The sequence below is a fragment of the Doryrhamphus excisus genome, chromosome 4, assembly GCF_030265055.1.
Source record: "Doryrhamphus excisus isolate RoL2022-K1 chromosome 4, RoL_Dexc_1.0, whole genome shotgun sequence".
Classification (NCBI taxonomy): Eukaryota; Metazoa; Chordata; class Actinopteri; order Syngnathiformes; family Syngnathidae; genus Doryrhamphus; species Doryrhamphus excisus.
Window position 1 is genome coordinate 317,414 of NC_080469.1, and position 133,424 is coordinate 450,837.

General features: G+C 41.2%; 2 protein-coding genes across 3 annotated transcripts; one reads left to right on the plus strand and one right to left on the minus strand.

The window, feature by feature from the left end:
• The first annotated feature begins 65,436 nt into the window (after positions 1-65,436).
• On the plus strand, positions 65,437-100,434 carry adgrd2 (adhesion G protein-coupled receptor D2). 2 transcript variants are annotated; one of them, XM_058070832.1, is made up of 25 exons: positions 65,437-65,845; positions 67,100-67,157; positions 67,227-67,466; positions 67,546-68,169; positions 70,891-71,013; positions 71,866-71,960; positions 72,841-73,128; positions 75,509-75,620; positions 78,034-78,168; positions 78,504-78,612; positions 79,215-79,320; positions 79,402-79,457; positions 79,547-79,673; positions 79,801-79,904; positions 81,631-81,733; positions 82,053-82,206; positions 82,667-82,800; positions 85,592-85,707; positions 90,021-90,141; positions 93,640-93,681; positions 93,784-93,837; positions 94,619-94,766; positions 94,966-95,029; positions 95,771-95,801; positions 97,413-100,434. In XM_058070832.1, the coding sequence occupies exons 1-25, from the start codon at positions 65,801-65,803 to the stop codon at positions 97,566-97,568; spliced, it is 3,345 nt and encodes a 1,114-aa protein (XP_057926815.1). In that variant the 5' UTR covers positions 65,437-65,800; the 3' UTR covers positions 97,569-100,434. The 2 variants fall into 2 exon arrangements, with proteins under 2 accessions (XP_057926815.1, XP_057926816.1); XM_058070833.1 differs by having other exon boundaries at positions 94,966-95,024; positions 97,413-97,559.
• Positions 100,435-103,926: 3,492 nt separating this feature from the next.
• Positions 103,927-121,598, minus strand: LOC131128204 (nuclear receptor subfamily 5 group A member 2-like). Its single transcript, XM_058070834.1, has 7 exons — positions 121,420-121,598; positions 120,625-120,743; positions 120,361-120,502; positions 118,816-119,465; positions 110,123-110,242; positions 108,521-108,668; positions 103,927-105,116 (listed from the first exon to the last, which is right to left on the minus strand). Exons 1-7 carry the CDS (start codon positions 121,439-121,441, stop codon positions 104,863-104,865), a joined length of 1,455 nt encoding a protein of 484 aa, XP_057926817.1. The 5' UTR covers positions 121,442-121,598; the 3' UTR covers positions 103,927-104,862.
• Positions 121,599-133,424: the final 11,826 nt, after the last annotated feature.

Below are 133,424 nucleotides of genomic sequence, written 5' to 3' on the forward strand. Positions count from 1 at the left end.
TTCTTTTTACTTTTTTGCAAACATTTGTCAGAGACTCACTTCCTGTTGGGCAGATCTCAGCGGACAGGATGAGACGACCACATTATCCTTATTTCTCATTAGAACAATGTTATTTAGATGGAGGGAGGGGGTCAGGGGGAGCAAGTTGAATGTCATGTGATGAAAATGAACTGGGTTCCGATGACTCCGTTGGTCGTTACATGGCCATTTAGACCAGCTTTAGCGTCATGCCTTTCACCCCAAGGGCCTCTCCAGCTCTGGGCTACAAACTAATTAGCATGAGGAGGCTTCGCTAACGCAGAGATGCGTCTCCCTCTGATCACATTCACTCAATAGCTGTGGACGCACGGAGGGAAGAAATTAGAGTGATTAATTAGGCTTTGACACACCGCCAAAGGTTCTCAATTTAACGTCACATCAATAAAAAAGCATCTCCTTCGCTGCACGCTGGGTGACCTAAAGGAGAACGACGTGGGGGTATTACCAACAATTAAGACCAATTAGTGGCAGCAATTCTTCCAATGAAAAGACATAAACAAATGGCAGCTTGCCGTCAAATCTGTCACAAAAGATCATTAAGAGCCTTCATTAGTAGCCTCCGAATTTTCATTTCATTTCGTGGAGTGAATTATAGTTATCAAATCATTCATTCGTTCATGTTAGACCGTTATCAAACATATACTCTCTGGTGGATGTTTTTTAGCGAGGGTTACGGCAATTTCCAGATGTATTATTATCCTAGCTCCCAAGGAGCATGACTATCATTGTCATCAATGTACTAGTCTTAATGGAGGAGTTTACAAATCTCTGGGTTTTGTTCACAAGTGAGGGAAAGTTGGGGCATAAGTGTCTGCTGCAGTCTATCTTCCTACCTATCCTTCCTTCCTTCCTATCTTCCTTACATATGGTGATGAGCCTTGGGTAGGGACCCAAAGAATGAGATCACGTGGCCGGAATGAGTTGCTGGAGACACCCTAAGAGATAGGGTAGAATAGAGTAGAGCCGCTGCTCCTTTACATCAATAGGAACCAGACGAGGTGGTTCGGATATCTAGTCCAGATGCCTCCTGGACAATGCCCCCCCCCCCTCGGCATGCCCGGAACACCAGGGCATGTCCAGCCAGGAGGAGGCCGTCGGGCAGACCTAGGACACGCGGAATGGATTATGTCTCCCAGCTGGCCTGGGAACGCCTCCGTGTCTGCATGGCAGGGACTGAAAAGTCTGGTGGACTACAGAGTTTGCTGCCCCCCCTACCACTACTATATAAGTGGAAGGAAATGGATTGGAGAATGGATGGATATTATTACACCTTATGATTCAGGCTCAGTGCATCTGCAGTTTAATAGCTTCTCATGGAAGGCCTTCTTGGTGCACAAATAGAGTTACACAACACTCACAAATAATGGTAATGGTAATGGTAATGGTAATGGTAATGGTTTAATTTCATTTGAACATGCATCAGATTCCAATTGAGTGCATCCCATAATCAGTTCCCAGTTCCACATGTCCAAAAGGAGTAGGAAGAAGCAAAGCTTATTAAATCCTACCCCTCCATCTGGTACTTGGTCTACAATCATTAACTGTTACATTTGTTCACTTCCTGCTTTCTAATATAGTTTAATTTTTTTGTTGTATTTATTAATTTTAATTTAAATTTTTTAATTTTTTAAAATTTTTAAAATTTTTAAAATTTTTTAAAATTTTTAAAATTTTTAAAATTTTTAAAATTTTTTAAATTTTTTAATTTTTTAAATTTTTATTTTTATTTTTTTTTAATTTTGTAATTTTTTAAATTATTAAATTATTACATTTTAATTATTTTGGATTTTTTTTTGTCACATACCGAAGTACTGGGTGATATGAGCATCCAATGCCATAATGTGTACCATAGTGCGTGTCAATATAGTGATATATATAGCACATCATGACTGGTTCAAGACTCTTCATCCTTGGATTTAGCAAACATCAACTGCTTGTATTGTTTCTTGAATTGGCTCATCGTTGTGCATTGTTTGACTTCCTTACTCAATCCATTCCATAGTTTGATTCCAAAATAAACCATGGAAAAGTACCGAAGGAGAAAATAGTAAACAGATGTGCAGTCTCTCTCACAAAAAATTAACTTTCACCTCTCCGCGACACAAGCGTAACTTTCACTTTCTAGAGGGGTACGGCAACTGCTTTTTCGACTTTCATACAGGTTCTTTTAATGATCTTCCTCATTAATGATAATGATGATGTCCAGCACTGTAAACAGTAGGTACTTCTACAAATGAATTACTTCATTTTGGTGTGTAAATACAGGACTACTTTCAGCATGCTTATAGCGGATGAATTGTCACAATCGGCAAGCTCGCCCGTGTGACAGTTTAGTTGGTTTCTACTTCTATGCCTTGGTTCCTGTTTCATGCTCTTGTTTTGGTAGCGTTTCCTGTCACGTCTTGGCTTCGGCATTGCGACACGACCCCAAGATGCAGAGAGCAGGAGATCCAAGTGCCGATCAAAAGTCTATTTAATATATACTGATATGATATACAGCAGCCGTAAACGAGCGAAGACGGTTGTAGTAGCGTGGGGAGCTACAACAAACAATGCAGCAACAAACTAGGGAGCACGCACCTGAACTAAATAGGAGGGGAACACAATTAGCAACAGGTGCGAGTGATAAGGGAAAAGCAAAGCAGGCAGACAAAACAGGAAACGCTACCAAAACAAGAGCACGAAACAGGAACCAAGGCATAGAAGTAGAAACCAACTAAACTGTCACACAGGCGAGCTTGCGGATCGTGACATGAATACAGCATGCCAGACGCCAGACGTGGTCCTCATCCACAGCCCTGTGGATGAGTGGATAGTGGATGAGGTTGCTTATTGACTTCTTCATGCCTACCAAGCATAAGGTAGGAAGAAGAAGAAAGGTCATCACCATGGAAGTGAAAATAAACATCATTAGTAGCTCTAAGAGAGGAGAAACACCCACCAATATCAACAATCTACAAAAGTTGAAGCAATTTTGTTGCCAAAATAGGCTCCAATGGTCAACATCAACACATTTGATCAGGTTTAGTCAAATACTGGCCTATTTATTTGGATGCCTTGATCATCTCATCAGGTTTAGTCAAATACTAGGCTATTTATTTCGATGCCTTGATCATCTCATCAGGTTTAGTCAAATACTGGCCTATTTATTTGGATGCCTTGATCATCTCATCAGGTTTAGTCAAATACTGAGGTATTTATTTGGATGCCTTGATCATCTCATTTCAAATCCACAGCTCAATACTGATTTGTCAGCAATATTCATGTGCGGTGGCCCTGACAGACAAGGAGGAGAGCTCATTTAATCCAATCCAGCCATCCACATGTCTACTGGAAAGACTGCCTTGAGCAACCAGAGAAGAAACATGGCTTCATTATCCTTCTTCCCAGGTGACAAATCCTCGCTGAATGGAGCGGAATGTAAAAGTTTCCCTGGGACATGCCGAATTTGTGCTCTATTTGGATATACAGTGGAGCGCTGTCAGGGCAGAATGTGAAGTTTGCATGGCAGCACAAGGAGCCGGGTGGGGAGTTGCCAGGTTGGAGCTTCGGGAGCTGTCAGCACAGAGGTGGCATTTCTTGGTTGGCCGCTGACAGAGGCTGTCTATATGCAGCAGGAGCACGGCCAAGCGTGTACGCTGTTTATTCACACACGACATCCAAGCCACCGATACGTGTCCAAGGTATTTTCATTCACCGAGGACCGTGAAAACTTGCCTGAAACGACGCAAAAGTGTTTGTAGAGAACACAAACCCGGAATAATTGAGGACCTTGAGCGTATGGGCCTTAAGCCCCCGCTCCCTTCCGACCGGCGGGCGATGTGGCGTACTAACACCACTGCAGAGGAAGAAATACTCGATATATCTTGAAGGCAAGATGTTTGGCATGCTTCTCTGACCCTCGCTCTGTTTCTCTTTGTTTGGATTCAGTCTTCTCGACCAACTCGCATTAACTCTCTGCTGGTTTATGATCACCGAGCGCTGTTGAACATTAAAATATGAAATACTCACAAAAACCTAGCGATGTTCAACTTTGGGGTGAAGTTTCAGGATGAAGCTAAACTTTACAGGTGAATTTAATTTGACTTTTGGTTGAGTGTGTCTAACTCTTCAGGGTTTTAGTACTTTTTTCACAACATACTGTTCTTTAGGAGATAAAAATTCACAAAAGTGTGGGATCCATGAATGGAGCAATACATGTCCCAATCCAATCCAATCCACTTTATTTATATAGCACATTTTATAAACAGAGTTTCCAAAGTGCTGCACAGACGAGTAAAAATAAAAAGTAATAATCCAAAACTAAAAGAGCATTTAAGAAATAAAATAATAAAATAGATATTAAAATATTAAAAACAAGAAACAAAGCAATAAAAGTATAAAAAATAGAACCAATTACAATAAAAAGAAAGAACTAAAAGACACAGGACCATACGACTCACTCTGAGTTAAAAGCCAGAGAATAAAAGTGGCTTTTAAGACGAGACTTAAAGCTTTCGATATTGGGGGGCCTTTTTTACTTGGGAGGGCAGAGAGTTCCATAGTTTGGGGCCGACCACAGAAAAGGCTCGGTCCCCCCTGGTCTTAAGTCTCGTCTTGGGCACCACAAGTTGGAGCTGGCCCTCGGACCTCAGTGACCGAGCTGGAGAGTAAACTTGGATGAGGTCCGAGATGTATTTGGGGGCCAGCCCATTCAACGCCTTAAAAACAAACAATAAAATCTTAAAATCAATCCTAAAACGAACAGGCAACCAATGAAGGGAGGTCCCGTTCAATGACTTTTGTTCAATGGTTTTGTCATGGTTTTCGTCACGCACATGTGCCACCTATCCTCCAAAGAGTCATTGCCTGTGTAATCCTACCAACCAACAAACATACAAGTCAACTAACCGGGGTGAAAATACAAAAATAGAAATCATGTAGAATACGCGTAAGTCCTGCATGTCGGAAGCGTCTTGTTATAAGTAAAGTTAGTGTCGGAGCCAGGGCGCAGCAGCACATGATTGGAGGGAAAGCACATAGCAAAGGTTAGACGCAGCCAGCGGGCCATTTGTCTTGTTTGGATGCAAACTACTTGATTCCCCAAATGAGTGGTGAGGAAACCTATGACACCAGCACTTCATCACCAGCAGTTCACCATTATAAATCAGTTAAACTACTGACACTTGAACTTTATTCTGTGCAAACTGTAAAGGCCACAGGAATAGGCTAGCGTTATTAGCGGCACGCTGATCCATTGTGTTTGTACATTCAGGTCAGAAAGCAGGCCATGGGATGCAAGCCACATGAATCATTGGAGCGCTCGCGGGTGCGCGGACAATAATGTGACACGCAGGAAAACAACATCGCAAGACATATCCGAACTCTGCATGTCACCTAAATGTGTTCGCCACAGCTTGGTCATGTGACTATTCCACATAACTGTCACAATTTACAGGTGAAAATAAGTACAAATAATTCTGGAAAAGAAGTACAAGGTACACATTTTTTTTTTAAGGAAAAGCGCAATTATCTTGTCGTCTCAGCTTTCAGCAAATCCTTGCAGCACAACAAAAATATCCCAGTCCAAACTCTAAATAAACACATCATTAATTCTGAGACATTTTGCGATGCAACTCTGTGAGTGACAGGCGACAACTAGACGTAGAAGACAGTGACGAGATCAAGCACATGATGAGATCCTGTTGGTATGTATTTACCAATGTATTTACCAATGTATTTACCAATGTATTTACCAATGTATTTACCAATGTATTGGTATGTAATTTACTTACACAGCCAATCAATTCATTAACAGTGTCTTACGTAAGAAGGTTTCCATCCACAGTCTGGCCTCCCCAGGACCAAATCCCAGGTGTGAGAGAGGGGGTATTTTGTACTCTCTCACACTTGGGATGAATTGACTACTCTCGTAATCAATTGCCATAGAGAGTACGTGAATAAAAATGAAAAAAAAGAATTAGCGCCTAACACTGAAAATTGCACATGAACGCCACACAGTGCGAAGAGACAGAGCAAAATTGTTCCTTGCTCTGTGTGCATCATATCAATAAATAACAAAATTTTTTTGTGTTTTTGTATTTCAGATACTATTAAGAAGGGGGTAGTGGTTCTTTTAGAGTTGGGACACCATGGAAAGATTCCAGTCAGACAATGGACACTTCATACTCTGTAAGTAGGATCAAAACTAGCAAACTACTGTTGGTATTTCTAAAATGGTGCATTCAGGAGCATCACATAACTCCTCCGACATAAGTTGCCGCTGCATTCAGGGACACGTGTAAATCGCAGCAAACACACCCACATATGCACATGCAGTCCAAAGTAGGTGATGTTTACACAACCAAGCACTTGTTGCTCATCCAACAATAAGACAACGATACAAAATGTTCTACTTATAAGAGACATCAATGTTCTTTGGACGGTGCTGCTTCATCACCATGGTTAAACTTTCCCCTTCAATTTGGTATGCAAGTGTAGAGACTGCACCACCAGCCATTGGTGTTCAAAGCACTAAGGTGCTGAGATCCAGGAAGCCCCTGCAGTGCCACTTCCTGTTCCTGGTATACATTTGAACGGATGTGGAGCAAATTTGGAATAGTTTTCATTCTGGCTGGTTCTGCTTGATTCATGATGATTTGTGCTTCGTGTGACGGGAGCTTTAGCGAAGAACTGATGACAGAGACGGGGTGCTGACTTTTGCTTCCTTGATAATAATAAATGGAGAACACATAAGTCGACAACACATGTACGCTAACTGGAAAATGTACACAAACAGGCTGAATTTTAGTGTATGTTTTTTTTTTTACATACTTAATAGACACTCCTAACCAAGGTTCCACTGATTGTCGTGAATCAGAGTAAGAGCTTCCAATCCACATTTCCTGAGATCTCATCACATTGAAGTTTCCCCTCGCTTGTCAAGCAATTCAGTTTTCACTCCAACAAAATAACAATAACTGTTCTTCATGAAAATGATGATAAATGGGACAGTTCCATGTCTTTCGTTGTGCTTTGACATGCCCAGACCAATAGCTTATTGTTTGGGAAAGCCACTATTTGAGTCTGCACAATTCATGATTGACAGTCGGTTTTCTCCTTTCAGACATGAGCACTGACCCCACCTGGAATGTGGGCAGGAATGTGAACAAATTTGTCCGAACCTTCTTCAAGTGCTCTAAACAGCTATTGTTAAAGTGCTCTTCAGCAACGAGCGATGAATTACTTCTACTTGGTGATAATACAATAATAATCTACAACATATTGTACTAAGAAGTTTATTTTTTACCAATTGCATGTTGAGATTTAATTGTGGTTCCAATAGTTTGGTGTCACAAAGAGCATCCCACTACTCCATCCTGATGTTTCAATGACACGGTCAGTGATTGTAAAGGTTCTGAAAGCAGCTGAGACGGACCCAGTTGAAAAGCCTCGTTGCCTGCTTGTCCTGCCTTTATGTGGAGAGACAAAAGAGAGACCTCCCAGCAATTCAACTGGGCCGTCCCTCCATGCATCTACGCTTCTTCACACCCTGTAAAACCTCACCTCAGCTAGTTACTCATTCAAGGCTTTTGGTCATGAACAGCAACATGAACGAGTGTGCAGCACCAGACTGAATAATGTACAATAATGTCAAAGTTTACATCAGATACACAATGACAAACTTACAATGTAGATTTCTGGGAATACTTCAACTTATACACCATCTGTAGTAGAACGCAAACGTGAACGTCATCTCACCGGTTCATGCATCAGTTTGTAAAACAACTCCTGCTCTTTCAACGGTCACTCAGTGGACAAAAACCTGGTGAAAGGCTCGGTGCAGGCTGAGTGTGGAGCATCTCTGAGGCCCGAACTGTGGAGAAGAAAAGCCTTTGTTCGAGGCTTCCCACTCCACTAGGCTTGGTGTGGGGCTCTCTGGAAATGGGGCCACGGTAAACAAACAATACGTCCTGATGAATGGATAATGATGCACATGGTTGCTGTGTGAGGTTTGTGCGGCACGTTGGCTTTATTCCGAAAACAAAGTGGTGTACCAATAAGGAGACACGGTTAGTCAAGTCAACAAACATTTGTTGGGCTGAAAAGAGGAAACATAAGGTGAATAGCAACACAGTTTACTTGGCTCGTGGTTGATAGTTGGGATCTCCAAAAGTCAGCCAATCGATCGAAAACAAAAAAGCATAAAGTAACTAAGAAAAAACTGAAAGTTGTCGAAGACTTGATACTAAAAACCAAGTCTGACAGATCACTTTCACACATACTCAGTATCAATCCATGTTCATTTCAGGCTTAAAATAATGTACCGATTTAAGTCTGGGTTATGCCCATATCATACCAAATATGTATTTATATCTTTGGAACACACAGAAAACAGACATACGTGCGTCATCTCTTACATAAGGATTGCGCATGATGGGCAACATTTTAAATAATGCAGTTGCTAGCCATATGGATGTAAAGAACACGTGGCTTGATGGCAAATTAGGTCAGCCTCCATTCCTCCATTCCAAGACTGTAGGAATCGACTCCCATGGCGGCCCCTACAAGACGAATAGCATAAATGTGGGAATTATGCTGGAAAAGTCTTGATTTCCTTTGGACTAAAGATCCTTGCATCAAGTCTTGTTTGAATCCTGAACTACGTTGTGGTGTGATGGCACATTCGACGCTATTTGCATCTTTCATTTTAATCAGAAATGTTCGCAGTCTTAGAAATTCCATGAAGAAGTTGTGTATATATTCTACTGTTCTGCGTAAGGAAGGTTTTCTATTTATCGGGTCCGTCAAAAACAGACAGATAACATAAACGTAATTGTAAGGGACTGCAGATAACGCCATTTGTCCCAAACAGGCGGCATGGGGGAAGCTGGTTGCACGGTCCTGTGTGCAGCACTTTAAGGGGGTCTGGGTCTTTTGGGCACAAAAGGCTGTGCAGAAATACCCCCCCCCCCCTCGTGTTACAAGTATCTCAATCTGACATTCCCATGCCAGAGAAGTTTCGGGCTCGGGGGGCAACCCATCAAAGTCACTTGACTCAGGAGAGCCTCTCTCGCAGTAGTCGGGGGCAATATCCTCTCTGGAGCCATTGAACACAAGCACCACACAGGGTACTTGTTCCAGGTTTGGAGCACTCTGTCATCTTGTTCAATTCTGGCCTCCCAGTGATTCTTCTCATTCATTCACCGGGAACATTTCCAGAGGGAAACGTGTTTCTAATGCCACTTTAATAAACACCACAGATGTTCTGCTCTTCGGTAAGCAAGTCTTTGCCGACAAATTTGATGCGAGTGTAAAATAACGTTTTCAATAAACATTAAGCAACAGACAAGTACTGAGTATCAGTGCTGTGCTGCGGACATACTTGTACATACTATATGTACATATACATATACATGTACATGTACATGTGTGCACATTTTGGGTTGATGTTTAGTGGTGGGATTTGATTTGTCATATTTGTTAGGGAAACAACTTGGGGCGTAACGAAAGTGGTCGGAGGAGAATGATGCCTTATTTTGAGAAGCTCATCGGTTTCGGGCTAGCGACGCCGCTGTGTCAGCTTGCTGGGGTGTGAATATACCACAATGCTATACTTGGCCAAACTCCACCAAAAACCAAAGGAAGACTCATAGTGAGACATGCACGGACTCCCGTAAGTTGTATTTGTTTAATTTAATGTTCACAGCACGGTGTTGGGTGTAAATGATGTTAACGTTAGCATGCTAGTTTGCGATTGTCGACTGAATGAAGCCTTGCCAGAGTCGCCTCCGGATCAGATAGGGTAGGAAGAAGCAAAGCATGTTTGATCCTAAACCATCCATGTCTGGATCCCAGTATGCGGAGGCAAAACAAGTGTTAGCTGAACAGTCTTTCATTGCTTCTACGATGCCAAAGGAAACCAAAGGTCATAGCAAGAAGCAGAGCTCCACACGTACTGCAGAGGAACAAAGCTGGATGGATGGCAAAGGAGATGACCAACTGTGGTAGAAGCTCACCAAGCAGGAATCACCGTGTGCCATCTAGTCACCACAGGTGAATTTGGAAATTGCAATTTCCATGTAATGTTGAATATGAGGCCATGTTTAATTGTATCTGTAGAGTAGAATGTGCCGCAGGCCAATAAAGAAGCCACACTTTGAACACCCGTTTGCGACTATGTGTCTGTTTATTGTCCAATTCAAGAAGTCGTCCCACATTAACAGAAGCAGCCGCACAGCAGAAGCAGTAGGTGGGCGCCAGTGTGGAGGTATATTATTCACGTGAAAACATATCGCAGAAACAATTTAATCCACCTGAGCTTCTCCCAAAGGGTATGAATTATGAAGGCATTTATGGCGCCCCGTATAGCTGTGTTTATTCTCAATTTATGGCTGACAGAAGTGTGAGCAGAAAAGCCACTTTGAAACCCTTAAAAAAAAGCCTATTTTATTGTGCCAGCAGCCCAGCACGGGTACGGTAGGTGCACAAATGGCTCCCTGTGGACCTGCCTTTGCAGCCATCCATACATTCTTAATTTCTGAGGCATAATTCTTTTCACAAAGACTCATCCTCAAAGGAAGAAAATGTGATGAATTGCCCTCATAAGGTAGCTCTTTCTCATCAAACACACACAAATAATATACGTTCTTGTGCTGCGAGCACAAGAACGATAGCGACAAAATAAGCCTTCATCAGTTCAACCTCAACCCTGGGCTTGACAGACTTGCTAGAAAATGGTCTATTCAGAAGAATAGGTTGGCATAGAACGTAGTCAATTTAGTATTCATAAATCTGAAGTGAAAATCATGTTGACCATCTTCTTTAACTCCATTTCCACTTATTTCGTGAACATACTCGAAAGAAAAGCAGAGACTTGAGGTGAGAAACTGAAATCAAGAAATAACTCATGTCAAAACAAGAAGGTGGAGTCTGTGTTGATCTCGCTGCTAAATTGTGTTTTTGGCAACAATCACGTCGTGAATGAATCAACCTTAAATGTTGATTTGGTAATGGTAATGGTAATGGTAATGGTAATGGTAATGGTTTACAGATTACAATTGAGTGCAAAAAGAGTAGGAAGAAGCACAGCTTATTAAATCCTACCCCTCCATCTGGTACTTTTACAATCACTAACTGTTACATTTGTTCACTTCCTGCTTTCCTAATATATATTTTTTTATGTTATTTTTGTCACGTCCTGAAGTACTCGGTGATATGACCATACAATGACACAATGGGTACCATAGTAACTGTCAATATTTATCCCTTTCATTATTCATCATTTATATGTATTTGTGAAACTATAAAAAAGTGTTTTGTGTTCATATTTTTGGCTTTCTGGAACAAATTATTTGGATTTACATTTTCAGGGGGAAAATTATTATTATTATTAATAAAGCTAAACAAGGTTCCGGTGTACTGATCCTCGGTACTGGACTATCTGACTATCTGTCACTGCACCGTGGGGAGCATCGTTTCTCTCTCTACAATTCACTTACCTTCATGATGCCTTCATTTCTCCTGGGGAATTGCAGCACAGAGACACACTTTGGGAAAATGTGTCTTCCTTTCTCTTCTAGAGTGGTTGAGAAGATCAAAGCCTCTTTCTTACTCCCCGTGGTCTCGGCTGTTGAGGGGGGCATCTGAAGCACCGAGAGATGGACGATCCCAAGGAACTGCCAAAGAACTGTAGCAAGGCCGTTTTCAATGGAACCTCCATTTTTGTTATTAATTGGATCAGAAGAAAACCTAAAAATACACAAACCCAAAGGAAATAATGTCAATCCAATGTTGACATCACTACGTTATATAACATCATTACATAGATTGGTCATCTCCCAAAGTGACGGTTGCTGGTTCGTGTCACCACGTCAAACTATTCCAACATCAAAATCTTCAGCTCATTTTCACAATGAAAATGAATAAACAATTTCAATGTCAACCCCAATCAGTGGAAATGTAATTTTCATTCAACATTACAGAAGGCATGGCTCAGGTTGTCTCCCGACCTGATGGTTGCTGGTTCCATCCTCAGTCGGTGAATAAATGTTGTCTCATTAAACATTAATCAATGAATTCATTCAATGAATAATGAGTAATCATTGAACTTGATCATATTGCTGGCCAACATATACTACCATGTGCAAGCAGAATGAAGATTGACAATGTGCATTAGTTCGAAACCTATACACTTCATAGAACAACAGAGTGAGATATCTTGACAATCTATTGGTCTTTGTGAGGGTAGATGGTGCTGGCAAACAAGTGGAGCCTCACGAGGAGCAAAGCAAGGTAACCAAGTAGCATTTTGGAGTGAAAAAAAAATCATGCAAAGCCAAATGCCACAGCCCCGGTGTGAGAACATTAATAACGAGGAAGGTGAGTCCATCAACACAAATGAGCCAGTATGCCAAAATTAATTGAAAATAAAAAGCAAAAACAAAAAAAACAAAACAAAAATGAGCTTACCCACCTCAAACCTCACTCAGTTTTCCCATCTGGGGAAAAAACCAAAAACTACACATCAGTTATCTAATATCATTGAAAAGCCAGCATTCCAACGTTTACAAACAGCAAGGCTGGGGAGGAGGGGGGGGGGGGGGGGTACAATAGACAAAGTTCCACTGTACTCTTTTTAATTAATTGCCTGGTATTAGGTGTGTGTGTGTGTGTGTGTGTGTGTGCGTGAACACACCTAGGGCAAGGTGTAGAAAGGTCAAAAAAGGATAACTAGCATGAGGAAGATTAGTTTCTTTTCTCATCATATACATCATTAGTTGGAAAACTGAATTAATCAACCTCCCGCACGTCCCCTGGGACCAACCTTTTGAAGTTATTTGTTCGCCCGCCCCCACGCACACACACAAAGCTGTAGATCCTGTCACAAATCGTGAATGTGAGGAAGTAAGCCACTGCTATCGATTTCATCTCGCTTAACAATTCTGCAAGTAGCCCTAAGTGTTGATCCGTCTTACCTTGATTTGATAGGTGTGTTGGCACATTCTGCTTTGTCTGTAAATGCAAACATGGCACCCCTCCTCTCCCAGAGAGATCCATGCTGCTAATTAATAATTCACCCCAGGCCAGACTTCTTCCCCTGTGCCTCGGTGTGATTACAACAAGCAGCAAAGAGTCAAGGTTAGTAGTAGCAACAATAAGTAGCCCATTGGCCTTCCCACTGGTGGATGGAAAGGAGGTAGAGCCAGCCCTTCGCTTGTGTGTGTGTGTGTGTGTGTGTGTGTGTGTGTTATTTGGAGGTGGGGGTGTGGACTAATGCATAAAATCCTTTGCAGCGTCTTTTTTTTATTTTCAAGTTGGGCCCTCTTAGAAGTGTAGTCTAAATTGAATGCAGAGGTCTTGGAGAGTAAATATTGAATAAGTGCAGCTCACTGAAGCTGAAAATCAAAACCATTTCCTCAGGAGCCGTTGGCCTCCTAAAGCCGTGCACTTGTTTGCTGACCTCTGCATTAGCATTATTTTAGCAACGATGCGGAGGGGAGAACAGCGGAAGGGCGCAAGGTCTGCACTGCAGCAGTCCTTCTGCTCTGCTGCAAAGATTAGGAAGGGTCAGCAGCAACAGCCGACATTAGGACTGCCAAGTCCCCAGGCCATGACGAGCACATTCACGGAATAAACCTTGACTCTGTGTGCACCGAGCCCACAATCTGGATGGAAGACATGACCCACAAATTTTTTTGGCAGTATTCTGGTTTTTGTCGGAATGCTTGGTCCACCTTTAACCCTCGACACCAACATTTCAACTTTTGATGCTTGGCTTAAAGTTGCTCTTCTCAAAGTGGATGCTGTTCCCGCTCACATTTCTGTCATCATCAATTAATGACCACGCTTGGCCTGAAGGTACGTTCTGTCCGAATCATCACAATCATTTTGATTTATTACTCTTCTGCTGTGTGCTAGCCGTGCGTTAAACGGCGTACCACCACCGACCGGCTCTTTATGTCAAACCCGTATTGTCACATTTACAATCCTGTTAACCGATATAGCTGAGTGCAGACAGGAAGTGATGTCAGGGGTGCTGTCTGATCATTGGTGTTAATCTAGCAAACCACATGTGAGACGAGGGGTGATATCCGATGAGGGAGATGAGAGACAAGATGAGACAAGACAATGAAGGGCAGATTCACATGCCGAGACACCCAAGACCATCTGAATCAGGTGATACGCATGTGGAGGACTTGTTTTGGAGACAAGAGGCCATAGCAAGTCTGTGGGATGTCAATGTGTACCCTAGCAGAGATAGGACATCCATAATTATCAGTAATTATAACTAATTTCAATAAAAACCAAATAGAATGAGGGACACAAAACATTACCCTGACTGGCAAAAGAGTTTGGGGCCGCTTGCTCCGTCTGCAACAAGATGTCCTACCGAATTCAGGCCTCATCCATCAACTCCCCATCCATGGTCCCACATGGCTTTGGATTTCGGATCACTGGCTTGTCCCTGTCTGATTGGAACTATCCTATAACTCTATAACTATACTATCTAAATGTATAATGTTGGCAAAGAATGCAACACGAACCACCTCTGCAGTTGTAGGAAAAGGGTCCCCTTGTTTATTTAATACAGCACTTACGTATATAGACCACGTCATTATATAGAATGACGTGGATTTGCAGAATTCAGTCCTTATCTGGTCATGCCTCTTGACTGGACCTAAGTATTTTGGCAGAACATCTTGGACTCCAAACACATCTGAAAACATCTTGTGGAACAATCAGGTCATGTTGGCCTCCCCAAGTCTTCTTAAGTTCAACTGGAGTTTACCAAAAAGAAAAGTCATATTCAATGTGCAAGAAAGTAGTCATTTTACAATATATTCCCCCCTTTTGGGGGTACCAAACCCCCAAAAATATGGGAACTCCAGGATACTATGATCGTTACTTCATCTCCCTGCGCAAAAGTACCTCAGCTCTCTGGACAGGAGTCCACAGCTGTTGGATTTCTGAAGGCCCTTTGGGAGATTGTTAAGCCAGTCCTCAGGATACCACCTGTAAACCAATGGACCGACAGGGAGGACCAATCGGGACTTGTTTCATTTGCTATCATGGCGCTTCACACAGGCTGCACCAATGGCTTAGTGGTTAGCATGTTGGCCTCACAGTCGGGAGATTCGGGTTTGTATCTCCGTTGGAAAACCTCTGTGTGGAGTTTGCATGTTCTCGTTGTGCATTTGTGGGTTTTCTCCGAGTACTCTGACGTCTTCCCAGACTCTAAATAGTCCATAGGTGTGAATGAAAGTGTGAAAGCTTGTCTTCATGCGCCCTGCAATTGACCGGTGATCAGAAAGTTCAAATTCCTTGACGCTTGCAGAACTGAACTGCAGTGAAATAAGCAGCCTCCCAATATTTGTGGCAGTCTTGTGGAAAATGCTATTCGTTTTTGAGTTCAGTTTGAGTTTTTGTGTCAATGTTAGGGCATGTTTATATGCAAATATTTTTTTGAATTCTAAATTTGAGAACTTTTGAGTTTTGGAGTGCACTCCAAAGAGTAGAACCACGAGGCGAAGAGTGTAATGGAGGGTGGTCCTTAAGTGATGTCGGCCATTTCACTCATGCTCTCATCCATGTTTTCATTAGCCAAAGAAGGGTAGTTCCTTAAAAACAGATGAAAGGTAATATATGCAAGAGCTTTTAAAATTGCATGCTAGATTTATAGACTTAGGCCTTTTCTTTCATGTATTAATAAGCCACCTGAACATCTGAGCTTAGACATTATGGACTGAAATCAGTCTAAATGTGAATAAGTCAGCTTGTGTTAAAATGATTTGGATCTCTGCTTTTCATCTTTTTAAGTGTGACAGCAGGAGAGAAGGAGTCATTATCGGAGTATTGAGCAAAAGGCTTTGGCTATTTCAATCAAACTTCCTTCCTGGCTGCTGTTTTACGAGTCCTGACAACCGCCTGGCAACACAACACATACTTTTCTTGCAGACGCTTTGCATTATTACACATAGTGGAGCAGGCGGTTATTTGTCCACGCTAGCAAACACATAGTAATCGGGTACATAGTAAATGTGACCTGTGTAGACTGTAGTTGCAATTCCATACTGTAGATGGCACCGTAGTGCTGCATATTCACAGACACTTTTAAGGAAGTGTAATAAAACTAAAGTAATAAAGTGATGAATAATACTTCATGGCTGCATGGTGGTCGTGTGGTTAGCGTGCAGATCTCACAGCTGGGAGACCAGAGTTCAATTCCACCCTCGGCCATCTCTGTGTGGAGTTTGCATGCGTGGGTTTTATGCGGGTACTCCGGTTTTCCTCACACATTCCAAAAAAAAACATGCTAGGTTAATTAGCGACTCCAAATTGTCCATAGGTATGAATGTGAGTGTGAATGGTTGTTTGTCTATATGTGCCCTGTGATTGGCTGGCCACCAGTCCAGGGTGGACCCCGCCTCTCGCCCAAAGACAGCTGGGATAGGCTCCAGCACCCCCGCGACCCTCGTGAGGATAAGCGGTAGAAAATGAATGAATGAACGAATAATACTTCATAAAACATTTTTGTCACACATTAATGTTTAGGCTTGTCAAGATAACAAATTGTGCTATTAATTTTCAACAATATTCAATATTGTGTGTTCGGCAGAAACCTAAGATGAGGCTGACTTAGTTTGTGTTCGTTAGTGTCAGCATTTGGCCACTAACATAATGTTCCAGAAATATTATTTATACACCATTACTTCCATTAGTAATAGCGTAATAGTGCTGAAAACAAATGTAGACTAAAAGAAAACGAAGGCCAATCTGTTTCTTAGCTGACTTCCTGACTACTACTACTACTGTATGCTGAATAAAAGAAACATATCTCACCATGATGTGCTGCGTTATACATGAGTGATTAGATAACTAATATTAAAATGCGAATGTCGCCGTACACTTCAGTGTAGTGAAGTTAGATGTCGGTGTTAGCTAGCTAGTTAGCGACAACCAATTCAAAACACAGCAAATGATTGAATATCTACTGTAATAAATCACGAGTGACGTTACTGTGAAAGTAAATAATTATGCTGAAGTACTTGCATTCGTATGCTTCTTCCAGTCTGCTGGAGAATCAGAATCAGAATCAGAATCAGAATCAGAATCAGAATCAGAATCAGAATCAGAATCAGAATCAGAATCAGAAAGAATCAGAAAAGGTTTATTGCCAGGTATGATCAAACACATACTAGGAATTTGTTTTGGTGAAGTCGGTGCAGACACATCTATTAAAAAAGAATGAAAAATACAAAATATACAGTATAAATATATGTACACAGTCTGTTTTTTGTTTGTTATTCCGGAAGTGCAGTCTGATTGTTTTCCTAAGAGTCCAAACTGGGCGTTAATGTAACGCATATAGTGAAAGTACTGTAGAGTTATTATGAGAGTTAGATTATTAGAGTTGTATGAGAGGAAACTCCTAAGTCTGGTCCCTGACTACATGTGCTTTCTAGGGATGTTCACCCCTAAGCACTTACCCCTTCCTGCTTGATTTAGGGAGAATTGGGACACCATTTGGTTCTCACGAATGCGCAAAACCTAGTGGTAAAGCCCAAAATTATACAGCCAACATTATGTCCCAACCTCACTTTGTACTGTATCTTCAAGACCCCAAGCAGGGCCCCCATGAACACCAACAGATAGAGATTTGATGTGATACTGTACATGGACATCCACTGCTCAGCTCTGGTGGTTCAAAATGGACGGAGTGCCTCTGGCTCAATCGGAAGTTGATGGAATGTGGATGAGCCATAATTGAACATGACACGACCAAGCTGGGCGTGCTTGGCAGTGCCACAGCGTCTTGCAGTCAGAGCTTCTCATGAGTGGGATCCGTGAATCGAGTGTCTCATCCCTCCGTCCCAACGTGATGACGCTCCATACTGACAATCCTGTTGGTAAATCCTGGTTTATATTGATTGAGACTTCACGCAATCCACACTAGTTGTCCATTCTAGTTGCTCAAAAGCGTCATGTTTGAATCTGCGTAGCGTAAAACAACCAATTAGAACGCATTACAGCTCATTAGTCATAAGAACTGGTCTAAGCTCATTTTTATGCCCAGTGACTGGGCTATCAATTCCAGTAAGATGCTCCACTGTAGGTGTGCAGAAGGTACCCAGCCCCTCCTCAAACGCCCATCTCTGACGGGATGAGCTGCTTCATGACATATTCTACCGATACCAGAGGCCATAATCCGGGCCCCCGTACACACTGTACCTCCCACCCCGAAAACAGGCACACTCAGCACATTTCTAAGTATTAAAAAAGAAACTTTGGACGCTACACTATCAGGCTACCAGCAGGTTTCTCAAGGCTGGACTACTTCATGATGAAGAGGAAAACTTGAGCTAAAGGGCTAATTTGCATGAAGACAAAAGAAGTCGAGCGTGACAAAGAAAGAGAGAGAGACTGACAAGGTGTGTGATGATGGAATTATGAGGCTGTTCTATTGAGAAGAAATACCACTTTAGTGCTTTTAGTTCCAGAATATGCCTGATTATTATTCCCATGTTTTTCCATGGCCCTTGAATTTTCTCCAACATGACACTTTTCCCCCACTTTGATGCCCCTTCGTCACTTGTGTTTTGGTCGGCCTAATCTTATGTAAATTGGCTGCAGCATAGTATTACTACAGCTTCTGTTTGGAGTGCTCAGACCCTCAACCGGCACTATTGTACTAGTTTAATTTAGCGTAGGTCGACTGGTCATGCCTGGAAATTGGGCGGCATGGATGATGTCATTTAAAGGTGAGGCCAGCCATGTTGTTTGGTCTAGAGACAGTGCCACTGAGGAAAAGACAGGAAGCAGAACTGGAGCTAGCAGAGATGTGGATGCTGAGGTTCTCATTGGGAGTGACCAGGATGGATAGGATCAGGAAGGAGTACATCAGAGGGACCTTACATGTTAGAGACCTTTGAGATAAAGTCCTTTAGGCCAGAATGAGATGGTTGGGACATGTCCAGAGGAGAGATAGCCAATATATTGGTAGAAGGATGCTGCCAGGTAGGAGGAGGAAGTAGAGGAAGACCAAAGAGGAGGTATCATCACAGGGTGTTTGAATGCATTTTTGTACTTCACTTCATATCGCCATTTATGCTTGAAAATCCACACGAAAGAAAAAACGCTTCAATATGCATTTTTCACTAATAATATCTTATAATTATTATTTCATAAGTCTAAGTTGAATTCAGACTCCAAATAAAGCAAGCTTATGCCGTCCACTTTTAAAGATAAAATTCAACATCAGCTCAATTCCACCTCTGTGCCCCGCGCCCATGTGCATGCAAGCAAATATTTCGTTTTGGGCCGAGACTAAGAAAATGCTGCATTCACAGTATGAACAATAGCAGAAAAGGCCGCGTTTGAGAAATGTTTATTCAGCATGTTAGAGTAATGAGTCGCCTGGTTGCATGACTGAGACGGCATTACGAACGTTGTGCTAGTTAAAGGAGACCGCCTCGCAGGCTTAATGGCTTCCTTAAGCAAAATAAACAACATGTAATTAGCTAAGATCAGTATTTTCACCATTTTTAAGTTGAAGCAAAAATACATCTGCTAAGCAAAATGACCAACTTCCAGCTTTCAAACAAATACAGTCTGTACACATTCATTGCATGTAATTAGAGCAGGGGTCGGGAACCTTTTTGGCTAAGAGAGCCATGAAGGCCAGATATTTTAAAATGTGTATCTGTGAGAGCCATATACATTTTTTTAAACATTGAATGCAATAAAATGTGTGCATTTTTATGTAAGACCAACAGTTTTAGATATAATGGGCTCTAATTACGTAGACCAGGCACACTACCCCACGCCAAGGGGGTGTGGCCAGCACACTTTGGTGAGCAGCGCAGTGTCTAATAATAAATCTAATACTTGCTGCCATTAATGCAACTTCTGCTGCTGCATAGTTTTGAACCGTACTCCGTATATTTCATTCTTTTGGCCATCTTCACCAGAAGGCTTGGTTCTACAGCTTTAGCTAGGTGACTATTTGACTAAAGGAGGAAAGTTTATATTTACATGTTGACATCTCAATGACCGAGGTAGACTACCGCATTACCCAGTAATAATCAAGTTTTGGTGTTTGACTTGGAAAATATCATCAAGAAAGATGGATATGGTCGGCCATATTGCAGTAGAAAATAGATGGACGAATTAAAATGCATAAGAAAGTTTTGATTTTTAATATTATTTTTAACAGTGATTTCTGTGATGTTTACTTTAAAATGTTAGCAAAAATACATTTTTATTGTGGTAAGAAATGCTTGAGAGCCAGATACAGTCATCAAAAGAGCCCTACCTGGCTCCCGAGCCATAGGTTCCCTACCTCTGAATTAGAGGCTTTACAGTATTTATTTGCACAACAAGCATGTTGCACTTTTATTCACTGTTTCAATTGTTTGTTGTCGTAGTAGTGCTAGGGGTGGGGTAGCGCTCTTATGATTGTTTTCGAACATGAACAGCATAAACCCTGCGCTGGAGATCCTTGCTATAGTGAGCATGCGCCTACAACATTTACTGTAAATGGATGATATATTTTCTTTTATGAAGCAAATTGCCGAAAAATTGGAGAGTTGCATTCCTAAAATAGATGATACATAACGTGGATTGAGTGGAGAGGTTCAGGTCAGGAATAGCAACAGTAAAATAAATGACACGGAATATCACCGGTGCTTGAAATCCTCACCCAATGTAGCATATTAAAGCACTTAGTCACATTAACTTAATTCATTTAGTGTGGATGCTGTTTGGGAATTAGAGTCAATCATCCCTTTATTCATCCAAGCCAAGTGGCCAATTAATGCATGAAGTGCAGCATGGATGCAATTACCTTTTGCCCATTTTCATATACTCCTCCACAGCACAAAAACCCCTCTCACGCCGCGCTTGTCTTCATGTATATATATATATATAAATATATATGGCTTATTACTAAATAAAACTATTGTTATATGTAATAATTACTAGCTGTCAGTAATATGCTATTGGCAGCCGTGTGACTATAGGGCTGTTATTTAATGTCTACAGGGCTCTAATAATCTTGAAAAATCGTATTTAGATGTCAAAAAGGTTTTCTATGCTGTAACTGCGGAAATATTGTATTAATTAATATTGAATCCTACTTCTGGGATTATGTACTCATCATGGTCCAGTCTGGACCAAATTAACTGCGATAAACGAGGGACAACTGTAGTTTGAATAAATAACAAAGTAATAGAGAATTTTTTTTAGAGTTTGGCATTGCCGATTCAACTTGGTCAATAAAACTTGGATGAAAAAGGCAGTTCTTTACAATATTTTTTCACACCAAATGTCAGCTTTACATATGTATGTTGTCATGTGTTGAACTACTAAAATATTTTGAGAAATAACCCAAATATTGTGCATAGACTACAGCCGATTCCCTGCCTATTCGCCTTTTTATGATCTTTTTGTGTGTGTGAAAACCTGCCCATTTGTTTTTTAGGCCTTTCCATTCAACATAATTGACTTAATTTATAATACCGTGTAACCTTGGGTAACATAAACCTTGGTTAGCATTCCGCTAACGTTGAAAATCAACACCAAAATTTAGCCTCTCACCTTCATTATCAAAATGATGGCACTTGCAACTGTTTGGCTCCACGTTGGCCTATTTTGCAGAAAAAGAAACAAATTAAAAAAGAAACAAATTAAGGTAAGAAACACTAAATTCAAGTGACCTGAATTCACTGAATTACTAAAAATAACTCATGGCAAAACTGGAAGGTGGTGTCCATGTTGATCATTACATCTTGTCTCCAAAGTAACCTTAACTGTTCATGCATTTGGAATTGTTTTGTAAAACAAATAAATGACCATTTTTCTGAAAGATTAATTGGATTTACATTTTTTCTTAGGAAAAGTTGATTTACTGTAATAAATTAATTAGTGTTGTTTTATGAAAGTCAAAAACAGCAGCTTTAAAATGAGAAAGCATGTGATTCGGTTTGGGAAACGGAGCTTTTGAATTCATCTTTCACCTACTTTTACCGACATTGTCAAGTCACTGAGCAATCATTTGGAGCGCCGCACTCAAACGCACCCTGAGCTCGCTCTGGTCTCGGCGACGTAGTGGACAACCAGGACTTGTCTAATCAATGTTGATGGAGTGTGAGGAGGGATGCTAATCTGGGTCATTGCATATGTAAATGCACAGCTGGGATCTTCGCAGTGCCAAAACACATCAGCCAGGGTGTCTGAGTGTCACCCAACATTAGCTCCGACACGGCGGGTGGACGGGATTGATACACACACCACCGTGCACGGAGCGCTGTGGGAGGATTTGTGCGATCACCACTGGTGTCAATATCAAACTTCCACATCAGCCTCAATGAACTCAAATGTTGAGAGGCGCTGCGCTGATTTTAATAGTGATTCATTAATTACATGCCTTACCTTTGAAATACAAATCCAATGTCTTATGTTTTATAAATGTTAATCATTAAGAAAAATGCATTGTCATGTATACTTAACTTATCTTGGCTGACCTGAAACAATACCAAACCTTGGTTTGGCACAACCTTGGTTCCCGATCCCTTGTTTATTACAGTTAATTATCAGTGATTTTGGCCAAATGGCATTCCTTTTTTAGAAACTGAGCATTGTTAAAGCACAGAAAAACACTTTTATTAGCCAACATAGTATACATAAGGGCAAATAATACACACAAGACATACTGGAAGATTTTTCCTCATGTGTGTTGCTGTAAATGCTTACAGCTTACAGAGTTGAGTTACGGCTGCAAGAGTAGCCCATATTAGGGATTATTGTGCCGGTTTTGAGATCATTCAAACCTGCCATAAAAGCCAGTTTTTTCTGTCAATCAAGTCTGGTGCTTGTGTGTCTCACCAACATTACAGTAACTGACATGTTCCACTGCTGGTTCTTAAGAAGGTTCTAAGCAGAGCTTGAAAGTGCAAAACAAAGAACTGGGAGTGAGACAAACAACATTTGAGTAAGCAATTTACAACCATAAAACTGAAAGAAGCAGCTCATCAGCTGATCAAAAGTTCAAGACAAAAAGCAAAAATTTGGATTCGGTCATTTCTGTAAGGCGTTTAAACCAAGGACGCTAGAAATGAATGGGCTGTACACTCATGTACATGTTTTTCTTAATCTCCATGTTTATTGTGTTACATATTTAGTATGAATCAACTTTTTCCTTTTTTATTTGACTTGGTAATCACATTTTTATAGGGACCTATTATGCATATTTGTCGGCCCTTTGTATCGAGTTGCGGACTCACGATACACACGATAAGCCCACATAAAGCTTTCTAGATCTTCAAGAATCTGCACCCATTCCAGCTGTAATTTGTGCTTCCCAGAAAACACTCGGCCCGCCTCCAGGCACGCCCACTACGCTGTGGTTGGTCACACTCCCAAGTGCTCACGAGGACTTCGGGGGACCTGCTGAACCCAACTTTATAGGAGTTGACAATAAACTGCGCTATATCTTTAAAAAAATGTTCACTTTTAACATTCAGCCATATGTGTTGGATCCCAAATCCGATCCGGAACTGGACAATCTGAAGTTTCTCAAGAAAAGAGGTTACTTAAAGACGTCTCTGAATTGTAAGTAGCTTTAGCATTTTAGCGTGTTGGAATGGCTACTAGCAACTCCAGACTCAATGAGCTTGTAATTTGCCCCCTGTATGCTCACTCTATAATGCTACACAGACAACCGCTTTTCTTCCATAACTTACACAAAATAAAGTTCGCCCTGAGGAAAAAAAACAGTGCTGGTTTATTCTGGTTTTTGCAGATCAGTGCTGGTCTATTGTGGTTTAGCCATATTCCGGTCAAGCGGTACCACTTCTGGAGATGATGCCGATGTTTTGTGCTGTTTTGGTCGCGAAGGAAGCAGCACACCGAATTTCTGAGCGGGGTAAAAGCAAAGCTTGAGGGGCCTCCTGCTGTATCTCTGCACAGCAACTGTCAAAGATGATTTCCCTTCCCTCCCACGGTGCAATTGACATGAGGAGAAGCAACAGTAGCATCTGAAGCTGCATGAAAATCAATGTAGGCAGCCCAAACATGAAATCAATGCCAGTCAATGTCGGCTGGCAAGGCAGGAGGAGGAGCTGGGGAGGCAGAGGAGGAGGGCGCATGGTGCAGAGGAGTTGACTGATGTAGCTGATGGTGTATGGATGATCCTCCTAAGCTGGACCGCATGGGGGAGTTAAGGTCATGGCAATGTGGGAGTGGAAGCAGCGCTTAAGTTGGCTGATGTGGTCATGGAGAGGCGCCTCGGAGAGTTCAACCGGTGGAGGGTTTAATGGCTCCATTTTTAGTACAACACATTGGAAGTATTCTTTGCAACACATGAGATGTTGCATTGATTAAGGCTGCAATGGAAAATGGACCATATGGACAACGGTATTGTTACCAAGCAGAACAATTAGCCCCACTGCTCCTGTTTAAAAGTCAGCCAACATTTGTGAAAGATTGACAGATATCTTCTGGACCATTCACCAACAGTAGTCGAGCCATGGATGAATGCCGGGTTACAAAGCAGTACTAAGATGGTTTGCAACATTTTTTCATCGCTAAATTAAGCAGTTTCAGTAGAAATTGCATGCAAATTGTCGAATGAATGTTGAAATATAATAATAGGAGGAGATGACCAATTACCACCTGAGCCACGCCCCTGCACAATAAACTGAATGCTGCAGTAATAGTTGGAAACTAAAACAGTGGGCTCGATCATCCAACCAGCAACCATCAAGTTGGACTTGCCCCAAGTTAATTGCCCGTTCTTTCTCAATGTCACCGATAATATGATCTGTCTGAAATGAATGGCCCTTGCCAGGCAAGAGCATCCTGGCGACAGTTTGTGCACAGGCACAAAAATAGCACAAAAATAACATAATAATCATCATCAATAATAATAATAATAATAACACAGACTAGACTGAAAAGATTATATTATACTTACTATACTAGGTAATAAGAGTGTGAAGGTCATTATAGAGGTGTTTTATTTCGTCTACTCAAATTTATTAAGGTCGTGCACATTTTCCCCGTCCTCTAACTACGAAAATTGATCAATATTTACATTTATTAAATTTATTATTTAATGTATTTAAATGTATAAATTTGCACAAATTCAGAGTATTGCGTTCTTGGGCTACATTCAGGTAGACTATACAGTCTATATATTTTGGTATATACCAAAAGAAAGACAGCCATAATTTTTACTGTTAAAACAAGACAAATAATTCCCGGTGGACTGTAAAAATTGGAAACATAAAGTAGTGTGTGTATCAAATATATAGTTGAGCCCCCAGACAATTTTGTTGCAACTTTTTTTGTGGCCCGTGAGTCAAAAAGTTGCCCACCCTTGGCTAAGAGTCTCAAATCGTATGGTGGCGAAGGCGACGGCGACTTAAGTGGCCATTTTATCGTAATAAGAGGAACTCGGTGGACCAGGACTTGATGACTTGGTCAACCTTGGTCAACATAGACGGGTTGGCATTGTTTGGCTAGTTAAACCAGAAAGTCCAATGATCGTCGATAGCCTTGACCTTGACTCGAGTGTTATTCTATCAGTGGAACAGCAGGAGATTCAGTCATTAAACACACCATGATGACTGAAAGGCGTCTGGACCCATGTGACATCTCAGTCCAGGCCCCTCAGGTCAGGGGTCTGCTGGCTGCTCTCAGGGCCCTTTGGGATGACCTAAGGATGTGTAGACTGGGTTGCGTCAAAGCTCCACTCACAGGCTTGGGGTCTTGTTAAAGAGCCGAGGATCATGATAATAATGTGACCGCCTGGACTCCAGACACCTGGGTACAGGGCTGTCATGGCGACCAACCACTCCCCACCCCCTCCCTGACACTTTTCAGCTCATAGCGACTGATGGACATATGCTCTTTCCACCAAAATGGCTCATATTTTCCCCTTATTGTTAAAACCCTGCAGTCTGAAGGCTTTTCGATGCCAAATATCGTTTATACCTTCACGACAGTCCCCACTTGTTTTATTGTCCACTGCTGTCGTGCATCGCCCCTCAAAGCCAGCAGCTGGTTGGTATTCAGCGTGGCTCCTCTCCACGGTGTCTGGAGCATACAGTGGCAGGGGCATCCTTCAGGTCAGAGAAGGGGTAAGGCAGTTTGCTGGAAGCGTTGCCCCAAGCAGACTGAGGTCTCGGTGGGCACAGCTCTCTGATCCTCTCCCCCTCCCTCGCGTCACCCTAGAGACATTGCCAGACTATTGAAACATCTGAAATGCAGTCTGGTCTGCTCTTACTTTTCCGTTATTAGAAGGTATGATGTTTTTAGCTTCAAGTTACCGGAAAGTTGCGCATTTAGCTGGTTTGTTTTTAGGAGGGTAAGATTGCTTGTGCAGACCCGGGGAAGGATGGAGTCATGAAAGGAAAGCAGGCGCTTAAAGCTTGTGTCCTTCAGGGTGATGGAGGACAATGTCTGAGCTTTGATCATGGTCAAGCCACGTCCATCTGGGTGCCCCGATGCCAGGGGCACTTTGCCAGCCTACTTCCTACATTGCTGTGTCTAATATTCAACCGGGGACATGTCACCAAGACATCGAGTTGATTGGGGTAGAGTAACCTTAAACTCTTTGGGCTTATGCGTGTCTGACCCTTCAACCAGGAATCAAATTATCCTCAACTATTTGTGAAGGGCATTCAATAATGACGGCGGAATGGTTCTCTTATGAATCGGACTTGGCAGCTTATTTCTCCCCCAGCCCAAATGAAGGCTTTTATTAAGAGAATCTGAGTCGTCCTTTGCATACAGCGCCGTTGTGCCACGGTGCAAAAGGGCAGCACAAAGGAGCCATCCTGCCCTTTCCTACCATTAAATGAGAGGCCTAATGAAGACCAGCAGCAGCTCGGCTAGAGATACAGTCATAATGACCACAGCAAATGGCCAAGGTGGAGCGACATCCAGCCCTGTTTCGTTCTTTTTTTTTTTTTTTTGCCTTTTTGCCTTTTGATTTACCGGTGATTGCATATTTTTTCATCTAATCTGCAAGCGGCAACATTGTGGTGACAAGAGAATCGCTGATGATGGACGGCTTGTTTTTTTCTCAATCACTTAATTATCATTGAGAAGATAATGTACTGTCCGATGGGATTGTGTACAGATTTACTTCAAAAATATGGTTTTGCTTCATGTTGCTTTTCTTTCCATAACAAAAACAGTCAGCAGAGAAATGAGAAGTTTAAAGATAAGGATCCTGGTCTAAAAGAAGAACATCCACAGCCTAGCCCAGTCTGTTTCACGGCTCCTGGTCAATTGTGATTGGGGTGTAGTCGCTTGATTGGCTGGTAAAGGCATTCCGTCTTCTTGATGTTGATCTTCACACCAAATAGACTCATCTAATCTATCAATCTATAGACCCTAAATGGAAGGCTGAGGAATGCGACCCCGTGATAGTAAAAAACATTGGAACCGCCACCGCCCAGTCTGCCGATACAGAGGCTCCGCCCTCGATCTACAAGCGATGCTGCAGAGTCGTTTCAACCAAGACAAACTCACAGCCTCCAGTGACTCGAGAAACTCGGTGAACGGTGAACTTGTCCCTCCCTGGGGCCCTGCCAGTGGGCCTCATTCTGCCTTCATTATGCATGATAAATTGATTTGCCATTTGATGGGGTAAATACTTCCGGTTTTAAATAGGGCTGCAACGACCGATTATTTTCCCATTGACTACGATGAAGCCCATCGTTTCAGTTAATTGGTTCGGCCTGAGACAGACTAAATCAACATGAACCAAACACAAAAAGTGTTTTGGTCCACAACATATCAGGAAAGAGACAAATCCATCACAGTTTTCTAAAGTCAAAGTTGTTGTGCGTGAGTAACCCATTTCATACAGAGATTGACTTTCACGTTTGAGAGGCTGAAATCAGAGGATATTTACATATCAAAAAAGATGAAAAAAAAAAACAAAATACCCATAGATTTGTTAGTTAATTTTTGCAGTTCTGTTAGATAGTTGGTTTCAAACAAGCAGTTCAGTCCAGTTACACATTTTTACAGATCAAATAGGCTTCTTGTTACCACGTATGACATCTATGGTGGGAAGAAAATCAGTCTTTCACAAACCTGACCAGCATGGAGAGGAAACGGGTTTGCAAACGCATACAGTCAAGTACAGTGGATCCCCCTCATATTGCATCTGTCTTACATTTATTAACTATTGTTTAAAAATCATTTAAAGAGATTTGAAGTCCTTGTGGAGCTCATTCCATGCCATAGGGCCTGCATTTATTTTATTTAACAACCCAATACAATACACTCATATGTGACTTTACTCATCTGTATACACCAGTCATTATTTGCACTATGACCCATTTACCATTGCACTAAAATTAATATATCTGCAATATGTCTGCTCCTGCATATGCCTTTGTGCAATACTATGTGCATATTTTGGATATCTTGTATATATCTTGTTAAATTGTCTTTTTTACTCTACTTTTATATACTTTTTTTTAAAACTTGACTACTGCACTGAAAGGAGAAGCTCTCCAATCTCGTGGTACATTTTGTATAATGACAATAAAGGCCATTCCATTCCAAACTGAAACTTTTTTGCCAAACTCGGAGTCTTTTTTACATTCAGCACAAATTTTGTGAGCGTAGACCGTGACTGGTATTTTTCTGCTGGACAATGTGTGTACATAAATAGCTTTGGAATAAACCTGCGTAAAGTAAGGGGTGGCCAACCGACCTCCTGATAAATAACATTTATTCATTTGCAGTTTGTCACGTCTTAAAATTGATTGTGGGAAAACACAGATTAGATTTTTATAAGACTGCGGTCTTTTGATTGGGCTTGATAAACAGTCTAAGCAACATTCGGGGAACTGACTAATTTTATTCTGTTACAGAAAAGTGTGAAAAGAAACCTACCTTATAAAAAGTACGGACTGTTCATGTCTGTTTGTGTCAAATCAGCAGGAGAACAAATAATGATTTCCCCGGCTGTATAATTTGTGTATAGCATCCAGAATATAGACTGTACGCAGCGACTGTAAATGTGAGCGGCCATGCCAGCAGTTGCTCTCCCGCTACGTTTGTACGTTTGTACACAACACGCATTCGGCAGCCATGCGTACACATTATCATGCGGGTGGTTGTCTTTGGCCTGTTGCATTATGCATGGCGCTCAGGGGAGCAGGGCCAGCAGAGTGTGAGAGACGGGCCAAGAGCAGGCCACACTGTCCGACACATGTCTTTGCAGTCACACAACCTCTCCACGGGCCTTAAACATACACACATGACACATAGCTGCACAAATCACTCAGTGGCCTGACAAATCTGTTCACACACTCGCTCACTCACGGCCTGTCAGACAAACAATGTGATGCGTTCCATGTTCCTTGTGGATGGGCGGACCCCATGCAGACTATCATCATCCTGGTGGACATTTCATCTGGAAGTGCTGGGAAACGTCCACGTGACATCTCATCTGAAGCCTTAAATACGGCATACTTCTTGCAGATATGCGACTGGTGATGCCGATAATGAATGGATCTCATCTCAAATGTGTTGGGAAGCACAACTTGTTGAGAAGAGTCGTAGAATCATGTTTTTGGTTAGCAGGTTATTGTTTGATTTATGCATAATTTTAACTTTTAGTTTGAAATTTTACAAGCTCAACAAATGTTAATAAATGTGATTTTCAGGGAAAAAAAGGGTTTGTATGTTCTCTATAGGTGGAATTATGGATTATCCTAATTGATCTTTTTTGTACTACAACACTTATAATTATTACATGAAGTTTAATATGAATGTGAGTGTGAATGGTTGTTTGTCTATATGTGCCCTGTGATTGGCTGGCCACCAGTCCAGGGTGGACCCCGCCTCTCACCTGAAGACAGCTGGGATAGGCTGATGAAATTATTATATTCATAACTCCAATGACTGCAGTGGTCACTTTTGCAGTACCAAGAATATTTACAGTATGCTTTTATTACCATTTTCAAGCTAATAGTAATATGAAAAGTGAATATTTTCTTGAAAATGAAGGCTGTTATTGCAGTTTTAATTGATCTCACAACAAACACAATAATAATAATGGTCAACATCACTTCCTGTCCACCTTCCACTTAACTCCCCTTCTACATACAAGTATTATTTATGTCTTAAATTGTGTATTTTTCTGTTATTACGTCTACTATACTGAGTAATGTCGTAGTGCAGGGGTGCTGTTTCATCTCTAGAGGGCTGTAATAATCTTAAAAATGCATTTGGAAGGTTGTAAGCTGTTGTAAGCTACAAAAATATTCTATGTATAAATCAGGAATCTTACTTCCTATCCCACTAATGACGGTCGGGTCTGGTACCAATTACCATCATTAGAAAAACGTGTTAAATGTTGCAGGGAGCCAATTGAAATCAACACGCCAAACAATGCTGAAGTTCCAATCAAATTATATATGAAATATGGTGACCTTAATATGTGACTCAACCTTTGCATTTCCATTGGATAGATGCTTTTGTTGTTTTTCCACTATTTTGTCATTGCTTTGTGTGTGTGTGTGTGTGTGAGTGTGTGTGTGTGTGTGTGTGTGTGAGACGGAGAGAGAGAGCAGACCGGCGAATGGAGTCCCGGGAGGCTGGATTACCCCTCTGCACGCCCCAGGCCAAGCAGCTCTTGGGGGATTACTGTAAACCTGCACCCTGGCTGGATTAGAGCCTGGACCTCATTTCCATCTACTTATTTACCTCAGCCCAGCACAGGAAATGCTCAGCTGCACAAAACATGCTAATTGATGCCAAAGCCACAGAGAGGTGCACAATATTTACTTTGTAAGCATGCGTTGTTGAAAGATTGGTGGTCACTTTGTTGGAAACTATTGTTACCGAGTGTGTTTGTGTGTTTGTGAGTGTGTGTGATGCTAGACTGCGTGTTGTGTGTTGTGTGTAGCATTTTCATTCGTATTTTGTAAGCATTTATGGACGCTGCCTTTTCAGGATGTTTTTAGTACGTCTGTCTGTGTGCTCTGGATGTTTGGCGTATTTGTGTGGCCAAGGTTGGTATCATAGTGGAGGTTCTCATTATTGGCGGGGTCACTTGAAGACATGGCCACAGCACCGCGAGGACAGTTGGCAGACCTATTCCTATGTCTGGAGCTCTTTAATGAGCTGGTGATGGGAAGAGCCAAGCTTGTTGCCATGGCGACGGGTTTGAACTCTGACCTCAGGGGTAGGCAACCTGTATATATTAGGATCACAGGCATATGTAAATGAACCGTTGGCCCTCTGTCCCCTTCTTTTCTTCTGCAAGTATGTCCTTCTTGTTCCATCCAGGGCTTGACGTGTGTGCTGACAGCACCCTTGCTAAGAAGGCCAGAGGGCCTTCCATTCCACTGGATTGGTATCTGTCCATGCGTGGTCCAACATTCTGTAGAACAACACAGTTCCGGGACAGTGAATGATTGTATAAAAAGTGTTGTGTGTTTGATAATTGGACCTGCACGTCTCATCTTTGAGGCCACCGTCAAATTGAAGGTACGGTCTGTAGGTATCACGCCGGATGTTTTGTACCTCTGAGAAACACAGCTCGAGATAAAACATCAGCTGTTTGAGCCACCCATATGCAGGCCAGAGGTAAGCCAACATATACATACATACATACGTACATACATATACCATATCGATGAAAAGCTGGTGCAGTGCACTGTAGTGACCCGTACATTGGAGAGACCAGACAACCTCCATACACGTTCATGGCGGGTTTGAAAGAAGGAAGAAAGAAGCCATTAGAAAGACTATTTGTGCGAATATCTGTCCCCCAAAGATTGTCTCAATTCACAGCCACAAGCTGTTTTGCCACCAGGAAAACAAACAACAAACGGTCCATTTGTGACCACCTCTTGGGGACACATCCACCAGTGACATAAAGGGGAGGACTCCACACTTCAATATTCAGTAGTGAAGAAGCCTTTTGGATTAAAGCTGAAACGTCTTCAACAACCAATGAGAGCCCAGTTGCTTTGATGGTTGGATGCTAATGTTGGACGTTGGGTAAGAGATTATATTTGCAAAGGACTGAAGATAATGTATTTCTCTCTGCCATAACTCCAACAATCCAAAACTCATTCATCATAGATTCCACTGTTCTATACCAGACACACTCAACTTTAATTACTGAATGCTCAGCAGATGGGGTCAGAACAGACGAGTATGTGGTATGGAGAATCATGAAACATGTACAACACGTCATTATCGTGATGACTCTTCATGCTCTGTGATTGGCCAGTCACATGCAGCAACCGCCTTCCCGTAGACAGACTCGCTTATGCCGTTGGTGCACGGGATGTATGGCTACGTTAATGCAAAACGCACTCTACGTGATGCGCTCATGATGTCACAATTGGCTGCTCTCATCGTGCATACGCTCCTTGGTGCCTTTCACTCTTGTTGTTTGTTTTTATCTGCTTGCTTCTCATTTGGCTGGTCATAGAAAGTCTGTTGGAAAACGTCGCTTTTGAGAAAAATACGGTGAACAAGGCTGATAGATTTCCCAGTTTGCCATCATTGGATGTTAGCATGGATCACCTTCAACACAGATTATGAAAAAATAATTCAATAATAAAGTCTTAAAGATCACTTACACACACACAGTACATTCATGAATGATACACAACAAACGTAGCACCTTCTGATCTTGTCAATTTTAGAATATGTAGAATTCAAGACCCGCACATGTTGGTTAAAGCACGCCGGTTGCGAGTACGATACAGATCATTTAGACAGATGAACAGATACAGATAGTGGTGTACGCACTTACCCCATCATATACCACACAATATGGCGTACCAACTATTGTCCAATGTTTTTGCTGTGTTTGTTTGTACTTGTGACTCTATATTAGTTAATGTCGACTTTATTTAGACTGGTTATTTACAACACAGTGTCAACCTTAGCCTCTGTTACAAAACACAGATATTTTAAAAACACATTAAATTCATGCCTTTCAACCATTTTCCCCTTCATCCATCCCTTATCCAGAGTCCATATATTTTAGACAATGTGATGATATGCAGTACGCTACATTGGTCACTAGGTGTCAATAATAATGTTACTGTAATGTTGGGTGAGACACACAAGCACCAGACTTGATGGCCGGAACAACAGGCTTTTATTGCAGGTTTGAATGATGTCACAACACGCACACTCATCTCCAACACGGGCTACTGTTGCCACCCTAACCTAAGCCGAGCTAAAACTCAACTCTGAACTCCCAACATCACTTCCTGTCCACCCCGACCGGATCACATTTAGAGCAACACACACGTCTTTTTTTTTATGTCTTAAATGTTTTTTTTCTTTTATTATGTCTACTATATTGGATAACAACAGTGTAAAGATAACCATAGGGGAGTTATTGTATGTATAGTATAGTATAGTAAAGTATAGTAAAGTATCTAGTAATGTTAAAAAAACATATTTAGAGGTTGCAATCAGTTTTTAGAGCTATTTATAGCTGAGACGCATCAGCAAAAGCTTTGGAGTCCAAATCCTGCCGCAACTTGCAGCAAGGTGAAGAAAAGTTAATGTATGATATATTTAACCTGGCAACCAGGCTAAAGGCTACAACGTGGCTGATTCCATCTCCTTGGGTTGGGAAAAGACATCCATTGTTATAAAACCAGGAAAGTGCAAAGTCATTTGAACCCGGCCATATCTTCCCAATGCATAGCCATGAACCGGAGGCCTGTTTCTTCTCCTGTCTGACAGTCAAAGTAGTCGTTGAGTTTTATTAACCAACTGCTCTCTGCACACCAGGCAAGCAGACTCAAGTGGCCTGATTTATGGGCTGACAGGTTGTGGAAGTGGAGTGTGTTCCGTGCGCATTGGAAGACGTAGCACTGCTGGAAGCTAAATAAAAAATCAATAAGGGTGATGCTGCTTGGTAAGGGAGAACATCCGCTTGGGTGAAGTTAAACAACGTTTTAACTCTCAACTGACAGATGCTAGACGAACAGCCATTGATTCCCCCCCCACCCCCTTCACACCACCCCCTCTATTTGAATAAGTCAGTCGGGGCATCTGCATTGACGTATGTGTGGTACACCATTAAACGTTCCTCCATGACAAACACTTGGCTGCACAGGAAGGTAAATATCTTTTTAAACAATTACACCTCCACCATCTGCAAGACATGTCATTTAGATCGGAATTCATTGAAAATAACATCTTGTTAAGTCTCTGTCCTGAATACAAATAGAACATGAAAGACTGACTGATGTGAAGCAATTATCCGGAAGTCCACACTGCAGAAACAACTATGATATATTACAGGCCGACGCTCTAATAGCTCCGTGCATTGTCAGTCTAATAACTTCTCATAAGGCCTTCAGGACACGGGACGCACACTCATCTACAGTAGCACGGTCGGAATTGGGCAACACTTAAGATATGACCTCTGGAACACATAATAGATGAATAGCGTTGTTGTCGCTCACACCAGCTTGACTCTCACTTCCATATAAGCAATACAATAATAAAAACATTTCAAATCACTTCGATTGTGGGATCATCGACTATTTTTCCAACAGCAACGCAACCCAAAGAAAGGAGCAATAGCCTTTACAAAACAATGCATAAATATGAGCATGAAATTACAATTACTGCTTTGACGGCTGGGCATTACAACTACACATCTGGGGGGCTTTTTCCTTTCATGGAACAATAGAGCTTCAGGTTGTGCAGGGGCGTCAAAAGGCAACCGGCTACTCGGGGATGTTGCAGGGGCCATCCCTCATGACTGAAGTTCACGATACCTGCCTGACAAACGACTTCCTCCGAGGAAAAAGTTTACTTTTGAACCATCCCGTGTGGTCTCTTGATCCAAATCCATCCAAATCTCCAGAAGATAAAATTGATGCATGCATAATACATTTGCTGTAAAATCAATTTTTATGAAGCAAAGTGTCCTGTACATTGATCCAACTGCCTATTTAATAAATACAATTCATAAGATTGACACTATGTTGAAAACAGGAACAATAGCACGAATGAAAATATATATTTTTAATATTTGTGTACTCTTATTGCAACTATACATTAAGCTAATTTTCTTATTAAAAAAAAAAAAAACATGACCAGAAATGATTTTGAATTCAATTCGGAACACTATCTACAAATTCAAGGGACGTCTATGGTGAAAGATTCTCACTGTCTTATGCCAATATTTTCATGGCAAAATGGGAAGAAGTTTTCCTCAAATACCCCAAAAAACCATTTAAATATTTCAGATATTTGGATGATATTTGGGGAATTTTTGAACATTTTAAATACACATGACATGTCAATTAAACTAAAATGTGAAACAAACAATAAATGTAATGATTTTCTGGACACCACAGTAATTAAGGGGCCGTTATTTCATTTTGATGGGAAATTGAATATTAAATTATTTTAAAGAGACGGACACACATGCGTTATTATATAAAAGTAGTCAGCACCCACAACATACATTTAGAGGAATTTGCAAATCACAATTATTAAGATTTTATAGAATTTGTACCCGGATAGAAGATTTCATGGAAGCCACCAAGATCCTATTTTCTACCCTACCAATGACAAGATATGCTAGGTCCTTTCTTAGAGAGAATTTAACAACATTTCTGATACAAAAACCTAACAAACATAGCAATATAATTCCAATTATTACAGACTATTCAAATAAAAATTTTATCATACAAAAAAATTAAAAATTATTGCAAGACTTACCTGGACCAACAACAAAAATTTGGAATGAAAATGGCCCAATTACCATGTTCAGATAAAAACCTACTGAAACCACACAAGACACTACCTAAGGTGGATATTACACAATATTTTGTCAGGATCCAGTTTATCATTAGTTTAAATTACAACAAATGTGTCGCCCTACAAGTTAACAAGTGTGTATTCATGATTTTTTGCAGTCGGTACAGAATACGATATGTTGGAGAGACCAAGGAATGTTTATCAGAACATATCTTAAAATGATTTTCGGTTATCCAGCCAGGAGAAAAGGAGGAAGCATCCCCATATAACAAAAGTTATGAATCACTTTAAAGACCATGGCTCACAACATTTTAAGACAATTCCATAACGGAAGAACACCTTATGGTCGGATATGGAAAGACAAAAAGTACGAAAATACTGGATTGGAGAACTAAAAGCCAGTCAGGACAATGGTTGAAATTGATCTTTATTAGTACTATTATTAGCACAAACCTAATTCTTTCCTTACGCTAACCCTAACCGATAGCGGTAGGGAATACCTAATCCCAACCGGAGGCTGGTGGGCATGCCTACCCCCATCCCTGGGTTTTCACTTACTCCTGTTACCCTCAACATGACCCACTCTAACAAATTTGGAATATTCTAAAGTCCCTCAGTGTGACCCACAGGAAGATGAATTATTCAAATCCTCTGCAGGTCAAACGTTTACTTTGATGTAAATTGGATTATATTCCATCTGTGACTGTGTGAGGTTAAAACACTTTAAGTCCTGTTATGAATGAGTCAAATTTAGAGTGGGAAAAAGACAGAAATGTAAGTTTATTTTGAGAGCAAATGGCACTGATTGAATGGACCGGCCCGTGTAATAATAATAAATATGAATGAAATGGCTTTTCCATTTATTCAAATCCCATCCTGGTATAAGAGTGGACTACCATTGTTACATTTGCAGAGTTCAGAGAGCAGATAGATACGGAATACTTCTATGATGCTCATCTTCCGAAAAACAGGCATCCTATTTTGTCCTGTCTCAGCCGAGCTGCAGCCTTTTCTGACTGGCACTACCTGATCACCCTAATGAGGCTCAGCCACCAACCCGGGGCAAGAGGGCACTGCCCATTAAAATCACCTCCAGTAGCCGTGATGATCCACACATCCTCCTCCAGTACAATTAACTGGAAAAAATATGCAAATAGAAACTAAAAGCTCTGCCGCGAGGAAGCGGAACACAGGAACTTGGAAAAAATCAAAATAAAGGTGACGTGAAGGAGAGCCAAGTTGTCCAGAGGGCAGCAAATGATGAGTGACACCAACCTATCCGTCCCCACAGAGCCACGCTGTTTGGGTGGCACAATGACTTGGGGAAAGGTCAGCCTGGGTCCAAGGGGGTGAGGCCACGCTGGTAGGGGACTGGAGGAGCCCATGTCATGGACATCACCAACGGTAACCTGCACGACTCTGCCCTGCCCTGCAACACACACCTCGCTGTACGAACGCTAGCGTACGTTCCACAGCAATGCAAAAAAAACAGTAAATATGTCATTAATATAACAATATTGTTATATTGTATAATATACAACAATATAAGCATCCAGCGAGGAAGTGTGCAAGATGACCTGTGGGCACTGTGGGAATCGAACACTCCTATTGGTGTTAAAGTTGGCAATAAGACTTAGATAGGCGTGAGGCTTCGGTGGGTCTTCACCATTTCAAAGGTGGAAGAAGGATGGAAAGCAAAGTTCTTAGTTGAGACGTCGTTATTGGAGGAGTGACAAGTTAGTGTGTGATTACGGCCGTTGAAAAATGACTCTAAGCTAAATATGACAGTATCGCTAAAAAAAACAAACTTAAACTATATTAGGAAAGCAGGAAGTGAACAAATGTAACAGTTAGTGATTGTAAAAGTACCAGATGGAGGGGTAGGATTTAATAAGCTTTGCTTCTTCCTACTCCTTTTGGACATGTGGAACTGGGAACTGATTATGGGATGCACTCAATTGGAATCTGATGCATGTTCAAATGAAATTAAACCATTACCATTACCATTACCATTACCATTACCATTACCATTACCACTACCACTACCATTACCATTACCATTACCATTACCATTACCATTACCACTACCACTACCACTACCATTACCATTACCATTACCATTACCATTACCATTACCATTACCATTAGGTCCTATTGGAAGGCCTGTTCTACCAATAAAAGAACAGGCTGAATAGGTGTAAGATATGCTAACACAATGCTTATTCAGCTACACACAAAAATAAACATGAACAGAAAAGGTGTCCAGTGTTTATGGAACATAAACATTATGGAACATAAACACGTTTTTCATTTATAAGTCACTCTGGAGTATAAGTCGCAGGAACAGCCAACCTATGAAAAAAGTGCTACTTATAGTCCGGAAAATACGGTACTGTACTTCATAATTTTCCCAATTTATCTTTCCTATTTTTTGTTTGACAAAATGATGATTTTATTAAAAACTGTAATTGCATTGTGTAATTGATTTCCTTGCTATATTCCGATCATGTAAAAGGTCGGCCAACTGAGGAGTGAACCATGTGTTATTGCAACTTTTAAATTACTCCGGTTTCCTCCCACATTCCAAAAACATGCTAGGTTAATTGGCCACTCCAAATTGTCCATAGGTATGAATGTGAGTGTGAATGGTTGTTTGTCTATATGTGCCCTGTGATTGGCTGGCCACCAGTCCAGGGTGGACCCCGCCTCTCGCCCCAAGACAGCTGGGATAGGCTCCAGCACCCCCGTGACCTTCGTGAGGATAAGCGGTAGCAAATGAATGAATGAATGTCTGACAGGTTCGTGTCTATTCAGTTTTAGTAAAACCGCAAAGAAAATAGCTGCAGGCATATTTTACATCATTCATTTGTGTTATTGGGCCGCATGGTGGACCAGTGTTTTGCATGCAGGCCACGCAGTCAAGAGACCTGGGTTCGATTCTCCGCTCGGGTATCTTTGTGAAGAGTTTGTATGTTGTCTACGTATATGTGCCCTGTGATTGGCTGGCCAACAGTCCAGGGTGGACCCCGCCTCTCGTCCGAAGACAGCTGGGATAGGCTCCAGCACGCCTGCGACCTTCGTGAGGATAAGCGGTAGAAAATGGATGGATGATGGATGGATAGATTTGATGTATGTATGTATGTATGTATGTATGTATGTATGTATGTATGGATGTATGGATGTATGTATGGATGGATGTATGGATGTATGTATGGATGTATGTATGTATGTATGTATCACAGATGTCTATATGTAATCATGTGTTTTTTTGATAAATCCATTTTCTTCTACATTTATAGTATGGATAGATGGTCAAAAGTAGTTTACAGGCTGAAAAAGTGATCTAGTATCATAATATTTATGCATCTATAATATTTTTAAAATTAAATGTGTGCCATGTACTGTAATTGTGTAATTATTATGTAATTGTTTGCCTTCCACGAACGCAGTCGTCCTGTTGGTGGGCGGGCTGGCGGAGCAACACAGATAAATGTGCCCCCCCCCAACCTCCCAGCTGATGCTCTCATTGGTGCAACCTCCCTCCTTCAGTCTGCCCATTAACTTCAATTAATGTGATGCTTCATCACCGTTGGACCGCTCTGTCACGGGCCGTACCCTAATACTTCCTTGATTACTCTTAATGGGAGAAAATACCATAAACAAATTCAATTATCCATGACCTATTTCCAATGCTGGGGACACGGGATGAATATTCATGTCATGTGTGAAGTATGAATATGAAGAGATGTAATTACCTTGGCGTCACGTTATGGACGGACAGGCTGTGTATTCCATATTCATGGTGATGAACTACTGGGCTTTATGGGGGCCGGGGGGGCACGGAGAGATACTGAAGATGAACACCCCCTGTTGTGGCCTCAGCGAGCATCAATTCTTCACAGAGAGCGGCCCCCGTCCGCCCATACTGATGACGAGGCTGCTGTGGATTCCTGCAGTAGGCGAAAAAACCATCGAGACGGTCGGATGTTGATTTCATTCAATCTACGCTTGACACCATGAACATTGGAAATGGGAGCTAATGGGAACTAATTCAGCCAGTATGAGGGGTGGGGGGGGGGGGGGCATCCATCCAAGTATTGATACTACCTGTACCACTGGTTCCCAAAATGGGGTACACGTACCCCCAGGGCTATGTCAATTGCCTTAGGTGGTACGTGATTAAATATGAAAAAACTATTTGTGCCGAACAGTCAAAATTACAAGTGTGCCTGAACGCCCCACAGTGAGGAGAAAAGTGTTTTTCCCATTTTTCCCATTGAAAGCGAATGGGCTGTTTCAATGTTCCCCACTATTAGTGGAAATTCCTTGTACATCCATGACATCCTGCTTATTCTGTCCATGGTGACATGACTTAGAGTCATAGAGTGGTCAGAAATGGACATATTTACTGTTGTTTCATATTTTCTGTGATTATTTTCCCATAGAAAATGAATGGTGAATTTATTTGGCACCCCCTACCAGTGGAAAATAATTAGACATTTTCCCTTACTGAGACATTCTGCTTATTATACGGGGTGACACGGCTCAAGAGGTACCACAGGTATTTCCCAAGCCAATCATTGCTGGTTCTATCCTCAAACATGCTGTAATCATTAACTTCTTTATATGCATTTGTACTTTTTAACATTTTAAATTCTGCAGTTTTTAGTTTCCTAAACATGGTACGGCTCAGGTGAGAGATTGGCCATCTCCCAACCCAGCGGTTGGTGGTTCGATCCCCAGTCCTGGTGTAGTGGTTCAACATACACTGTTGTCTTTTGTCCATTAATTCCTAACTCACATTTCTCACCTGATTCCAACCATTACAAACATTTAGGAAATATTAAAATGGCATATTTAAATATTGTTCCTGTAAAAGCAGAGGAAAAAAATGCCAAAGCTGGTTACATTACAGAATTCATTTCATTCAATAGCAGTGACATGAAATAGGATTGGAATTTCATATTTAATATTTGTATTCTTTGTCGGTTGGTTGTCTTGGCAAATCATCTGTCAATTCATAAATAATAATAAATAAATAATAAAGGAATAAATGATGGTAATCTTTGAGGAACATTTTCCATGTTTCTTTTTCAACTTAAGTCCAGCAAATGTATTTGAAAAACCAGTTCATATATAATGATTATTATTATTATTATTATTATTATTATTGTATTCACCTGTAGGTTTATAGTAAATGTGAACATTTTTGCATCGCATCCTTTCAAATAAATAATAATCATGAAGCATATTACTGTTATTATTAATATTATTATTTGGAGTTGCAACAATTAATGGATACATTCAATTATCCAATGAATTTTGGTATTCCACTTAATCATTTTGAAAATGTGACTACGCTTTGATTTCAGCCTCTCAAATGGAATATTTTTCACTTTCCTTAATCATCCATGAAAGCAGACTTTCACTTTCACTGATGGATATTTTTGCTTTTTTTCTGCCATGTTTGTGTTTCAACATTTGTTTGCGTTTGCCTAACTAACCAAAATGATGACTTGATTAATACAAACAACAAGCTTCAGATTAATCAACTGAGAAAAGAATTCATTGGAATATGGTAAAATGTATTTATGAACTGAAACTACCAATAATTTGTGGTAGCTCGATGTAAAGGAACTTTTAACTGAAGTTTTCCAAACTTGTTCCACTGAGGAGACCACTAGCATGGCTTCACGTCTGCAGAATAACTTGGGCTCCCTCTGTCGGTCAGAATAGGCGTGGCACTTACAGATGATAATAAAAATAAGTGGAGGACCAGGAAGTGTTTATGTGACATCAATCTTCTTATATAAAGACATTTACTTGATTTATTGTTAGAAAGGTCACCGTACATGGCGCCGCTTCAACTCTTTTGTGCCGACTTTTCTTTTCTTTTCTTTTCTTTTCCACTCTTCTCCTTTCCAAGCAGACCGCGCGTCTACTTTCTTCCTCTGTCTTGGAATACCAGGAGTTCACTGACTCTAAAGGATCGATGAGGGGCAGAGATTCCGAGCCAATTATTTTCAGCTTAATGGTCCCAAAGGTGCAAGGGTGAGCAACAACAAAACGCCTCCATGAGACGTCAATTGTGGACACGCCGGGTCCGTTTTCGCACCGCCGCCGTGTGGGCCTCAGCTCCCAGAATTAAGCGATGCACACAGAACACACCCACGCTCTCGGGGAGCAGGGTGTTTAAGGCAATGGTGTCCAAAGTCTGGCCTGGGGGTCTTTTATGGGCCACAACTCCATTTTCTATTGGCCCCAACATTAAAAAAAAAAAAAAAAAAACGTCATGCGCCGGAAAATCCTACAGTACATGTCTTCTTTGGCCAACAAAATGTACTCGCTTTACCGAGCTGTCTTAGTCGCCTCCTGTGACCCTCGTGAGGATAAGTGGTAGAAAATGAATGAATGAATGAATTTCAAAAGGTTAGAAATAAAGGCATATTGGAAATGAGAAAAATCATCATTATGACCCAAACTTTGTGATGGGAGTAAATTCACTCATTTAATTTGCATATAATGACATCACCAGGCCACCAGTCCAGGGTGTATCCCGCCTCTCGCCCAAACTCAGCTGGGATAGGCTCCAGCATACACAAGTGGATGTAGCAACCGTGAGCTCCCATACATGGCACTTCAAACTCATTAAAAGGAATGGTAATGGTAATGGTAATGGTAATGGTAATGGTAATGGTAATGGTAATGGTAATGGTAATGGTAAAGGTAAAGGTAATGGTAATGGTAAAGGTAAAGGTAAAGGTAAAGGTAATGGTAATGGTAATGGTAATGGTAATGGTAATGTAATGGTAATGGTAATGGTAATGGTGATGGTAATGGTAATGGTAATGGTAATGTAATGGTAATGGTAATGGTAAAGGTAAAGGTAAAGGTAAAGGTAAAGGTAATGGTAATGGTAATGGTAATGGTAATGGTAATGGTTTAATTTCATTTGAACATGCATCAGATTCCAATTGAGTGCATCCCATAATCAGTTCCCAGTTCCACATGTCCAAAAGGAGTAGGAAGAAGCAAAGCTTATTAAATCCTACCCCTCCATCTGGTACTTTTACAATCACTAACTGTTATATTTGTTCACTTCCTGCTTTCCTAATATGGTTTAAGTTTTTTTTTTTGTTTTTTTTTCAATTCTATTTTTGTCACGTACCGAAGTACAAGGTGATGAGTGATAAGAACATCCGGTTTATGTTTTCATGCGCGTGTGAAAGGATGAAGCAACTGGAGACGTGTGGGTCGGAGATGCAGATTGGAATTGGACTGCAGGTCAGAATGAAGTTATGAAACATTGTCAGGCTCGTTGTGGCCGTGTGAGGATGCTCCACTGTGCTTAGGGCGGTGGACCCGTCTGCCATCCTAATTCATGAAATAAATGAGTTACCACTGTTGATGTATTATTTTTGACAGCCGTAGTTATTATGAACATTTGTCAACTCGTATATTTGACTTAACTGTCAAAAAAAAAAAAAATCGCATTGCAAACCCCTTATGTACCCCTTCAGACATTTATGCTTAATAAACATAAAAGAGTGCTGTCTCTTTTGACAATTACCTTAAAATACTGGAGACCCTGCCCCCCCCCAACCCACCCCACCCACGCCCAAAAAAACATGCTGAGCTCAGAACCTCTTCCTTCCCTGGTTGCCAAGCAGCAGGACACCCGGTTGTTTAAAGCAGTCCCAGCGGACCCTCAGAAGCGGCGTTTCAATGAGGCGCTGGCGGCAACAGCTTAGTGCTCATCAACTATTTAGATATGCACTTAACACTCGCGGGGAAGCTCACGTCTACCGGCTGCCAGGCACGGCGACAGGAAGCGCTCGTCAACGTGACCGCCCAGCAATCGTTCTTTTGTGGTGGCCAAAACGGAGCCTGATTAAAACTGTTGGGTGGCATCTGCAGGTTTCATGCTTCCGGTGGGCCGGGTCCCACGGCTATGAGGTTTCACCCTCTTTGGTGAGATACGGTGCCTGTCTTTCTGCTCACACCAAGCGCCAACACACACACACACACACACACACACACACACACACACACACCAGCAAATCTCCATTGCATCCCCAGGCTTCCACAAGCAACTCCATAAGGGGTCGCATGATGAATGAGCAGACAGTCAGCGGGACCCCTATGCATGTGTAGGGGGGGCTTCCATGTCCATGCAAACCTGTGTGTGTGTGTGTGAGTGTGTGTGTGTGAGTGTGTGTGTGTGAGTGTGTGTGTGTTGGCCTGAGAGTGATGACCACAACTGGCAGGGTGATCACAGAGGGATTCATTACAGCGACAGACATGGCCGCCTCCAAAACACTGACTGTGTGTGTGTGTCTTGATAGACTCTCCACTAAAATGGTGTCTGAGGATTATACGGAATAAACAGTGGTGTGTGTGTGTGTGTGTGTGTGTGTGTAGGTTTGATAAATTATTTACATCACCGACGAAGCAGCGTTGACACTGTTTATGGCCACACCGCCTCTCCTTGGTGCTTAAAAGATGATTTATGTGTTATGGCCGCATTGAATTTCACCAACTATTGCTCCTAAAGTGCTGCCGGTTCATTTGAGAGGCGTACACGTCGAGAAAAGAGCCACATCGTATAACTGCAAACACTTGTCAGGAGAGCTGTTAAGGCAGTTGTTTGCTCTTACACTCAAATCAGACACGGACGAAGCGAAGCGAAGGGGAGAAACAAGCCTGGCGATGCTCGCCATGGATCTTAGCCATTAGCACAACACAGTTCAACCTAGTTTAGCGTCCTAAATCGCTTCCAGAAGGTCCGACTCAAAACCTTTGGAATTAATGATGAATTAGTCCACTGGGTCCACTGGGCCGGCGGCAGTTGGTGCCAGTTCACGCCAGTTCGCGCCAGTTTGCGCCAGTTTGCGCCAGTTCGCGCCAGTTCGCGCCAGTTCGCGCCAATTCGCGCCATTGCAATTTGCTGTGGCACCCAGTGTCGCCAATAAGGTGCCTAGTGGCATGCAGTGGCTCAAACTGCTTCCCAACTGGCTCGTGGTGGCCCATCACAACGACAAAAATTGAGTTTGACGGCAAGAAAATTGGCGACACGATGTGCCACAGCAAATTGCATTGGCGCAAACTGGCACCACCTGGAGCCGAGCCAGTGGTCTCTTAGCATTAAATATATTAAAACTAACATTAAAACGACATTTTTTTAGTTCACCATTATGCCGTTAGCATCAGGGGTGGGCAAACTTTTTGACTCGCGGGCCGCATTGATTTAATAAAATTGATGGGGGGGGGGGGGGGGGGGGCAGACTATATACTAATTTACACGTGACAGTCCATTTGTACACGTATATTTTTACACATATTTTACACGTAAAAGTGTCATGTAGTCTGCTATATGTGCACTTTGAGATCATTTATTTGATGTAAAGTGCGTTATAAATTTATTTTTATTTTTATTATTATTATTATTACAATCAGTCCAGGGTGTACCCCGCCTCTCGCCCCAAGAAGCTGGGATAGGCTCCAGCACCCCCGCGACCCTCGCGAGGAAAAGCGGTAGAAAATGAATGAATGAATGAAATTATTATTATTATTATTACGACCAGTCCAGGGTGTACCCCACCTCTCGCCCCAAGACAGCTGGGATAGGCTCCAGCACCCCCGCGACCCTCATGAGGATAAGCGGTAGAAAATGTATTATTATTATTATTTTAATTATTATTATTATGTGCTTGTGTCCCTTTTTTCAGGAGCATTTTGTAAACATCAGACCACATCAAATAACGAAATTGATAAAACCGCTACTTCGACCATCAAAAGGTTGGCTCAAGCCATGATGCCAGGTTGTATGCTGAGTTTAAATGAAATACTTTGGAAAGAACAGGCGGGCCATATTCAAACACTTGGCGGGCCGGATGTGGCCCCCGGGCCGTAGTTTGCCCACCCCTGCGTTAGCATCAGGTTACTTTTACCTTCACTGAATACGTGATTAAAGTGATAGCGAGATCAACACCACCTTTGGGTTTTGTCATGAGTTATTTCTTGAATCTTCTCATGTGTCTGCTTTTATTTTGGTCGCGGCTGTCAAAAATACTTGACCTGAAGCGTTTTTGACTACTTCAGATACCTCGAGGTATTATTGGGGAGGGACTATGTCAGTTGGTCAGCAGGCCTCCGTCCCCCCTGTGTGGACTTGGAACCGTGTCTCCGGAACCTCTTCGAGACTGACTGACAATCGTGGTCCACGGCGTCACCAAAGTCCTCTCATATCCGTGACCACCACCGACGCTCCTCAAGACATCCATACGTTGCAAGATTTATACACGACATGAAAATGACAAACTAACTGTTCAGTCACACAAGAGGACGAACTGAAAAAAGATAAACAGTTACAATATAAAGGTAAACACAAAGTCCCAGCATGGACCCTAGAGGTTTAACCCGATGAAGGCGAGCCGACTGTTCTGAAATCCTCATCGATTTAAACACTTGCTAACAATATTTGCATTCATGTGATTTATTTTTTTATCTGCAAAGATACACAGACTTTGCACGGCTGCAGAGCGTAAGCTGCAACTTGTCTCGAGCGTCTTAGCCCGACATTGCATCATTTCCCCTGCGGCGTATCCCAACACGTCCCAGATATCGGTCTCCCGCTGCAGACGGGCGTGTCACGCGCACATTTACATACCAGCAACACAGACAACACCACACAACAGCTCAATATTTTATAGCCACATGAAATATACCCAAATGTGTGCACGGCATCTGCCATCTTGGTGGCTTGGCAGCCCCCCCCGGGGGGCCCGTTTGATGTGTAATTGGGAAGTGTGCTGAATTAATCAGCAGTTTATTCGTGTTTTAATTGAAATAACTGGTTCAAAAAGCATGGAAAACACAGAGAACATCACCAGTGAACCTTCCACCGTTCTTCTGTTTCCTGGTTTTTGTTCTCTGTGCGACTAAAAGCCCTCAGAGATTCTCCAAGACATTGGAAATGACAGGAATCACATCCAGCTAATGAAGAGATGTTTATTGTGTAATTGAAACCTTGTATGACTATTCCATTGGTGATCATGTGATGTTGTGAATTGTGTTTTGTATGTCATATCATTTCTTCGTCAGTAACAGTGTTAATACCACAGTGAATTGGTTGTATGATCTACACAACAATGTGTAGGATTTTGATCATTCCTAAGGTGCTGACCAAAATACTGTTGGAAATTCAATCTGTTTACTTTGTAACGGAGTTTTTTATATGGAAAACTCAGCTTGGTGATGAAGGGTTCAGACAACTCCAGACCAGTCCAGTACATTGTACCACAACACGGGGCAGTTCACAATGTGAACTGATCTAAACTTTACTGATCTAAAAATGAAACAAATGCAACAAAGATGTCAAATTCTCCTTTTCAATCACTTTAATTTGGCTTGACAGTTGATCAACCAATCAGAGTTGGAGCTGATATCTGATTGGTGAAGGAACCACCCCCTTTCCTAATCGTGTTTAAAGGGGACCCATTGTGCTTTTTCCACTTTTCTGACCTCTGACTGTTGTTACAATGACGTATTCTCACGTGAAACCATGCCAAAGCGGCAGATATTCAGCTTTGGTCATTTGGAAGTGAGCCCTGAAAGATGTTTGGGTTTTTGAGAACTTTGGGTTCTACTTAGATCTGGACTTCCTCATATGGGCTGCAGATTGCCTACACTCAGTTAATATGGACGTACGTATCCCAGAGTCCTCGGGTGTCACCAATTATGGCGGAGTGGGCATATGCGATTAATGGGATTAAAATTTCTAATCATTTGACAACCCTTATATATATATATATATATATATATATATATATATATATATATATATATATATATATATATATATATATATATATATATATATATATATATATATATAATATTTCATATATATAATAATAATTCATATATATATTAATATCTATATATATCTATTGTCACGCCCTGTGTGGGTTCCCAAGTGACAGTTTGAGTTTCCTGTCTGGGCTTTGGTTTCCGTTCTGGACACTTATTTTGTATTTAACTTCCTGTTTTGCCTTGTCTTCCTTCGTTGCCATAGTAACCCACACCTGTCCATAATTTCTGTGTGTATTTAGTTCAGGTGTGTGCTTCTCCCCGTGTGGGATTAGTGGGATCATTATATTTCTACGTCTGTTCCCTGAGTTGCTTTTTGCTGCTGCTGCAATTATTGCACGCAATAAATATTATTTATCTGCAATTGGTCCGTGACATCTATATCTATATCTATATCTATCTAAATATCTATCTATATCTATCTCTCTATATATCTACATATATATATATAATACTTTTAAGTAAAAGTAACGCAAAGGATTCTGTGCTGAATGTCGTCACATGTGAAGCGATGGCACTGGCCATTAAAGTAAAGTACCCCCCCTGACAATAGTGAAAGCGGTTGTGCATAACATCCGTATGATTTATTGTTACAGAAGATCAATGTCTGGAGGAGGAGTTGAGGGAGGAAGGGAGCATCCCTCATTGTTCCTGCTCCCCGTGTTGTTCCTCTTTAAGGCATATCCCAGGCTACCCGTATGACAAATGAACACCGTTCTAGAATGGCTGTTTGCTACTTGGCATCTCAGAGCGCTGGGAGTCTGGGGCCATCAGGTCTGAGACCGTGTGTCCCTGGTGCATGCGAGGCGGGGCACCTGGGGCCCATCCTCTGCTTAGATGGAAAGGAGGAGCCATAAATCAGCCCATCTGGGGGGCAGTGGACTTTGTTTCCAGCCATCCTGCCCCTTCATGGGGAGACGGGGCAAGAGGGGAGGGGTTCACATACCTGGGGACAAGAAGGGAGGCTGAAGACTCCACTAGGCCTATGATCCTTTGACCAGCTTCGCTGTGAAGAGAGGAACCACCCTGAAGAACCCACCGAGACTTTCATTCAGCTGTTCTAACAAGCTGTGAGAGGAATTCTGGGAAAACACTTACTTGGTTCTACGTTCTTTAAGTGTAAAACAAATATTGACAGGCGTACTAATTAAATCATTAGCGATGTACGCGTACAACTGACTTATTCTTGGTTTTATTTTGGGTGTAACGGTACATGTACAATATGACTAATTCCATTTTTCTATATGGAACCTTCAGTACGCTACAAAGCCATATCATGAACGGTTCCACCCCTGGGTGGGGCTCTGGCAGTACCCCTCCTGTATCTCCTTGCACAGCAGGAGGCATCCTAACCATACCCAATACCCAATAATACCCAATCCACCTCATCTGGCTCCTCCTGGTGTGGAGGAGTAGCGGTTCCACGCCGAGTCTCTCCCGGGTGACAGTGCTTCTCGCCTCATCTAAAACTCCTTTCAGCCTCTTGTGTCCGCTCATGAACATAGAAAACGTTCTTGTTCAAGTGGGGTTTCTTTTTTGTTGTCTCGTCAATCCCCTTTTAAAATCAATGATACAATAGTGGGAGACCGTACCTGTGAGTGGCTCAAGACCAGTCCAGGGTGTACCCCGAATCAATCAATACTGTACTTGCATTTCTGCTTGAATTCTGATTTCAATATAAGTCAATAAATAATGTAACTAAATAATGAAATACAGAATAATGAGGCAATTATATATTTATATGGTCCACAGTTACAGGCGGCCCTCCGAGGGCAACCATAACCATAACCATAGCCCACCAGGAAAATGAGTTTGACGCCCCTTGATTGCATTAAGCTCAACAACGCTCCAAAATTTCTCTTCAATATGCGTTATATATTGAAGATATACTATATATATATAATATATTATTTATTGACTTCATCTGTCCTCATCCACAGTGGGAAAAGTTAGAGAAAGACTCAGAGGAAGAATCACCAGAGGAAGAGCAAGAGATGGAGTCCATACCAGGATACCATGTTCACAGACAGATGTACCTGTACACGCATACATATACACACTCGCAGTACATCAGTACTTCCCTACATACATCTTATCCGACTTATCCATGTCATTATGCTATTAGTTTTATGACAGTCATGGTGATGTCACTCACATTCATACCTATGGACAATTTGGAGTGGCTAATTAACCTAGCATGTTTTTGGAATGTGGGAGGAAACCGGAGTACCCGGAGAAAACCCACGCATGCACGGGGAGAACATGCAAACTCCACACAGAGATGGCCGAGGGTGGAATCGAACTCGGCATGCGCACTAACCACTCATCCGCCGTGCAGCCCAGTACAATACAGTGAAATCAGAATAAATATAGCAACTTCTGACCAATTCATGTCAATTTCTTATGAAAAATAAAGTATAGATGTATACGGATACGGATACAGATAGTGGTGTACTCGCTCATCCCTGCTGTCAACTATTTAGGACCAATGGTTGACCGGAGAAGACAATAAACTCAGTCATCCAGAAGGAGATCAGAGCCGTCCGTCTGGTGGAATTTGGATGAGAGACTGAGAAGTTTGGGTTTTCTCACTAGCCACGTATACATGGAGCCAAATATTCCAATTCCATTGGGGTTATTTGCTCCAACGGAAAGAATGTAACCTTTGTATACACCTCATTCCCAAAGAAAAGTGCCAATCCCAATGAATATATCATGGGATTCCCGGGGGTGGAATATTCCTTTCCCCAATCCGATTGAGGTATCTTGTACCCGCTCAAACGGAAAGTTGTCAGACTGCGTTCTTCTTCTTCTTCTGTTGTTTATTGGCGGTTGGCAAGCAGCTTTGGTGTGCATTAGCGCCATCTGTGGAACACAATCTAAACCCTTCTATACGCCATTCACAAGTCCACTTTTATTCCAAAAGAAAATACATATCTATATAAAACATGTTCCCAGCTTCATTATCAAATATTAGCAAGATTGAACTTTATCTTTTCCTGTTCCCGGGTGCGTTCTTTCAGCCAATGCTGAGATATGACGTAACACGCAGATCCACACGTTCTTCCGTTTAAAAAAATGGAGGCCAGCAATCGGCACTGGACTGCTAAGGAAAGTTTGGTTTTGATTCCAACTCAATTCCAAGACTGGACGAAGGAAAAACTGGCAATACGGAGTTATTCCGACAAGTGGAAGAAAAACTCCAGGAAGTCGGTGTCACGTGATGTTGGTGTTTACGTTTTACTGGGCATGCCCCATTGACTATTCTGGTTGATTATAGCGGCGCATGGAGACACGCCATTGGAATATTCCTTTCCATGGATACCATTGCTTTCGGGAAGCTCATTGGGAAAGATTCCATTGGGAAAGAGAAAAACTCCTCATGTAAACGTGGCTACTGAGACGCTATGACTCTAACTTTAAAAGTACTTTACAAAACCAAACCACATCTTCCTGGTGTCTGTTGACATATTGGGATGCATTTGACAGTCAAGTAGAATCACCAGAAATAAATGGAGTCATAAAGAAGTCTGAGAGTAAAATGGGGAACCCTGATCTTTTTTTTTTTTTACTCGGGCGCCGCCATTGCTTTCATTCCAGACATCCACTTCTTATTAATTGGCTGCAGAACTCATTTGCAAGTCAATAACTGAGGCTGTAGGGCCAGCGGCTTTGAGCCCTGTGATCTCAGGGTCCCAAACCCCCCCCCACCCCTCACACACTGGAAACAAACCTTCCTCACAATTAATACCAAAGTGATTCATGCGCCATATAGCCATACATTATTCATCATTTTCATATGTTCTTCAGGGTTTTACTTAAACAAGATACTTCTTTCACCATGCTGTGTCTTTGCTAACATCCGACTTAAACCTCGCCCCGGATTTACTTCCTGAAAAGACAAGTAAAAACCGTTTGCTTCCGTCATGGGAGAGGATGCTCCATCGTTATATTTGAACATCACACCCTCACTCTATTGTTCATAAGAAATTGATACATAAATTTGCTGTTTTGTGGTTGAATATGGCCTATAAAATGTATACTTTCTACGCAAATTGTACTTGTATTAATGTACTAAATACAGACCTATTATAATAATATTTGCTGTTCAATTGTGCTAATTGAGTAATGCTCAAAATGACATAAATGGCATGTTGTTATTAACGTACTTATAATTACTACATGGTCATAGCATGTACTGTACATACAATGATAAAACGTTGTGGGGGTTTTAGAGGTGTTTTAGTAGAGGGATCTAAAAGCAGACCGGGTGAATCCCATTAGGTGGATTGTTGACTGCGTCGTGTTTAGAACGCAGAAAAAAGAAAAAGGCACATGTGTTGTCTCAGATAAGGATTTTGGATGATAGACAAAAGTCCAAAAAAGGGTCTTAGGGTTCAGGGAGTACAAATGCAACCCAAACAACTTTTGCTGCACACGTAAAATAAATGCATGGGATTATGGGATCGTCATTGGTTGCCTTCTTGATAAATTGAGGACAATCGATGTTCATGTTTTTCAGCACGTCATCAAATGTGAGTTTTTCCATTCCAGCCTGTCAAAACGCGATGGCTTTTCCTGCAAATGTCGCAGCTAATTGAGAAAGTTCTTGGAGGTACACACTTCTACTCACACGTTCTTCAGCAATGGCGGTTGTAAATCTTGAGTGTGCACGCTCTGTGAGATCTGACGCTTGTTGTATAAAAGTGTCACTTGGGAGCGGGAAGGAATGGGAAGCACAATTAGCCAGCAGTTAACATGTTTATCTGTCAGCCCAACGACAGGAGAGAGAAGACGGGAGACGGGAGACGGGAGGTGCCACTGCCCCTTTCAACTTTAAACAAGCTATTAAATCATTTCACACAATTCAGTCTCACTTACAAAAAGATGCCAGCACCTCCTCCCTCGCCCCCCCACGCCTGCCAATTAGGAGAAGAGCCCACTCTTCTTCAGCATTTATTACACCTATTGAGTATTTTGTATGCCACTATCAGTTTTCCATAACTAGCGCGCACAAAGACCAAATGCTCCATTTGGTGTGATTTGTTGCCCCGAATGACCGCTTCTTTGTCTGAGGCCAAGCTGGCTAAGAGCCGTGCAATGGGCACCCCTGCTGTTTTATCAAGTCTACTGAATCCGTAATGCAATAAGTGGGCGTGCCGACGACAGCAGAGGGAGGGTAAGCAGAGGTAAAAGTAGCAATCGGAATCATTTAAACATGATGCGGCTGCACCGCGCATGGAGGACGCAACACAAATCAATGCACAGCGATGGGGTGAGGAGGGGGCCACTGGTCCTTGGGTAGTCGTTTAAGCATCCAGAATGTTCGCCAATTTTAACATCTTCAAGGACTCGTGGCACTTTTTTGCAAGCTTCAAAGAATTCGCTTCCCTCGGGTGGAATTTGTAAACTTCATTCATTTGTCTCTGTGTGGCCTTCACCGAAATTCCTCTGGGTGTTTTGCCATGGAAAAATCTAGTTTGAGGCCAGATTTAAGTAGTACTTTAAGTTTTGTTGTGTTTATTGGTCAAAAGTTTGCATAGACCCATCCTGGGCTTGAAGTCCATGTTGCAGGGTCAGCGGTTTCAGTGGGTAAACCCACACTTTCCGGTCTCTGGCCGCCACTTTCAGTTCCACAGGAAGTGGCAGATTGGTGAATTTCAATTTGTGTCGAGCCATCGACTTGTTTTAGATGAGTATCTGTTACGGGTAATGTATTTTTGCCGAGTACGAGCATGAAACGAATGGAGCTCATCATTACTGGGACTCGTGCTGAAGGAAAATCCTCACTGGGTGACTGCTTATGTCGTCACTCTTCACGCTCTGTGATTGGCCAGTCACACACAGACAGACGCTGTGTGATGATCTTTCCATGCTTCGTGTTTGACTCTCTCTTACGTTGCGAGAATCAGTCGTCAGTTTTCCTCGGCTGGCCTCTATTTTGATCTGTATGATATTTAAAGGTAAATATTGGTAAACTTGTTCCGTTACGTACACTGTACAATTGACAAGACAGAGTTGAAAACGCTTTGCGGCACTTTAAAGTTAGTTAGTAACTTCTTTCTCGTCATGTATTCGGTGCATTTGACAAGACGGAGTTGTAAATGGCTTGTGTTGCGTCAGTCACTGCCTGTTTTTTTTTTGTCTTCTTGCTTCTAATTTGGAGAGTGATATAAAGTCAGTTGGAAAACTTTGCTCAGAGTACTGAATGCATTGCTTTTGAGAAAAATACAGTGAACAGGGCTTCCCATAGCTTTTTGCATGAACCATCAACTTCACACAAACCATTGAAAATGTATTCAATAATGAAGTCACTTACACACATACACAGTACACATATACCTGAAGAATAAATATATAAACTTCTGATCAATCCATAATGACTAAGGACTAATGTTCCGGTTTAAGATACAGATACAGATCATTTAGATGGGAGAACAGATACAGATACAGATACAGATACAGATACAGATACAGATACAGATCATTTAGATGGGAGAACAGATACAGATACAGATACAGATACAGATACAGATACAGATCATTTAGATGGGTGAACAGATACAGATACAGATACAGATACAGATACAGATCATTTAGATGGGAGAACAGATACAGATACAGATACAGATACAGATACAGATACAGATACAGATACAGATACAGATACAGATACAGATCATTTAGATGGGTGAACAGATACGGATACAGATACAGATACAGATACAGATACAGATACAGATACAGATACAGATACAGATACAGATCATTTAGATGGGTGAACAGATACGGATACAGATACAGATACAGATACAGATACAGATACAGATACAGATACAGATCATTTAGATGGGAGAACAGATACAGATACAGATACAGATACAGATACAGATACAGATACAGATACAGATACAGATACAGATCATTTAGATGGGTGAACAGATACAGGTACAGATACAGGTACAGATACAGATACAGATGTACTCACTCATCCCTCACTCATAATGTCAACATTTGTGATTTAATGAGTAGCATTATCAATAGTATTATCCTAACTGCTCTTTGTATATTTTTTCCCACTGTGTACAGATCTTTGCAACAGAAAACCTATTTATGACTTTCTAAAGACCATTATTAGAGCAAGAAATCCCACCCCGTTTGTCATCTTTGCACTTGTATGATTCTTTGTTCACACCCACATAAACATAAGAAAGTGTATCAAACGGCGTGGGGACGAAGGACAAAGTAAGAAGCCAATTGACTCCATGCAGTAATCTAATCTCATGTCATGTCTCATCAGTGTAACATGACTGATACCTAGTAACCAGAATACTACATATGACTTGTCTTTCAATATTTTTTAAGAAGACATGTGTACTGGGCTTATGTCAAGTCTGACACTCAACACCTGATTGAGGCTTGGGAGAATTTGGTCAGACGACCACAATGGAGATCTTTGGAATCAACATGGAAGAGAAATGTTGAATGCTACGATATCACGACTCCTTAAACATGAAGGTGAAAACGTTCATTATTTTTGGTTTTTTTGCTTTCAAAACCATTGTTTGTTTGATTGGATAAACAGACACAATTTTGTGTGAGATCATTGAAAATAGCGAGGTGTCAAAGCTAGCAAAGCAATATGAAAATATGGAACCACTGCATTGAAAGTTTACTATGAATATGCTTCCCATATGCTTTGGGATGTGGAAGTTTGAATCATTCTGACCCAAATGTTATGTAATAACTTGATTAAAAAAAGTTACAATAACGAGACAGCCTTTTGAATGAGGAATGTCTCGTCTAGAGCCATCTCCCTTCAAAGAGCCATAAATCCCATTTCTAGATTTCATGTCATTTTGCTCAGAATGGACCCCAAAAGGGACAAGGGACATGGATTTGGGGCTGGCGGTGCGTCCAAGGCCAATGAGAGTTCAGTGTAAGCCTCCAACATTCATTCAACCCTTCATTCGCCTTCGTTCGCCTTTTCCAGGGCACGACTTGACTATTGCCCCTGGCTCGCTACGAGAGATCTCTGAAGAGGATTGTGTGGGTCCACATCTCATCTATCAGTGACACTATCGGCTGACGGAGCACTTATTCACACTCACTCATGAATATTCAATTTACCCCCACTTCAAGGGTGCATAAGACGTAGCTATACACCGGAGATGGGAACGCCATCTCTCCCACTGTGTCATACCAATATGTCTGTGCCTCCGTCCTTCCCGTTTTGTTTTTATACACAAATAATCCAACATTAGACGCAATATACCGGCCTTCATTTCAAACACGTTTCATTAGAGGTGTCAACCTGGAGACATTTTTTTGTGCAAGCCAACACAATCCTGCACTGTTTGCGCATTGGAAAAATCCCATTTGTCCTTTGTCAGCACAAACACTTTAATTTGAGGCTTTCACTCCTGAGTAAGCAGTGAATCGCCTCGCGAGTCCCAGGAAATACATGCAGACCTCTCCCTCGTCAACAGGGACACTCCATTGCCATCCTTTATCTTTCTTGTCACAAAGGTGATCACGTTACACGATACAGTGGAAGGAACACAGCAAGCTTATTAAGATTAAAGATTATTTTCTGAGTCGATTAACCGGAAGCTTGTTGTTTCGTTTAATTCAGTAATTGATTCTGTGAACCAAATGAAGCAAATAAATAGGAAGCAAATATTGATGGTGGTTTGGTCCACAACATATCAGAAAAGAGGGACATACAGCTTCATTTATTGCTGTTTTCTGATGGCAAATCTGAGGTGTATAATATCATGTTTACAGATGCAAATCAAGTCAATTAATCAATTAATCAACAACTCTTTTTTTTAATTCAAATGTAAATATGATCGTCATCCCAAATGTGATGCCTTTGTTGGGATGTTCAGGAGAAACCACTACGATCTATGACTGCCATGAACTGGAAAGTGCAGTAAAACAGAAAAAGACCGATTATTAGTCAAAAAATATGCATCAAGAAAACAACATTTTTTGGTTTTGCCTAAATGACTAAATGAAGTATTATACAGACATAAGGCTTTGAGAAGATAAATTCAAGTCGTGATGATATGTACTATTACCTGTTCACTAGGTGTCAGTCATGTTACTGTAATTTTGGGAGAGACACACAAGCACCTGACTTGATTTCCCCCCGAAAAAAAACAGGCTTTCATTGCAGGTTTGAATGATGTCAGAACAGGCACAATCATCCACAGGCTTATTATGCCTACTATATACAGATGTATTATTCAATATAGGGGTGTTACGTCATGCCCAGAGGGCTCTAATAATATTAAAAACAGTATATTATGGTCGTAAACAGATTTTCTATGATCTAAGTATAAAAATATTAAATTTATAAACAAGAACCTCCAGGAAACAAGGGATTATTGTTAGTTTAAAAGTCAAGTTTATTCCTAAAAACACCTCCCACCACTACTGATGTGTGATATGCGATACCACCGATTTCTTTTCCGATTCGATACTGGGTAAAATTCTAACTGCTATAGGTGATACAAATATTTTTTTATTGTAAATTTAAGGTTTAGCACTCGTGCTACATGCTAACACGAAAAGAACGGCTTAGTGTTTCACCATAGCTGGAACTCTCTAAAAAATAAAAGTAAAAAGTAGTAGTTGCTGTTGGCTCTCACAAAGTCTGCCATGATAAATGATAACACATCTTCTATGTTGCTTTTGTTGACAGAGGTAGCGCTTGTAGCAAGTAAGCGCCGGTAATGTTTAAATTGCCTGAATACTGTAAGTATTCCATGTTATCATGAATGTACCGGCTACTACATGGTCACATAATGTATATAAAAAACAATAAAACATTGTTGGGGGTATTTTAATGGAAGTGAGTAGTTTTTCTCTATTTTTAATGCACAGAAAAGAGAAAGATGGATTGTGGATAATGGCCGAAATTCCCAAATTTCGGAAATTCACATTTTTCTTTTACAGCAGCGATGTTATACCCAATTGGACTTACAGTTATGTGTGTGTTATTGGATGATGTAGTTCTCGCTGTGTGATGAGGATTATTTTGGAAGGTAACAATACTGTAATGAATAGACTATGAACAAAACCTCTGTTCTCATAATTGCACATCTGTTTCCCATTCCTACTGCTGTAATTTCCTCCACCTCAGGTGTCTGAAGGTAAATCAGGACGGGCAAACCGTCTGCTCTCGGATCAGTGCTGACATGCAGGGACGACTCACACAGATGTTACTACATTTTAAGCGGGCACACACACACACACACACACACACACACACACACAGACAGTGTAGCAACGGGAGCTTTTGTAAGACTTGAGCACCATCTAGTGGTCAGAGTGAGACTCCCAGCTTCGTTATCCCCTAAGACCGATATGATGTATGGGCGGTACCACACAAACCAAGTGGATCAAAACATTCATGACAGTTTTTTTTTTTTTGTGGTCAAATTCAGTGTTACTTATTACATTGTTAATTACTGCTTTTTTAATTGAAGCAAAATATATATTTATTCAAAATAACTCAAACAGTGGCATTTATGAATAGGTGATATATACATCTCATCAGGCTTTCCATAACAATTTTAACCCTAAAATCTTTGAATTCAATGAAGAACTATAGCAAGGGCACATGAATTATAATATCTGATACCCTAGCCAAGTCAATCGTTGAACGGATTTAAATTTAACTTTATTGACAAACACGCAGCCATTCGGGGGTAAGTCACATGACAACACCAAAATGTTTCCTATAGTAATGACAACCAATGTAGAGCACGTAGCACAAATACTGCATTTGCAGAGGTTGGAGTACATTTCAGTGAATATCGTGTCGTCTAAACATTCTTCTGGGAAAGAAATTAGACTCTACTTACACAAGTACTGCCACATCACAGCTTATAATGACTGTACAAGTTTTATTAAAATCGCGGGTGGGTTAGTATTGTAGCTACTATTCTTACTCACGGCTTCTCAAAGTGCTAAAACAAGACACTAGCAACAAATAATGCAAACTAACCAACAACAATGTGAGCTTTAAACGTGTAATGTATTCGCCATTAACAACAACAAGACAGCAAAGCACCCTGGGAAACAGGAAGATGAGCTACCACGTCAACGTCGTCGCCATATGTCACCGGGCATGGCAACTTGCCCAACACAGATCAATGGAGTTGTATCATAGAAATAAAAATCCATTTATAAATGTAGTAGATGAATCGTTACACTTAGTACTACTAGTAAATATACCGTGTAAATTGGCTGTATCCTCAAAATAACTCAACAAAGAACCATTAATATGTCGTATGTTGTAGACCACCACCCTGTGGTCAGAGTGGGAATAGCAGCATACATTAAAGGATGATTGATGTCCATCTACCCATTTTCTATGCCGCTATGTATTAACTTGCTTATTTATGTTTTTCAACAACCAGCATCACATGAACAGGGAACATTGCAATATGTTACTATTTACTATAGTATACTACTATGTACTACTATGTATAAACATGTACTGATATGGGAAGTTTTTTACAGAATGAAAATGGCCAAGAGCTACTCGTTTTGGTAACATTTATTTTCATAGTTTATTTCAATCCAAACAAAGCCAATGTGCCTGTTTTAGCAGAACATTAACAAACTGCTGATATCCAGAACTCACGTTTTGTATTTCCCAAAGCATTTATTTCTAGCCTAGTCACTTAAAACCTGAATGAAAAGCAGGCTTGCCTGCCTCAAATCCGTACGGAGGCGGCACTCGTTCCCGGATTTTGCCCACACTTGCACGTGCGAGAGGCGGGGTACACGCCGGACTGGTCGCCAGTCAATCGCCGATTATTAACTCATTTTCAGAAACGAGAGCTACATACTGCATAGACCAGCTCTGACCAGCAAAGACCAGTACAGACCAGCATAATATTTTATTCTTTTTCAGCAGGGTCCTCTCCTTTAAACCAATATTTCTATAAAAATAAAGTCCAAATGTCATTTCAACAACTGATGATGAGTCGACTTAATTCAAATAGTCTTTGTAATTGATGACAACTAACCCCACAATAACTGAAACTGAATAACTGAAAGCATGGCATCTCCTATCACTTGTATGCGGACGACTGCCAGCTGTACTTGCCACTCGCAAAAAATAATCATGCCCCCCTGACACCCCTTCTTGAGTGCTTAAGGGATGTCAAGGCCTGGTTGACTCACAACTTTTTAATGCTTAACGAGGAGAAGACCGAAGCTATCCTCCTCAACTATAAAGGCCCCCCTATAGACTTCGGTCCCCTCCAAAACAACATTCGTCCCTCAGCCACCAGCCTTGGCGTCATAATAGACAGTGATTTTAAACTCAACAAACAAGTTAATGCAGTTATAAAATCCTGTTTTTATCATCTTCGGCTTTTATCTAAAATTAAATCTTTTTTATCTTTGCAACACTTTGAGCAAGTCATGCACGCTTTTATTTCATCACGTCTGGACTACTGTAATGCACTTTACTCTGGAATTAGCCAAAAGTCTCTCTCCCGCTTACAGTTAGTCCAGAACTCTGCGGCACGGCTTTTAACAGGAACCAAAAAGAGGGAGCACATCACCCCAATTCTGGCCTCCCTTCATTGGTTGCCTGTTCGTTTTAGGATTGATTTTAAGATTTTATTGTTTGTTTTTAAGGCGTTGAATGGGCTGGCCCCCAAATACATCTCGGACCTCATCCAAGTTTACTCTCCAGCTCGGTCACTGAGGTCCGAGGGCCAGCTCCAACTTGTGGTGCCCAAGACGAGACTTAAGACCAGGGGGGACCGAGCCTTTTCTGTGGTCGGCCCCAAACTATGGAACTCTCTGCCCTCCCAAGTAAAAAAGGCCCCCAATATCGAAAGCTTTAAGTCTCGTCTTAAAAGCCACTTTTATTCTCTGGCTTTTAACTCAGAGTGAGTCGTATGGTCCTGTGTCTTTTAGTTCTTTGTTTTTATTGTAATTGGTTCCATTTTTTATACTTTTATTGCTTTGTTTCTTGTTTTTAATATTTTAATATCTATTTTATTATTTTATTTCTTAAATGCTCTTTTAGTTTTGGATTATTACTTTTTATTTTTACTCGTCTGTGCAGCACTTTGGAAACTCTGTTTATAAAATGTGCTATATAAATAAAGTGGATTGGATTGGATTGGATTGAAATGTTGCCCCAGGCGGGCGGCCATGTTTGCTTGAGCTAGCTAGCTTAAAGTTAGCTTGAAGCAGAACAATGACTCAAGTATGAAAGAAACCTTAATCTCTCCTCTAGAAACTACACACGTGTTCCTATTATGGTATTAAAAAAAGCTTATTTTTAAAAATATAGAGTTGAATTGTTTACTTTGGAGGATGCAAAATGATTATTTTATGCTTAGCTCACCTCACAATGTGCTAGTTATTGGATGACGTCTCTTCCCAGACAAGACATGATACTTGACCATGTAAAGGAAGAAAATTACTATTCCCCTTTTTAGTTAGATAAGAGAGAAAATGAATATAATATCAGAATAGCAATTTCAATATGAAGTACATATAAAAACAGAATAACTTTGCAAGGGATGTCTTTTGACATGGAGGAGGGTTGACCCGGGTCAGCTTGGTGGGACTCAAGCTGAGGCCTAATTATGTCCGGAGAAGACAGCTCACACAGGACCGGCCCATTCCCTTCTTCCCCTTCTTCCTCTTCTTCCCCTTCTTCCCCTTCTTCCTCTTCTTCCCCTTCTTCCCCTTCTTCCTCTGTCACTTTTTCTTCTTTGTGTCATGCCAAAAGCCTATATTGTTTATATGGCTTTTTTTAAAAAGGCGGTTTCTGTGGCGACGATGCGACCCCCGCTGCTGTGGACAGGACCCTGAGGAGCTGGGCTGATTGATGGTGCAGAGACCGCTATAAAGACTATCTGCTGCCGCCAGATTAGAGCCGGCAAACATAGCCCCTGATGACTGACCGGTCAAAAAGATTGTTTAGCAAGGCAGCATTCCGCCATTTTCTGCCCGAGACAACATGTGAGCAGAGAAGAAAAGAGGCTAGTGGGAGTGTATTGATACAACCGTGATACATCATGCACAAAACCATTCTCACCACAAATGTTTTGGTTACTGCTGCGTGAGATCACATAAATCCTTGTTCCTAGGAAACTTCATGGCAGAAGATAACTACAAGCTGAAACAGAAAAATACCATTGTGGTTCTAGTCCGGTCTCTCCTGGACCTGCTATTCTGGGAAAAGCCTCCACCCATGCTCAACATGTAGGTCACTGGTCTTTTGTGCACAACGATGCAAGCCCACCAAGTGTTTGACGTTTCCATACCATCCTTACAATCGCTACGTTGTCATGGAAATCCACTGGGTGGCATTGGCAGCAGAGTTACAGTGGAGGGTCTGGAGAAGCCAAAGGGAGGAGGTCAATTAGCCTGCTTTCCTTTGTGAGCTGCGACTCAATGCAGCCAAGCCTGTTGATTAAAAGCTCTGACCAAAGTTTGTTGGCTTGAGTCGAGAAGCAGGACAGATTACTCAAATGGCCGGGAAAAAACACACAGGAACCCGAAGCTTTGTTAAGAACTTTACGTCTTGCATGTGGTAAAAACATGGGCTTAAACTTGTTGGATTTATGGGACTTGACCAAGTGTGGTGAACATCCCCTAAATGCCTGCTCAAGTCACTTGATCTACTGGACTGAAGCGTGCACAGAGGAGCCGATAACAACTCATGGCCTGAGCTTGTGAACAATCCAAACAATAAAGGACAACCTCGACAAAAACCTGCTGATACTTGAACAGCTCATTTCTGTAGAAATGAAACGGAATGGATAAAACTGAACTCAAACCTGAAATTCCAAGACAATGTGTAAATTAGATGGTGCTTTGAACAAGATCCAGAGTGCTGCCTTTCATGGCAGGGGGCATCCGATGTAAAAACTGTGCCAAAGCCTGTTGGACATATGCAGTACTTTAAGAAACACAATGGACGCACAAACACAAGTTTCACTTTCACCTCAACACAAACTTAACTTTCACATTTCTCAATTGCTGTAACGATGAATGAGTTAGCACATTGTTTCTATTGTGCTCATTTTTTGACGCTTTGTGCTGAGTTGTGGACTCCTATAGAGCAGCTACACACAATAACCAGCACTGAAAGTGTTCTGCCAGAATCTGCACATATACAGCTGTATTTCTATGGATTTCGTAGTTCCTGCGAAAATGACCTGTTTTAATGTATTCCACCCACGGCCCGCCTCCAGACACACCCACTCTACTGTGGTTGGTCACACTGCCGAGTACACAGAAAACAATCAGGTTTGTGCCACTTCCAGTTTAGGAGTTGATAAGCTTGAGTTATAAGTGTTGATAATAAACGTGGATTTGGCCCACTGCCGAGTACATAAAAAGACTTCCGGTTTGTGCCGCCAACTCTATAGGAGTTGATCAACGGTGATTTGTCTTTTTAAAATGTCTGCTTTTAACATACAGCCATATGCGATCCGGAAATGGAGACTGTACAGTCCCAAGTTTGTCAACATAAGAGGTTACTTCAAGACGTCCTTCAATGGTAATAAGTAGCTTTAGCATTTCAGCGACCAAGTAACGTTGGAGTAACGTCAGCAACTTTGTCGGTTTATCTGAACCTTTGGCATCATTTACCACAAGAATATAACATTTTAACTACATTTACACGTAGGTCAGAATAGTGGGAAAAGCATAATAGGTCCCCGTTAAATAAATAATAAAGTAAACTAAACATGATGGATCTGTGTCTACATATTGGTTCGTTACATTTTGCATTACATTATTTATTACTACTAGCTTTGAAATGATCCTAAATTGTAAAGTGTGTCAGGACCGTGTCACCATGTTGCTCAGGGTTGCGGATAGAAATGCATGTCAGCCTGTTGACTGCGTTTATGGCCTAATTCACTACTAAGTTGACTGACTCCCCCACTGGCCTTTTTCACCAGCTGCTCGCTTTACAAGAACGTACTTGCTATACTTCAACTTTGTTGGGTGAAAGAAAAACGGCAGTCGTCTGTCATTTAAGCTCTTAAACCCGAGTTGGGATTGTCTTCTGACCGTCAAAATACCTCAGAGACAAGAAAAACACCGGAATTGGCAACAAGACCATCAACAAGAGTTTTGACAGTTGAGTGTAAGGAAAAATGGAATGTTCAAATAAATTGTGGTATGTAATCAGGATCGGGAAGAGGATACTCAACAAAAGGATATTCTCGCAAAAAATATGTGCTGATGCCTCGGCTATAATTCACCTTAAACTGAGTGACTGAATGACAAAGGCGTCAAAGTGTTCTATGAGCGCTCTATGAGTGAGGAGACGGGGAGAAACCCAGCTAAGTTACCATAGTAACTGCTAATATGATGTAACCACAGAATCAGCCTTTACTCACAATTTATACAGAGGTACAAGCGGAATAGTACAATCATCCGTTTATACACATACGGCATACTATACAACAAGCCGGGGGGTAGACGGGACAGGAGGACTGGGCGATGGAGGACAGAGAAGAGAGGGAACCACAAGAGGAGAGGGGAGGGGAAAAAATTCCAAACTAATCTTCCATGGGGAAGTAGAGTCTGGGACGTTCCAAAAACCTCAGCATTCCATAGGCACCAATAAGCCTACTTTTACAACATTAACACAACACTTGCACCAGGGGACAGGGAAAAGGGGCAGTGGAGGTTCCCAGCATGACCACAATTGGCGTGGTCCCCATCTCACCAGTGAAGTTGTTGGATGAGGAAAGGGATGTGTGGGTGAAATGTGATGGGATGTGTGTGAAGTTGCCCTGACAGGCGCCTGATCTTGGGGCCTCAGTTTGCAGGGTTTGGATGGATGGATCCATCTTCTACTCCCTCGGGTTCGGTGACATAAATAAGACTTGTGCTTGTGTGTGTTTCTGGAAATGATGCTCGAGGAGTTGAAGGGGGGGGGGGGGGGTGACATGAAAGGTTCAGAGTTGAGTTTTAGCTTGCTGTGGGTTCTGACCGCCACAATAGCCCATGTTTGGGATTATTGTGCCTGCAATAAAAACCTTTGTTCCAGGATTAGGTCTGCTGCTTGTGTGTCTTGCCCAAAATTGTAGCAACATTACTGCCGCCTGTGTAGAATACTACATATCATCACGTCTTTAAATGTGTCTTTTAAATGTCTTATACTATTTGTATTTTACTTAATTGAGCCAGTTTTATGCTAGAAAATGCTTAATTATTGACAAAAATACGTAACATTTGATTAAATATAAATTTTTAAAAACTGATAATAGATAGAAATGCAACCACAAAACATCAAAAAAATATATATTTTAAAAACGTGATGGAATGAAGCCATGGATTTTGAAGCATACAAGAATGAACGATGGTGAATATCTGAGAAACATGAGAAATATTCAAAGAAAACAACGTTAAAGTTTTGCCACTTTCTGCATGTTTTCTTGACTTGAAGTGACAACAATAAAACGGAGGCTCCAATTAACTTTGGAGTCCTATAGAAGGCATAAATAAGAGCCGTGTGGTAAAAATGTCCGCTCCCCCGCTGCTCTTGATGAACTCTCTTGGCCAAATGCTTGACACTGCTTGCGTAAGTAGGCTTCTTTTAAAACATGACCGCATTTGCATGACAAAGCTGGATGGCTGGAGAGAAGGAGGGGACTGCTATCTGAACAGACGAGGAGGCAGAATAGATTGGTCCTTTCACACAGACGCTTGGGTTGCTGGTCGCCCGCCAGTCTTGGTACTTCTGCTGGATATGTTGGACGTTGAGGCAGAGGTACTTGATGACGAATCTGGATGGATTTACCTGCAGATGCCCTACACGTGTGGATTCTGTTTCCAGATTACTTAGAGAGTGACGTTCAGCTATTTTGTTTGGAAAACGCGGATTTAAGTTTTACCTACGCCATGACTCGGAAACCTGTATAATCCAGATTTTTTGAAAGCATCCTGGTGGCTTCCCTCCAGTCTGAAGTGGAATGGAATAGTTCTTTTTTTACACTGTGTGAAACATTGATGCAAAAGTTGTGTTTTTTCTTCCCCGAGTGGCAGGACCAGGACTAAATTGGACAAGGTTTTTGTTTGAAGTGGACACTAGACTGATTTAGAGATGACTGGGGCCTTGCATGCTGGACTAATACTCATTACTGTTGTGGTAATAGCGTCCTTACTATTCTATGCTTTATTAAATAATGATAATAATAAAATTAGGATTATCTGGGGGTGTGACGGCACACTGTGATCTCTGTTATGTACTTACCTCAATTTTGAAGGTCATGGTACGGTTTATTTTCAGTACATGCAAACCAATAAACTGTTAAGGTTTTGTGTAAACACTTAGGACATAGAAAACGTTAAAGTTGCAGCAGGTGATTCTCAAAAAAAAAATATATATATATATAAAATAAATAAAAATATATGAATCATTAATGAATTATGCTGTTTCATGCTTGAATATATCATTAATCATGCTTAAGCATGATGTCAAATGTCAGGCATTCAGAAGATGCACTCAAAGAAGATATGCAGCATTCGCCACTGGTCATAAGGTGACGGTAATGTTACTGTAATGTCGGGTGAGACACACAAGCACCAGACTTGATGACTGCAACAATATACTTTTATTGCGGATTTGAAAGGCACAGTAATCCATAACATGGGCTACTGTTGTGGCTGTAACTCACGCCAAGCTAAAACTCACCTCTAAATCTCTGATGTCACTTCCTGTTTGCCCTCCATTTAGCTCCCCTAGAAAAAATATAGAAATTCAAAAAATATATTCAGAAGGTCGTAAAGAGATTTTGTGAAAATGAAAATACTTCATGAAAATACTTCATTTATGAATAAGAAAACTTTTAAAAACGGGATTATTGTAATAAAAAAATAATATATACATACATACATTGAAGGGTGCATTTTGTGCATTAAAGCTGTGAAATCCAGTCCATTGTAGGTCAATACTGCATAGGCTAAACTACCTGAACAAAACATCTGCATCGGCAAAGGCAAGGCATGCTGGGAAACCAGCACACGCAGCTCCTCAACAGGAAGTTACCCCGCATGCCTTGTGGGTTATAACTGGCTATAAAGTAGTATTGCTGGTGTCTAATTGTTTCTTGCGATGTGGTGCTTTCGTCTGATCCACTTGTCTTTATCCAATTATGCATTTCCAAATAATTACAGAAGATGGTATTCAAGCTCTGGCTTCTCCTTACTATGACACCATGACGCCCGTCTGGATGCACTCTGTTGTTTACTAAGTTGACGCCTGCCTGATGCGATAAACACTTCCTGTCCCGCACTACCGATTACAAATACGTGTGCCGTTATACCCCTGGTATGAACTAATTACCTTTGTGAAACTTGGTCAATAACGAGTGTAATGCCCACTTCCTGACTCTTCCTGTAGGTTGTGAGTGACAGTGAGCCAACCCATGTTGGAACCGACAGACTAGGAGACCCACCTGGTAAGTCATCGTCACTCGACCGGGCAACCCTTCAACCCAACCCCTGACTCCTAAAGTGTTCCTCTCCAGGACAGTCCAGGTTTGTCCACTTAACCTCGCAGTGGGCCTTGGTGCTGGTCAACGACTCGTTAGATTTCTCCAGGGCCGAGAGTTCCTGCAGAGGCCAGTTCAGCTCACTTCCCACCATGGACCAATTGGAGGTGCGCGAGGGGGCCATGGACTTACTGCACCAGGCTCGACTCCAGTCACCAGTTTGGATCAACAGCACCTCCCAACTGCCCCCCAAGCCCTTGCCCCTCTCCAAGCAGTGTAAGAGAGATATACCGAACCAGTTGACGCAATTTAAAACCACCATTCAGTATTTGTTCAAATGTGGGTTGTTTTTTAGATCTGAAGTTCTCAGCTCTAAACTTCCCCAAAACTTCCAGAGAGGGTTTTGCTCGCATCAACACGTCCTTCCCGGCTTTATCGTCGATCAGTGTGTGTGTTCGTGTTCAGTGGGACCCAGACTGGAATGAAGTGTCCACCATCTTCTCCTATGCTGCTCCCGTCTTTACCAACGAGTTCCAGCTACGGGGTCAGAAGGACCTGCAGGGACGAATCGTGCTGGCGCTGATTGTTCATGGGAAGCACCTTCCGTATAAAGCATCCTTTGCTAACGATGGCGCATGGCATCACGTCTGTGTCACGTGGAGCAGCAGCCTCTGGGCTATCTATGTGGATGCGGAAAGAAAGGACATGGGATTGGGCACGGACACTTCCAGGGATATCCATGCTGATGGGATACTAATTCTTGGTCAGGACCAGGACTCGTTTGGAGGGAATTTCACAGAGCCCTTTTTTGGAAATATTACCGACTTAAACGTTTGGAATACTTCCCTGGAAAGCCGCCACGTTCGGGCTTTAAATGGATGTTCAGCCATGAGTCAGGTCACGCTCTTCAGCTGGAACCTTGACCACGTGTTCAGTCACCAATCAGTCCAGGAAGTCCAGGCCCTTCTGTTTTGCCCAGGTATGGCCACATTTTATTCACGCTGCCATGTACAGTATATTCCTGGATTAACCAGAATATAGGAATTGTTCTGAAAATGTCTGAGACGTGTCAACACCTTGTTGAGATTGCCAATTTCAAATCAGGACCTTTGACCTAGAACTGAATCAACTCCAATATTAGGTCATATGAACACATCAATTGTTTAATGCACCTGAATGCAGTAGAACCTTGGTCAGCGTACGCCCCAGTTAGCATGTTTCTTCTGCCATCACCTTGCCTCTGTTAGAGTACAAGATGTCGTATGTCGTGTTAAATGGTAAATGGTCTTTCACTTGTGTAGCCTTTCCCACCTCCAAGGCAGAAATGACATTTCCCAAACTGTAAGATGATTGGTTCAAACAGTCTTAGATTGGAGCGCAACAATTTAGCTCGCTTGCAAAAGCTCATTCTGTATCTCATCGCTGTTCATCCATGCGTCTGAGCTCATTCCTTTCATTCCTTTCAGTCAGCGCCACCAAAATGCAAAGATCCTTCTCAAATTCTTTGGCTCATTTCCTGAAACAGACCAGCTTTGATGAAATGAATACAGATTCAATTCTGTTTGGAGGTTGTTTGGATGTTTGTCCGTGTTATTTGGGGAATGTCATTTCTGTTCAATGAGCCAAACCAATCGACAAAACGCATTCATTTTCTACTGCTTACCCTCACAAGGGTCATGGGGGTGCTGGAGCCTATCCCAGCTGCCTTGGACACCCTGGACTGGTGGCCAGCCAATCACAGGGCACATATAGACAAACAACCATTCACACTCACATTCATACCTGTGGCCAATTAACCTAGCATGTTTTTGGAATGGGGGAGGAAACCCGAGTACCTGGAGAAAACTCCACACAGAGATGGCCAAGAGTGGGATTGAACTCGGGTCTCCTTGCTGTGCACTAACCACTCGACCACCGTGCAGCCATGGAGAAAACTGTAATACTGATTTTTTTTTCCACTGCCATTTGCCCGATGATGGCCCCAATGGGCTGGTCCAAGTCATTCAAATTTTGGGTGTCTGCTGATCTGTTGAGTCACCCGTCATTTTTTGCTTGGCGGGAGTCACATTTGAGGTCAAACCATTTCTTTTCCCCCTCTCTGTTGTTTGTCCTGCTGTTGATTCAGCGTTCACTGCAAGTGTGCCAGCCTCCCATGCTGGCTTTTTGTTGGTGTTGGTGTTGGTGTTGGTGTTGGTGTTGGTGTTGGTGTTGGTGTAGCCGGCAGTAAAGCTACTAAATGGAATATTTTTCCTGTGGCAGATTTCCTGCAGCAGTATCTCCACCTCTGGACTACTAAGTTTTTTTTTTCTTTTCACCTGCCGCATGCCAATTCATTTACCTTTTGCTTTGAGCATTTTGAAATCTACATCCCCACATGACCTGCAATCTCATGCCCTTTTATGGGCATTGATGGGCATTGATGGCCAGTTACGTATGCTAATTGCATTGCATAAAGATGTCTCGCTCTCCCTCCAAACCTCCCTGCTAGTTTGCAGTTTTCTTTGGCACCTCACTTGTCTCAACACACAAGAGTTGATCCTGTTAGCGTAACAACAAATGAAATTCAGTAGGTAAAAAAAGGCTTGCCACTCCCCTAGTATTCCTAGCTCGGGCCCATTATGGGGGGCCTTCATCTATTTTTATTTATTCCACCCTTAGCACGACTGTGGGCATGCCCACTCCGCTGTGACTGGTCACATTCCTAAGCGCTCCTGAGGACTTCCGGGCTACTGCCATACCCCGCTTTTTAATTTTGTTGGTATAGGAGTTGATAATAAATGAATGGACCGCTACTTAAAAGGTCCACGTTTATGAATGCAGACGATCGTGGCATCGGTCGTGGAAATGTGGTCATTACACTTTACATGTTAAAAAGCTCAGGTTGATTCATGGATTGTGGTGGAAAAGACTATTAAAAAGACACTTCCTGTATGCACACTCTGTAATGCTACACAGACAACCGCTTACTTACGCAAAATACTAAACACAGTTAGCACCAATTGTTACTTACAGATTGCGCTTCTGACTCTTCAACATGACCAAGTAACGTTGAAAGGCATCAGGCTTCAGCAACAGTTTGGTTCCTAGTCCAGCTTCGCCCATGTTCACAAAACAGTCCTACGTTTGTCTCTTGCTGGTCAGGGATCAGGAATCGGACACTCCAGCCACTTCTGCCCGATGTTTGCCTCTTTGGGTTGGTCAAAGTCCGTTCTAACATGTAAAATATTTGACAAACTTAACTTGCAGCTTACCTTGCCTCTCGCGGGAAGACAGCTGGGATAGGCTCCAGCACCCTCGCGACCCACGTGAGGATAAGCGGTAGAAAATGAATGAATGAATGAACTTACAGCTTATACCCGGACATCAGAAAGTCCGTGTTGGAAAAAACTCAGAGCTTTCAGAGCCATCCCAAACGTCTTACACGGCTCACTTCCAAGGATGCAAACCTCAATATCTGAAACTTTGACATAGTTTAGCACGAGAATACAACGTACTAACTTTGTTTATAGGTCAGAAAGGTTGCCCCTTTAACTGAGTATCCTGCATGATATCCAGAATGGGAAGTTTGTCCTGGTGTTTGCAATGACCTTCATTAGTGAATACAGTTCAATACTACTTCCTCCTGTCACTGATTATCCTCCATTTTTCAACACTTTTTGTTGGAAATTCATTTTTTTTCCGTCTGACTGTTTGTGATCAGCAAAGCACCAGCAGATGGAACTGCAAGGCTGCATTACGCTGCAGAGCCAGTCAGACCAACACCTTCTGATGAGGCTGACAGACTGCTCTGAACCACTTCCCTTCATCTGCATGAGTAGCAGAGGTAAGTCTTTGTCTTATCAGATGACAATTTCACAGGTAAACTGGCCTGGTAATGAACCATGAACCACCAATTTGCCAGGACAGGAATCCCTCATTTAGTGCAGCTTTGTAGTTAGAGAAAGGTCAGAAACCTGTTTTTGACCTTCTAAGTACATTCTTTTAACCATTATTAGAGCCTTCTGGACATGAAATAACATCCCTATAGTCACCTTTACACCCATATTGCCAAATATAGTAGACATAATAAGATAAAATAAGAGTGCTTGTGTGTGTGCACTCAATAAGGTCATCAGATCTTACCTGTATGCATTCCCACATCGTAGAAGTATTTGGGACCAAATATGAGGTGAAAGGAAATGGGAAACGGGAAAAAGTATTGCGTGTGGAGTAAGTACTTTATTATCTTATATATATATAAAATAATGTCCGATATTTCCAAAATGTCCCTTTATGCATACATATAGCTATCTGTGATTAATTCTGAGTTAACTATGGAAAAATGCAATTAATCGTGATTAACTATTTCAATTGGTTGAATTGTTTTATGCATGTTAAACTATAATTGTAAAACTATAAAAATGTGTTTTCTGCTAACATTTGGATTTGCATTATTTGGTATGGGAAAATGTATTTGGTTAAAGTCCATTTAGGTTGGAATTAATGATGCTAACCAAGGTCCCACTGTATTTCATTTATTTATTTTGTCATTTGGGCAAAGTGGTCAGACATGTTTGAAAGATGATGGCCAGCATGGTTGGAATACTTGAGACAAAGATGAAATAAAAATATCTTTAATACCACACATTGTCCTGATAATGCAGTTTTAATGTTGTTCCCGTGTTTTTTGGCCCAGAGCGTTACCTGAAGATGAAGCAGATCAGCGATTCCCAGAGCTCTCAGCCCACTGCATTCATGAATCATCTGATGAAACTCTCCAACAATAGCCAGGTAGACAACCCAGACATCTTAAGGCATTCACAATTCTTCTTTTCTGCAGACATGGGGGATATCCTTCTTGGACGATGTAATATTTTAGAGTATTTTTAGTTAACCGATTAAACCATGAAGAAAAATGTACTTTTTCATTACTCCAACTCACTTTGGAACCCAACTCAATTCAAAAGGTTTGGGAAACTTTCAGTCTTTGGCAACTTGTGAGTCTTTGAAACCCGAGTCTTCTTCGAGCATACGTGAGTCAGTGAAACTTTTGTTGCGTCAACCCCGCGAGTTAGTGAAACTGGAGCCTTTGTCAAGGACTGGTGAGTCAGTAAAACTCAAGTTTTCATCAACCTGTGAGTCACTGAAACGTAATGAATCTCAAGTTTACGTCAAACCCAGTAGCGAGTGAAACTTGAGATTTTCCACGAGTCAATAAAACTCGAGTTTGCGTCAACTCCTGAGTCAGTGAAAGCCGAGTCTTTTTCAAGCACCCATGAGTCAGTGAAGCTTTAGTCTTCGTAGAGCACCACTGAGTCAGTTCAACTTGAGTCTTTGTCGAGCACGCATAAGTGATAGAAGCGTGGTGCGTTGAGGACGTGCATCGTTCGTTGTGATGCATTTTGGCAGGAAGTTGATTTGAGGGAAGGAGCTGATGTTGACGAACACATTTACACAATTACTTCCGTGGACGTTAGTCGCCTTGCTTTTTTTCATGTAACTAAGCGTGAGTAAGTGCATGAGTTAAGGGAGACTAATACCCGTGTGTCCCCAGTCGGGTAAACTATGAGCTTTCAATGACTCGTTCATGACACATAATGTTTTTTGCATGCCACTATATGCATGCCACTATATAAAGCATAAATGACCGCAGTGTTCTTTCCACTCCCAGGCAGTACTCGGGCAGCAGCCATCCGGGCTGAGCAGCCTCGGTGAAGCCTCAGCCCTGTTGGACGTGTCTGTCCAGGCCCTGCAGGGCACAAGGCAGGAAGGACTGCAGCCAGAGGACATGGTTTCTCTCATCCAGCTGCTGTCCCTGGCCGCTGACGTCCCCCTCCAGCCGGCCGACGGCGCCAACCACAGCGAGGAGAGCGTCCAGGAGCTCAGCCAGCACTTCATCAGCGTGGCGGACAGCGTCATCAGCCAGGACAATGCCTTCAAGTGGCAAGCCATCAAAGAGGTAGCAGACGCTGACTGCTTTGCACCTTCTTATCTCCTCTTTGCCTTGCTGCACACTTGGCTCTCTTTGTAGCTTTTTATGTGGCGAGCAGGATGTAGATTTTCCCCAACTGCCACTGTGACCATTCATCCGTGAGAAAAAACATATATACACCCTGACACCCAATCAGTTATTTATTCATACAGTATCTTCGTTTTGGAAGCTTCTCACCGTCCCTCGTTTAGATGAAGAACATTTTTAAATGACCTTATCCCAGACATTTTTTCAGACTGCAAATCATTGAGCTTTTGGTGGCCAGCAGTCAATTCCTGCATTTCCATGTGTAACCACTAGAGGGCAATATGCTTTCATTCATAGGTTGATGGGCTGCTGTAGTGTGAGGGTCAGGGACAGGTGAACAGGCCATCAACTGCTTTATCAAGCTGCTTAAAACATATTCAAATGAAACATTTTTTCCTTTCTTCGTTGGAAACGACAAAGACTGCACACAGAAACTCAGCTTTTGTTTGATGCAGGATTCTAAACAGAGGAGGATCGTCATCTTGTTCACACACGCATGCGTGGCAGCTTTTTTTTGTTGATTTCAGTATATGATTGTATATGGAGGGCGCCTCATGGCAAGTGTTATGTTTGCATTACCGCTCGCCTCCCGTCCCTCTCCGGGCTCTCAGCACTCCAAGGTCGCCTCGGCCCACACTCAATGGATGAGCATCTCTTAGAAAATGCTCTTCCTCCAACCCCCTCCTCGCCGTGCTGCCCCGGCCCCTCCAAACAAAGTCTACTTCATACGGACGTTGTGTTTTAAAAGGATGGGTTTCAAAATCAACAATAGAACATTTCATTATGACTAGCGAGTAAGTCCATGCTTCCATCTTTAGTTCTTCTTGCATGAGGATGTCACGGGGGTCTCCAAACTTTTTCTTCCGGGGTCCATACCAAACCATAGCAAGATACGCCAAACTGTGAAATACGCTGGATATTTAAGTGGCCATTTTTTGGAAAAAATCAATCTGTTTATGTGTTGTACTTTTGTTAACTTCATCATTATCGCTCCCATGTTTTTGCAAAAGCTAATTTGTGGTTATGTCAAAATCAATACAAACAAAACAAGAGTTAGAGGGGCCACTTATCTTCACAGCTTCAGCAGAGGACAAAAGATCTTATCTTCTTAACCGTTCTTTCATCCGCTTTCCACAACTCACAACATTTCATTTACATTTCAATTTAGCACAAATGGAGGAAAACGATGTCAATAAAAATTGGAACTCTCAAACGATTTACATTTTTAAACAGATGATTCACTTTGCAAATGAATAAATAAGCATTCTTAACTGTGTGTGAAATATAGAATTTTTTATTGTAACTGACAGAACGTAAACTTAACCTTAAATGTTGATTTATCCCTTTTATTTTCCATTTCCATTTATATTTTAGTTCCGCACATTTTTCCAGTTCTGGTTGCTATTTTGGATGTTTGTGATAAAAAATGACAACAAGACAACAGTTGGACTTACACAGTGTATTAATAACATGACAAAACGTGCGCCGTATTGTATGCTAATAAAAAAAAAAACAACACAAATTGAGGCTAAATTTTCTGTACATTTTTTTATGTTCACTGAAAACTATGCTAACCAGGGCGGACGCTAACCGAGATTCCACTGTAGATTATACTGTTATGTAAGCTAATTGGACTTATTTTGCCTAAATGAATCATTTTCAAGCACAGAAACGGCTAAATGGAGTAAAAGACAAATATAAATGTTGTGATGATATGTAGTATTCTAGACTGGTCACTAGGTGTCAGTAATGTTACTGTAATATTAGGTGAGACACGCAAGCACCAAACTTGCCAGAACAACAGGCTTTTATTGCAGGTTTGAATGATCTCACAACAGGCCCAAGGATCTCTAACCCCTGATATTAGTTCCTGTCGAGGGTCGCGGGGCGTGCTGGAGCCTATCCCAGCTGTCTTGGGGCGAGAGGCGGGGTACACCCTGGACTGGTGGCCAGCCAATCCCAGGGCACATATAGACAAACAACCATTCACACTCAATTCATACATTCAGACAATTTGGAGTGGCTAATTAACCTAGCATGTTTTTGGAATGTGGGAGGAAACCGGAGTACCCGGAGAAAACCCACGCATGCACGGGGAGAACATGCCAACTGGTGAAAACATTTATTTATGCAATTTGTCAAAGAAATAGGCACATCTCGTTTATCAACCAACAGAAAGGCCATCCTTCCTTTTTTGTGTCATTGTCAAAGTCCCAGTGGTTTTGTCTCTAAAGTGTCTTTGAACGCTTTCATGCACCTCGTTAGCAGGGCAGACGAGTCCATGAAGGTTGCTGATGTGCCAATGCTGCATGTCTTCTAGGTGGTCAATGGCCCCATGGATGTGGTCAGGAGTATCGACCGGATGGTGACCAGCCTGAGCCCTCGCTTGATGGCAGAGAGCGATCACATGACGTTTCAAAGCCCTAACATCAGTATGTGTCGCACACATCACAGACACATATTTACATTTGCAAAGCAAATGCAGTCTTTTCACATTTCAAACTGCATACGAGCCTTTAAACGGAGAATATTGGTCAATACGTCAGTCATTTATCTTTTCATCCCAGAACATTTCCCCAAGAAATGAAAACAGCTACGGTTGTTCCAATTTTTAAAAGTGGTGGCAAACACCAATTTACAAACTACGGGCCCGTCTCCTTACTACCACAATTCTCCAAAATGATTGAGAAGCTATTCAACAATAGGCTGGATACATTTATTAATGCGAACAAATTGCTATCAGAAAGTCAGTATGGATATACTTAAATAGTCAAAAACTGACCACTTCCACACGGATAGGGAGGATAACTATTACAGAGCTAACATTTCTACCTCCATGACACTGATCAAATTTACGGAGGAAATCACTAACGCTATAGATCAGAGGACGTGTGCAGCCGCAGTATTCATGGATCTGACAAAAGCCTTTGATACAATCAATCATGACATCCTAATCACTACATTAGAAAGGTACGCAATAAGAGGATTAGTTCTGAACTGGGTCAAAAGCTACTTAGCTGACAGGAAGCAATACGTACAGCTAGGAGAATACACATCTGCAAGTTCATATATTATGTGCGGAGTACCCCAGGGGTCAATACTGGGGCCAAAACTGTTCAACTTGTACATCAATGATATCTCCAAAGTCACGAAAGACTTAAAGCTGGTATTATTTGCGGATGATACCACTGCTTTTTGTTCTGGAGGGAGTACAGACCAAATCATTGGAAAGGTCAGAGAAGGTCACACTAAAAAGATGCTTTGATGATAATAGATTGTCCTTGAACTTAAGTAAAACTAAAATCATGCTGTTTGCTAACAGCAGAAAGGACACGTACCAGCAAATACAAATAGACGGTGTAGACATTGAAAGGGTGAAGGAAAATACATTTCTGGGGATCACAATAGATGAAAATATGAGCTGGAAACCTCATATTACAAATATACAACATAAGGTGGACAGAAATATTTCAGTATTGAACAAAGCAAAATTTGTTCTCAATCAGAAATCACTCCACACTCTTTATTGCTCTCTGGTTCTACGGAAATATGGGATCATAACTATAAAAGCAATCTTCACTGGCTAAATGTACTGCAAAAAAGGCCAGTAAGGATAATTCATAATGCCGCCTACAGAGAACATACTAACTCCTTATTTGTAAAATGACAAATACTTCAACTTGCCGATATAGTTCATCTTCAAACAGCTAAAATAATGGCTAAAAATAAGCAATTAGCTAAACATGTCATCCAATACTTCTCTACAAGAGAGGAGAAATATGATCTCAGGGAAGAAGTACATTTGAAACACTTCTATGCTAGGACTATGTTATGTGGAACTGGGAACTGATTATGGGATGCACTCAATTAGAATCTGATGCATGTTCTAATGAAATAAAACCATTACCATTACCATTACCATTACCATTACCATTACCATTACCATTACCATTACCATTACTGTGTGAGAAATGGGTGCACCTGTCCAGAAAAAATACATCCAAGTTTTACTGGACTAGAAGTGGCGTTATTTATGATGGCGTTATCATCTGGGTGAGCTTTATATTTTTAGGAATGTCAAGGCAGCATTCTAAACAACATTCAATTTCCAAGAGAATAAGACACATCCCAAGGGAGGGGACAAGTTCACAACAACAAGGACATAAACTAGAGCTACATAAGCTGAAAATACGTTTTTTTTTAAGTACACGGATACAATAAAAAGTTTTCTGGACATTCTGGAAAAAGACACTTTTAATGGCCTGGACAGAAGTCAGGGTTTAGAAACATACCAAACAGGCCCATTTTAACACCAAAACTTTGTATTTACAAATGAATGGAAATCATATGTGTGTACTGCATTTAGTTAGTCAGTGGTTTAGTTCATCAATGTCCTAATTGAACAACACTGCTGTCTCAAATATTACATTCCTCAATCCACATATAGTAATTATAGTTGCAGGGCACTTTGCAATTTTCATGCACGGCGCAGCGCTGCGCACCCATGCCTCCGTCCCTCCCACCGGCGCAAGTGGCAAAGAGGGAGGAGAGAAGGCATGAGTGGGTTTAACAGGCAGTAGCATATAAGAAAGTATTCCTTAACAGCAAGCGGTACGCGCTGTGTCATTCAATTTGTGTACATAACTGTATCACAAACTTAATGCAATTATATATTGCGGCCACTGGGTGTCACCAAAAAACTTACTTACTGTATATGGCACAGCCATCATTACACTGCTAAAAATGACTTACCATGAGTTTTTCCTATTTTCTGCCTTTTATTGAGGCGTGTAGGAACAGCATGAAATCTACCTTGAATGTGCTCCGCTTTCTTATTACGTTCAGAATTAGCAGTGCAACAGCAGAGGCTGCGGGAACCATCCAAGGGATCAAGTTTCTGTGGACCGGAGAGTGAGAAGCACTCCGATCCAGACTGCATCTCAGTCCCACATCAAAAGATACAGGATCTCCATGACAATGGTAGGCGCTCCAATCGTTCTCTTTGGCCAATCTTCACTCACTTAAGTCAATTGCATAATCAGACTTATTTGTCACAACACAAACGACTCTTTTAGGAAAGGAGTCATATTCAGTCTTGCAAATGAATGCCTTGACTTGAGAATGTGTAGTATGCATTCCTCCTTTTCTCTCGGCAAGGTCTTGCCATGAAGTGCGGATGGAGGCACATTGTTGGGTTTTCAACAACAATTCACCTTGAACAATAAATGGTCCTCAATTAACGCTCTCTCTATGCTATTTAATTTATCAGTCTGGTGCAACCTGTAGAAATATCTTTCTCTTTAATCTCTGTAAAGGATTCCATAAACTCACCTTGGTCAACACCTGGTATGGCTCTTTGCGGCCGCTTTTCAATCCTGAAGAAAACATCAGCATGGTCCCCACCGTCACTGATGGAACCCAGAGGTATTGTTTACGTTTTTTGGCGTGGGGCACCAGTGAATGGAGAAAAACTTGATACGCCCTAAACTCGCATGCTATCTTGACGTTGATGTTTTACTCCTATTTCCGATCATAATTGGTGATAAAATAAGTGTTGTAATTATTAGATAAATGCAGCTCCAGAACCATATCCTTCTCTCTTCAATTGCCATTGTTTGTTTGTGACACAAGTTAGGTTTTATCCCTAAATGTGCCTCACACGGGTATTAAACACATTAAAAATATAACATGTATACAGTCACTACTCACTATTAATGAATGGTAAGAGGACAAATTGTCTGTTGAAGCTTGAGGAAAAGTCATTATTAGTCGCGGTGCAACGGTAGAGGTAACCCACGGTACGGTCCCGGGGTTTGGGCTACAACAACTGTCAACTTCCCAATGCATTTTTCTGAAAGGGCCTGCATTAATACGCTGTAAAAAACAGACAAAAAGAAAGCATTGCAAATGTGAACCGCGATGGAGGAATAAGAATCTGCCGAATGTGAATTTTCAGTGAATTTTGTACTTGGCTAGTCTTTTCGGGGGTGGTGTTCATTTTTCCCAAACAAATGTGTGCACTTTAGATATTTGGGTACGATCCTGGGGTCCTCTGTCATATCCACCACGGTGCTGGGAGACAATCAACCCGTCAGCACCGCAGTCCACTTTCATCTCCATCACAAAGTACAGGTGAGAACGCGTTCTTTTGAATATATTCACTGTTATTGTTTCCATGGACACATTCATCTCCATGTGGTATCCATGTCATAGATCTCTGCTGGGGCCGTGTATGATCCAGTATGCGCCTTCTGGGATTTTACCCTCACGTAAGAGATATTTGGAATTTTTAGATTTCTAGCAAACATTAAGAAATGTGAATATGTGTTATGAATGTGTGCTTTGTGTGTCTATCCAGTCCAGAGGCTGGTGGGTGGTGGAATACCAAAGGGTGCAAGGTTGTTTCCAAACAATATGACTACACTGTGTGCTACTGCAACCACACCACCAATTTTGCATTGCTACTACAAGTCTACGAAGCCCAGGTAGTCATACAGTTTCCATGCACAGTGTGTGCAGCTATTTACAGCTCATACTTTGTGTGTATGCGTGGGGGTTTGTGTGTGTGTGTGTGTGTGTGTGTGTGTGTGTGTGTGTATGTGTGTGTTTCAGCCGAGCCCAGAAAACAAAAAAGCTCTGCAGGTGCTGACGTTCATCGGCTGTGGAGTGTCTCTGTGTGGCCTCCTCTTCACCTTCATCCTTTTCATTGTTGTGGGGTGAGTCACAAACATCACCGAGTGCACCCTTTAAATCACGGAGGGTGAAAAGCTGTTTTTTTTTTTTAAAAAAAACCTACCAGACTCACATCAAGAAAAAAATTGATTTGTTGAAGAGAAATATTTTCTGAAAATGCTGAACATAACGGTTGGATGTCTTCAGTCAAGAGGCGGGGTACACACGGTATTGGTCGCCAGCCAATGACAGGGCACATATATAAATATATAAATATCATATCACGTCAAATCACATATTCATTCAAAGAAAGACACATTTGTTTACAATTACATTTCATTTATTTTTAAACACTGGTAGTCCCACAAAAATATGACACATAACCAATTTATAGAAACTAACGCTAAAATGTTAAAGCTACTTACTTGAGAGATGTCTTGAAGTAACCTCTTTTCTTGAGGAACTTCAGACCGTGTAGTCTCTACTTCCGGATCAGATTCGAAAAGCTAAAATCGCCTTCATTATCAACTCCTACAAAGTTGGCTTTGCAGCTAACGGCACAAACCGGAAGTCTTTCTAACCCAGGGGTCGGGAACCTTTTTGGCTAAGAGAGCCATGAAGGCCAGATATTTTAAAACGTGTATCTGTGAGAGCCATATACATTTTGAATGCAATAAAATGTGTGCATTTTTATGTAAGACCAACAGTTTTAGATATAATGGGCTCTAATTACGTAGACCAGGCACACTACCCCACGCCAATGGGGTGTGGCCAGCATATTTTCGTGAGCAGCGCAGTGTCTAATAATAAATCAAATATTTGCTGCCATTAATGCAACTTCTGCTGCTGCATAGTTTTGAACCGTATTCAGTATATTTCATTCTTTTGGCCATCTTCACCAGAAGGCTTGGTTCTGCAGCTTTAGCTATTTGACTAAAGGAGGAAAGTTTACATTTACATGTTTTTTTGACATCTCAATGACCGAGGTAGACTACAGCATTACCCAGTAATAATCAAGTTTTGGTGTTTGACCTGGAAAATATCATCAGGAAAGATAGATATGGTCGGCCATATTGCAGTAGAAAATAGATGGACGAATTAAAATGCATAAGAAAGTTTTGATTTTTAATATTATTTTTAACAGTGATTTCTGTGATGTTTACTTTAAAATGTTAGCAAAAATACATTTTTATTGTGGTAAGAAATGCTTGAGAGCCAGATAGTGTCATCAAAAGAGCCCTACCTGGCTCCCGAGCCATAGGTTCCCTACCTCTGTTCTAACCCCTCGTCTCTGTGACCAACCACAGCAGAGTAGGCGTGCCCGGAGGCGGGCCGTGGGTGGAAGAAATTAGAACAGACCATTTTTGCAGGAATCACAAAGAAGTACAAAGAAATACAGCTGGAATAGGTGCAGATTCTGGAAAATCTAGAACCCTTCCTGTGAGGGTTATTGTGTGGAGCTGCTCTATAGAAGTCAACTCAACACAAAAATGTGTATAATTGGTCGGCACACATTTCTAGTCTTTTTGTGGCACTAACATGATTTTCTAGTGTTTAATATTTGTAGGATTTGATGTGAATGTGGTTAGACCCTTTCTGATTCCCCCCACCATTGTGGTATTAAGTAAAACTTTTTAACCTTTAAAAACCTTTGGCTGATGGAAATAATCCCTTTGTATTGGATAAACAAAATAATCAGGTGTGAAAATAATCATCAGTAAAATTCCAACTAACCATGTTACTAACCTGTCTGTGTTTTTCCTTACGCAGGGTTCCTAAATCGGACCGTACCACCGTCCATAAGAACCTGATTTTTGCTCTGGGAGTTGCTGAACTGCTGTTAATGTGCAGTGACTGGGCATCTGCTAATGAGGTTAGAACCCTGTTGATGCTGTAACGACATATGGGGCAAATAAGAAGAATCACCTTGAGTTATGTAACAAATACGTCTGCATAAACGCAAGAGAAAACATCAGACGGGCGACAATAAGAGAAAGGCGGCCACTTCCAAGGTGAAAGTAAACAGGCACCTTCTTGTTGGTGGGGAAAGTCCATCAAAGCATGAACAGCCATTTGGTTGCATCAGAAGAGGGGGACTGTGAGCCAATAGTGACGTCAAGTGACATCAAGATGCACATCATGGCTTTGATTGGCCGTCGCTAATCACCATTTTGTCCACTTTGATATTTCAGGCTGCATGTTTTGTGGTAACGGCGCTGCTCCATCTCTTCTTCATGGCCTCGTTTTCCTGGATGCTGGTTGAAGGTTTGCTACTGTGGAGCAAAGTCGTGTCTGTCAATATCAGTGAGGACCGCAGAATGAAACTGTACTACGTCATTGGCTGGGGTAAATGTATGCTACTTCAGTCATGGTTTTTTCCATACTGTCTGTTTACCCCATGCATGTCCCTTTCTTTCTTTTTTTGGTTTTTAATTTTCAAGTACTTTTGATTAGACAAAAAAATCTAACTTTAGTCTGAATTTTTGGGTGGCTCGGGACATGATTATGTAGAAAGCCGATGTTGTGTTGTCCATGTCCATGTCTCCAATTCTGTTCCTATGTGCTATGTTGAGAACTATGTGTTGCGCTGAGAACAGAATGTGAATAAGCAATAAACAATACCGTGATGTTTCCTCTCGCCCCCCATGTAGACATGCCCAGTGTTCCCCATTAGACTAAATAGGCTTGGAGACTAAATATTCCAATCATCAGATATCAAAGCAGTGACTGTTCCATAAATACGACTTTTAGCCACCGCCACAGCCACACCCACACCTCATTTTGCTTTTACTGATCTGTTTTGCAGGACTACCCATTCTGATAGTCGTGGTAACGCTGGCACTGACAGTGAACGAGTACAAGGCCGACGGTCACTGCTGGCTCAATCTGAAGACGGGCACCATCTGGTCTTTTGTTGGACCTGTAGTATTTGTCTTGGCGGTATGTGGTCACTTTTAAAGCGTGTATGTTCAAGTTTACATGTCTTTTTTATTTTCATTTGGGTATGTGCAGCGGCGTCGCCGGACAGATTTCACTGGGGACGTGCCCCAGTATTGATCTGCAGTGCCCCAGTATTGATCTGCAGTGCCCCGGTATTGATCTGCAGTGCCCCGGTATTGATCTGCAGTGCCCCGGTATTGATCTGCAGTGCCCCAGTAGTGATCTGCAGTGCCCCAGTATTGATCTGCAGTGCCCCAGTATTGATCTGCAGTGCCCCAGTATTGATCTGCAGTGCCCCAGTATTGATCTGCAGTGCCCCAGTAGTGATCTGCAGTGCCCCGGTATTGATCTGCAGTGCCCCGGTATTGATCTGCAGTGCCCCAGTAGTGATCTGCAGTGCCCCGGTATTGATCTGCAGTGCCCCGGTATTGATCTGCAGTGCCTCAGTATTGATCTGCAGTGCCCCAGTATTGATCTGCAGTACCCCGGTATTGATCTGCAGTGCCCCGGTATTGATCTGCAGTGCCCCGGTATTGATCTGCAGTGCCCCAGTATTGATCTGCAGTGCCCCAGTATTGATCTGCAGTACCCCGGTATTGATCTGCAGTGCCCCAGTATTGATCTGCAGTGCCCCAGTATTGATCTGCAGTGCCCCGGTATTGATCTGCAGTGCCCCAGTATTGATCTGCAGTGCCCCAGTATTGATCTGCAGTGCCCCGGTATTGATCTGCAGTGCCCCAGTATTGATCTGCAGTGCCCCAGTATTGATCTGCAGTACCCCGGTATTGATCTGCAGTGCCCCGGTATTGATCTGCAGTGCCCCGGTAGTGATCTGCAGTGCCCCAGTAGTGATCTGCAGTGCCCCAGTATTGATCTGCAGTGCCCTAGTAAAAATGTCACCAATAAAAAAAGTCACTTAAGAGTTTTAAGTCTAAGGCACATACTACTTAGTATGGTAATTCATTGCTGCTGTATTCACTCCACATAAACAATGCACACATGGCTAATTAATGGTAATTTATTAATGTGTAGCGACTTCAGCTGATAATACTTCTGTGTCAACTAGTACTGGGTTAAACGATTATTAATCATTACCTTTTGGCGTGAAGTATTCCCATACTTTGGATACTTTGTTGCGCAATCTTTTCTTCTGGCTGGACTTACTGAAACTTGTTGCCCGGGCCGCCGCCATGTTTTGATTCTGAGTAGTGGTGTGGCGTTTGTGAACAAACGGGTCAAAAGAACTAGTTCTTTTTTGCGAAGGAATGAACCACCCATAAAATACCCGTTCAGTCCGCCGGCCGTTTTGTTCATGACGGACGCAGCACTATGTCTAGGTCTATGCACGGGGGGGATCACAGGCTAACGTCCAATTGACCAAAATGAACAGCCAGTGATATATTGGTATAGCCTATGGATGGTGCAGTGGTTCTCAAATTGTCTATCTTCAGGAAAAAACATTTTCCCCTGAGATCAAGCCGTGAGGATGATTTTGAAACCATTCAAGTTTATTTCACAGAGTACGGCTCCACACTTGGCTGAGAAGCACAATGGGGCAGGAGAGGCTTCACCATCTCGCCATCATGTCAGTGGAGAGTGAGGAACTTTCCAAGTTAAGCCACAGCCAAGTGATTGACCGCTTTGCAAAAATGAAAACAAGACGTTCCAGTTTGCTTCCCAAAAAAGGATTCCCTGAAGAGACACAACAGCTGTTGTGTTTTTCTAATGCTTTCATGTCATGAAGTCAAGAGGAAAGTACACAAGTAGGCCAACTGCATTACCGCAGTGCATTTCAGGTGGTCAATCGAAGATCTAGAATCTAGAACATAATCTGATATGATTGAATAGTTTATAGATCTATTTATGCTCTTTAATGATAAATAAGTGTTGAATTCTCTTGTGCACTTTGCGCGCTCTCATGAATTCTTCTATGGGGTCTGGTGACGCCCCTGGCTGTGTGAAATGATGTGGGTCATTTTGTTGTGTGACGTTTACTAATTAATTGCTGCACAGTCAGTTTCAAATCAACATCCAAAATAATAAACATACAATAAAGTACAACATGAGAACAATAAATGTGTGGAAATACAGTAAATGGGTGAATATCAGCAATGAAAATCTTGTCTGAAAGTTTTTTTTAGCAAATTCATTAATTGAGACACTAATTTCATGGCAAGGGGCGCCAAAGGTGCGCTGAATGCTCGCCAGCGCCGACCTGGTCTATTCTTTTTGATTATCTCAGTATTTTAATCGGAATCCTGTCGGTCTTCAGAACCAGGTAACCAGAGTAAAGAAGCTCTCATTGGAGTTGTATGGTTTTGCAAGGTATTGCAATAATTTAGTGGCTGAAGTACAATTGAAGCTACTTTACTTACGCTTTACTACTTACTGGCATTGAGATGATGTTGGTCCCTTCTTGAATGACCTGTGTTTTACAAAAAATGTCCAACAAAATATACATTTTCTGTTTGTGTCTTGTCTTTGTTGTCAAATGCTAACTTCACCATTCGTCTTCGTCGACACCTTTGTAAACAAACCTCCACTCTGCTTTGATTCTGAGTCTCGTTATCTCATAGCTGCCGCGATGCCGTCCTTTGGATGATTGTAATGACATGTATATCACCGGGAAGCTATTTCTTATTTGGATAGTCGCCTTTGGAGGAGACTCTCTGGTCAAAACTTGGTGTATGAGAGCTTGTGAATGAGTTGAACTCGTTCCTGAAGAGAGGCCAACCGGAGCTGTCGCCTTCGTATTTGAGGCGAGGCTGACGCTGTTGTCCTCCACTTGCAGGTCAATTCAGTCGTCCTGTGCCGGGTTGTCATGGTGACTGTTTCCAGTGCTCGCCGTCGTGCGAAGATGCTCAGTCCACGCTCAGCATCGAAAATGCAGACCTTTGACCTCACCTGGTAAGATACAATGAAATGTGTATTTGTCTTGTGTTACTACTTTTCTGTGCAGTATTGTAGGAGAACATCTTTCTGCAAGCTGAGATCCAGCCCTTGCACACAATATTGATGTTTTCTTCTTATTCTATCAAACTGTGGTCAATATAGACAGTAGAGAGATAGGAGCTGTGGTTTGGGAGTTTTGTGTGGGAGCTGTTTGGTCTTATCAGCTTGACCTTCACCTGGCCCCAATACAACAAACTCTTGTGCATAATACTTAACACTGGAAAGAGCATGATTTACGCTCATGTAACATAGTAGGACTCTTCTACTACATATTTTGCGTTGCCTATGCTTTTATTTTATTCCCAATGAGGCTTGAATTTCTGAGTATCACCCCAATAGTTGGTATGGTGGATTCCCATCTACTCCTGATTCATCATTACAACCCTTCAAATTTGCACATTTTTGGTCCAAACTTCATATTTTCTTTCTAATGCAGTTGTTTCCAGTCAGGTTGCAGGGCTTTTCATAGCACCGAGTCTGCACGTTGAAAGGTTTTCAAAGACCTTTCAACAATGGGCTGGCCCCCAAATACATCTCGGACCTCATTCAAATTTGCTCCCCAGCGCAGCCACTGAGGTCCGAGGGCCAGCTCCAACTCGTGGTGGCAAGACGAGACTAAAGACCAGGGGAGATCGAGCCCTTTCTGTAGTCGGCCCCAAGGTATGGAACTCTGTCTCCCCTCCAAAGTAAAAAAAGGCCCCCACCATCGAAAGCTTTAAGTCTTGTCTTAAAAGCCACTTTTATTCTCTGACTTTTTAACTCGCCGTGAGTCGTTTGGTCCTCTGTCTTCGTCTTTTAGTCCTTTCTTTTTGTTTTAATTGCTGTTTTTAATTGCTGTTTTAAAGGTGGCCAGTTGCAAGTTGCATCTTCTCTGAAGAGTAGCAACTCAAAACAACATCAATAATACCATTTGCTCCACTGGCTGAGCGGAAAAACAATTATGATTAAAAAAGGTAGCCTAATTAATTGAAGAAGTGAGTTACTTTTGCCCGAGACATAATGTTAACTTTAATAGCTGAAGACAAACTGCATTCTTTTCATTTTGTCGAATGTCCTTCAACCTCTGCATGGAACATGCCACAACGCCATCCTCGCTCTTGCAGCTTCATTCCATTACAAACGGGCTGGAAGTTGATGCCAGAAAAGTGTGTGTCTTTGCACTCCAGAAATGGAAACACATTTTGAACATAAAAGAGAAAAGGGTGAGTTGTGGCTTTGTCCTTGCAGATTCATCGCAGTGGAAAATGTCTTCCCCAGGTGCAGCACCGTTGATGGGAACAAAAGGAAGCGTAATTGCCTCATCATGCAAAAGGGGACGTATCAGCTCCCCAATTACTGAAAGAGTGATTGCAAACCAAATCCTCGGGAATGTTATTAGGCATAAACAGGGATATTTGATGATAGTTTTTTTGAAGAGGTTTTTAGACGAAAACGTTCAAACGTGTAAAATGCCAAACAAATAAAAATGATCTGCACAAGTAAAGCGGAGATACAAATTTGCAGAATTTTCATTAAAAAGGTGAGCCTATGCATACACTTTCCCAACTGGAAGTTACCCAGCATACCTTGAGGGTTATACATTAGTATAAAATAAATATTGTTTTGCATTCAAGGCTGGAAATTTGACATCATATTGATAACATGAACATGAATAGTTCAGATAACTGCAATTAAAAAACAACAATTTACACATGCACACATCCCTTCAATCATGGCATCAACCTTGTGGGACCTCTTAACCTACAGACACCTGAAATCAGCCAGTCAGCATCACTACAGTGTCTCCAAAGCCTACGAAGACATGCAGCCACACTGGACAACCAGCCCTTTGCCATCATTGAAGTTAGTGGTTAGTCGGCTACTAAGACACTGAGAGCCGCGGTTTGTACTTCCGAGCCACCACTTTTTTGCCAGCAAAATACAACATGATGGCCATATTCCTGCATACACCGATAGATGGAAATATGGACATAAACTGCACGACGGATTTATGGACGCGTGATGTTAGCCCTGTTAACCAGGATAAGGATTTCAAACTACACACTTTTCTTTGTTTGAAAGAAATAAATGTCAATTTCTAGAAACAAAACTGAGATGCTTTTGTGAGATTTTGTCATAGTCATTGTTGTTTTTGTAGAGCACAGCTAATGGGCATGCCTACTAATAAATATAAATAAAAATGTATTCTCAGCAGCATGTGGTCAGAATGGTACAATCTTGATCACATAATTTTCCAATATTCGACTCCTCAAATTGAATTGTTGAATATTTGACTATTCTGAGACACCCCTAGTTATAAATACACTCCTAATAAAAAGATTTCCCACTGTTGGATCTCAAGGAGATTCTTAAGAATTTCTGGTAATTACATTTTTGTGGAGTTTATTCTTTACATCCAACTCTGGTTTGTTTTCAGCCATCCTAATTGTCGGAGTAATATTTTCGAGTTCTACCCTCTCTTGGAGTTCCTTTTTAACAGTTCCTCCATGACAGCAAGCTGAAACTGGACTTTGTAATCAGGTACCATTGGGACTTTTTTTTTTACTTTGTCCTTTGAGTTAAAAGAAGTTCTTCCTGAAGTGTAATCCCATTCTCTATGGACATTTTTGGCTTAAGTTTAGAAGAAATAAGTTTGGGGCCAAATGGTTAGTTTGCTAACTTGTTAGCTCGTTAGCTCACTAGCTAGCACCCATCTGAGTCCTTGCAGCATAAAAGTTGAACAATATGTTGTCAAGAAAGAATAATAGGACTGTAAAGCTGACTCTGTGGGTGTTATTTCTCTCTAAAACAGTCACTCTTGGTCAGTAATGTAGTATGAGGACATCTTTTGTCTTCAACCCGGAACTGCAATCATGGTAGTTGTTAGCTATGTTAGCTTTGATGAGCATTAGTCTGCTTTGCGATCTTCAGATGTGTCTCTTTGGCAACAAGAAGGTGAAGCAACATCTTCACAAGGAAGGAAATTGTTGATTGAAATGGAACAGTTAACACATTTCGAGTGTTTTGATGCCCAAATGTCATATGAATGTGAGTCACAATTTGATATTGTATATCAGAACAGGGTCCACGTGGAAATGTTTCATGTGCTGGAATAAATTCAGTGCTTTGTTTTTATTGCTCTGATGACTAAATCTAATACATGTTATTGACTGTTTTATACAACTGAAGCTTCACTATAAATGTATTTTTTTGCTCTAAATAAATTTGCATCAGTCATTTTTCCATTGAATATATGAATAATCTAGATTTTTTTTTACTCTTAAAAAAGAGTTGAATTAAACACATTGTTCCTCCTAACACCAATAATGAGTGAACAACAGTTTTAGCGTTACATATCCTCCTTATCAGATTAGAACCTTAACTAAAACCTTAACCTAAAATGTTAACTCAGGAAAGGGGCTCCAAGATCAACTGAAAGGGGGGTGCCATCATGATCTGGGGTCCTTTTTCCTTCAATGGAACAATGCATTTTCAGGTTGTGTGGGGGCGTCAAACGGCTGTTGATGGGACTCAGGATCATTCATTACCAAAGGCCCCCGTTTTATGTGGCAATGACTGACTTTTTCAACAGGACAATGCTGCAGCTCACAGACTGGACATCAGTTCCAAAAAGTGAAACCACCTTCACCGTCTTTTTTGAGCTATGGCTTTAAACGTTTGATCATCAGATGATTATTTGTAATAATGTGCTTTCACGAAAAAAAAGGTCTCACTCCCATTTGTTTTTGCATTTAGACCCTCCTAAAGATCAGACCGTGCAAAATGTTCTTGCAATTTTTCAACTGGCATTGAAATATTAATCAGAAGCATATACGTCTGTGTTTATGTTTATTTCCATACTGGCACAATTGGTGTGGTGCAGATACATTGTGTGTTCCACATGTGTTATTTTGACTTGCATTTCTGCAAGTGAAGGAGGTGTTTGTGTTGATGACCTGCTGTTGCTTTCATTTGTGTGAGTATGTGTAGAAATGCCAAGCTGATCCATTGCAAGTAGACAGTGCTCGCCATTCCAGGGTTTATACCCACGACCCCGTCGAGGACAAGTGCTATAGAATATGAATGATGGATGCATCAAGCAAATTGATGTAGTGTACAGTAGTACCATAGACGCAGCCCAGGCTTGGTTCATGTCAAAAATAGACATCTGATGGGCCTCACAATTACTCTACTCTGACTTCTACTTTGTTGCCATGAACGAGGCATCTACTGTACAGTACATTAGTTATATTTTAGTTTTGTAGCATTTATTATGTGCTACTTTGCAGGGCTGTGACTCGCCCAGTTCTCATTCTGCTGCCAGTCCTGGGTCTGACCTGGCTTTGTGGAGTACTGGTTCATCTGTCTATTGTAATTGCTTATATCTTCACTGCGCTCAATGCCTTCCAGGTAAGCAAACTTTCATTCATTTCTACTTTCTACTGAAAAAATGTGCTCGTTTTGTTTTGGCCTACAATGTGTGCATCGGTCATGCATGCCTTCCCAAATACATTTCACAACACTTTGCAATGTACAATGATTCATTATATTTATCATTATTATCTGGAAAACAAAATCATCAAGTCACCGTGTTGTGGGTCTCAGGATCGGATTCATATGTTTCCCCTAAAAGACAACGCATGGTGCATGTAGCAGCGGCGGGGGCGCGGTGCGTGTGTGCAGTCATAGTTTCGGATGGTGATTAATCATGGCTTTTAAAACTAATTAATCATGATTAAACAGATTAATTGCAGATTGAAAACGAATTAATCATGATGTGGGAAAGCGAATGAATCGTGATTACACGTGTCTTGCAAACCAAATTAATCATGATTAATCTGATTAAAATGTTTAATCATTTGACCCCCCCAACTAAAAATCGGATATATTTCACCACAAAACTGCCTGATTTATCCATGGCTATGTATAACCATGACAGAATGGAATGGAATGGCCTTTATTGTCATTATACAAGATGTACAACATCTGAGATTGAAGCTATGAAATCCAAAGTGTACAGTGATGAGGGATTACTGTAATTACATTTAGAACTCATGAGTGGAGCCTTCTTTGAAAGCAATGAAATTGAATTTGACCATGATAACATCCTCAGAGGATGGTGCATGGCTACAATAATGTGTGCATGCAGTGTGTGCACGTGTGTGCACGTGTGTGCACGTGTGGGAGACTCCAGTCAGGTCTTACCTCTCCTCCCCTGATTTCATAGCTGCTATTTCCTTCCCCTCAGTCATCTCTGTTTTATTTCCACAGGGTATTTTAAGAAAGGCTTATTCATTCCGCCCAATCTGTCTCCATCTTTGCTCCTCTTTGCTCTTTCCACCCTCCTCTCAAATCTTTAATTAATCAAAAACGGCTAGCCCCTGGGTGACCCCAGAGAGCTGCTTGTTAATTTAGATTTACTGCGTGTGTCCAGCACAGCACACGTAGTGAAACAGTAGAAGTTCATTCCCGTGTCGGTAGGAGGATGATGCTATCTATTTTTACTTATTTATTTATTCAAATGTCTTTTTTGGACCAAAAAGGAGTCATAGGCCAATTGTGTGCTAACGATATACAAAACAAGGTTCTAATTTGTGAAACCAAATCTTTGGTAGAGCATGCCAGTTTCACTCTTGAGAAGACAAGCTACACACTCCAAGAACGACACTCTTAACTTTCAGTAGTAGTGGTGTAATGTGCTCCGAAATGGGCGGGGCATGAACCGGAAGTGGGTGGGGCTCAAATCAGCACAGGCCCATGAAGAAAAATCTGGTCCACAAATGGCCCATTGGCCACACTTTGGACATCCCTGGTTTACACGGCACACACACTGCAGGTTGAGGTGCTCTTCGCCAGCAAGCCTCTCGGGAGGATTGCACCACAATTTACATGACACGACGTACGGCGCACGGGAATACGGAACGGCATTACAATGCATACAAACCAAAAAACGTATTTTTAGCAAATGAGTGGGACAGCGTGTACTTCAGAGTGTTTCCTGTAGTGTCTTTCCATCGACAATCCAGTATCGTGTTTCCATCTGACAACATAGGGTCCGCATGGGACTGCTGGCCTGCATGCAGCAAAGGTTCCTGCTTCACTGAAAGTGCAACTCATGTCTGCGTGCTCCCAAATCTGCATTGAGGCTGTGCTCACCACGAGCCCCAAATTTAGCACACGTTTTTGAAAATATACCGAATATAAAGAAGTACACAAACAGACTTGGCGGCTGCGGAGGCGGTCGCTGTGTGTAACTGGCCAATCAACTGGCCAATCAACTGGCCAATCAACTGGCCAATCAACTGGCCAATCAAAGGGCGTGAAGAGAGACTAGTTAACATATTACCCAATAGCCACGTTTACATGACGAGTTTTTTATCTTTCTGAATGACTTTCCGACAACAATGGTATCCATGGAAAGGAATATTCCAATCTCGGGTCTACAATATAATCAACCAGAATAGTCAATGGGGCATGCCCAGTACAACGTAAACACCGAGAAGGCTCTGCAGCATCCACTGTAGGACGACCAGGTTCAGAGACAGCTACTTCCCCCTGGCCATCAGACTGCTCAATGCCAAATAAGCCCCTCTACCTTACTTACATTATTATTATTTATTTTAATTATTTAAATTATTTGGGCAATTTACTGTTCACGCTGCACTTTACATTATGTTGTTCATATTTGGTGTCTATTCTATCTATTTATTCTCCACATTATTATTATTATTATTATTATTTATTATTACTTATCTTCTTTTGTGTCTGTTATTATATGGGAGCCAGGCAACGACATTTCGTTGGCAATTTCACTACTGTGTTTTTGTGCAATGACAATAAAGGGAGTCTATCTATCTAACATCACGTCATACCGACTTCCTCGAGTTTTTCTTTCACTTGTTGGAATAACTCCATATTTGCAAGTTTTTCGTCCGTCCACTCTTGAAAATAGACACGCGATTGGAGTATTCCTTTCCATGTACTCCATTGCTTTCGGAAAGGTGATTCGGAAAGATTCCATTCGGAAAGAGAAAAAGTCCTCCTATAAACGAGTCTACTGACTCAGCAACACATAGAAGCTGAAATCTGATTAGACAAAACAATGTAAGATACGTAATGTAATGTAAGCACGACTGAAAGCAGTGCAGCCTAGAAACAAAATTAGAATGAAAGACTGCTGAGGAGAAATTGTTATGCAATAGAAATACGAAGTTGTAGTACTCGTTGCATAACGAGGCGAAGGTGTACAGCCTGATGCTGCGGAGCAGCGTGCAGGGGAGTACGGCCTTGATAGGCTGCATTCATTAGATGAGACATATGTTTCTTGGTGTCATCTTTATAAGATCTAATAGATATGTAAATAACCCCGATGGAAAATTAAAAGGTCCTACAAGAACGTGCAAACTCTTGACCCAGAAGCTTCCACCAGCAGCCACAAGCATAGACGAGATGACTGTACTTTGTAGTGCAAAGATATTTCAAGTAAGTGTGGTGCAAAAGAGGACGCACAGCTGGGAGACCTGTGTTCGATTCCACCCTCGGCCGTCTCTGTGTGGAGTTAGCATGTTCTCCCCGTGCATGCGTGGGTTTTCTCCGGGTACTCCGGTTTCCTCCCACATTCCAAAAACATGCTAGGTTAATTAGCCACTCCAAATTGTCCATAGGTATGAATGTGAGTGTGAATGGTTGTTTGTCTATATGTGTCCTGTGATTGGCTGGCCACCAGTCCAGGGTGGACCCCGCCTCTCGCCCCAAGACAGCTGGGATAGGCTCCAGCACCCCTGTGACCCCAGTGCGGATAAGCGGTAGAAAATGAATGAATGGTGCGAAAGGAGTACTGTACTATGAATGTACTTTGGTAAAAAATGTGTAGATGTACTTGCTGATGCGTGTATGTATTTTCCACAGGGCCTGTATATTTTCCTGGTTTATGCTGTTTACAACAGTGAGGTAAGATGACATTTAGTTCCTATCAATGTCAGTCACGGCAACAGAATGAGATTTACTTGAAGTGTTGCCAGCTTGTGATTTAAAAGAGCGTTTATCATTTAGGTGAGGAATGCCATAAAGAGGATGAAAGAAAAGAGGAAGGCCTTATCTTTCACAGTAAGTCATTCAAAAGCAAGCGCTTGGTCTTGGTGGGTGGGTGAGGAAATGGCAGCTTCGTTTGCTGTACTTTTATATGAGGGGCTCAGCGGCTGGGGCCTTCATTCTGTACCTGGGGACGGGTTGAGTCTCTAGGATGTAGTGGGATCTGCCCCGGGATGGGTCCATGAGGATGAGGACTGTGTGGGCTCCCAGCTCTTCCCACCCCATTGTGTTACAACCTTTAGGACTTTGGTTGCTCCCACGATTTTAATAATGACAATTAATTCCCGTACACCTACACCAAATGTCACAGAAGCTTTAGGACCCTGGACCACGTTCCTTTCGTCTTTCCTCAGCATGGCTGCCCTCCGAATTTGAACTGCAAAGTTTCTTACTTCACTGTTCTTGTCACGTCTTGGCTTCGGCATTGCGACACGACCCCAAGATGCAGAGAGCAGGAGATCCAAGTGCCGATCAAAAGTCTATTTTAATAAATACAGAAATGATATACAGCAGCCGTAAACGAGCGAAGACGGTTGGAGTAGCGTGGGGAGCTACAACAAACAATGCAGCAACAAACTAGGGAGCACGCACCTGAACTAAATAGGAGGGGAACACAATTAGCAACAGGTGCGAGTGATAAGGGAAAAGCAAAGCAGGCAGACAAAACAGGAAACGCTACCAAAACAAGAGCACGAAACAGGAACCAAGGCATAGAAGTAGAAACCAACTAAACTGTCACACAGGCGAGCTTGCGGATCGTGACAGTTCTTCTTGTTTCATTCCGCTACTGCGACAGAACTGTTCTCAGCCAACAACCTTCACACCATCTCAAAGAGCTCCGAAAACATCCTGGGACCATAGCCCACCGACCCCCTCCAGCCCCGAGACCAGTGAGACGTCCGGACCCCCCAGTTCCATTTGTACTTCACTGGTCATCAAGAACGGTAGGTTCCCTTCGCTTCGTCATTCTCCGTCGGCGTTGAGTTTGACCCCGAGCTAAACTGCAGATGCAAACATAATGAAGCCATTTAACCAGACTGCCATCTTGGCATTGTAACAGTATTGTAACATTGTAACATATTCCCAGTATGAAATAGCCAAATAAGGGAGGTAACTCAATCAACTTTTCTTCTTTTATTTCAGAGAGTTTCCGAAAAGAGGGATTTGTGGGTTTTGCATTTAAGCCCTCAACAGGAAACCAGGTAAGGTACTGTATATACCGTATATTTACTTATATGCGTGTGTATGTGTGTGTACATGTACTGTATATACAGTGGAACCTCTGCACGTTGCTGTGCATTTGTTTATGTTGCTAACTGCTTGCTTCATAAGCATTGCAGTAGGGTAGATGAATATCATGAATTATTCATAATAACATACGTAGAGTTAAAGGCAAATTGCAGAAGTGTAGAACCGGTAGCCCTTCCCATCATGATTAATCAATTTGAAAACCAGGATTTAAGTGATTAAAAAGTAGTTTTTTATTAAGTATTTGGCAAAAGAACACATAAATATTCCCCCCTGGTGGTGGAAACAGGCAGCACTTGGGCCTCGTCTCAAAGACAGCAGAATGTACATGACTTTGTACAGACATTCGTTTTCTATGCCGCTTATCCTCACTGTGTTATACAGTGTATCAGTATTTTGATCTGCCACAATACAGTAAATAATTTAAATGAAATTGTGTCATGGTGAGGCAATTGAGAATTTTTTGGGCTAGATTTAAAAAGCTTAATGAGTTAAATTAATTACAGTTCATAATTCATAAATCCCTCAATTTTCAACCTCTTGATTTTACTAACATAAATACACTAGAAACATTAGGAACGCAGTAAGAGTCACAGTGTGTTTCTATTAACATCGCATTATTTATTATTATTATTATTATTATTATGTTAGACACACTGGTTAAATGCTGCTTCTTCTTCTCCTCTTTTGCATGAAACAGGTGGTGCAGCTCACAGCATTCAAGCAATCAGGTACAACGTTTACCCCTTTCATTGTTTATCGTAACATTTAGCGTCAAATGTTTCATGCTAATAAACAGTGAATTTGGGAAAACCGAATCATATAAATCCAAATATCATGACGTCACCCTGATTGGCGATGGAAAAAAAAATGTCATCCAGCATACAATTTGACTCTTCACTCCGCTTGTATGCTTAACTGCTGTCCATGTTGTTGCGTTTCGCTGGTTTCAGTTTCGAGTTCCGTCTATGGAGTCCTTTTTGTGGAAATGCAGTATTGGAAGAAGTTCAAATAGTTTTTGTTGTTTATTTTAAACTGGTACTTATTTAAAATTGTTTCTTGTACATTTCTTAGCTACCTTTTGAGTGTTGGGTTGCTGTGTGACACCCAGTCACCCTGATTGGTTCCTGTCAAAGAATGGATTGAGTAAGGAAATCAAACGATGCACAACGATGAGCCAATTCAAGAAACAATACAAGCAGTTGATGTTTGCTAAATACAAGGATGAAGAGTCTTGAACCAGTCATGATGTGCTATATATATCACTATATTGACACGCACTATGGTACACATTATGGCATTGGATGCTCATATCACCCAGTACTTCACTACGACGTGCATTATTGAAGAAAAAAAACAAACAAAAAAAAAACCCTTAAACTGTATTATGGAAAGCAGGAAGTGAACAAATGTAAGAGTTAGTGATTGTAAAAGTACCAGATGGAGGGGTAGGATTTAATAAGCTTTGCTTCTTCCTACTCCTTTTGGACATGTGGAACTGGGAACTGATTATGGGATGCACTCAATTGGAATCTGATGCATGTTCAAATGAAATTAAACCATTACCATTACCATTACCATTACCATTACCATTAGCATTACCATTACCATTACCATTATCATTACCATTACCATTACCATTACCATTACCATTACCATTACCATTACCATTACCAAGAAAGAGCTACCGTTTCCTCAGTGATTCGCTAGCGGCACAGTAATTATACGATTAGTAGTACTTGTGAAGTAAAGGAGTGATTAGAAATAATTGGAATGTAATTTATGTTACAAGAAATGACCAAACCAAAGTAGAAGAAACGTAATGTAACATTGATTTTGAAATTCGTTCATGTGTTGTTTTTCGTTAAAGAAAATAAACATGAGTACAGCTTGTCATGTGAATAATGAACCAAAAAGGCTTGCGTGTGAAAAGTGTCAGCGTGTATTTTGCTGTTGTGATTTTGCAGCAACAGATGGCGCAGGGAGTTAAATGGTGTCCAATAGCAATCAGCGGCAAGAACAAAGTTTGAAATTGCTTCATTCAATGTTTCAGCGTCTGTGAAAAGCGTCTGCTGGATGACGTTGGAGTGGCCGTGGGTGTGCATTGTCGACTGATGAGACAAAGAAGAAGTTCATTCCCTTTCTCGGCAATGGTCGTGTCTGGCTATTCACAGCGTTAGCCATTAACCACTCCAACACCTGCTCTCGCTCTCACTCTGCTTTCACTTGGCCTCCCTTCTTAATTTGTCTTTTGTATGCTAACGCACTTGCAAGCTCGCAATAGGGAAGCATCATGTTCTAATGTGGCCGCAGCTAATGACCTTCTCTGTGTTTCACCGCAGGTTGCTGAACCGCAAATGGAGTCCGTCCTGATGCCCGGTACTTGGCGCTTTTGCATCACACCTGATCACACAGTTGGGAGTGTACACAAACACAAACATACACAAACGTACACAAACACTCACGCATGCCGCTGGTGGAGACCAAAGTCACATTGAAGAATGGTTGAACCTTTGCTTCCACCGTCGCTATTTGGATACGCGTAGAGCCAAACCTTCACACAAACCTTCATGCGTATTACGCGTATGAATAATGACTCGCTTTTTTTCATTGTGTGCTTTTACTGCAGGGGTGTCCAAAGTGCATGCCGGGAGCCCGCATCTCATCTTTTATTTATTAGAAAAGTAAAATAAATACATATCACTTATTACACTACTTAATCTATAACCTAAAACACGGGGCCTATGGAGTAGATACCTCCAGTTCAGAGGTTGTGGGAATATTTGGATCTTAAGGAGTTTCTAAGCACGGCTTCAAAATGCAAAGGAAGAAATGTTTTGAGTAAGCAATGTATTGCAAACAACCATTAAAGCTAAATATGCTATATAATATATAACACCTGAATCAGTAATGACTCGCTGCGCCATTCTTGTGGATCACCTCAAAAATGGGCTTTAGCACGTTTGATGCTGGTGTTGAGTGAGGTTGTTTCGATGGAAGAAGGCCAACATTGTGAACTCCAGTGTTGAAAAACCACACAGAACGAGGCCACTCAGTCTTGGGGGATGCCCCCTGCAACATAGCCACATAGACGCCCCTGCACAACATGTAGCTCCATTTTTCATTCATTCATTTTCTACCGCTTATCCTCACGAGGGTCGCGGGGGTGCTGGAGCCTATCCCAGCTGTCTGGGACAACCATTCCCACTCACATTCATACCTATGGACAATTTGGAGTGGCTAATTAACCTAGCATGTTTTTGGAACGGGGGAGGAAACCGGAGTAACCAAAGAAAACCCGGGGAGGACATGCAAACTCCACACAGAGATGCCCCTCCATTTTACACCCCAGATCAGGATTGCGCCCCCTTCACTGTGGCGTGTAGAAAACATCTCTGGTTTTCAACATCTCCTTGTCATGCCAGTAACGCTGGAGGCCGTCGGGACCATCAAGGTTACGTATTTTCTTCTACGAGATTAAAACTAGCGTCCATCTTTCAATGTCCCACATTTGGTGCTCTTTGTCAATTCCAAAAGGGCAGTTTTGTGGCCTTGAAGGAGACGAGGCCTTTGAAGAGTTTTTTTCTGTGAGGATGGTCCCGTGTCTTGACAGCGACCAACTGGATCATTTGATCATTTGGGGGGGCTACCGCTTGACGTTTTGTTCCATGACCATCAGGACCTTTGAAGACGCAGCCCAACAAGCTATTCTGCCTTTGCCACCAAGAGACCACCAGAGTGTGAATACCTGACAGAAAATGACATTGAATCCACATTTTGGCTTTTAAAATCTGTAGTCTTAAACTTTTCATTATCTGCCGAGCACAATATGCTTTCTCAAAAATGTCCCGTTTCATCTTCTTAGAACCTCCTTCAGATCCAACACTGCAAAATGTCAAATCTTTCCATTTCTCAGATGGTTTTAAAATGTGGATAACGACTGCATCAAAGCAAATGAGATTATTCTCTCCCCATAAACCTTTTTATTTATGGAATTTATAACCACACAATTGCCTTTTTTAATTGGTTTTAGCGTACTTAAAGTACAAAATGTACTAACGTGTATTTGTATGCAGGCCTGGCTTGTTTGAGCACCCCTGCTTTACTGGCATGGAAAACAGAAATGGATGTTCCAGTCAAGGGTGTCAAAACTCTTACAGTTTTGAACAGTATTATTATTGTATTGAGCAGATTTTAAGATGGTATTTTTCCTGACAAAATAGTAGACAGACATCTTGCAGGTTCCTCGACGTTCCTGCGACTCTTCTCATATATTTGTCATTCTTCATGCTCTTTGCAATCATTTTTGTCGGTCTTTCTTTAGTCTGTAGTCAAAGTACACAAAGAAGAAGTCTCAGCAAGGTAAAATATCTGAAATAAGTACAGAACAAGAATCATTTTTGGTACATTTAAGAAATATGATGTCACCAGTGCTGTGCAGTCAGCCTCATCCTGAAGGCCAGAAGCATCTGCAATGCCTTGTTGGGAAGCGTATAGAAAGTGTAGGATTTGTCATTAGGAAGTAGTTTATTAAACAACCTTGGATTTTCTTTGTCCATGCGTGTGTAAGAAAATGTAAATGTTGGAAAGAGAAACTGGGACAAATCATCCCATCATCTCCACCAAGCCTATCTCCGTTATTCAGGTTGTTCAATGTTCCATCACTCATGACCTGACATGAACCTTTCCATGTTGTCTAAAGGTTGCCACGTACATAAATAGACGTATTTGCTCGATGTCGTCTGATCTAGCCGTGTTTTAGTTACTCATGTAAAAAATGTCTAGTTTGCTCTTTGTTTGAACTTATGTGTCTCCAAATTGTCAGTGCACTTCAATAAGTATGCTGTGTACACTCGGTTCCTGAGTGTGTGAAAAAAAACCATTATGGGACCAGAAATGGATGGGAGACCGACTGACTCAAGTGGTTCCAGTTCACATTTTAAAAGTAAGAAAATAAGAAGCAGGTAAAGACTGAGATAGTAATTTCCCTGTTATGTCCGTGTCTTTACAAATTTCCCCACTGAGGGACGAATAAATGCAAATCTTAATCTTAATCTCCACAGCAGACAGAAGATCTGATCTGTTCCATCCATCATTATTCATCATCAATGACTCCACCCACTCCGAGTACAGATACAAATCCAGATCATTTAGATGGGTGAACAGATCCAGATGCGGATAGCGGCGTACTCGCTCATCCCTAGTACACAGTGTACTTATGTTGGAAGTGTACTGACACAAGTATTTATATTAAGGTCATGTGTTGTACATAATCACGGCTACTGTTAAAAGTAAGATAGCCAACATGGCGATGCAGCTTTATTTCAGCAACTTTTATTGGTGTGATGCTATTACAATAAAATATTGCAACAAAACAAAATGCTTGGGTCATTGTCTCTTTTGGCAAGAAAAAAAAACACATTCGGGACAGACTTGTCAACCCGCAAGGAAAAGAAACCAAAAAAAGAAATAACCAAATAACCAAAGCAATATCACCAACAGTAGCAGAGGGACCTGAACAAACAGCTTTTTTGAGTTTCAATCAATTGTCATTTTGTCACATCACAACATAAATATACACCATGTAACACACAACCGTCTCAGCAGGGACATTCAGATGTGTGTGTCTGTGTGTGTGTGTGTGTGTGTGTGTGTGTGTTAAGGCAGACTGAGCGATTGTCTACGATATCTTGACATTTTTCACATTGTGTTATTTCGGCCACAATGTTACAAGAAGGATTTGTTTCAGAGTTTATACATTGTCATCGCTGCTCAATACACGAGTTTAATGAGAAAGACGTGGCTGGACAAACATGTGATACGCCATCAAATATTTAGGCATTAATGGCAGCAGGCCTTCACCACGTCTTCATGTCCACACATATATTCAAAAATGCATATTTCCCTCATCCCATCCACAGCAGAAGAGTTTCTTGTTGTTATGCAGACTTGGACCAATTAGAAGCTCAGAAATGCAACCATAGCTTACGTGTGTTCCAGTGCCTCTGTTCATCAATATAGTGACATGTTAGTACAGTCGTCCCGTGTAATACCGCAGTTTGATTTCATTATCACTCCTTTAAGATTGCAGGTTTTCAGAAATGAATCCATGAATAAATGGCAGCTGTTTCGTGGTAGACTATGGCCTATTCATCAAAACATTGGAATGCAAGCGATATGTAGTATTCTGGTCACTAGACAGCAGTAATGACAGGAAATGACAGTAAGGGAAAATAGTACAGTAAACCCTAAGACCCGAAGTGTTCATGTGTGTTGCTGTAAATGTGTCCTGGTGCTCGGGGAGCTGAGTGAGGAGGTGGACAGGAACTGACGTCGGGCATTCAGGATGGGTGACGTGGGTTACCAACTCAGCAGTACTCAACAGTACTCAACAGTACCCGCTGTTAGGGACTATTGTGCCAGAGATCATTCAAACCTGCAATAAAAGCCTGTTTTCTGGAGAACAAGTCTGGTGCTTGTGTCTCACACAGCATTACAGTAACATTACTGACACCCAGTGACCGTTGTAGAATACTACATATCATCACAACGTCTTTGAAAGCATTTTCCCAATGCCGTACAACACAAGTTTAATAATATAAGTATAAACATGACCCTTAACTATAAACATACGACGGAATAATGAGTGGAAAAGTTAAATTAGCGTCTGGTCTTTTGTGCATACTAAGGAGCTGAGAGAAACATACCCTCTTCAGATTTGGCATTTACATTAAAGCCCAAACACCCAAGTGTTGTAGTGTAGCAGCGAGAGTTGAAAAAGTCATTAGCGGTTCATTGAATTTGCGTCATCGTCTGCAGGAAGGAAACAGCCTTGAAGCAGCGTTACGCCACATTGCTGACATTCGTACTGATGATGAACAACAAGCTGGTTGGCTAATACTGGCTTCACAAAAACAGTATGTTACCAAAAATAGTGGCAATCTTAACTGTAAACATTTATTTGGTAAAATGTGTGACTCGGTTTTCTGTATGAAATTCAAATGCACAGCTCATCAGGAAGGTATTTGCAGCTTTTGTCATGTCACAGCGTTACTCCATAATGGATTCAAATATTTATTCCTCAAAAATCTACACACAACACCCCATAAGGACACCTGATTTAGGTTTTTTTCATGTGTGCAAACATCTTACAAAGAAAAATGGAAAATAAGTGCCAGCATTTTGATAGGAAAGATTTGTCTTTGGCAACAATCAGGTTGCTAACATTTATGACACTTGTGGTGTAACTGTGTTAGTTAAAAAAGAACTACAGTCAACCACTGATGACATCACAGATGGACAATGGACCTGACTTCCACTTCCCGCTTCCATGTATTAGTAAGCCAATAGGATGCAAACTGAGGCAACATTTAGAGCCAATAAACACGCTACGTCGGGCGTATGCTAACCAAGATTCCACTGGATTTTTGCAACTGGGTACGGGTTGGCGTTGCTATTTAGTCTCTATACTGTATCCTTGAACTCTTAATGCTCGACTAAGTGACTCACATTAGTCTTTTGTTTTATGAAATTATTCATGACATATTTTGGTCTCTGACTGCTCGCTTGTTTTCAAAAGTTGTCCATTTAAATGCTTCGCTTTGAACTGTTGTCTGTTTTTATAAAGTGACTTACGTTTAGCTGACGTGCCTCAAATGACATGGACATGTGTTTATTGATATTGGCAGAAACAAAGCAGCATCCCCACCACGGTGGTCCTGTGGTTTAAAAGGTTAAGTCATGAAGGTGACCGAGAAGCCCATTTTTGGGATTTTTTTTCAATAAATTTGGAAAAACGTTGTCGTGATGTCATTATTAATTTTGAGGGAAAACATAAAGTTGGTCAATTCCATCGAAAATAGTGAAAGTGAAAACAATAAATTTGTAAAAAGGTTAAAAAAAAAAAGTACTTTTTAATGTTGTTATGATGAATTGTGAGGGCCCAAAAATAAGTGAATCTATTTTTTGGTATGAGGCTGCACCTCAACAAAAAGTGAAAATGAAAAGTATAGATTTGTAAAAAGGCAATAAAGAACAAAAAGTACTTTTTAATAAAAGGTGAACGTGACGAATATAAATTTGCAAACATGTCAAAAAACAATTTTTTTTTCATGTTATACATTTTAAGTAAGAAAATAAGTGAATCCATTTTGGAATAAGGCGACCCCATCAAGAAAAGTTCAAATATCAAAATGTCATGTTTTCATGATGCATTTGTAGGAAAAAAGTGACTCCATTATATAATAATAAATAAAGGCTGCACTTTAACAAAAAGTCCAAGTGAGTACTTTCCAGATAGAACGTAACATCGAGTTTTAAAACGTGTGCCTTTCGCCTGCCCAATTCCAATGATGAGATCAAATACAGACTTCCCATTGGATCACTATTTTCCATGCACACAATTGTCCTGAATGAACCAAAATATCGCTCATTTTCCAAAAACTGTTCCCAATTGGGAATCTGGGACATTTCTGGTCTGAAACAAATAAAGCATATCCTTAGAGATGCAACTGCCGTATGCATAGATGAACGTAAGTATAAGAAATGGAATATTTTTGGATTGCCGCAAATTCACGATAGCAGATTTTTGGTCAAAAAATTCATTTGTTTACATGTTTATATCCTGACTGATTGTACTTTTTCTCATGCGTTGTATTTTTGGCAGAACTTGAAAGCACCTTAGTTGCAATGCTGTGAGACACAAAAGTTTGTTTGGCTACGTTAGCACTAGCTTCCACAGTCAATCCGGCCTCAGAACTTGCAGCGAGGTGACAAATGTTGATTTGAAATCAGAGGAGAAGGTCAACATCAAGCTAGTAGGATCGTTTGGGGGGGGGGGGGGGGGGGGGGGGGGTCATTGTGGGCTCATTCAAACCTGCAATAAAAGCCTGCTGTTCCAGTGATCAAGTCTGGTGCTTGTGTGTCTCACCCAACATGACACGGAGTGACCAGTGTAGAATACTACAAATCATAGCAACCTCTTTGAATGCCTTATATTTGGATTTTACTTAATTCAGCCATTTTTATGCTTGGGAATGCTCGGCATATTTTGGGCATATTTTTTTTCTACCACGAAACAGCATGACTTATTGATAAATATGTGAAATTCAAGGGTTTACTGTAGGTATTATTTTCTTAACATTGTTCCATCGGTGGATGGATGGTGGCCGAGTGGTTAGCACGTCTGGGAGATCTGGGTTTGAATCTCCGGGCGGCATCTCTGTGTCGTTTTCTCCGGGTACTCCGGTACTCCGGTTTCCTCCCACATTCCCAAAACATGCTAGGTTAATTGGCCACTCCAAAGTGTCCATAGGTATGAATGTGGGTGGGAGTGGCCTCTCGCCCGCTGGGATAGGCTCCAGCATGCCCCCACGATGGAAGATGGACGGATGTTGTTATATGTATATATGTATATATTGTTAGATTGTTGATCATTTTTGTTTGTTTGTTTGTTGTGAAGTATTGGATTCTAATCAATTGATTGTGAAGACTTTGAAGCTAAAATGAGCGCTATCAGTATCGTTACCCTGTACTTTTGTTGATGAAAACACCTGTTAGGATCCAATTGAAGGACGCTGCATATGTATGTATGTATATATATATATGTATATATATATATATATATACAGTACGTACGGGCGTCAAACGACCACGAATGGGACTTTTATGAAACTCCAAAGAACGTCTTTGTCCTGCTTCGTAACTCCAACTCCCCCACCCCCACGAGCCCGACTTTGTGACTTCAGACGTCGCCAACATTCTTACCGAGGCGCGCACGGCCGCCATCCGGCCTCACACGCACGCTCTCTTGGCGTGCAGCATCTCGATGAGCAGGTTGTTGCAGGGCACCTCGCCGCTCAGATGCATGTAGCACAAGTAGTCCTCCGCCTGCATGCTGAGCGAGCGCAGCTCCGGGAGGCGCACCACAAGCTGGCTGAACTTCTCCTGGTACTGAGGGTAGGCGGTCAGGGTGTACTCCAGCAGAGCCCCGTTCACCTGCTCCTGGACGCCCTCCACGAATGCCTGGTTCTCCAGCAGCTTCACACCTACGAGAGAAGAGCGGGGCTGCATGACAACACAAACGTGCCTGTTGGGAATATAAAAAGATCTTTTTAAAACGCCAATTCCTGTTTGTGTTTGCGTGTGCGTGTGCGTGTGCGCTTTTGTGAGCCCTCCCGTGGACAGCTGAGCCCGTCTTGTAGCTTCCATTCAGGCAGTAATTAAATGTTTTGAATCAGTGTTATGAATCATCTTTTCAAAGTGCCTGAGGGCAATTAAATTACCCCTGACAAACCTGACTCTTCAGGATGAGCAAAAGGAGAGTGCGTGCAAAGAAGCCGCCGCTAAAGACAGCAAATATTTTCCAGCGATGGCAAGTGCTCTCCCCATTCAAAAGCTCTTTGTTAGCGTCTTGCCAGCACTAAACAACACACTTCTGGGAATCTGGGCGCTCCGCATCTATGCTCTCTCCATCTGTGCAAGCCGCTACATGAATGTCAGCTCTTCCACAAAATGATGGAGCCATTACTCTGCCTTTGAATGCCATTAGAGGACAATGGAAGAGGTTGTCTTTGTTAATATCCGCTTTTCTGAAGCCCCGGATTTTAATTAAGTCGATTCATTGGAGGTAAAAGGTCAGAAGTGAAAACACTTCAAACCTTATGTACGGCACGCGGACTGTCCCTCTGTCCGACTATTTATCATCTATTCTTTCATTTAGTCCGTATATCCGTCAATTCATCCGTCCGTACGGGTCCGTTTCAGCAACGCCACCTTGTTTTGCAATCATTGTTCTTATTATTAAATGAATGACGGTTTGTTAAACAACAGGAAAAATATATGATCATTTTTTTTAAGTTAATACACCCCCATTATCATGAAAATCTTAAAACAAAATGTGGATTTTAGAATTTCTGGGGATCACAATAGATGAAAATATGAGCTGGAAACCTCATATTACAAATATACAACATAAGGTGGACAGAAATATTTCAGTATTCAACAAAGCTAAATTTGTTCTCAATCAGAAATCACTCCACACTCTTTATTGCTCTCTGCTTCTACCATATCTTACTTATTGTGTGGAAATATGGGATCATAACTATAAAAGCAATCTTCACTGGCTAAATGTACTGCAAAAAAGGCCAGTAAGGATAATTCATAATGCCGCCTACAGAGAACATACTAACTCCTTATTTGTAAAATGACAAATACTTCAACTTGCTGATATAGTTCATCTTCAAACAGCTAAAATAATGCATAAGGCTAAAAATAAGCAATTAGCTAAAAATGTCATCCAATACTTCTCTACAAGAGAGGAGAAATATGATCTCAGGGAAGAAGTACATTTGAAACACTTCTATGCTAGGACTACGTTATGCTAGCCATAGCATTTCAGTATGTGGAATCAAACTATGGAATGGATTGAGTAAGGAAATCAAACAATGCACAACGATGAGCCAATTCAAGAAACAATACAAGCAGTTGATGTTTGCTAAATCCAAGGATGAAGAGTCTTGAACCAGTCATGATGTGCTATATATATCACTATATTGACACGCACTATGGTACACATTATGGCATTGGATGCTCATATCACACAGTACTTCACTTCGAGGTACATTATTTAAAAAAATTTTTTAAACTGTATTATGGAAAGCAGGAAGTGAACAAATGTAAGAGTTAGTGATTGTAAAAGTACCAGATGGAGGGGTAGGATTTAATAAGCTTTGCTTCTTCCTACTCCTTTTGGACATGTGGAACTGGGAACTGATTATGGGATGCACTCAATTGGAATCTGATGCATGTTCAAATGAAATTAAACCATTACCATTACCATTACCATTACCATTACATTACCATTACCATAGAGTCAACACTACCATTTGCAATCCAAATAAATATAATAAGCTCGTAGTCTGGTTTTAACTGATATAACTTGTTCTATTCAGCGTGTTAATAACCACAATGGCAATCCATATATTATTGCATATTATGTAAATAATGGAATGGGTCACAGGTTGGACATACTGTATTTCATCATATAAGCATACATTTCTATGCATTCAAAGCGCCATTCATTTACTTTATCACACTCTCATCCTGGAAGACATTTATCATCTAATTTTACTATAAAAATAATACACACTCAACACACACATCACGATAGTTTCTATTTTTATATTTTTATATTTTCCAGTGAACGTCTTTGACTTGCTATTCATTTCCAATACCTTTGGTCTAAATGTACGGATCTTTTGTTTCCAGGTTGTGGTTCTCCATGAGGGACACGATGTGCTCATCTCTGGACCAGCAAATGTCTTCTCTTGGACTTGGCGTTCCAATATTGAACGTCATCATCCATTTTATGCATTTGATTGACATACACTTTTTTTTTTACATTTTCCATTGTTCATTCACTCGTCAGCCCCCCCCCCCCCTGGTGGGGTGGTAATCTCCAGGCAAAGATCTATACACCAGCAACTCACAACAATGGCTGGGATGGAGGAAGTGGGGATCAAACCTGGTTGACCTGCTCTTCCTCCTGAGCCACTGTACCACACAAAGGATATTCGCAGAGGAAATTAGGACGTCGTTAGGACACGGACGGGGCTTAGTTTGAAGTTTTAAACATTTAAAAACGTATTAATAGAAAAAAATCACATTTGGTCAGAAAGTGAACAAATAACGTTCAATGTGGAATTTTTTCATACGTTTTTTATTTTTCTTGTACATTTTTCATGATCATTTTTTATTCCCATAATATTTTTGACTTAATTCTCATAAGATTAGAACTTTTTCCTGACCTAATTTGCTCAAATATAAATTGTTTTGTTCTTTTCTATAATATTAGGATTGAACTTCATGCGACTAAAGTGATGATATTTTCATCTGTTTTTTTTTCTTTGCTGTTTTTGTTTTGTTTGGTGTCAAATGATATTGTTCTGCAGGCCAATAAAAGACTGGTGAATATGTTGTACACCAGACATTATTAGATTGGTCACAGTATCTGTCTGCATGGACTTATTAATATCATCCTTATTATTATTAAGCTGCAATTCATTCATTCATTCATTTTCTACCGCTTGTCTTCACGTAGGTGGCGGGGGTGCTGGAGCCTATCCCAGCTGTCTTGGGGCGAGAGGCGGGGTACACCCTGGACTGGTGGCCAGCCAATCACAGGGCACATATAGACAAACAACCATTCACACTCACATTCATACCTATGGACAATTTGGAGTGGCTAATTAACCTAGCATGTTTTTGGAATGTGGGAGGAAACCGGAGTACCCGGAGAAAACCCACGCATGCACGGGGAGAACATGCAAACTCCACACAGAGATACCCGAGGGTGGAATCGAACTTGGGTGTCCTAGCTGTGTGGCCTGCGTGCTAACCACTGGATGGGAAATGACAGCATCATGAAATGAATGATGAAATATGAACTCACTGGGGTTGAAAAGGAGGAGGAATTTCAGGCAGGCAATCTCCCTGCGATCCACTTGCAGGACCCGCAACCTCCCCGCCAGCTCCTGTCCTCTTTGCACCAAACTCGTAAGCGTCGCCTCGCCTTGAGCCAGAATAGCCGACATCTCAACCTGCAAGACACGAGTGGTTGCTTCATTCTGGGAATGTTGAGCTGAGCCGGATGTGTTTTCCTGTTTTTCTAGACACCAATCCTCCATATCAACAGGAGGTTTAGCCAACAACGTGATGAGGATCTTCTAAGCCATCACTTTAACCTTGCAAGAGGAGTGGACAAGAGTACAGATACACAGGTATGTCCTTGGACTGGTGTAATCAATTAACCTAGTGGCTAATTAACCTAGCATGTTTTTGGAATGTGGGAGGAAACCGGAGTACCCGGAGAAAACCCACGCATGCACGAGGAGAACATGCAAACTCCACACAGAGATGGCCAAGCGGAGAATCGAACCCATCTCCTGACAGTGTGGCCTACATGTTAACCACTCGTCCACCATGCAGCCCCACTATTGACTCATATTAGCCCGAAAATATAGAAAGACTAATTATATGTTGTACATGTAATATTGTGGTAGTAATGTTACAATAAGGAGACATGACATTAAATTACATTAGTCCTCCCATTCTGTGTGGAAGTGGTAGGTCTTTGGCTTCTTACTTTGTCTGAACTGTAATCCATTTGAAACACTTTTTCTGGATAAATAAATAATTATGTGGAATAAATAAAGTGGTTAGCTCAATAGGAATTTTATGGATAAATAAATAATTATGTGGAATAAATAGAGTTTAGTGGTGTATCATAAGAATAATAGGAAATAATCATTTCACAGGAATTTGACCTGGAACCAATGAACTATGATAAACAAGGATTGTATAATGCATGGCAAGACGTTATATAATATAGACGATATATAATATTTGACACAGTCGTCAGTAATGTTCTAATTGCAGTTCATTGCAGGTCATGTATGTCTTATATCACATATTTTCCCTTATCATTCATACTATATTGGGTAATACGAGTGGAAAAGTTGACTATAGGGGTGCTATTTCATGTCTAGAGGGCTCTAATAATGTTAAAAAATGAATTTAGAAGGTCCTAAGCAGGTTTTTCGAGCTCTGACTATGACAATATTCCATTTATAAAAAGGGAATCTAATCCTTGGGAATATGTGAAGGATTGGTGTTGTGTTGCATTTAAGTGAGTTATTTTGAATATGCCAAATTTGACGTTGTTGTTGGATGATGGCCCAAATTCATTAGTACTGGCCTGCAACAACGACTTTTTACTGTCATGCTTGAGTCTTCCAGCGACTGGATATGACCTCCAGTTGTGCTCATCCTCAAAGAATCTGCCGGGAGCCACCATATATATACATACTATATATATATATATATATATATATATATATATATATATATATATATATATATATTTTCCATACATTGTTGGGAAAAGGTAAAGATGTGTTTTGTTTGAATGCAAAATATGAAAAGTGTAGTGCGTCCAGATAAGACTTTGCACAGCCTTTGATAATGTGCCGTGCGGGGGGGGGGGGGCTGTTACCTCTTGGCCGGTGACCAGCAGGATGCTGTCTCCCTTCCCATGTTGCACTTGTCTGAAAATGTGATCCAGGACCAGAAGTTCTGACCAGCAGTTGTGCAGCAGTTTCATTTGATCTCCCACCTCCAGGAAACACCACAGAGACAAGAAAGAGCAGTATTAGTATTTGTAGTATTAGTATTAGTATTATCAAGTATTAGTCCATCGTTGGAGTTTTCTCTTGTTCTGCATAGTGCAAGGCACCGTCATGTGCAAAAGTATTAGGCCACCGCTAGCTTATTTTTGCTTTCACCTTTCAAAACTGCAGAACCAAGATGCTACGCTAAATGGAATTAATTTTAGACGACAGTTCAAACACTTCTGTTGGCCGATATGGTGGACGTAATAAGAGAAAATAAGACATAACTAAGGCTCATTCTCGTGTGTGTGTTGCTGTATTTGTGTTCTGGTGCTTGTGTGTCTCGCATTACCAACCCCTAGTGACCTAGTGACCAATACTACAAAACATCACAGCTTGTTTGAATGCCATTTTTATGCTTGGCTTCATTTGGGCAAAAATACATCAAATGTGCTTATTTATATATATTATTTATATTTATATATGCATATTTTGGAACTATAATAGGCTGTATTTAACCACAAGCCAGCATGATTTTATTTATTTATTTTATTTATTTTATTTATTTTATTTATTTATTTTATTTATTTTATTTATTTTATTTATTTTATTTATTTTATTTATTTTATTTTGTTTATTTTTTTTATTATTTTTATTTTTTTATTTTTTTTATTTTTTTTATTTATTTATTTTTTTTAAGAGTGGGAAGGGGAAACAATAACAGCGTTACTAACTATTACTATTCGTCTCTACATTTCCATGACACTCTAAATTTACTTTGACAACAACATCATTTGCGTCGACCTTAGACGCAGAGATAAATGTTCTGTCTTTTATGTAAAAATGTCTTTCTCCAGCAAAAAGTCCCAGACGTTATTGATTTTCATTGGTGATTTTGCCATCATAAAACAACAGCAGCCGTCATGTGACACATAAAATGGTGCACAGTGATGGCATCACGCCAGAGAAGGTTTTTTGTGATTACACAAGGGTGAGGGGACCCCACGCTAAATCTCCATCTGCAACATCCTGGAACATCACATAACTTCACGTGATATATTTTGCACGTTTTCATTCCCTCTCACGCCCCCGACATGAACCCGCTCAACGCCATACGAGCGTCCGCTGTCACGCCGGCGCTAAATCACCGCAAGATAAACCGGAAGATGAGCGGAGCGTAAAAACAAGATGAGAAGACAAACGGTAAGTCCACTGCAGTATTGACACGTCTCGGAATTAATCAGTGGGCCAATGGGGGCTGGGCGCCGTATCGTCCGTCAAGCGAAGGACACGGCAGCCAGTAAAACGGGCGTGGCACACGTTCATCTGACACGGAGCTGACAGAATGATTGTCCATCTGGATCAAACAATATATCAGCGAGCGAGGAGCCGTACCCATCTGGGACGGCGCCGTGGTGGGGGTCTGGGCTCGGCGGGATAAAGGAAGGGGTTAAGGAAGTAAGAGGTCTCAGCGACCTCCTGTGCTTCCTCTCCAAGAGGAGTTGGACTCCCAGCTGCAAGCGCTGAAAAAGCGCTTCTCCAACGTTTGAATGTTTGAATGACGAATGCTCGCCGTGTTTGTACACCACAATTACACCTTTTACTGCTGGGGGGCGGGGGGGGGGGGGGGTCTTCAAGAAGCAGCAGCCATGACGTCAATATTTATGAAGGAAAGCTTCCCGTTCTTTCCCGTTCAATTCTACTTGATGTCTAAAAACGATCAAAATGAAGTCTAATGGTAGGCTCAGGCCAAATATTGGTTGTGGTGCAGGGGTGTACACGATGTACACACAATGGTACACACAATGGTACACACAATGGTACAATGATACGCGTCTTCCTATTTACTTGGTGAATATCATTTTACATTTCAATTTACTGTAATATTCTGCATAGTGATTCTATGTTCATCCATTTTCTATGCCACTTGTCCCAATTAGAGTGGCGTCTATGCTGGAGCCTACCCCAGCTGACTTTGGGCAAGAGGCGGGGTCCACCCATTTATTTATTTATTTATTTTTCACATTATTAACTGAATGAAATGAATGAAAAGCAGGTTTGCCCGCCTCTGCTGGGTCCCTCCAGCTGCACCTCTTCTGTACCCTCGGCGTCCCGGAGAGGAGACAAAATGGCGGCACTCGTTCGTCAGCGTGGCACCACTGCTGAAATCAATGACCCTCATTGGACAGCCAAACTGGGGAAGTGCCGAGACTCGGGGGTCACATGTCACATGTCACACGTCACACGTCACATGTCACACGTCATCCGTAGCCCGAAACAGTGCTACATTCATGTTCACATCCAAAATCCGTAAGTACAGCCTTACCGCACTTTTACCACAACCTGCCAAGTACCCGACCCAAATGCCACGCCAATCTAAAGCTTTTCTACGCGCCACCTTGGTCAGACATTTTGTAGGGTGTAAACTTCAATCACTTATACGGCAGACATGCTGGTTCTGGATGCTGGAAGGCTGGAGATGATCGCCGGAGGGGATTGATCGGCATTTTGAATAATGAGGGGACCGCCTGCTTTTTTTTGACATGATGTCAATTTTAATGAACTGGATTTAGCTTGTTAGGATGCCACTACAGGCATTTTTATCGCATTTTTTTTCCAGAAAAACGTATAAGGACTTGGGCTGTATGCCGTCTGAAGGACTTGTACACACCCAGGAAATAATGTATGCAAGCAACCAATCACATTGTTCTCGTCATACAATGTAAGAAGGTTGTAGGCAGGAGCAAGCCAGTGTAGCGGACACTCCGACATAAACCGGGTTTCGCAGACAGAATTCCAATGTTGTGTTATTTTTACTTGAGGCCTTTGGCTTGAGGACCTCCTGTTGGTGTGTCAAAGTGGACATTTTGACTCGCTGTTTTGTGCGTACTTGGTCTGCGGTATATCCACCATCATTTTCTTTCACACAGGCTTCTGGCTTCTTCTGAGTCCAGGCGTTGGTACATTTGATTTGTCAGACGAACGCCCGCATCTCTCCATCTGACTGTTCCACACAGAACGCTGATGTTGCTGACCGCGTGCACTTCATCTCCGACATCTGCCGTGTTCAACAGGTGAATGGAAGGTCAAACCCAAGGCACGACAAAGGCCGCCTTTGAGGAACCGCGGCAATCAATAGTGCACAATTTAACAACAATGTAGCCGAGTGGAGAGCCGAGGCTGACATTCCCCTGTTATCGAGTGCATGGAATGTAATTATCCAGCACCGGGAAGCAGCTCCGTCTGCACAGCTTTGTCTTCACTCTGCACGTCGGCCGCTCAACGGCCACACAGTATATCCACACTCACATTTTCACAAGAAATACTTCTTTCATGTACCTGCCTGCACGTACAATAACGTGGACGACACAAACTGAGATGAAATGTAAATATTACGTCTATTTGCAGAGCGTATGGTCGTGTTTTCATGGGAAGGATGTTAATTTCTCTTCTGTTTCTATTAAATGGGAAATGGAGAGCATTTTTCAACCTTTAAGGATACTTCTACTTCTTCATGGGAGGACGGAGGATCGAACCACCAACCACGTCAGCCATGTTTTTTACTCTTTTTTTACATTTTTTTTATTTTTCAAATATGTAATTTAATATCAATCATTTCAGATTTAATATTAACATCGGCACCCAATACGCTTCAGTGTGAAATTAACCCACGATTAATTCACTCCTCAGTCACACAATGGTGGTGGTGGTAAACTACATCTGTAGACACAGCTGCTCTTTCCTCATTCACATTCATACACCAGTGGGGGCAACTTCAACTTTCATCTTAAATGATTTGATGGATTTATTTCCATAATATTACAATTTTTCCCACAACCGAATCTTCCAAAAATTACAATTTTATTTTGTTTGTCCATTTATCATAACAATACCACTTTTCAATATTTCATCTCGATGCTAATAAAATTACATTCCTCATAAATTGTCATGAAATTTCTCATTATAATACATTTTACAACTTTAAAAAATGAAGCTAGTTTTTCAATACTGCTGTTTTTTCCCCAACTCCTTTCAATGTTCTTCTTGTAATTATTTTGACTTCTTTCCAATCATATTTCAAACTTTTGCACAACCAAATTTTAACTTTAACTTTATTCATTGTTTTGTTGGTTTCTCATAATATTACAACTTTTAGTCTCTTAATATTTTTGCTTTTATTGGTTAAAAATGTTTGTGTACACCCCTTCCCTAAATCCTAGGAGTATATGGTGGAGCCAAATAGCTACAGTGTTGTCTTGATTCCCTTTGTCAAGTTTTTTTCAACAATATATTCATTAAAATCATCGTGTTTTGCGGTTGAAAGCTGCCTCTTATTAGTGAAATAATATAGCTTCCATGAAATTAAGAGAATGATTGACAAGCATGAACATGGCTAAATGAAGTCGCCCATTGGAATGAATGAATGACTAAATGAAGTAAAATCCAAATACGCGGCACTCAGAAGACACATTCAAACATGTGATGGTCACTGGGTGTCAGTGATGTTACTAGAATGTTGGCTGAGACACACAAGCACCAGACTTGACGGGCTTTTATTGCTGCTTTGAACAGTTACCGCCATCTCTAACACAGACTACTGCTCTGAACGCTGAAGCACCAAGGTCACTTCTTGTTCCAGCACAGGTCTTATTTATGTCTGATACGTCTTATTTCCTTGTGCTGTGTCTATTGTTTATTATCGGGTTACATCTGCTATGTATATTACATCTTTGAATGTGTAAAGGTGACTATAGGGGTGTTATTTCATGTCTAGAGGGCTCTGATAATATAAACTGGATAGGTCATAAACAGGTTTTCTATGCTCTAACTACAAAAATATTTGATTCATAAATAATTCACTTATCACGGTCGGGTCTGGAACCAATTAACTGCAATATTACTGCATTGGTAAATTATTCACAAACACGTTTGTTGATAAAAATATTATTTTTGTTGGAAATGTATGTCCTGTGTTCAACAAGATTTAAGGCAAAATCACAATGTTCAAAAGCATCAATGTCAGTATTGTTATTAGCAATATTGGGTTTGTACTAACTTCATATGGCATACCATAATTTAAAGTATACCCTACCCCTACTAAATTGTAAAAAAAAAACATTGCAAGACTGGAGCGAATATTGAAAATTATTAGTATCAAAGGACATCCAACCAAAAAGTAATTGATCCATAGAAACCATAGAAAACAATAATACTCTAGAGTACATACTCATAATACATACTACATAATACATACTCATTATCCAACATTTGCGACCCTGCAAATTTACAGATGTTTGATCGGGAGTGGAAAAAAATAATTATCTAATGAATTAGCAGGTTTCTGATTAATTTATCATGATTAATCACATTTGAATTGCACAGCAACACCAGACCCCATCAGTTATGTATTTTTTACTGAGATAAATCGTTCGATGCCTTCTAAACATTTTTCATTTATCAGACATGGACTTACTGATCTTGGCTCGAACGCCATCATCATCTGGTGTGGGACTGGCGACGCGGCTCACTAATGTTGGCTCCGTGCTTAGCATTGAGGTGATTAGTCGGAAAGGTGCTTTGGTAATTTTGCAAATTGAGTGGTCCCTCCTTGATCAGGGTCAATTGCTTACAGGCTTTCTCAGAAGTTACATTCAATGTTAATAAAGTGAATATTTAGGTGACTTTTTTAATGACAGTTTTTACCATTATTAGAGCTGTCTATACATGAAATAACACCCCTATAATGACCTCAATCCAATACTTTATTTACACCACATTGCTCAACTGGCTACGGGATCACTGCAGGGACACAAAAGATGGCTGGCACTTTAAACAACAGAAAGGGTTTCAGATGGAGTGGCGAAGAAGGACAAAGTAAGAAGTTAAAAAAATACCACTTCCACACAGAGTGGGAGGAGAGCTTTTTTTTTTTTACTATGTCATGTCGGACCTTCCATGGCTGACTCCATGCATTGTGAAGGTAATCTCATCTAACGTCTCATCAGTGTAACATTACTGACGCCTAGTGACCAGAATATCTCATAAAACTTGTTTCTCAATACATTTGGACCAATAATAGTCCATAGCAACCACGTGAAAAAGGTCATTTATGAATGAATTCATTTAGTAACAACTGCACTACCGCATTACCCAATATAGTTGACATAATAAGAAAAAATAAGACATAAATAAGAATCGTTTTTATTGCTGTAACTGTGTTCCGTTGCTAGGGGACCTGAGTGGGTGACGGACAGGAAGTGACGTCAGGGGTTCAGAGTTGAGTTTTAGCTTAGAGATTACTCTGCCTGTTGTAAGATCAGTCAAACCCGCAATAAAAGCCTGTGGTTCTGGTGATCAAGTCTGGTGCTTGTGTGTCTCATCCAACATTACAGTAACATTACTGGCTCCTCACACACGTATTAAACACACGTGAAGTATATTGTAAAAGTTACTGTTGCGTCTCACAGCAACCACGGTGCGTTCAAGGATTGCCAAACAATTGTGATAAGGGACGCATAAAGAAGTGCATGAGCAAAAAATGAGAAAAAAAATACATATAAGTCACATAAGTTGATGTTTACATTAACAATTTTCAGTGGTCCAGGAGTGCTAGGAGTCGCTGATACTGGCACACATGCCCAGAGCGCCCCCTGGTGGCTGCCAATGTATTAAAAAAACATATACTATAAGTCGTATTGTAGGAGGAGCCAAACCATGAAAAAAACATGTGACTTATTATCCGGAAAATGCGGTAAATGCTCTATGCTTCAATTCAAAGTACATTTGTGGTATGAAGCACAACATAGTGTACTTTTATGTACGTATTGACGCACGGAGATAAGTGTGGTGCGGAAGAACCTGACACCTTTGGAATGAAGTAGGAAAGACAAAAATAGACAAAAGGTACACTTATCATAAGCATCAACTACATTGTTGTTTTCCTCCTCTTTTCAGTTCATTTGAGCACAATGGCCACAATAACGGACATTTCCTTTTCCGGAGAGAAGTGAGAAGGTGCCGGAGCACTGCTGGTATTTTTTAATTGTCATTTATACACTGGTACCTTGAGCCTTGAGGTTTTGTTTGTTTGTTTTTTTAGATGCAAGCCGTCTCTGGGCTGATGTTTTTCTTTGAACTGCGACCTGAAATTTGGTTTACCAACTGCTAGTTACGGGCAGGCATAGCCGAGGACAGCTATTTGGTGCCTTGTGTCAATGTGACCATGAAATGAATACGAGAATGTTAAAGATAGCATTAACAGCGCGCTAGAGCATCATATCAATCTATTTGATCTTATTTATTACATATCGTGTAAAACTAAGAGAGGACAAAAGATAAATTAAAGGCAGGAATTGAATACAGTGCCACCATCCACCAGCATGAGCCCGGACTTTGTTTTTGAAAGAGGTGCAGCGTACAAATGTACACGTTAACACTCAATAATGTCATCAGATCCTACCTTCATGCATTCCCACATAGTATTAGCATTTGGGAGAAAAGGGGAATAGAGAATAGACGGAATAGTCTATCTGTGCAGCCTGGGTGCGTTCAAGGACTGTCGAACAAAGTGGGACCACCAGAGATTTACATCCCTACTTATTATAGCAAAAAATGTCTTTCTATCTGTAATGAATTGTGATTAATTACAAGTTAACTTTGGGCATCGTGTGATTAATCACACAGATTAATCGATTGACAGCCTTTATATTTATACACACACACACACATATATATGTCACTTTAAAATAGACAAAAATACGCATTTATAATATTTGGGTTTTTTAATCATTTGAACAATGCAATAATTAATATTTTAGAGTGATATAATAGGTGCATTTTTGTGTCCACACTTTAATGACAGCCTACACAATAGAAATGAAATATAAAGAATAGCAAAGCACAAATAGCTACAGATACCAAAAGCTCCTTCATAACAGAAGCAGCGTATTATTTTGACTTATTTTATTTTGCATACTGTATATACAGTATAGTATATCATTATCACATAGTACAGTATATCATTAACACACAAGCAATGCTTGCATTTGGCATTTTTTGATGTAGCCTGTGTCCACAGATAGAATTAGTTAAATATCATATAAGCACATCAGGAGAATTTTCACAACTAAATTGACTCAGGTCCGAGGCCTGTTTCTTTTTTAATTCATATGAAATATGCATTTGGGGGGATTTGGATTTTGGATTTAGTTTTTGGCCGAGTGACAGCTTGCAGAAGTTGTGGTTCCCTTTTTGACGGACACAATCATACTATATTATTATGGTATATATATGTATGATATATGAATGTGAATTGCTGTAATTTAATGTTCATTTTAGTGGAGTCATGGCCCCCACATTTGGATATTTGTAGTACTTTTTTTACTGCAGGTTTGTACTATGGTAGTAGGATTATTATCAGGTTATTGGACACCCTGGTATATTATCTGGTATATTATGCTATTGTATTTGTCACTTTACGCACCAATGGAATGACAATTGGATTTGTGTGATGATGATGATTATTAATAATATTATTATTTTTCAACAGTCGACGCGGTCATGCATGCCAGACACTCACCCGGAGCTCCTTGAAGAAACTGCAGCTGCGGGCCCACTCCACGATGGAGAAGAGGGTCTGGTCCGCCATCCGACACATGAGGCTGAAGGCGCCGGGCTTATCCAGGCGGCCTCGGCCGCCCTGCTCCTGCTGCAGATGGGCCACGATCTTGTTCTGGACCGCCAGCTCGTCCGGATCGCAACGCAGCATCTCAGCCACCAGCGGCGGCAGGCTGGGGGGCTGCGGCGAGCCCGAGGGGTACATGTCCGGGTAGGCGTAGGCCGGCAGGGACTCCGGGGAGCTGGTGTAGTCGGGGCACTCGGCCTTGATGGCCCTGGTGGGGAAGCCGGGGTACTGGTACTCGCTACCGAGGGACACGTGGGGTTGCATGGACAAGGATGGGGGGCCGTAGAGGTTGGCCTCGTAGTCCGTGGGGGTGATGGAGCCGGGGGTGGACGGTAGGATGTTCTTGGGCAGGGCGGGCATGCTGTGCAGGGTCCCGGTGAAGCCGAAGTCGGCGTGCAGGGGAGAAGCGGGTGGATGAGCCGCCGTCTCCAGCTTGAAGCCGTTGGATCGAATCAAAGCCTTCTTCTGCTGCTTCAAGGCCCGGTCCCTCTTGTACATGGGCCCGAACTTGTTCCTCCCCCCGCGCATGCGGTCCGCGCGCACGGCTGGCAAAATAAACACAAAAAAACAAAAAAACAAAACATTCATCTCGATTCAACAAAGCTCCAAAATGTCATATTTGGCAACGTTGGCAACCATCAACACACACGGGATCATCTTTGCTTCCTTTTTTAGGGATGAGGAGATTCCCCGGAGTCTTCACTCCTTTTTCTAGTCTAAATAGAGCTTTTGATTTAAAGCATGGGAGTCTCCGAGCTTTTATCAGCAAGTCCCAGAATGTGTCCTTTTCCGAGCCGGGGGAGAAAGAAACAGGTGCTTTCTTGCATGCTGTCCGGGAAGGATCCCAGATCTATGAGAATAGGAAGTGCTGATGGAGATCCGGCCAACAAATCAAGGCTTTTTTTTAATCAGGGGGGCTTTCATTGGGAAATAATACTGCATGAGAATATTTGATGTACATGCACTTTATTTGCTTATAATTAATTGGAAGGTTGTGCATGCAAGATTGGTACAAATAATATATTATATATTAATATATAAATAATATATTGTAGCGACCCTGACGTGTTCGTGTTGACACCTTGAGTGTCTGACCTTTCCGGGTGACTGTGAATGCACCAGGTGCGGGGGGCGTGGCGTGTTCAGGAAGCACCGTTGGGTTGCTGGCTGTGGTTTTAGCCGACATTAGCCATTATTGTTGTGCAATAAAAAGCTTGTTGTCATTTCTTACGATATATATTAGCTTGGTAACACCCTATTAAAACATTATCGTTTCAAATGAGCTTCCATGACCATAGAAACGATGACCCTGCCATTAAGAAGCCATAACTCAATGGTCACGTGGCGGTCACATGACAACCACCCCTCAAAAAGACGTCATAATGTCCATTTCTACGTCCGGCGACGAGGACAAAATAAAGGAAAAAATTAAAAAAATACCTTCGAGTCGCATCCCCACGTTGAGACATTTTTGGAAGCGGCAGAAAGGACACCGCTTCCGCTGGGTCTTGTCGATTTTGCACTCCTGGTTCTCAGCGCAGGCGTATCTCTTGTTGTTCTGCACTGTCCTTTTGAAGAAGCCCTGGAACACAGCATTTCATGTTCTGGTTGACATTATTTCTTCTAAAATGATGCCGTATTCCACGCGTGTGTATATATTTCTATATTGCTTATATCCATGTACTTTTGATTTGTTTAGTTTACCTTGCAGCTCTCGCAGGTGAGAAGCCCATAGTGGTAGCCGGACACTTTGTCTCCACACACAGGACACAACTCTTCCAGGTCATCATCATATGTGTATTCCATAACCTTCAGAGTAACAACTGCACACACACGCACACACACGCACACGCACACACACGCACACACACACACCAAGGCCATTCCGAGCGTGAGTGCACAATATCAAGGACGCATTTTAAGTGCATGAAGGTCAGGAGTCACAAATGTGTGTGTTTGATTTATTTGACTGTTCTGTATTAAAAACAACCAATATGGATTATTAATCAAAGGTGCTTTTGAAATGTATTTACCCCTAAAAAATATGCAATGCAGATTAAATCCAAAATGTATTTTTTCATTTGTCCTACGGCGCATTAAATATACTACATTTGGACGTAATTAGCACAGTTAAATATATCATTTATTCGATCTTGTACAAATCCTATAAAAAAAATCGAATCAATTATAAATCACTTTCCAAATTGAAATTATAAGTAGCCTATAATAATAAATCACGCCTTGAATGACATATAGTATTTAGCGTCAAACAGCAACAGGTTGACTTCATAAAAAGTCGACACTGTAATTTCATATTAATATTATTTTTTATCATTATTTTATTATCATTATAATTTTATGTTTTTTTTTACATTAATTTACCTAATTTATTAGGTTTGGTCGCAATCAAAATGGTGCAGTTTTTCAAGGAGGAGAATGAATCTGTGGCAATGAAATATGTAAGAAATGAAATAAGAAATGAAAAGTAGCCATTCCTACCGTGAGCCTTGTCTCCCAGCATCTGAAGAGCAGCCGGTCAGTGATGATGGTCCAGATATGAAATTGGGGCTGTAGACGTTGCCGCAGCCTTGCGTGTGCCGCAAAGACCACGAAGAGAAGTACAAAAAAAATCCGTCCAAAATAAAAGCTTGCTTGCCGCAGCGTGTTGATGAGCACCGTGGAGCTGAAAGAGTGAAACCACCTCAGCCTCCTCGCTCTTTACTGCCTTGCTCTTATCGCAAACTTGGCTGCTCGGCTGCTATTGGTGCGTGGGGGGTCACGTGACCGACGCCTGGCTGCCGACTGAAAAAATGTCTGGGCAGAATTGATGCATGCATATGAAAAGTATTGCTTCCTTTTATTATACAACCGATACTTATTTTATTACACCCTGGCTGGCATTGTTCATAAACTGAAAATAGAAAATTGCAATGACATATTACAATTACATCCTCCTTCTTCATGTCTCATATTTCATTTTATGTATATAGAATATTCCCCAGGGGCCAATAAAAACCAAGCTGCGGTCGCAAAAGGCACCCATGCCACTCTTTGGACAAACCCTGGTGTAGCCTTTGGACTGTATGTTATGTTATGTAATTATATACACACACACAAATGAAATTCAATATACATGGCACATTTGCTGTCTGGGTTTAAACAACAATAACAAGAGGCTGAATAAAGAAAAATAATAAAGATAATAATAATGAATAATAATAAAAAAAACATAATAATAAAGAATAAATAATAAAATACCTAATAATAAAATATAAATACAATATTTTTATTTATTCTTTTATTTTATGTATTCATATTGATATAATAAAAATGCACAAGTTACATTACAATAAAGCGATTAATACATGAAGAAATGAATTTAGGAGTAAAAGCAGACACAATCATCGTATAATGTGTAAACAATACATGCAGGATATAGACTAAGCAATGACTTATTAAAGAATGCACATGCAAGATAAATTATACCTTGCCAAATCCACGTTTTTATGCATGTGAACATATAGTATACCTGAATCAGCTTGATAGAAACCATGTGAGAGACAGAGCCTTTTAAAGGGTCCAGATATCTATTGTTGCTATCTATTGAGAATGTGTTGGCTGCCGAGGGTCATTGTATGGACAGTGGAAGCATGGACAAACCTGAAGGTCCTCGACGCTCTTAAATTGGATAACGAAAATACCAAAACGTAAAGGAGAAATACTCACAGTCATCACATATCACATATTTTAGTAATAGAAATGCCTCAAAAATAGTTTTGCTGTACTATTTTTGTTTGTGTTGTGCAGACTTTGACTTTATTGTATTCTTTTTTTTTTAAAACTTACTCAATACGCATTCCCAGTGAGCATCGTCTAGACTCGTTGCTCTTCGTTTCTTTTCGGCAGCCAATGGCTGTGACAAATAATCTGACGCCGCTCGCCAATCAATTCAAGGAAGACCAAAGAGGAGGCGTGTGATTGGTTGCTTCTGTGAGGCGCCAATATAAACAGGAAGTGACGGCCCGGTTTGCGGACAGCAATCACGCCACATGTCCAACAGTATTTAACGTTAAGCTTCCACGATGTGACTTTTTTTATTTTATTCGACTGATATATTTTGTTGATTGAGTATAAGTCAACTAGTAGTTACAGCGCCACCTTAAATGTGTTGTCCTTTCTTCCCAACAGGCTGGTAAAGCCAAGTGAAGGCACTTTATATTTCTCAACTTTATTTTATGTTGACCTAAGGCTAATTAAATGAACAAGCACTTTTTTAAAAGGTTCAACTTGACTGTTCTCTAACGACAGTTTTACATGTATATGTAAAAACCTCTATAGAGGTGGTTGATACTACACATATTGGTATTGATCCCATACCAATTTAACATTAAATGTAACATAATGTGGCAATATCAACAAAGTCATGAAATTATTACTTGATTGCACAAGATTGCGAAATAAGTAAATGCAAGCATCATTGATGAAATTTAGATTTTAGCTTGGGGCTATGTGTTAAATAGTGCAACATTTGCATGCACACACACAGACTCAAATGTTATGTTAAATATATTGTTCAATGATATTTAAACCAATTTAGTTGTCACCATCCAGGCAAACAAACTTCCAACATTTTAACTTACAGTGGCAGATGAACACGTGCTATTGCTAACACTGCTAACACTGCTAAAATATTGCTATTGCTAACAATGGTGTGCAAGTTCAGGCATTCTTGGAGTGACATTGGTGACAGCCAATCACACGCTAGTAAAAAAACCCCAGCTGAGCCAATCGATGAGCTTGTGGGCAGTCTAAGGAGAAACAAGCTCGCTAGGTTGTCCTTCTCTGCTGAGTCCAAGTTCCTCACCAATCTCCTTTCATGTTAATGCTTTTGGACAGAAAATATTTCAGGGGACAAAACTGCCTTTTGACAAAACCCAGGGGACAAGTTCTCCATTCCCTCCCAAAAATGTAAATCAGAAGTTCACGTCATGTCACGTGACTACCCCCCCACGATAAACTTCCCCAAAATGGCAGTGTGACAGGTAAGCTAGCTCTTTTCCAAAAGATTATTTTTGCCTTTAACCGAAGATGCACATTTCCTGCAATGAAAAAGTATAAATTATAAGGTTTTAATAAATGAATGAATAAATACAAATGTAAACTGCTTAGATAAAGTGAATCTTGTGCTTTGAGCCTGCAAGGGAAAGACAGACTTAATGCAGCAAGCACCTTGAAACATGAATTAAAAAAACCAAGCAATAAACGCTGATATGATGAATTTCAATCATTCACCCTCAAATTCATACCTATGGACAATTTGGAGTCTCCACGACAGGAGCCCTGTTCCGGGTTATTTTGTCTGTTGTAAGATCATTCAAACTTGCAACAAAAGCCTGTTGTTCCTGCAGTCTGGTCTGGTGTTTGTGTGTCTCTCCGAACATTACAGCAGCATTACTGACACCTAGTGACCAGTGTAGAATACTACATATGATTGTAATGTTTTTGAACGTGTCTTTTGAATACCTTCCATTTGTATTGTACTTCATTTAGCCATGTTTATGCCTGAATATGCCTAACCAGGCCAAAAATGTCAAGTTTGCATCAATATACATCTTTTTTGGCTCATAATAGGCCATGTTTAAACAGAAAACAGAATGATGTATCAATTGTGATTGATTGTGAATCAAAATAGACGTGAAATTCCAAGCCTGAAGTGACAAGGGATTACTGTACTATTTTATATGATGATTTTATATGATCACTTTGATGTTCTTCCCGTGAAGAGGACATAAAGCACATTACAACAGATAGACCTGAAGATTATTATTATTATTATTATTATTTCAGTATTGAAGCCATCTCATATCCCGCCCACAGTCAGGCTCATCCTCCTAAGAAAGTTGCCATCAGACTGTTTGCTCAGCAGAAGTTGCGAAGACGGAATGAGGGAGAGAAGTATATCTAGCAATCTGTCTCACCCCTGACCTCCTGGAGTCACGGCAAGGTCCTCAATTAGTCTAAATGTATACCCTCGGCTAATGGGAGAAAATAAGAGGAGGGGGTCCCAATCACTCGGCCCAAGAAAAATTGCCTATCTGCTGTTTGTCTCTAGCATGATTTTGTTTTGCGAGTGTGCTGTGGCTACAGGTCAGTGGAGCTCCAGAGTCAGACAAGCTCTGTCTCTGTCTCAGAGATATATTTGTACAATAAATAAAGGGGTAGGGATAAGGCCGGGCTCGTGTTTTGACTTCATCATATTTTTTTCTTTATCGTATACCAACCACCCATCCAACCATCCTCTCTGCTCTCTTTTTTTTAAACACTCAACGACGCACCAACAGTCCAACATTCAGATTGAAAATGAGTGCATATGCCATATGTCCATTCAACTCATTCAGGACATTTAGACGAACATTTGCCCACATCCCAAAAATCCCCACTTTTCTCCCAATTCCAGATTTTACCACCACAAATGCCCTTTGATTAAAAACAATGTCAAAACATTCAGCTCGTTCAAAACATCCAGGCTATCCCGCAACACCTCAAGCTTAGAATTTTGCCAATTTCAAAAGTATATGAATAAATCATGCCTTTTGTGGTTTTGTGTTAGTATAAGTTAAAAATTGCATATTTTAGGAAATTCCATGTTGTGTATTTTCATATTTAAACATTTTCAAGCATGAAAATGATTCACAAGATGCATTCAAAGACATCGTGATGATACTATGTAGTATTCTGCAATAGTCACTAGGTGTCAGGACTTCTACTGTAATTTCGGGTGCTCGAGACACACAAGCACCAGATTTGATTGCAGGAACAACAGGCATTTATTGCAGAGGTGATGATGAATGAACCCACAACAGGCACAATACTACCTATTAAAAAATCTCAAATAAAAAACATTTGAACCCCAACTATGATCCCCCAACGTCACCACCCATCTGTCTTTCAGGTCCTGTAGGAGTTTGTAGTAAATGCATGAGGACCATCCTTACTGATGTCAGAAATGGCTTATTACCTCTGCCAAGCACAGCGGGGAGGTTATGTTTTTGCTGGTTTATCCGTTTGGTTGTGTTCAAAATAACTTGAACATTTCTGAATGGATTTGGACAACATTTTTAGCAATTGTCGGAAATGAGATACGGAAGAACTAATTCAATTCTCTGTTTCATCGTCTGTCTCACCGTGTGGAACCAGGACTTTAACATTGCTAGACCATTTTTGGCATTTGGGCATATAACTCCATAAAAATGGTCAGAGGACTTGGGGAAATAATACAAGTTTCCAACAGGTTCTACAAAATATCAAAGACTGACCTTAAAATGTAGGATTATTATTTTGGAGTGAATCCCAGGGTGGTGCTTGGCAGAGGTCACTCTCTCTCTCTCTCTGAGTGTATTTTGTCTACTATATTAGAAATTAGAAATAGTGTAAAGGTGTTATTTAATGTCTACAGGACTCTAATAATGTCTAATGTCTAACAATGGCTCCAATAATCAGCCTGATGTCAGCATAAAAATGTGATATAAAGGTGATATCGGATTTTTTCCAGATCATGAAAACATATATATATATGATTTTTTTTTTTAATGTTGCATACAACACATATGTGTTCATTCCACCACAGGATATGCAATATGTCATGTTACACATATCGGTATTGGAAGTTGAGAGTTGGACAATATCGGCATATCGGTTTTCGGCAAAACGGTATTTCGGTATTTCGAAGGTTGTAAACAGATTTTATAAGCTCTAACTATATGAAAATATTCCATTTAGGAAAAAAGGAATCCTGCTTTGTGGAAATTCACTTATCATAGTTGAGTCTGGAACCAATTAACTAAGGGATTACTTTATTCTGCACGTTTACTGATTTTCCTGGTATTCTGCATTTTCCGGGTCAAAACTTCCTGTTGAAATGTATGGCATTTTCTCCACATTTCTTTACAAATCATCCTATATTAAATCGATACGTAAAGTCACTTATATGACATACAAAGTGTCCTAATTATCACGTCAAAACATAATGTAGTGAAAGTAGTGAAAGATTTTCCCTACTTTGAGTGCATCCATCCACACAATTCAAATCCATCATGGATACAGCATTATGGCAAAGTTAGACCAGCATTACAACAAAGAAAATATGAATAGCATCACCTTTACGTTAGGACTTGCTGCAGGTGGGTGAGTCTGCATGTTTTCAGCTGAAGTACAACCAAGTACAACCAAACCTTCTTTCTGGAGTTTACTATTCTTGTTTTCATTTTGTTGTAAGTTTGTCAGCACGGAGATGAAAGTCTAGCGTGGTTTTAACATTAAGCGAGTAGTACTTCAGAATATCAATATGTGCTTCTTTTATAACTTCAAGTGTTGTCAGTACATTTTTTTCATAATACTAAGTCCTACCTTAACTGAAGACTGTGCGTGACTTGCTGATCTCACCTATTGGAAGATATCTTCCACCTCTGATGCACAGTCACAACCTTAGCATCACTGAAGTACTTGGTTAATGTATACCGAGAGAGAGCAGTAGCGAGGGTGGAAAGAAATGGAATAAAGGTGAAATATTGTGCTACTCTGCCTGCATTCACTGTCTTGCCGTCTGTCCTTGATAAAATAGGACCTCAAAGGTGCCAAACCACTTGGGAAAAGGAAATTAAGTAGAGGGCCACAATAGCACGGAGAGACAATCAGCATAGCGGGGATTGTCCTCCGTGTCATTGAGCAAGGTCAAAAAAATATGCTAATCTATCTCTCAGCTACTTAGAAGCACAGCCTGTGTTTCTAATTCAGGGGTAATTGTACTGCATTGGAAGCTGGGCTGACCAAGAAGGCTGATGATTCAAACACGACTCAAGTCCGACTCATGCCCCCTGCTGGTACAAAAGGGGGGAAATCATCATTGAACGACCATGGTCATGTTGGAATTAGCAGGGCTGCACGGTGCCACTAATTCTCTGGCATGTGGGCCTAGAAATTGGACTGATGACAATACATTTTTCAACCCTTTCATTCACATTTTGCTCCTGAAATAAGTTCATACAAAGTCAATGAAACTACAGTCAAATGTTTGCGCGTCTGTATATAAATATACAAGTTGACGCTCGTTGAGCCGCACAAGCTAGCTTATACGGCTTGTGAAGCTGCACTCGCTGACATAGAGCTAACTAGCTATGCTATCAAATGGATACTGAAGTGATGCAGAAAAGATAACTATTCTCAAAGATGTATCTGCTGTCACATTTGGGTTTTTTTTCGTTTGTATGCATCGTTACTTTGTTCGGAATTCCATAGTGTGTCCTGCAAACCATTTGTGGATCACATTTTTAGGGGCCGGTGAACTGTAAGAGATATAGATATATAGATGTGTAAAAATGAAACAAAAGCACATAAAGTAACAAGAAAAAAACTGAAAGTGTAAGAGTCCGAAAAAATTGACATTTGTCCAGACCAGCAAAATATAGGAAAGACACTTGCTGGCCATCTGGACAATCTGGACTATTAGTAATATAATTGCATGTGACATCATGTTATTGGTGTTACTGTACGTGTAGCTTAGTACATGTGTGTACATGAAGTAGAATGCCAGGCTATCTATGATACATTCATATCAAACATAGTCACCCACTGTCCTCGGGAGACGTGCGTTATTGTGTACATTGTTTGAGTTTAATAATCAAATTGTGTAATAAAATCTAAGAAATTTTACATTGCTGCAAAATGTTTTTCTGTGCTCTTAAAAAATGTAAGAAAAAGATAAGCGTCCAGCCCTGATTTGTATTCAATTTAGTGACACGAGTACACAATGCAGTCCTGAAGCAGCAAACCAGCCCCAGACAATCACACTACCACCACCATTTCTTATAGTGGAGTCATGAACATTGACCTGAACTGAGGCAGGTGAGGCCTGCAGTTCTTTGGGTGTTATTGGGGGGTCTTTTGTGACCTCTTGGATTAGTCGTCGCTGCAATTTTGGTTGGCCTGCCACTCATGGGAAGATTCACCACTGTTCCATGTTTCTGCCATTTGTGGATAATGGCTCTCACTGTGGTTTGCTGGAGTCTCAAATATTTAGAAATAGCGTTATAAACTTTCCAGACTGATTAATCTCTATTAATCTCACTTAATTTGTGTTTTAAATGGGGGCAATCACTTTTTCACACAGGGCCATGTTGGTTTGGATTTTTTCTTTCTCCCTTTTATAATAAAAAGTATTGTTTAAGAACTGCATTTTGCATTCAGTTGTGTTGTTATTGACTAACATTTAAATTTGTTTGATGAACTGAAACGTGTGACACACGTAAATAAATGAGATTTCAGGAAGGGAGCAAACACTTTTTCACACCACTGTATGTACTATTTGTTTTCTCCACGGAAAACTTTAAAAGTAAAGTTGTAAAACTATGAAGGTGTGTTTTGTGTTAACAATTTTGGCTTTCAGCAGATTAACTGGATTTACATAGTTTCTTATGGGAATGTATTTGATTATAATTGGCCATATTCAACCATGAAACAGTAGAATTTGAGACCAAGTTTCACTGACTCACAGGTATTTTGAATAAGATGCAAATTTCACAACTCACGGGTGCTTGATGAAGACTGAAGTCTGAGGATGTCTGGAGGATGTCTGAGCCACGCACCCAATAGTCTACTAACAATGAGGAGGTCTTTAGCCACTTGCAAATGTTTATTTGTCCATTGACGAAACAGTAAAGGTAACATCGTACACGCCTTGCCGTATTACTATCATTGCAAACACCGTGCCAAACATGCAAACCCCACAAAAAAAGTCCTTGACTCTGTGATGTAAAATTTGGGAGGAGATCTTAAAAATACTTCAATACATTTCCTAACAATTAAAAACAACTAGAGTATCTCCTCCTTGCCAGACTTATCAGCGCTTATGCCTGATAGAAATTTGTTAGGGTGTGATTCTGGTGTGGAGGCTTTTATATTGCACAGACACCAGATGTTCAAGTATAGATTTATGCCAAAATCCCATTCACTCTCAAGGCTATGGCAGGCTAGTTGATAATTAAGTATTTTAAAAGGAGCCTTTACCAGACAAGAGAATGAGAGGAGAAAGGCACTGCTGAACACGTGAACGTTCAAAAACATAGTGACAAAATGTGGACTCAATTAAACCTTTGCTAATGGAATCTGTGAGCAGCTGTAGGGCCAACAATGAATGTGTTGTCAAATCAAAGTCGGTCATAAGCATAATCCGAGGATCTTTTATTGCAAACAATATGTTTACCTGTGTAAAGTCATTCTTGTAAATTATGTCGCGTTGGGTTTTTTTTTTTTACTCAAGCAAATAAACTGTGTTGGTTGTTGTTGCGCCATTGTGTTGGTTATTTACTTGTTACAAAACAGCTGATTAAAAAAAATGGAAATCCAATTCATACCCCAAAATATGAACAAAAAGGATATTTTACACAACAATTATAGTTTACATGCAGAAAGTTGGAATTGGAATGGAGGTGTTTGGGCATGAGGAGGATCAACACCAACAACTTGTCAACATCTTGTAATCACCTTTACCCGCCTTTGACATCATTGACTTCCTTGATTTCTTCTTTCTTCGGCCACAAGAGTTATTTCTTGAATTCTATTCTTCAATGTTTCTCACCTTCCTTATTCATTTGCTGCCATTCACGACTTCCTTCGGCTCCGTGGTGGGGTATTAGGTCAATAAAAAAACATCACCGACATGGAGGGCGCTCTTTTGGGCAATTGATTCTGCGGAATGATACGACACGGGGCAATGTACCCCCATACATTACTGGACCACAACCCAGACAGTGGACGAAAATCGTGACAAAATTTTGGTAAAAGATTTTGTCAAAAACCCAATCATACACAAATAATGGTGTTTGGAAACTGAGGCTTGACAATAATTACCGAATATTTTGTGTGATTGGTGTTTGTCAAACTGGACAAACTGTGGTTAGCACAGTCAGAAAGGCCGTCCCGCCCAATTGCCTCCATGGGCATTGAAGTCTGCCAGTAGAACTTTGGAGTCCCCACCAAGGATGTTCATCATCTGATGGATTTCAAGAAGGTGCATACACACCAATGACATTCAGGACTCTTTCCCCTACATCAAGGTGACCCTTTTGTTCAGCGGGGATGACTCCTACACATAGACACCGAGCGAGGGGGCAATTCATTCATTCAATCTCACCCATTTGAAAAAATTCAAGCCCTCTCAGTGCCGCCATGTTAGACAATGTTGAATTATGTTTCAAGGCACACAGAAGTTCTTGTTGTCGGGCGACTCTGTGTAAACATGGAACATACCAAAAGAAAGATTAGATGGTGATTTTTCATTTGAAAAACATTTTTCTACCTTCTTCCATTCTTCAGTAATCGGCAGTAGAACCTAAGTAAGTTTCAGGAAAATATCAGTTCCCAACAAAAAAGGGAGGAAAAACAGCTGACCCTCGCAACCTCGCTGACTCGCGACCCTGGTGAGGATAAGCGATCCAGAATGGATGGACTTTGATGGTGTTTGGCCCAATGACTGCATGATAGCCAAAGTCGTGTCCATCACTTTCACAACAGATATGTGTTCATTCCACGGAAGCATGTGGAGGTACAGAATGTGAAGTTACACATATTCGTATCAGTATCACTTTATACCAGAATCGGAAATTGAGAGATGGACAATATCGGCTAATGTCAGATATCGTCAAAAAAGGCAATACCGGACATCCCTAATACTAATTATAATAACTGCTTTGATTGTATGGACCATTTGGGTTGATGCAATACAGAAATGGAGGGTAGGGCTAAAATGGGCATCCGCTGTATTGACCTACATTGGATGGGTTGAATGTAAAATAAACTAGCAAAGTAGCCCACAGAGCCTTTCATTTGTCTGTGGACCCGTGATTTATGGTGAAGACATTTTGAGCTGCTGTGCGTACGTCGTGGACACATTGCTTGGGTGGCACTTTGAGGAGTTTTGGTAGCAAAGGCAGGGGTTTGTGAATGTGGATGTGTTTGGGGGGGGGGGGGGGGGGTTTAAAGTGCGAGAAAAGGGGAGATTTGACCGATTTGAACATGTCTACGCTCATAACGACGCGACTGTCAACACAAAGTGGACAATTAAAAGCGAGCTGAAGCAGACCGAGAAAGTCAAGGGGAGCGAGAGCAGAAAAATGGCAGAAGAGGCATCATAGAAATGTAAGGGAACAAGGTCTTTTCACTCTGGAAGTGTGTCAGTTGGCGAGGGTGAGGAATGGCGGGCCGGTTATCAGCGGCGAGGTCGCGGCGTGTCAGGGTCAAGGGGAACCAGATGAGAGGGATGAGAAGCCCAAGAGGTGGGGGTGTCGGAAGGGAGGAGGACCACACCTGGTGAAGGCACACTTCTGGAGCGTGCTGGACTGCACTCTCTTGCAAAGCCAAGCCAAGAGACGCCTGACAGGAAGGGATGAGGCGGGCGGACCGCACCGTCAAAGCGTCCTTGACAGTTGTCCCAGCTGACGTTAGCACAGTAGGTCCAAACCCAACCAAGGAGTGTTTACAGGACTGTGGGTGGTGGGAGACGGGGGATGGGGGAAGGACGTCAAGAAGACTCGTTTAGCGGATCAACGGCATAACCCAATTGCGCACGCAACATTTCAATCTTCACGCCTCCAAGGCAACACAGCAACTACCAGATATGAATCATGCAAAAACACACTGGCTCGTATTTTGGTAGAGAGGTACAAATGATTCTTTCAACAAACCGCTGAACTCCAGCTTTTTTATCTGCTGTCACAAGTTTTTCCATAACACACAATATATTTTCTCTAAACCGACACAAGGTCCTTCCTTGAAATAATAAACAATCGTGACACGGCTTTTACCGCTTTGTAATGTTGAACAAATAAAAGTGTTTATTACTATCCGCGGACGATATATTCTTATTCTATATCAGTCGCTGTTTGCCACTGACAGCCTTGGGAAGTCAGCTGGGATAGGCTCCGGCATACCCCCGCGACTCTAATGAGGGCAAGTGGCCTAAAAAATGGAAACAGAAAACACGTCTCATTGACCGTATGTAAGTAATATAAAATACATGATAATACAGGTGGCCTAAAATGCACCACCATGATAAAAGTCTGCACACTTTACATTTTTATGTCTTTATCCTTCGTTGATTTCATTGCTTTGGTCATTTCCTTGGCCTTGAACACACCACAGTTGCATCCAGAAGAGGGATTTCAAGAAACAATGCAAACAGTTGATGTTTGCAAAATATCAACAAGAGTCCTGGACCATCCAAAAATGCTATGCTATGCTAATAATCACTACCACACTCATTACTCTTCACTCTTGTTAGTTCATTGTCAGTAGTCGCCCATTTCCACATCCAGGATGTTCTGTTATGTCTATTCATACCAACTATTATTTATGGAGACAAGAACCTGGCACTTATAGTACATTGTTACATGACCTCATTATTTTCCTATATATTAATTAGCAAAGAGTTCATTTGGAATACAGGACGTGAA

Excerpts from the sequence above, each read along its gene's own strand:
- LOC131128204 (XM_058070834.1), bottom strand. The coding sequence starts at position 121,441 with ATGCTGGGAGACAAGGCTCACG. Across the intron at positions 119,466-120,360 it reads CGTGGGGATGCGACTCGAAG|CCGTGCGCGCGGACCGCATG; the intron begins GTATTTTTTTAA and ends TTATTTTGCCAG. Across the intron at positions 110,243-118,815 it reads GTTTCTTCAAGGAGCTCCGG|GTGGGAGATCAAATGAAACT; the intron begins GTGAGTGTCTGG and ends TGTTTCCTGGAG.
- adgrd2 (XM_058070832.1), top strand. The coding sequence starts at position 65,801 with ATGACTGGGGCCTTGCATGCTGGACTAATACTCATTACTGTTGTG. Across the intron at positions 71,961-72,840 it reads AACTCTCCAACAATAGCCAG|GCAGTACTCGGGCAGCAGCC; the intron begins GTAGACAACCCA and ends TTCCACTCCCAG. Across the intron at positions 79,458-79,546 it reads TTCTGGGATTTTACCCTCAC|TCCAGAGGCTGGTGGGTGGT; the intron begins GTAAGAGATATT and ends GTGTCTATCCAG.